Below are 109,330 nucleotides of genomic sequence, written 5' to 3'. Positions count from 1 at the left end.
AACTGGATAGAGTCAAGACCCATCAGTGTGCTGTATTCAGGAAACCCATCTCACGTGCAGAAACACACATAGGCTCAAAATAAAGGGATGGAGGAAGATCTACCAAGCAAACGGAAAACAAAAAAAGGCAGCGGTTGCAATTCTAGTCTTGGATAAAACAGACTTTAAACCAACAAAGATCAAAAGAGACAAAGAAGGCCATTACATAATGGTAAAGGGATCAATTCAACGAGAAGAGCTAACTATCGTAAATATATGTTCACCCAATACAGGAGCACCCAGATTCATAAAGCAAGTCCTGAGTGACCTACAAAGAGACTTAGACTCCCACACAAAAATAATGGGAGATTTTAACATCCCACTGTCAACATCAGACAGATCAGTGAGACAGAAAGTTAACAAGGATATCCAGGAATTGAACTCAGCTCTGCACCAAGTGGACCTAATAGAGATCTACAGAACTCTCCACCCCAAATCAACAGAATATGCATTCTTCTCAGCACCACACCACACCTATTCCCAAATTGACCACATAGTTGGAAGTAAAGCACTCCTCAGCAAATGTAAAAGAACAGAAATTATAACAAACTGTCTCTCAGACCACAGTGCAATCAAACTAGAACTCAGCATTAAGAAACTCACTCAAAACCACTCAACTACATGGAAACTGAACAACCTGCTCCTGAATGACTACTGGGTACATAATGAAATTAAGGCAGAAACAAAGATGTTCTTTGAAACCAACGAGAACAAAGACACAATATACCAGAATCTCTGGGACACATTCAAAGCAGTGTGTAGAGGGAAATTTATAGCACTAAATGCCCACAAGAGAAAGCAGGAAAGATCTAAAATTGACACCTTAACATCACAATTAAAAGAACTAGAGAAGCAAGAGCAAACACATTCAAAAGCTAGCAGAAGGCAAGAAATAACTAAGATCAGAGCAGAACTGAAGGACATAGAGACACAAAAAACCCTTCAAAAAATTAATGAATCCAGGAGTTGGTTTTTTGAGAAGATCAACAAAATTGATAGACCGCTAGCAAGACTAATAAAGAAGAAAAGAGAGAAGAATCAAATAGATGCAATAAAAAATGATAAAGGGGATATCACCACCGATCCCACAGAAATACAAACTACCATCAGAGAATACTATAAACACCTCTACGCAAATAAACTAGAAAATCTAGAAGAAATGGATAAATTCCTCGACACTTACACCCTCCCAAGACTAAACCAGGAAGAAGTTGAATCTCTGAATAGACCAATAACAGGCTCTGAAATTGAAGCAATAATTAATAGCTTACAAACCAATAAAAGTCCGGGACCAGATGGATCCACTGCCGAATTCTACCAGAGGTACAAGGAGAAGCTGGTACCATTCCTTCTGAAACTATTCCAATCAATAGAAAAAGAGGGAATCCTCCCTAACTCATGAGGCCAGCATCATCCTGATACCAAAGCCTGACAGAGACACAACAAAAAAAGAGAATTTTAGACAAATATCCTCGATGAACATTGATGTAGAAATCCTCAATAAAATACTGGCAAACCAAATCCAGCAGCACATCAAAAAGTTTATCCACCATGATCAAATGGGCTTCATCCCTGGGATGCAAAGCTGGTTCAACATATGCAAATCAGTAAACGTAATCCAGCATATAAACAGAACCAATGACAAAAACCACATGATTATCTCAATAGATGCAGAAAAGGCCTTTGACAAAATTCAACAGCCCTTCATGCTAAAAACTCTCAATAAATTAGGTATTGATGGGACATATCTCAAAATAATAAGAGCTATCTATGACAAATCCACAGCCAATATCATACTGAATGGACAAAAACTGGAAGCATTCCCTTTGAAAACTGGCACAAGACAGGGATGCCCTCTCTCACCACTCCTATTCAACATGGTGTTGGAAGTTCTGGCCAGGGCAATCAGGCAGGAGAAGGAAATAAAGGGCATTCAATTAAGAAAAGAGGAAGTCAAATTGTCCCTTTTGCAGATGACATGATTGTATATCTAGAAAACCCCATCGTCTCAGCCCAAAATCTCCTTAAGCTGATAAGCAACTTCAGCAAAGTCTCAAGATAGAAAATCAATGTGCAAAAATCACAAGCATTCTTATACACCAATAACAGACAAGCAGAGAGCCAAATCATCAGTGAACTCCCATTCACAATTGCTTCAAAGAGAATAAAATACCTAGGAGCCCAACTTACAAGGGACGTGAAGGACCTCTTCTAGGAGAACTACAAACCACTACTCAATGAAATAAAAGAAGATACAAACAAATGGATGAACATTCCATGCTCATGGGTAGGAAGAATCAATATCGTGAAAATGGCCATACTGCCCAAGGTAATTTATAGATTTAATGCCATCCCCATCAAGCTACCAATGACTTTCTTCACAGAATTGGAAAAAACTACTTTAAAGTGCATATGGAACCAAAAAAGAGCCCACATTGCCAAGAGAATCTTAAGCAAAAAGAACAAAGCTGGAGGCATCGCGCTACCTGACTTCAAACTATACTACAAGGCTACAGTAACCAAAACAGCATGGTACTGGTACCAAAACAGAGTTATAGACCAATGGAACAGAACAGAGCCCTCAGAAATAATGCCATATATCTACAAGTATCTGACCTTTGACAAACCTGACAAAAACAAGAAATGAGGAAAGGATTCCCTGTGTAATAAATGGTGCTGGGAAAAATGGGCTAGCCATATGTAGAAAGCTGAAACTGGATCCCTTCCTTACACCTTATACAAAAATTAATTCAAGATGGATTAAAGACTTACATGTTAGACGTAAAACCATAAAAACCCTAGAAGAAAACCTAGGCAATATCATTCAGGACATAGGCATGGGCAAGGACTTCATGTTTAAAACACCAAAAGCAATGGCAACAAAAGCCAAAATTGACAAATGGGATCTAATTAAACTAAAGAGCTTCTGCACAGCAAAAGAGACTACCATCAGAGTGAACAGGCAACCTACACAATGGGAGAAAATTTTTGCAACCTACTCATCTGACAAAGGGCTAATATCCAGAATCTACAATGAACCCCAACAAATTTACAAGAAAAAAACAAAAAACCCCATCAAAAAGTGGGCAAAGGATATGAACAGACCCTTCTCAAAAGAAGACATTTATGCAGCCAAAAAACACATGAAAAAATGCTCATCTTCACTGGCCATCAGAGAAATGCAAATCAAAACCACAATGAGATGCCATCTCACACTAGTTGGAATGGCAATCATTAAAAAGTCAGGAAACAACAGGTGCTGCAGAGGATCTGGAGAAATAGGAACACTTTTACATTGTTGATGGGACTGTAAACTAGTTCAACCATTGTGGAAGTCAGTGTGGCAATTCTTCAGGGATCTAGAACTAGAAAAACCACTTGACCTAGCCATCCCATTACTGGGTATATACCCAGAGGATTATAAATCATGCTGCTATAAAGACACATGCACACGTATGTTTATTGTGGAACTATTCACAATAGCAAAGACTTGGAACCAACCCAAATGTCCCACAATGATAGACTGGATTAAGAAAATGTGGCACATATACACCATGGAATCCTATGCAGCCATAAAAAGGATGAGTTCATGTTCTTTGTAGGGACATGAATGAAGCTGGAAACCATCATTCTCAGCAAACTATCACAAGGAGAAAAAACCAAACACCGCATGTTCTCACTCATAGGTGGGAATTTAACAATGAGAACACGTGGACACAGGAAGGGGAACATCACACACTGCGGACTGTTGTGGGGTGGGGGGAGGGGGGAGGGATAGCATTAGGAGATATACCTAAGGCTAAATGACAAGTTAATGGGTGCAGCACACCAACATGGCACATGTATACATATGTAACAAACCTGCACGTTGTGCACACGTACCCTAAAACTTAAAGTATAATAATAATAAAATTAAAAAATAATAATAAAAGAAAAAATAAACTAGGTAGCCAAAAAAAAAAAAAGAAGCCAGCCAAATCCCACCAAAGCCAAGATGGCAACAAAAGTGAACTCTGGTCATCCTTACTGCTCATTACATGCTAATTATAATGCATTAGCATGCTAAAAGACATTTCCACCACTGCCATGACAGTTTACAAATGCCATGGCAATGTCAGGAAGTTACAGTATATAGTCTAAAGAGGGGAGGAACCCTCAGTTCTGGGAACTGCCCATCCCTTTCCTGGAAAACTCATAAATAATTTGCCCCTTGTTTAGGATATAATCAAGAAATAACCATATAAATGGCAGCTGAGCAGCCCACACTGTTGCTTTGCCTATGGTATAGTGATTCTGTTATTCCCTTACTTTCTTAATAAACATGCCTTCACTTTAAAAAAAAATAGTCAAACAGAGAGCCAAATCATGAGTGAACTCCCATTCACAATTGCTACTAAGAGAATAAAATAACTTGGAATACAACTTACAAGGGATGTGAAGGACCTCTTCAAGGAGAACTACAAGCTACTGCTCAACAAAATAAGAGGGGACACAAACAAATGGAAAAACAATCCATGCTCATGGATAGGAAGAATCAATATTGTGAAAATGGCCATATTGCCCAAAGTAATTTATAGATTAAATGCTATCCCCATCAAGCTACCATTGACTTTCTTTGCAGAATTAGAAAAAACTACTTTAAATTTCATATGGAACCAAAAAAGAGCCCGAATAGCCAAAAAAATCCTAAGCCAAAAGAACAAAGCTGGAGGCATCACGCTACTAGACTTCAAACTATGCTACAAGCCTACAGTAACCAAAACAGCATGGTACTGGTACCAAAACAGATATATAGACCAATGGAACAGAATAGAGACCTCAGAAATAACACCACACATCTACAACCATCTGATCTTTGACAAACCAGACAAAAATAAGCAATAGGGAAAGGATTCCCTATTTAATAAATGGTGCTGGGAAAACTGGCTAGCCATATGCAGAAAACTGAAACTGGACCCCTTCCTCACACCTTATTAAAAAATTAACTCAAGATGGATTAAAGACTTAAATGTAAGACCTAAAACCATAAAAACCCTAGAAGTAAACCTAGGCAATACCATTCAGGACATAGGCATGGGTGAAGACTTCATGACTAAAACACAAAAAGCAATGGCAACAAAAGCCAAAATTGACAAATGGGATCTAATTAAACTAAAGACCTTCTGCACACCAAAATAAACTATCAGCAGAGTGAACAGGCAACCTACAGAATGGGAGAAAATTTTTGCAATCTACTCATCTGACAAAGGGCTAATATCCAGAATCTACAAGGAATTTAAACAAATTTACAAGACAAAAAAACAACCTCATCAAAAAGTGGGTGAAGGATATGAACAGACACTTCTCAAAAGAAGACATTTGTGTGGCCAACAAACATATGAAAAAAAACTCGTCATCACTGGTCATTAGAGAAATGCAAATCGAAACCACAATGAGATACCATCTCACACCAGTTAGAATGGCAATCATGAAAAAGTCAAGAAACAACAGATACTGGCAAGGCTGTGGAGAAATAGGAATGCTTTTACACTGTTGGTGGGAGTGTAAATTAGTTCAACCACTGTGGAAGAAAGTGTGACAATTCCTCAATGATCTAGAACTAGAAATAGCATTTGACAGAGCAATCCCATTACTGGGTGTGTAACCAAAGGATTATAAATCATTCTACTATAAAGACACATGCACACGTATGCTTATTGTGGCACTATTCACAATAGCAAAGACTTGGAACCAACTCAAATGCCCATCAATTATAGATTGGATAAAGAAAATGTGGTACATATACACCATGGGATACTATGCAGCCATAAAAAAGAATGAGGTCACGTCCTTTGCAGGGACATAGATGAAGCTGGAAACCATCATTCTCAGCAAACTAACACAGGAACAGAAAACCAAACACCACATGTTCTCACTCATAAGTGGGAGTTGAACAATGAGAACACATGGACACAGGGAGGGGAACATCACACACCGGGGTCTGTCGGGGGGTCGGGGGATAGGGGAGGGATAGCAATAGGAGAAATACCTAATGTAGATGATGGGTTGATAGGTCCAGCAAACCACCACGGCACGTGTATACCTACATAACAAACCTGTATGTTCTGCACATGTATCCCAGAACTTAAAGTATAATAAAAAAAAAAGTAAGCTTTTTATATATAATGCAGAATGAAGAATAAGTAAAGTTTTCAAGTTAAAGTAAATTAAAAATTAAAAAGGTATCAATATTTAACTCAACTTTAAAACAATATGCTGAGTAGCTTCAAATATAATTTACATGCTTAAATAAATTATAGTATATCAAATTACAGATGCAAATGGTTAATATATAGAATTACACAATAATGATAGCAATAGGATCAATTTTAAAAACATTCAAATCATATTTTTCAGCAAAAGTAAAACTATTAATAAATAACATTAATTTCTTAAAAATTATTTTTAGTAAACTTTTGACCTTTACTCAGTATGAGAACATCTTTTAACTTATTTAGCTGCTAGATATCCTTTCAGATATTGTTGGCATTTTTTCCTTTTTAACATTTGACAAAATGAATGATGAATTGATTAATTTTGTCAAATTAAATAATGCAATATAAAATATTTTAGTTTAATTCTGAAAGCCCAATGCGCACACAAAAGCATGAGGATCAAATATAAACAACATCCACAAGGTGGCCAATAGCAGCCCATAGCGATGTTTGGGCCATCTCTTGCAATATGACCTTAAGATGGAATAATCATGCATTAGAAAGTTCTTTAATCACAGCCATCTATTCTACATAGTTTTGTAACACTGATCTTCCATACATTTTGCCTATTTTCCAATTATTCAATTTCTATACTGCTAATGTGATGCCCCAAAACAACAGCAAAACCCAGTAATAGAAATTAAATACTAAGGAATAAGGTTTTATTATTTAGGGTTGAGTTTGTAGGGCTACAAATCATTGTAATAGCTAAGATTTTTTTTTTTTTTTTTTGCCCTCCATGAACCAATTTTAGCCCTGTTGGGGGCGGTATCGCCCCTGTTGAGAGGTCATGGTCTAAATAAAGTATCATTTGTCACTCCTGTTTCTAAAATAATCTCCTGGTAGGCCTCAATACCTCCTTTCTTCCCCTCTGCTCTGTTCTGCACAATGCTATCACATGATTTCTCAAAACATAAATCTGATCACCCCACCTCCTTCAATGATTTCAGTGCTTTCAGAATGAAGCCACAATGCCCAACGCTACCTACAAATCACGCATAACTTGGTCCTAACTCTGGTTTCACCTCATACAACATTCTCCAACCTTCTCTGCACTTCACCAGCACTAGGCTACATTTCATTGAACCAATTCATGCCACAGGGACTTCATACATGCTGCTCTTCTGCCTGGAAGCCCCTTCTCTGCCTGTTTTGTTTAGTTAAAGGCTACTTCTTCAGACTGTTGCTTAATCATTCCTTCCTCAAGGAATCCTCTACTATTATCTTCAATTTCATCAAATCTGCCTTTAATAAACTGTGATACAGGCATACCTTCCCTTCAATAACACTCATCACAGTTGTAATTTCATATTTATTGTGCTATAAGTGTTATAGTTGCTATACTTTATAGTTTTTTTCCCATCAGTATCTCCCCTGTATCTAGCACAAGTCTGATACATGGTAGATGCACAATGAATTTATTAAATGAATGCATAATTGATGAATTAATTGTGTTTTAATGAACTTGAGTAATTCAAAGAGGTAAAGAGTGAATGACATCCATACCATAATAGTCAGCAAAGCCTTGATGAGGCAAAAGTAAAACTATTACAAGTATAAACTATAATAACAAGTAATATGACTGTATACCTTGATTCTTCTACTAAATTATATTCCAGGAATCTTATTTTAAAGTCCAATTAAATAAATTGTGTGGGTTGCCATATTGTCACCTTAGAATGCCATCATATGTAGTGAATACTAAGACTGTTCTAAATATAACTACTTTTCGATACTTCAGATCACATCCTAAAAACTTGTAGTGCCTTAGGGACATCACTGTGAACCACAATTATCATAGCACAACTCAGCAGTCACAGACAACAAAGGCTTGCTTTCAGGATCTGTCAAAAATGCTGCACCAGCATTTTGCACTTCAGACTTCTGCTGTGCTCTGGGCTGAAGACAGTACCCTGGCATACACCAAGTAGGCAAAATTAGCTCTCACAAGCCTTATCCATGGGAAATGGGTAAGGCAACAACTAACCTCTATCCACAGAAAATGGCCTTCATGCCATTTATGGTACAAGTGTTTAGCGTTGTTCCTGCTGAGGACAGCAATAATGTAGTGAAACATATAACAGGGTTTAGTCAGAAATTTGGGACTTAATCCTGCCTCCATTATTAACCAGTTGGATGATCTTGGAAAATGCATTTGACCTCTTTATACCTCAGTAGAAAGTTAGAATAAATCAGTAGTTGAAACATTTTCACTACTAAGCTCTCCTGTTAATAACTTTTAACCATAAATCTTGTACTTCAAAATATTATATTTAGAAAAATTCACTTACTGAGCAGTAAATTTTGTTTTGTTAAAAATTCTGACAAATATCTAAGGGGGTTAGGAATGGTGGCAAACAAAAAAGGGGAGCTGTGAGAGGCAGAAGGCAGGGTACATGAATGGGCGGGAAGGAGATGTCAGGGAATTAGTGTCCTGTTTTTATAGAACAAAGACTGAGCACGTTAGGGAAACGAACTCCAGCAAGAGTAGGATTTTCTCTAGGTATTTTGAAATATTAAAAATAGTTTACAACACCCATTACTACCTTTGTAATTATCCAAAGGTCTGGGGCTGGACACTACAGCACAAGATGATCCCTGAAGTGCCTAGGAAAAGTGTGCTTCAAAGTGAATTTCTGTTAAAAGAGTTTTGAGTCACCAACTTCTGTAATCAACTTAGGGAAATTTGGGGGGGCCAGGCAAAGGGGAGTTATCTCTTGTAAATATAAGTTACATGTTAAAAAAAAAGTCATACAATTCAAAGGAAAATATTTCTGTCCTGCAAATACACATTCAAAATATTAATTGTATAAATATGTCCTATCATTGGTTTAAATTCATTTACATTATGCATTCCCAGTGAGTACACTATTACACTCAATTGGGCAAAAATTATTTCTTGGGGGATGCTCAAAAAAATCTTAATATTGCAATGGTATATGGGCCGCCAAAGCTCGACCCCACCTGGTAAAATCTCATTTCTTAATTCTAGTTAATTCCTCTCTTTGGGTTTTGGATTTGAGAGAGGTATCACATGAGCAGCATGGACACTGAATTCACCAAAGGTACACAAGATACATGCCAGATCAATGCTACAAAACTATGCACATAGATAGCTGTGAATCAAGGACTTTCTCTTGTTTGATGGCTGAATCTCAGACTCCTATTTCAAGAAGTGGCCTGCTCATGGCTATGGGTCGCTGTTGGCCTGTGGATGTTGTTTATATTTGTTCCTCATGCTTTTGTGAGTTGGGCTTTGAGAATAAAACAAGAATAGTTTATATTTTATTATTTATGCTGAAAAAAATCATGTGATCCATTATTAGTTATGTCAAGTGCTAAAAAAATCTGAATAAAATCTAGCAATTACCTTAAATTATATTCTCATATCAAGCATAAGCCTAAAGTTAACTGATTAAGAATAGTTTTTAAGAAATCGATTTAATATTTTTATTTCAGCTGGAAAAATAATACTTTGGAGTGATTTTTCAAAACTTTGATTACATTTCTATCATTCTTATGTATTTATATAAATTTCTAGGATTTGACCCTTCTTTTGAATTTAGTTCCTTTAGAATTTTTTGTATTTAACAGCTGTCATTTTAAAAATTATTTTCTTAGTTTGTCCAATTTTTTTCCAGTTAAAACTGAGAGTGACTGTCATAACTTTCTACATTCTAACTGGAGCAGAATGCTACTTATTTTAATTTTGCCATATTGATAGAGGAGAAAAATTAACAGGATACAGGGATTCTATATATTTGAGAAAGAAGAAGGGGTAGATCAGTATCCGAGATGAAGATTAATTCTCCAGGCTAAAGACACTGACACACTAGGCACTTTATTCTGAAGGGGTCTCTATGTAGGGAAAAGCAGCAAATTGATTTCTTACAAATGGGCCCAAACACTGGGGATGATGCTGATTCTCAAATTGTGGGGCTTAAGCTCTTTAAAGTCTTCTTATGTAAAGTCAGTTGATCCATGCCTTTGAACTAAAATTTCTTTTAGTTTCCTTTTAGGGTCAAAAGCAGATGTGAAACCTCATTCAATACTTTTCTCTTTGGTCCAGAAAGAGATGTTAGCCAGAATGCTAGATGAGATCAAAGATCTAGGGAGAAGCTCTAGTTTCTAATGTCCATGTATAGCCACCCTTTGTGGGTCACAGTTTGTAGGCGCCTGAAGCTAGGCAGAGTATGTATCTTTCTGAAGTTGCATATTCTGATAAGTAATGGTTTTCCATAGCTAATCATCCCAAAGAGGAAACCCTGTCATCAAGGCTGCTAAATGAGCAAATTAAGGAACTTTGTGCTAGAGAATGAGTTTTTGGCTGGGCACAGTGGCTCATGCCTCTAATTCCAACATTTTGGGAGACCCAAGCAGAAGGATCACTTGAGCCTGGAAGTTCAAGAACAGCCTGGGCAACATAGCAAGACCCTGTCTCTATCTTAAAAAAAAGTTACTGAAAAGAGAATGAATCTTTCTACTTCATTGCAGTATATTAGGTATTTGGTTAGCAGATAACTTAGCTACATCCAGACCTGATGGAAAGGACTATTTCCTGGAGGTGTGTTAGACTTTGAGCTGAACACTGTAACTGGAAGATGTGGATGGGTTTCTCCTTTGGACGGAAGGTGAGTATGTACCATGTGTCAAAAAAACAGTATGAATATTTGGGTGGCCAAAGTGGAGGGCATTGTGGCTGAAGCTGCTAATGTATTATTTTTCGATTGCTGTCATAACAAATTGCCATAAACTTAGTGACTTAAACCAGTGGTCCCCAACTGTTTAGGCATCAGGGATTGGTTTTGTGGAAGACAATTTTTTCACGGACTCAAGGGTGGGATGGGAGATGGTTTCAAGATGAAACTGTTCCACCTCAGATCATCAGGCATTAGATTCTCAAAAGGAGCATGCAACCTAGATCCCTCACATATGCAGTTCACAATAGGGCTTATGCTCCTATGAGAATCTAATGTCATCACTCATCTGACAGGAGGTGGAGCTCAGGCAGTAATGCCCACCTGCCACTCAGCTCCTGCTGTGCAGCCCAGTTCCTAACAGATAACAGATGAATGAACAGATAACAGGCCATGGACCCATGGCCCGAGGATTGGGGACTCCTGGCTTAAACAACAAAAATTTATTATCTTTCAGTTTTATAGACTAGAAGTTTGACATGGACCTCACTGGGCTAAGATTAGGTGTTAGCTGGGCTGAGTTACTTTCTGGAGATCCTAGGAGAAAATCTATATCCTTGCATTTTCCAGTTTCTAAAGGGCAACTACATTCCTTGGCTAATGGTTCCCTTTCTTCCTCCTCAAAGCCAGCAATGGTGGGTTGAGTCCTTTTCACATGGAATCTTTGACCCTCATCTTAGCTCCCTTCTTACCATAGCTTGGAAAAATTATCTGCTTTTAAGAATGTATGTGATTAGATTGGGCCTACAGGGATAATCCTGGATAATCTGCCTGTCTAAAGGTCCTTGCCTTAATCACATATGCAAAATCCTTTTTCCTATGAAAGGTAATATATTTACAGAAACATTCTAGTATTAGGATGTTTTGGGGGAAAATTATTCTACCTACCACAGCTAATTACACTTCAATACTAATGTTCTTCTTTGTCACAAGTATTACTAAAAACTGGGAATACCACTATAAATAGCCATGTCATTTACTAAAAACTGGGAATATCATTGCCCAGAATAAAGACCATGTTTCTCCACTTCCTTTGATGTGACTAAATTCTATGATGGGATGTAAATGGAAGTGATATGTGCAGCTTCCGGAAGTTGCCTTAAAGAGGGAGGACATTTATCATTTATCCTTCCTGCTGGCCAAAATGAACATATGAGGAATGAAGGTGGATAGGACATCTTCAGCCAAGATACAGAAGGTGCGTAATGAAGGTGAAAGAGTAATGAGACAGAAAAGTGTGTCTCAGTTAGTTGTGGAACCATGGTATCAACCCTATGTTTTTAATGTGAGGGAAAATATTAACTCTATTTTCCTACCCACTGTTACTTGGGAGTTTTCATACTCACAGCCAAAGCTAATCCTATCAAATACAGCGTGTAATAAAGTTGCCAATCCAGTGTACAGAAAATGAGATAAATGGATGAGGAATGAGAAAACAGGATTTGAGATTTCTCCAGACTTTGGCCAGTTAAAGAAGGAGAAGCTATGGGTATGGCCATCCTCCCTACCCTCCCACCCCCACAGACTCAAGAAGAAGGTGTAACTGCAGGACACAAGAGAACTATAGGGCTCAAATACATCAGCCTTCTCCATTATGGGAGTCTCTCATCAAAGTTCTCTGCAAACCTTGGAAGAGTCAAGTTTTAATTTTAAACCTTATCAGTTTTCACTAGGAAAAGAAAAAGGATCCCCAAATCTCTGTGGCTTCAAAACAGCAAAGGCTTATTTCTCGTTCACTCTACATGTCCATCTTGGGTCAGTTGGGAGCTCTGCTCATTTTAATAATTCAAATGCCCAGCTGGAGAGAAGCACATCTTTGCATGTGCTTCCTTGCTCATGGCAGCAAAAAAAGGGGGCAGTATGGTGAATCATGCACTGGTTCTTAATGATGGTGCTCAGCATAGCAACACTATTCACAATGGCCAAGAGGTAGAAGCAATCCAAATGTCCACTGATGGATGAACAGATAAATAAAATATGGTATATTCATACAATGGAATATTACCCAGCCTCAAAAAACGGAGGAAATTCTGTCACATAGTACCACATGAATGGACTTTAAGGACATTACGCTAAGTGAAAGAAGCGAGTCAATAAAAAGACAAATACTGTATGATTTAACTTACGTGAGAGACATAGAGTAGTAAAATGCATAGACACAGAAAGTAGAATGGTGGTTACCAATGGCTGGAGGAGGTGGAAAAGGGAAGTTGTTTGATGAGTATAGAGTTTTAAGTTTTGCAAGATGAAAAGGTTTTGGAGATTGGCTTCACAACAATGGGAATTTACTTAACACTACTGAACTATATACTAAAAATGGCTAAGATGGTCAATTTTATGTTATGTGTTTTTTTGCTGCAATAAAAAAAAATGATACTCAGAAAAGACACACATCACTTCTGTTCACATTTAATTAGCCAAAGCAAGTTACATAGTTATGCCTACCTTTAAAAGATGGAGAGGGGAAGTGCAATCCTGTCATGAGGCAGTAAAGCAGAAATATTTGGTGAATAGTACTAATGATAATTGCAGTCTTCACTTCAGGGCATGAAGTATTTCCTTCATGTTTCTTCCCATGTACAAAATGCATTCATTCACTTTCCTCTGAGGGAAGAAAACTCAAAAGTCTCAGTGATGGCATCAATTTCAAAACCCAGGATCCCTGGATGATGCGTGGTAGTCTTTATGTCAGGGGATAATGTGAAGGAGCCTGTAAAATAGGTCTGTGTATATCTCCTTTTGATCCAGAGACCTGGCCCTCCCACCTCCCACTCACACATTATCCAGTAGTAGAACAGAGTCAAGATACCTTCAACAAATACTCACATTAAAAAGCAGAAGAATGGGAAACATATGGCAGTCATTGGCCTGTCATTAGCAGTCATTGGCCTTTCAATATTAGACTGGGCAGATGTTTTAAACCTCCTACCCAGAGGGTTGGAAATGTTCCTTGAATAGGCTGGATTTCCTGAAAGGAGCTCCCCTGTCCACTGATCTCTGTGATTCTCGGATTCTCCCTTTGGGAAAGTCCTCTTTCAGCCTTCTCTGAATAGGCACCCTGCTTCCTGCCTATAAATGGTGCAGAGTCCAAGAGCCATGTTAAGTCTCAAATTGCAACAATCACATTTAATCCAGGTTAGAGCCTTTGTTTAGCAGTAAAACTGTCTTACAAAATTAACCTTGGTTGTCTTCTGACTTACTCCCATGTTTCTTTCTAGATTTATTTCTTTGCCATATTTCTGTGTTTTCTTGCCCCAGCAGTTCTGTTTTCCCTCCCTCTCCCTTTTCTCCCTCTGTCCCCTCTCCCCTAATTATAGGTTCCTTGAGCCTAGCAGTGACAGCTACGCCTTTTCCCATGAGCCAATTTAAGTCATTCTGGGCCGTTTGGTCTAATTGAAGGAATTACTGGGCACCATACCCTAATTCATGATCAGTGATCTGATCCTTGCCACAAAGCTGAGTTTTAATGTGCTTTTGTTGCTCAAAGGATCGATTTTACCTTTCATTTTTTAGACTGAGAAGCAGTTGCCTTTTCCAACCTTATAAGTTCTTGACTTTGTAGACTCTCTAAATCTCTTTCATCTACCCTTACAAACTGACCAAGTCTTCTCTGAATATATCTTTTTCTTACAATGTCTTATTAAATACAATTAATAATAGGCAATAAACAGTAATGATAATCTGTTTTCAACCTCTTCCCCAAAGTTAGATATGCCTTTTGCCTCCAAATTACTGTAGGGAATAGTCTTACCAAACTTTTCCCCACTAGAAAAATAATTTCCATTCTTCCAGGCTTCAGTAATAGTTTGCTTGATTCCTTCTGACCAGCTCTTAAGCCAATGCCACTTATTTTAGGGTTTGTTTTATTATTAAAGCAGCACCTTTCTCTTAGGATCTAAGTTCTATATCATTTCAGGATAAGATAGATAATCCTGTGGAAACAAATTTCCCTCAAATCTCAGCAGCTTAAATAAAAGGTTCATTTTTAGCTTTGACAGCTCTATGTCCATTGGAGGGGGGGATCTTCAAAGGGTTCTGTTCTGTTCACTGTGATCACTGAAAGAAACACATGGGCAATCTCCATATCAATATCTGTTTCCATAATCAGCTCCAGTGAGAGTGTGTCTCTTTTTTGTTTTTGTTGTTGTTGTTCTTTGTTTTTTGTTTTGCTTTGTTTTGTTTCATTTTGTTTCGTTTTTTGAGACAGGGTCAGGCTCTGTCACCCAAGTTGGAGTGCAATGGCACAATCTCATCTCACTGCAACCTCCACAACCTCTCTGGCTCAAGCAATTCTCCCACCTCAGCCTCCTGAGTAGCTGGGACTATAGGCACATGCCACCATGCCAGGTTAATATTTGTGAGTTGTTTATTTTTGGTAGAGATAGGGTTTCACCGTGTTGCCCAGGTTGGTCTCGAATTCCTGGGATCAAGCAATCCACCTGCCTTGGCCTCCCAAAGTGCTGGGATTACAAGCATGAGCCATTGAGCCCAGCCAAGTATGTCTCTGAAAGCTGGAAATATTTGGTAAGCAACACTAAAGGAAGCTCCATAGTTCTGGATTCAGTTGTAGAGAACAGAACCCACTCTACCTAATTTAAGGAGAAAAGGTTTCAAAGATTCAATAGACTATGGGATAGCTCAGAAGACTAAAGAGATAGACTGCAGGTTGAACTCTCAGAAGTCTCCCAAAGTCACACTCAGAACAAGGTCGTCAAAGGAGCTGTGTCTGTTTTGCAAGCAGGAATCCACTAGTATCGGGACTCTATAAGAATAAAAACACTTTCTCAATCATAAAGCCCCTGTCTCTGCCAGTTTCAGACCACACCCCACCAGCTAACAGTCTACACCTACAGAGTGAATGCAGGGAGACATGCCTCTCCGAATCCACAATGCTGGTGCCTGGGATCTTTGCTGATGTTGTTTTAGGAAAAAAAGCAGCAGACACAGCAGATGTAGCAAAAGTGTGGCCTCTTCCTAACCTCCACTGTCTATACCTCATGCTTCTAATTAGGCAAATGCAAATTACATCCAGAACCCCAGCTGTAGTGTGGACTCCAGCATCTAGAGTGTAGGGAGTCACACTAAAACTGAGATGGAGTTGAGCAACAATCCAGCATTTGCATTGGTAAAACATAGCAATAGGCCATATTATGGAGCACCCCGTTCTATAGCAACAATAAAATACTTCTTTTAATCATGTTTATCCCTGCCTACTTTAAAGTAATTTTAAGAGGTTTAAGTGTTCATAATCAGGCCCTTAGGGATTCAGGAAAAGTTAAAAATTTTCTGTGTTCTCTTTTATCATTTTAGGGGGAGTATAATAAACATGCTTCAAATGAAATATGTTAAGCATCATCCTTCAGGGATATGCACATTCCCATAGTTTGGTGGTTTAACATCTTCAATTTTCACACCAGTTCCATGAAACAGTGTATCAGTTAGGGATAGTATTCAGCTGCACATCACAGACATCCACCTAAAGTGTCTTGATCAAACATGGTGTTTATTTTCCAAACATCAACGGTAGACTACAGCTGGACAATCTGGGGCCACTGCAGAGACCTCAAGTCCTGCCTTTCTGCTCTTTCATCCTGAACTGTGGCCCTTCTCTCTTTGGACATAGATGGCTGTTCTACTTCCAGACATTGTTAGCAACTTCCAGGATGGAAGGAGAGGAAGAACAAAGGCACAAGGCAGCTAGCTACCCGGCTAGGTTTGCCCTGTTATTTGGTGTTGCTTACACAATCACCTTATGACTGTGTGTTCATGTATTTCATTAGCCCCAGAGGTGTCACATAGCAACCTCTATCTGCCAGGGAGCTGGAGGAACTAAAGATTGCTTTGTTATGTTTTGTTTTGTTTTGACCAGGCCTATTGCCAAAATCAGAATTCTGTTAGTAGGAAGAAAGCTAGTGTGAATATTGGGCAGGTAACTAGTGGTATCTGCCTTGAATAGACATTCTTTTTCTCATTTTGTAATAAGGAAACCAGAGTTCAAAGAGGTTAAGTAATGTGATGGTAGCTCAATAGCTTGAGATTTGAATTCATGCCTATGACTGCAAATTCCAAACTTTTTGATAAACATTTATTTTTAAAATGGTTAAAACAATTTTTTTGACATGTTAAGAGATAAATTGGATTATTTAGGAGAAAAAAAGAAAAAAACAACCCATTTGCTTAAGATTACAGACAGCAGAAGTGGGAGTGGGAATGAGAAGGTAGAAAAGGATGAGAGTTTTTTTGTGGGAGTAGCACAATTCTGTGTTTTAAAAACAACAAAAGCCCTATGCAGATAAGCAGCCTTGAAGATTATGGCACATTTGCAGGCTAGTTTTCCACTGCTGGGAAAAAATTTATTGCCTTGTGGCTAGAATTCATTCTGACCTGGTGGCTAGAATTCATTCTGACCTGGCCAAACTCATTTTATCGGCTAACTCTTTCTTAGTGCTTGAGAATTACAAGAGTTATTAACCAAGCTAACCTGAAAATCATCTCCAGTTGCTTTATGGTATTTTTCAGAATGATTCATTCGACTCTCATTTCCCCAAACCAGCATTTTCTTGCTTTCATTGAGAAAAGGAAAATGGTATGATATCTCCGAAAGGCAGGACCACTGAGGGTAGCGACGGGGATGGGGTTACTAGATGTTCCTTACAAGCTCCCAGGGATTCTGAGATTTGAAGGAAATGCAGAAGACACCAAAAATAGGTAGTCAAAATCACTAGCTTAAAGAAAAGGGTGTGGTCCCATTTGAGAGTGTACTGGCACTGACAGTAGTTTACAAGAATGTGCAATTCAGTCGGAGAGCTCTCCAACAACCACTAATTGGTCTTTGGCACCTTGCAGCTTGTGGCTTTTTACCTAAGGGGATGGGATGGAGTCCTTATTTTGCTGTGTCCTCACCATGAACTTTGGGGATTTCCTTCCCTTAACTTTCTCACCTCCTTGAGCCTGGATGGCTCTTGGCACCAGCCATGCTAACAATCTGACAAAAAGGAATGGCTAAACCAATGTATCCCAATCCCTGGTTCTAGCTACTGAGCATATCTAATTCATTCCCAAATAGTCATTTGGGTGCTAAAAAGAGCAAATTAATCACACTCCTGTGAGTTTAAGCAGCAGGAGCAAGAAGGAGAGGTAAATATCGCAGAGATTGAACCTGAAAAGTACCGGGGGTGGGAAAACTGTGTAAAACATACCTGGGGTAAAGAATCTGCACAAATATTAAATTTGATTGAAGGTTGGGAAAACAAAGAGTGGGTTCCTTGGAAGGTCACAGAATGCCCTGGTTCCTCTTGCTGTTAATGCAGTTGTGAAGTATGCTTATGTAATCATTGACATTTAGCCTTGAAAGGGTGTGGCTTATGGGGCTTTGGCCGAGGTAAGTTCCCTTTGAGGATTTGGGGTCAGGGATTTTCATCTCCCAGGGGCCCAAGGAGCTGCCTAGGGGGCTGCCTGGGAAGAAGAAGACACTTTTCTAGGTATCTGGATGTGTGCAGTTTTTAATCACTCTTCAGGTTCCTTGCAACTAGAGAAGAGAAAGAATGTGAAATAAACAGGTTGTGCCCAGCAAAACTGAGATGGAGCAAAAGCATGAGGTGAGGACTGTGGGGTGAGTTTCACCCACAGAATTACGCTCCTGCTCTGGAAGTATGTTGAGAACTCCACAGGCTTTTATAGATACCTGTCATCAGAATCCAAGTACCGGCATTCAGCAAATATTTGTTGAGAGCAAGGGCCTAGTCTATTAAATACTCTAGTCCCCAAATTATAGTGTAAGCAACACATGAAAAGCTTGTTTGAAAATGCAGATTTCCAAGCCTAGCCATTCAATACCTTGGGACTGGGGCCTGGGGATCTGCACTAATATCAGGCAGCTCATTTGATTTGGGACCGTTGGTTCTTGGACTCTTATTGTTGCTTTGTAAAAACTAACCTTGGTCTCTTCAAAAGTTAGCACCCAATCAAAGTAGAGACTTGACTGGAAAATACAAACAAAATATTCTTTTGCCACCTCTTATTTGTTGTTTTTGATGTTGTTTTGTTACACACCTGAATTCTTCACTGTGTATTTTTGACCTATTTATGGAAGATTAGTAACTTAATCTGGAATTACAAACTATCAGAAGCAACACACTATCATTTTCACTTTTCCCCTTTCTTCCTTTCTCCCTCTGTCTGTCTGTCTGTCTCTCTCTCTGTGTGTGTGTGTCTGTCTGTCTGTCTGCCAATGTCTCTGTCTCTTTCTTTGCCTTAATGATAGTCATGACTATCATTTGTTTTGCCCTGCTGTCTGAAAAATGCAAAGTAGGTGTACAGTTGCAACTATCAAAAGCAACAATATGTACATTCTGGATCTGACTTCTCCAGTAATTTGTCATTACTTACAGCAAAAGCCTAAGGGACCCTGCCTGTGTCTGCCTGAAAGAGGAAAAGAGGGGACAGTTCAAGAGGGAGATGATCTGCAAGTCATTCTTTCCTTTGAAAACTTCCTCTCAAGCCTGGTGTGGTGGCTTGCACCTATATAACTACTCAGGAGGCTGAGGCAGGAGGATCTCTTTAGCCCAGCAGTCTGACGTGCAGTGAGCTATGATTGTGCCACTGCATGCCAGCCTGGGCAACAGAATGAGATCCTACCTCTAAAAAAAAAATTTTAATATTAAGCATTTTTTTTCGGAACGTCAAAGATCCACAACATTCATTAGCAGTGGCATTCAATTTTTTTGACCAAGACCATACTAAAAATATATTTCATGTCACAATCCAACATACACACACACATATGTGTGTTGTGTATGTGTTTATATGAGCACATATGGAAAATAGAAACAGTTATCTTATGAAACATTACTTACCTTTACCATATATGCTCTGCTATTTTCTATGCTTGGCCCTTTCTTTGCTTTTCTTACCCTTCCCTTCTCCCTTCTCTCTCTCTCTCTCTCTCTCTCTGTGTGTGTGTGTGTGTGTGTTTGCGTGTGTGTGTCTGTCAATGTCTCTGTCTCTTTCTTTTCCTTAATGATAGTCATGACACTATAAATGGTCTTGCCCTGCTGATTGAAAAATGTGAAGTAGGTGTACTGTTCCAACAGTTTTGAGTAGGACAAAAGAGGAGAGGAGCTGGAATTGGAAAACAAGTTTGTTCACTATTTTTTTTCTTTCTTTCTCAGTCAGTAACTCTGTTAATTTATCCAGGTCTACCTTAGCTAAGATAGTATATACATCCTACTTTTACTGTCTTAGAGGCTGATATTCCAAAGTAGTAGAAATGCTCAGTGGAATATATTGATAAACAAATGAGTCTGTACTTCTTACCAGCTTGACCTCCTCACTGTCTTCTATGTGACACCCTCATTTCTGCCCAGATGTCTTTATCTCTTAACTAGAATTCTAGCTACCCGCTAAATCATTCTCTTTGCCTACTCTTCTTACCTCCAGGGCCACCAGTAGAGGTTTGCACTGACTTTCCCAGATCTTGAAGGCTACTAAAGGTACAAGGGAGAACACTTCATTTCCTAGAGTACTGCTCAGCCAGGTGCAATCTACATCAAAGGAAAGATAAGCAATGCTGTTGTTTTTCAACCAAAGCTGTTATTTTCATAACTTGTAAATGAACTAAAGATTCCAAGAACTCGAGGTCCTCACAATCGCTTTCTTCATCCAACAAGCAAGCTTCAATTTCATCATAGCATTTTTATTGTGTGCAGTAAAAACATTCACAATTTTGTTTGCTGTTGATGATCTGAGTGTTTAGTTTTGGAAAAAAATTAACAAAGAAGCCAATTTTGTGAGTTATTTTTCATCACAGAGGAGAAATATTCACCTTAGCACTACCTTTGTTGTGGCACCTTTCCATCTCCATGAAGAAAAATAGCCATCCAGTCCAGATTGCAAGTGCTACTCAATATCCTTCTCACACATATCTTACTAAAAATGTTTTCACTGACTTTTTCTTTATTTAACTATCAAGTATTTGGCAAATTAATCTCTTGCAAGACATCTTCATTATAAATATTATTTTAATGATAAAATTATTAACTTGTAAATTTTTATCTAGCTCTAAGCAATTGATTTTTATCTTAATTCGTTTCAGTATACTATTGTCATTCACTGAATGCCCAGGAACAGGGAATCTATCAAAAATGATTAAGATCATGTCAAAAGGACACAAGCACTAATTTGAAAGGGCATGCATTGGCTAAAGATGTGGTAATAGGAGCATTAAAAAGGTAATAATAATGATAGCAATACACTGATGCACACCAAATATGTAAAAATCCATGAGTTCATAAAGATGTTCCAAAAAAGAAAGTAATCAACCACCTCTGGAGTGTGCTAGATCAATTAATGTATTCTGAAAATTACTAAAGAAAAAGTGAAATATTAAACTTCATTGCTTTTTTAATACATATTTAATACATGATATTTTTAATACATATTTGCAGACTCTGTGTTACCAAAGTGGATTTGGCCATATTTGTAATGTAAGGCTTCAACACATTTTCCTATGATGTGAGCTTTGCCTGCTAAGATGATTCTGAAACTAACTTTGCCCAATTTTGCTTTTTCTATAATTTCATATGAATGAAATCATTCAGTGTGGTCTTTTGTATTTGACTTCTTTCATACAGCGCTTTGTTTTTGATATTCATCCATGTAGGAAAATTTTTTATTGTTTTTTATTGCTGAATAGTATTCCACTACATGTGCTCATCACAATTTGCTTACCCATTCACTAGCGCTTTTCCTGCATCTGCTGAAAGGATTGTTTTTCCCCCTTTATTCTATTAATTCTGCCAATTACATTGATTGATTCTCAGATATTAAAAAAGCAGCTTTGCATTACCAAGATAAGCCCCACAGGTCATGATGTATTGTCCCTTTAAATGTTTTTGAGTTTCATTTACTAAAATTTTGTTCACGACTTTTGTGTCTATGTTTATGAGTGATATTGGTCTGTAACTCTCTTTTGAAGTCTTTCACTGGTTTTGGTATCAGAGTAAATCTGATCTCATAAAATGAATTCAGAAATATTTTTGCAATGCTCATTTTATGCCTTGCAGAACTTTGAGAAATATTATGCATAAAGTGTAACATGACGGGTGTCATTCAAATATATGTCTCAAATATAAAATAATCAGTTTTTGCCTTGTTCTTTCTTTTCCTAATTTCTGTAACAAACATGTCCCATTCGTCTTCACATCTAGTTTGAAGTTAGCTGAATTAGTGAGTGATTTATAATCACAGATTTTAGAAAATTAGAGCTAAGTGATTTTAGGGACTGTTGTCACTATGTATCTGGGGGGGAAACTGAGGCCTTTAGAGGTTGCCACGCTCTTCAGTACAGAGTACCTTCCCACGCTTTACAGGTTCCCATCACGTAACATTCATTAAAAGCCTTTATGGGTAGGAAATGTATAAAGTACCTGCTGTGTATATATTTACATTATAAAGTTTACGTATTCATTCTTACTCTTTTTCCTTCCTATGAAGACACACACTGTTCTTATTCTTACAATCTCAAAGACAGAGCAGCGAAACAATGAAACTTCAGGATTGTGTGGCCTGGAGGCTACTAGTTGAACTGGGCATGCTCAGTCGCCAGGCAGATTTTTCGGTGAAGTGGAAACTACAACAGCGCGTACCGCGCGCGGAGGTGGGCGTGCCCTCGTGGAATTTAGAACGTTGCCTCAGCCAATGGGGCCTCGCGGCCGGCTGGCGGGGCTCCTCATTGGAGCAGCAGGGAGGCGAGCAGAGGGCCCCCAGAGGGAGCCGCGGAGGTGCAGTTCGAAGAGGCCGGGCTACGTCGTGCCCTGCGCGTGAGCAGCTGCAGCGGCAGAGGCAGCATCCAGCGGCGGCGCCAGCAGTTCCAGTCCGTTGCTTTACTTTTTGCTTCACCGACATAGTCATTATGCCGAAGAGAAAGGTAAGTCTTACCAAAAAAAGATTTCAAAAGCCTTCAAATTCTGCTTACAGTAAATGCTGGCATTGCAATGGCTCGCGCAGAACGCGCGCGGTAGTAACCCGGGGATTGGGAATCTTTGCTCCTCCACGCTTGTTTTTAGATGCCTGTTGCAGACGTTCCTCTCTCCCTCTCCCCCCCACCCACTCCGTCCTCATCGATCTCTTAATGTTACTTTCTCTCCAGTGACGCGGTTTCCCTTCTTTTTGAACTCATTCTCGCTGGAATGTTTTCCACCCCCAACAAGAAGAAGCAAAAGCGGCTTTCCATTCCGAAAGGGAGTTTCCTCTTTGCAAACTGCCAGGTTGCGAATTAGTGTGAAGGGAAAACAGCGAGAGGAGAAAAACAAGTACAAGCGTAAGGAGAGGGAAGAAAATAAATCAGGCAAATGTTGGGATTATTCCCATGCGGCTGTACTCGCGGGCTGGGTGCGCTGCGGTGGCTCCTAGGCTAAGGGAAAGAGAAAGCCATGTTTAAAATAGCGCTCACCCTCCTGCTCGCCTCCGCTGCAGACCCGTATGTACCAACTCCAGTGTCAATCAGGGCTGGGGCCGGCGAGGCGGGGCCTGGCGGCCTGGACCTACCCGCAGTTCGGGTCGGGAGCGGTGGAGTTGGCAGCGTGGAAGACGGGACGGCGCCGGGGCGTCCAATATGGCTCGTCCAAGGTCAGGGGGCCACCAGGTCCTCCCCAGCGACTGGAACCCACACTCGGTTGGGGAAGGCGGGGTCCGCGCGCTATCCGCCCCTCTGCGCGTCTAGCGAACTGGAGTCATTTTTGTCTTGTCTTCCGCCCCTTGCGGACTGTCCCCTTCTGCGCAGGCCCCGGACACCAACTACCACATTCAGGGACACAAATCTCCCTCGGGGTGGGGCTTCGACTTGTCCCGGGGAGGGAAGGGAAAGGTTTCCTCCTCCCTGAGAAATCAGTGTGTGATGGCTGGTTCCTAAGCAAGTGCTTTGCACCCTCCCACCGCCAGCCTCAGTGTTTCCAACAGTGTCAACGAGTGTGGGTATTAAATTTGAAGCAAAATTACACCTAATATCTTGCTTCATCAAAGACCATGGACTAATTTGTGTGTGAGAGTGACTGCATTATTTTAAAATATTGAAGTTTTAAAAATTCAAAAGCTTTCCCCTTCTTATATGTTATTACTAAAAATTGGGTGGAAACTTGTCTCCTACCCCACTTTTTAAAAATAATTGAAAGTGTTTAAAAGTCTTAGAGTTTGTTGTGCACATACTGTGTACCTCACGCTGTGCAGAATTTGACTTGCATTATCTCATTTAATCCTGAAAACAGCTTGAGCGGTGTTACCTCCATTCAGCTGGGACTTAAAGATATAAATTGCCCTGCATCTCACCAACCAGTAACTACTAGTAAAGATTTAATCAGATGCTATAGATGCCAAAGTCTTATTCTCACCCATTTCGTACTCACTACGAAAGGGTGGGTCAAGAGGAATTAAGGAAATCCAAAGGTACTCCCAGTTTAAGAAGACAGATGGCATATTAAGAGCACTAATACTTGAGATTTATTATTTAAACTTAATTTTATGAAGGTATTTTCTAGCCCTGTTTTACTAGAATTAGGATATTAAGCGATGTCACCATTTTCAGCATTTTGACTGAGGGTTAATGATGGATTGGAAATTCTGGTAGAGACAAAGGAACTAATCATCAAGATACGGGTTACAGAGTAAGTGAGCTGGAGGCCATCTTTTTTTACTGGGAATTATAACAACTGTTTACAAAACAGTAGGTTAGGTGTGCACACTTTATGTATAATGGACCCTGACGATGGAACCCTTCCTTGCTGTTTATTCAAGGGCCAGAGCTGCTGAAACCATTATTCTTACTTCCCCTGTCTACCTCTCTCAAGGAGACAGAAGGAAGGGGAAAAAAAAAAAAAAACTAAAATAACAGTAAAATTACAGCTACAGTTTTATTTCCCTGGAAGGCAGGGAACCCCCATGCATAAGCTAGCCAATGGTCCTGAGACTAGGGGCAAAACTGTGTACAGGCACCTGTGTGTCATTCCTGAGGACATCAGAGTGTTCTCCGGTGATGGAAAACCTCTCCTTGATTAATAGGAAGGCTTTCCATTTATACCTGAAGCCTAACGACCTCAGTTGGTACCTGGGCAGGAACAACCTCAGATTAAACACGGCGATCATGGCCATCCATCTATCAGTCAAGTCTTAGAGCAGCCTCATGGAATCCTGAAGTTCACTGGAACTTATGTGAGGAACCACTGTCATTAGGTAAAGCCTGCTTAGATACAAAAAAGAACTGGAGACAATCCATGCATAGCTCTTCAAGATCTTCAAAGCTGGGGTAACTGCCAAAGCATTTACATACTACACAATATTTTTCTTGATTAAAGAACTGTCTGCTCTACAATATAATAAGCTTTTAAAATGTCCCCATAGTACTTTTTTGCCTTCTTAGCCCCCTGTATCAACCTTTCCTAGAAATCAAGAAATGTTATTTAATGAACATCTGAGTAAGTTGTTCTGCAGAGCAAGAAGTGGTACAGGTAAAGTCAATGAAAACATCTGGAATCCTAGCCCTGTTATAATGCTGTAGGGACATACAGTTTTTGCCCTCTTGGAACTTGTGTTTAATTCAATGAGGTGATAAGACTAGCAGCACAAAACAGTTGAATAACATTAAAACTGTGTATATGTTCCAGAATGTGTAGTTATAGATCCCACAAGCAGTAGGACAGATAAGGAAAGTTAACTTTAGGCTGGTCTTAAAAGTGTGGGTAGGACTCAAATATACAAAGAAGTCAGAGTCATTTTTTGTTACCAGGTATTCAAGTGTGTCTCCTGATTGTATCTTAACATGACCAGGCCTCAGTTTTGCAACTTCAGGGCTGTAATATCATCTGAATTAATATTAAAATGTTCTGATGACATTTCTTTGTAAGTTTTATGTGTATCTTTGTGTGTGATAGTCATAACTACATTAAGCCAAGTGGTTTTTTATAAATGCCATAGTATTTTGTGAAGTAATAGAGCATTTAGTGAAGAGTTCTTCAGTGCATATTATCTCTAAGTTTGTGAGATGTAAATAAAAGTGAGTTTCCTGTATTTTTTAGATAATGGATGGTGGGTGAGTGGAATTACAGGGGAAATGATAACATTCATGGACTCAGTGGTGAGACAATGAGTGATTGAGTTCTAGGCTGTTCTGGCCAGACATCCACAAATGCCCGCAGTGGTCATGTTGTTATGTGATGATTTGATGTTCTACGAAGAGACATGAGCCAGCGAGGCCTAGAGTCACAGTCCTGGCATGATTAGCGACAGGAAACACATTTTTACCTCTTTCTTTTTATTAATATTTTCCAGTTCCTTATCACTAGAACTATTTTAAATGTCTAGTGTATCACATCAGAAATTCTCATTAATGAGGCAATTTTCCATGAATGTGGCATGTAAGCAGTCATGTCTCTTGACACTTAAAGGTTTAAGGAAGGAAAGCCCATCTGCCTCTAGCTTTGAAACTCAAAATTAGGTTTTTATCTGTTTCCTTAAAATGGAAGGCCCAGTAGCAGTAGCATTGGGCTTATTAGCACAGGGGATGCTTAACTAACCATGATCAAGGTTTGTGATAGTTAATTTTGAAAAGAATATTACTTGTCATAACACCAAAAACAGAAACTGTAAATGAAAACACAGATAAATTTGGCTACATGAAAATGAATATTTCAATATGGAAAAAAAACTGTTAACAAAATTTTTAAATTTATGAAAAACTGGGAAAAAATATTTGTACCACATATCACTGAAAAAGGTTTGCTGTTTTAAAAAGATAGCATCTCACATTTCCTTATGGAAAAGATGTATATCTTTATAGGAAAATAATGAAGACTCAAGTAGACAGAAATGTTTGGTTTTACTAGAAATCAAAGAAATGTACAATATTAAGAATAATGAGATGTAATTTTTAAAATAACCAATCTGGTTTAAAAAAAGATTAAAAACCTACTGGCTAGTGCTGAGGGAAATAGACACTCAGCACTCTCAGTTATGAGAGTATAATTTCCTTTAAAACATTTATTGAGTATAATCTACTTACTATAAAGTCCATTCATCCATTCGAAGTATACAATTCAGTGATTTTTAGTAAAGTATAGAGTTGCGCAACCATTATCATAATCCAGTTTTGTAACATTTCCATCATTCCACAAAGGTCCCTCATGGAGTTTATAGCCAATCCCCACTCCCAGCCTAGCCCTAGGCACTAATCTACTTTTGCTGTGTCTAGATTTGCCTTTTCTGGAAATTTTATTTAAAAGAAATGATACAATATGTAGTCTTTTGCGACTGATTTTTTCACTCAGCATGATGTTTTTGAGATCAGTTTGTGTTGTAGCATGTATCAGTACATCATTCTTTTTTATTGTCCAATAGTGTTCCATTGTATGGATATACTCGTTTTTGTTTATCCTTTCACAAGTTGATGGACATTTGGATTGTTCCAGGTTTGGATTATTATCAATAATGCTGCTGTGAATATTTGTAAATAAGTGATTGCATGTACATATATTTTCATTTCTCTTGGGAAGATTTCTAAGAGTAGAACTGGCGGGTGGTATGAAAGTCTATGCTTATCATTTTTTTTTTTTTTTTGGAGGCGGAGTCTGGCTCAGTCGCCCAGACTGGAGGGCAGTCTCACTCCAAGCTCCGCCTCCCGGGTTCACACCATTCTCCTGCCTCAGCCTCCCGAGTAGCTGGGACTACAGGCGCCCGCCACTGCGCCCGGCTAATTTTTTTGTATTTTTAGTATACATGGGGTTTCACCGTGTTAGCCAGGATGGTCTTGATCTCCTGACCTCGTGATCCGCCCGTCTCGGCCTCCCAAAGTGCTGGGATTACAGGTGTGAGCCACGGCGCCCGGCCGTCTATGTTTAACATTTTAAGGAACCTCCAAACTGTTTTCCAAAGTGCATGCGTTCTAATTTCAACATACTTGTTCATACTTGGTATTGTTGATTTTTTGCTTATAGAGATTCTAATGAATTTTAATTTATATTTCTGTAATAACTACTGACAATAAGAATCTTTTCACGTGTTTACTAGCATAATGTGTATCATATGTGAAATGTCTATTCAGATATTTTGCCCATTTTTAATTGGGTTGTCTTATTATTGAAAGAGTTCTTTATAAGTCTGAGATACAAGTCCCTTATCAGATATATGATTCGTAGATATATTCTCCCAGTTTGTGACTTAAAAATATTTTTTTTTCTTAATGGTGTCTTTTGAAGAACAAAAGTTTTTAATTTTGATGAAATCCATTTAGTGTTATATCTAATAAATCTTTGCCTAATTCAAGGTTATGGATATTTTCTCATAGAGGTTTTTTACTTTTAACTCTTATATTTAGGTATGTTATCCATTTTGAATTAATTTTGTGTGTGGTATGAGGTAAGGGTTTAAATTCATTTTTTTGCTTGTAGAAATCCAATTATCTCAGCACCATTTGTTGAAAAGACCATCCCTTCTCTACTGAATTGCCTACGCACCTTTGTTGAAGCTCCTTCATAAATGTAAAACTTTATTTCTGGACACTCAATTATGTTTTATGGTCTGTATGTCTGTTCTTATAACAGTGCTACACTATCTTGGCTAGGTGAGCAGTGGCTCACACCTGTAATCCCCACAGTTTGAGAGGCTGAGGCAGGAGGATCACTTGAGGTCAGGAGTTTGAGACCAGCTTGGGCAACATAGCGAGACGTCATCTCTACAAAAAATTTAAAAACTACGCTATCTTGGTATCTTGATTATTATGGTTTTATAGTAAGATTTTAAATCTGGTAATGTCAGTCCTTCACTTTTTGTTATTTTTTCCCAAAATTGTTTCTGGCTATTCAGTCTTTTATGTTTTCATGTAAATTTTAGAATCACTTTATACATTTCTACAAAAATAAAGCCTGCCATTATTTTGATAGAGATTGAATTGAATCTATAAATCAGTTAGGAAAGAATTTCTTTGTTAGCAATATTGAGTTTCCCAGTCTGAATATGAAAGGGCCTGACATCCATAAATGCTTGCTCCATTTGATTGAGTTAAATATTGATATGGAATCTATATTTGAGTAAAGGCTCCAAAATGGCAGGGCTGTACATTTAATTATTCATTTGCTCCATGTTAAACATTCATTGGGCATCACCTTTATGCAAGATACCATCGCCTTGGGAAATTAAATGAAAAATTACTGTTTTTTCCTACCTGAATGAGTAAATACCCTTGTTTTTAAGGATTTTTCTGTCTGATGGGATAGGTAGAACACATAAACAAGTATTTATAATTCATGCCAGAAAGTGATAATGAGCCACAAGAGAAGCTATGAGCAGTGAGCATTCAAAGGTTTGGCCAGGCTGAATGTCCAAAGAAGAAACACTGCGAAAGAGTGTTGTTCAGTTAAAAGGGTTGGGGGTTATAGCTTTTAACCACCCTGTTGTGTTTCAGCAGTTGTCTGGCGCCATGTTTCTAAATCAGCACAAGTTATTTGATTGATTACCTATTTTTGATTTAATTTTGTTTTGTAATCCTAATTTTACTTTACCATGAAGTCATTCATGGCTCTGATCTTCCTTTCATCCCCCATAGCACCTAGCACAGGTAGTGTAAATATTTGTAGAACAAATTGATGAATAAATTGTTTTCAAAGGAAGGGAGTAATAAGTTTAATCATTTCATACTAAGTAGGTTTAATTATTTCATACAGTGGGAAAAACTCTAGTATGGTTCTGGCATTCGCTGTTTATTAGCTATATGATCTAAGGTAGCTTCCTTAACCTCTCCCTAAGCTGCTAAGTTCCTAATTCTCTAAGACTCAGTTTCCTCTTCTTGTAAAATGGGAATAATGATATGCTCTATTTCGTTGATTATGAGAATTAACTGAGATGGTGAATTCAAAGAACTTAGCCCAGTGCCTGATATGTGTAAAACAGTCAATGGATGTTTGTTGTGATTATGAGATTTTTAATTATTAAGAGAATCACAGTGAAATAACAGGCTTCTAACAAGCACTAGGCCTCCACTTTGTGGGATGATAAATGGTGCACGCAGTGAGTAGTAGGGAGCCAGCAGATCCCACCCTGATGTCAAATTCACTGCAATTGTAGAAATACATGTTTAATCACCAAATAACAAATGGAGTGTTTCTGAAAGAACAGAAGCTTTAATCTTGTGCATTTTTACATGGTTGATTTTTCTAACGGAAAAAAAAATGTTTAAAAATATCTTCATATAATGTTAAAATTCCCTTGGAAGATCAGGTACCAAGTGATCCTCTTTTCCTATATTTTTCTCCTAAAACATTGCTTTTGTTTACACCAGAGTTAAATATATTCCACTTTCCTGCAGGGTACAATTTGGAAATGGTGACTGAAATAAACACCATTTAAGCTGTCTGCCTTCACAGTACCTAGAGTGTTGAAATATGATGTTAGTCTCCTGAGTAATTTAAAAATCACTGTCGAAGTTAACAAACTAAATCAAAATGTTGAATTCCTTTTCACTGGTTACTTACTTATTGTACATTTCACTGTCTTCTTAGAAGAATTCAGTCAAATCACGTAGGGGTTCTTGGTCAAGCTATTTATTGAATCCAGTATTCTTCTACCCTGTGGGCATATCCAGAAACAGGGCTATTGAGATATGCCCAAGGCAAATACATATTCAGTCACACATAAAGTAAATGATATGCACATTCAGAAGTAGGAAGATAGAAAAATGGTTTTAAACTTCGAAATTGGCTCCAAAATTTAATATTTTAAGAGAAATGTATGTCAGTAATTAACACAAATATACTTACTACTATTAAAATTGAATTAATATCAAAATCGAGCTATTTCCTGAATGCCTGGGTGTACCAGACCTGAGATACGTGTTTGGTATTCATAATGCACCTTAGTTTAAATAAAAATGTGAAATTATTAGAAATAAATGCGAGAGAAGTATATACTATAATTTCATTTTTCATTTTATTCTCCCAACAGTTTAATGAAGCAGTTTCATCTCACAGCTAAGAAAGAGGTCTCTTTCTATGAGTCAGACTGTTTTTAGCACTTTGCATTAATAATATTAATTCTTGCAACCACCCAGTAAGGTGTGTCCTCTTCCCGTTCTCATTTTACATATGAGAAAATTGAAGCACCAAGAGGTTAACAGACCTCCTCACAGCACCTGTAATAAGGAATGGCTGAGTTGGGATTTCACTCCTGAAGTCTGGCTGCAGAGCCTGTGATCTTAACCAGTGAGCCCTGCAGCCTTTCTCAAACACAGAGGAAAATATTGGGATTTAGTGAGATTAACAAATTTCCTCTGGGTCACACAGCTAAGAAGTGATAGAACCGGCATTCTAACCAAGCCCTCTTTTACTCAGGAATTTTGCTGTTAACTATTACACCATAATACTTTCTGTATATGTTTATTTCTAATAACCACATGTATTTTTATTTTAACTACAGTGCCTAATGAATGAAACATGGAGGAATCAAGAGTTACGTAAACATGAGTGTTCATTTGTTTAAAATATCTTTATTACAATATAGGCTAGTGCCATGGTTTCTAAATGCCCGTTGTAGAAAGTTACCCAACAAGTCATTATTATTTGTGATCCTGCCCTAAGGCTGGCCTCAGGGTCCAGTTCTGTTCTTGGTAAGAGAGGAGCATTACCATGAAATCTTCTAGGTATTTCAGTAACTAGTGGACTGTAGGGTTATAGACAAGATACACATATGCAGTTTCCTCACCTAAATATTGATTGTTTAGAGTATTAAAAGTCTGACTCTATAATTTTCTCATTCCACTGTGAACTGCTGGATTTGCTACTTCCATGATACATTGTCTTCATCAATTTGCTATATATAGAATAATGGGAATACTCCCTTGTGAACAGGAACATGTAAATACGCTTGCATATTATACAATATATTGAGGGATTTTAATGTAAATATTAAGCTGTCATTACTTAGGGACTGGGTTTAAAAAATAAGTAGATGCTTTTGTTTTTGGAACTCGTGAAGAATAAAAGCTTAATAGCTAGGAAAATCCACTGGACCTAGGACTGGATGGATTTTTATTTAGGTGTGCTAGATTACCAGTTGACTAATGTTTTATTTCAGATGTTATTTTTTAAATGTACAAGTGATATTTTAAAATTATATTTTGATTATTTTGACCCCATACAATGAAATACAAAATCTACCCTGAGAGGTATTGGTTTTCTTATTTCTTTTACTTTTTGCTCGCTCTTTGTCTCTTTCTTAGGTGGAAACTGTGGGATGTTTTTATAATATTGGACAGAATTAGTTAAGTTCTACATTGTAGAAATTCATGGTATGAAAAGTAAGGCATGATGTATATGGGAGATAAACGTACCAAAGACGAAGTTATCAAAATGTGAAGCTTTAAAGGCTCCTTAAGTTCCATATGTATTTTATTTAATACATTTTTTAACAAACTACATTCTGACTACTTCTCATTGCTTTACTTTACCCCTTAATTACAATTTTTAATCTTATTTGTCCTAAGCAACCATATGTAGATCACATTACAGCCAGCTGATTAGTTTTGCAAAAATACAAGGAACATCATAACTGTGTTTACCATTTGCCAGAAGTTAATGTATGTCCGAGCAAACAGGAAAATAATAAAGTAACCATCTGGTAACATCTCTTTTAAGAGCCCTGTTATAACAATACAGAGACTTTGGTCTAGTGTGAATTCTGCCACTTTTTACCTCGGGAAGGTCACTTGACCTCTTGGAAGCTCTACTCTTCGTCTGTACAACGGAAATATTAAGACTGTGCCCCTGTTTATCTCAGAAATATTGAAAGCATCAAATGCAACAACCATATGGAAGCACACTGAACATGTAAAGTACTACAAAAAATTATAGATGATTTGGTGTATGTTTTTGGTTTCAATACTGAGATAAAAACAACCAGATCTGTGCGTATGACTTTTTAAAAACCCAGAATAATACTAAAATTTTGTTCAACTCAACATAAACTATTTTTAATAGGTTATTGTTTGTTGTTATTTCAAGAGGCTCATGAATGATGGAGAATAGGAAGCACTCCTTTACATATCATTTGTTCTTTGGCTAGGGCTACAGGTTAAAGCATTTCCCAAGCTGGAAGGCTTTTGCTCTTCTAGAATCCCAGATCTGCACCCAGTTTTGAAATTAAGAACACTTAACACAAACCACTTTGAATGGTGTAGTGGATAAGAATATGAACTTTGAGCCAGCCTAGAAGAGCTGAATTCCAGCTCTTCTGTTAATACTTACCAGCAAGATTACCAGCTGACTAATCTTGGGCAAGTTATTCAACCTCTCTGGCCACAATTCCTAGTTAATAAAATGGATATAATCATGTTTTACCAACCTCATAAGATTGCGGTGAAGATTAAATCATTTCAATCATTGCCTTGCAAATAATTGCAATACACGTCTTCATTATTCTGCTGTGCTCCTTTTCCTTTGCTTTCCTGATACCCCAGTGCTTGGCATTCCCATGATGTACACATGGCACTTCTATAGTGTGATAAATAAGTACACAAGTAGCTAAGTCAGTCAGGTGAGTGAGATCTTAAGGTCCATCTTAACTAGTTTTACTGGTGAAGAAACTCAAGTCTAGAGAAGTCAGGTGTGAGCCAGACTGGAATTCAGGCTTCTGATTGAGCCACGTGCTTTCTGCATGGCCATGGTTGTACAAAACCACAGCACATAAAAAAAAAAAAAAAAAAAAGGTAACTCTAGTGAAAGGGACAGCTCAGACCAAAGAGGTTTAAAATATTTAAACTTCTTTCCTTTTTTGAGACAAGACAGGCTAGAGTGCAGTGCAGCCTCCACCTCCCAGGGTCAAGCGATTCCCACACTTCAGCCTCCCAAGTATCTGGGATTACAGGCATGTGCCACCATGCCCAGCTAATTGTTTTTTGTGGGTGTTTGTTTGTTTGTTTGTTGAGATAGAGTCTCGCTCTGTCACCCAGGCTGGAGTGCAGTGGTGCGATCTCGGCTCACTGCAACCTCTGCCTCCCATGTTCAAGCAATTCTCCTGCCTCAGTCTCCTGAGTAGCTAGGACTACAGGCATATGCCACCCGGCCCAGCTAATTTTTTGTATGTTTAGTAGAGATGGGGTTTCACCGTGTCAGCCAGGATGATCTCCATCTCCCGACCTCATGATCCGCCTGCCTCGACCTCCCAAAGTGCTAAGATTATAGGCCTGAGCCACTGTACCTAGCCTTGTGTGTATTTTTAGTAGAGATGGATTTTGCCATGTTGGCCAGGCTGGTCTCGAACTCCTGGCCTCAAGTGATCTGCCCTCCTCAGCCTCCCAAAGTGCTGTGATTACAGATGTGAGCCACTGTGCCTGGCCTATATTTCCTTAATATTAAATATAAACCCTAATTATTGAATTGTGTGTATTTACACTAATAAAGTTTCACTGAACATACTGGCACACAACTTTCTTTATTTTTAGTTATCTTTTATATCTGATTGCAAGAGAAATATTTTCCCTGCAAAGTGGTCCTCAGAAAAGAGAGAGTTGCTATTTATTTCAGTTCAAAGTCTTCTAAAGAAGCGTTCTTAATTACTACTTTTATCTTGAACAATAAAATAACATTTACAAAAGACATAGTAGCCTGCAGTGACCTTAATCAATGTAATTTGAGTTTATAGAAGTCACCTGTTGGAATTGATAAGCCAAGTAGGGGAGGATATGGAAAATAAATTTAACGTAAGTTTGATTATTAATCCCATGAAGGGACCTCTCAATTCCAAGTATTGGATATTTAAAGATTACTTTAAAAGCAATGTAGTAATAGAGGATCCCAGACATACACCTACAGGATCAATGAAAAACAACCAAGCCATTGTTAAACATCGCTTGGTGGCTTTGAGTAAAACTTCCAGTGTCTGTTTAATGTGTCATAGAAGTATTTGAATTTAAGGAGACTACCTTTTAACTCAAGAAACCTTATAAGAATTTCATGGACAGTGCCCTCATTTGTGGAGAGAATTAACCTCGTGTTAAGTAGTTATGTGTTCATTTTAGCTGAAGAGCGACAGAGTTAGGTATAGGCACATTTCAGACCTTCTCGTGGTGTGTTATTTGAATTTTTTGGTGCCATAGTGGTTTTCTTTTTAACCAATTTAATACTGGACTGCTTTTTTCTCCAGCCTTGAGTTTGTAACTGAAAAAAAAAAAACAATAAAAGTAATAATTTTAAAACATTGGCCAGCAAATTAGAAAAAGATTATCTCAATGTAATACACTCCCTAGGTTAAAAGAAATGATTATTGGTCTCTTTGCACTGTTATATATACCATCAGCTTTTCCTCGTTAGCATGGATAACCTAGGAGTTGAGATTGGATTTATTCTGGGGCTGCTGGCAAATGGTTATTTGAGTTTCATAATTACTGTAGGCCTTCAGCTAATTCGCTGAAGTTGTAAAACAATAGCCTTTGTCACTTAAACTCTTAGAAGTAAAACTCTAAGTAACTAAGAGCCTACGTGTACCAATGAATTTGTACTACATGTACCAATACATGTATCAATGAATTTGTACTACATGTACCAATACATGTACCAATACATGTATCAATGAATTGGTACTACATGTACCAGTGAAGGTTTTTTGGAAGTTTAACATAAGAAAGGTCCAACACTGTGCTGAAAATCCTGAGCCCTCCTCTTTCTTGTCTTCCATGGGCTGAAGATCACTCCTAGTGCAGTAGCGTTAAACTTCTCTGCCTCCTGCCTCTCCCTCAGTGTCCTTCTCCACACTAACAAAGCCACAGACTGCTGCCATCTAAAGCCGTTCCTAAGCAGCTGTTGAAAGGGTGTAAGGATTTTCTTACACTCTTCTGATACCTTCTTGAGTTTGGAGGGAGAAAATTGGGCTCATCACCCCACAGTGCCTGTTTATGTTGTGGTAACCACTGTTTACATGAAAGAAGGTCAGCAAACCTTGTTGATTCTTCATGGATGGCCTATGGAATAAAAATTCCAAGTTTCTTCCCTTGGTTTCTGATAGGGACTGCTGGAAAGACTTAAGGAAAATACAGTTCTGATCCCTTCAGTACATTTGAGTGTTCTGCACATGCAGGACCCAGTCATCTTTGTGTAAAGAAAGAATGGGGATGGCACAGTTGGTCAGCTGTTGAAGGAATCCACACTCCCTCTGCCCATCTCGACTCCCACACTCCTTCAAGAGTTCTGAGTCCAGTGCCTTCATTATCAGTACAAATGAAGCAGTTATATTACATGTCTTGTACAGAAGAGGAGGCAATATAAACCAGATTGATATGATATTGAAGAAATAGAAAAAATGCTGTGAGTAAACCTAGTTATGTAATTTGTATTAGGGAGTAGATACGGTACTGTTTTTAATAGAGTAGGTTTGCTTTTAGTCTTTTTCTTCTCCCCAGTATGGATAATATTTTTATTTAGAAAAAAACATAAATACAGAGAAATCCAGGAAATAATATAATATACCTATTTACCCACCACTGAGAATTCACAAATTGGAGTCTTTTAAAAATCATTGTTCATTTCAGGCCTTTTTAGAAAATAAATTATTAAAGTTCAGTTTCCTTTGAAACATCCCCTTGGTTCCTTTTTCCTTATCATCCCCTCCAAAGATAACCATCATCACGAATTTGTTGTGTATTCTTCCAGTTCTTGCTTTTATACCTTTATGACACATCCATCCATCCATCCATAATATTGATTTGTGCATGTTCTAAAATTTGTATAAGTGGTGGGGCGTGGTGGCTCACACCTGTAATCTCAACACTTTGGGAGGCCAAAGTGGGTGGATCACCTGAGGTCAGGAGTTTGAGACCAGCCTGACCAACATGATGAAACCCCATCTCTACTAAAAATACAAAAATTAGCCAGGTGTGGTGGCACGCACCTGTAATCCCAGCTACTCTGGAGGCTGAGGCAGGAGAATAGCTTGAACCCAGGAGGTGGAGGTTGAAGTGAGCCGAGATCGCGCCATTGCACTCCAGCCTGGGTGACAGAGTGAGACTTCGTCTCAAAAAAACAAAAAAGGAAATTTGTAGAAGTGTAGTCCTGTACATGTATTACTCTGTTTCTTCCCTCTGTCACTTGACATTATAATGGAAGGGTATACTATGTCTAGGTGTATTGTGATTGCTGATTTATTTGGACTTTTTATGTTTTCTATTCTTTGTTTTCCTTTGTTTTTTACTTTCCTGCTTTTTATTGGTAAATATGTTTTATTCCACCCCTCCTGATTTGGAAGTTTATAGATCCTATTTCTGTTCTTACATTTTTTAATGGTAACTTTAAATTTTATTTTAACAAAGTCTAAAATTAATCTGTATCTGTATCATCCTCCAGAACAAAACCAGGACCATAGTATCCTTTAACTTCTTATCTACCGACCCCACTTCTATCTTTCATGATTGTTTTTGTCTAAAGCTGTGCTATATGGTAGCCATTAGCTGCATGAGTTTATTAAACACTTAAGAATGAGGAGCTGAATTTGTTATTTAATTTTAATCAACTTAAGTTTAAAAACTGATATTAGAATCAGCGATTGGTAAATTATAAATGTTTGGAACAACCTGGGTAAAACTACTGTAAGTTTTATGAATTCTAAATACAGATTAGATGTTCCTGATAAAAATTTAGCATTTGAATAAAGATGTGTTCTAAGTACAAAACGAACACCAGATTTTAAAGATTTAGTACAAAAAAGTCTGTGAAATATCTCATTAATCTTTTTTTGCATTAATTACAGGGTGAAATAATAAAGTTTTAGATATAGTCAGTTAAATAAAATATTAAAATTAGTTTTACCTGTTTTTATGCTTTTTTAATGTGGCAATTAGAAAATCTAAAATTATATGTTGTATTTCTGTAGGAAAGAACTGCTGTAGAATTTCTGTTGAAACTTAAAAACACAATAGGTAATGTTGTTCACGATTAGTGGTTAATTAAATTTATTAGTATATTTTTTACATTTTTTTCTTACATAGTTTTCCTTCCTTCTAGATTTGTTTTTCTTATTACTAAATTTGATCCTTTAGTAATAGATTCTTGTTGAAAGAAATGCTTTGTTGGAAGTGAACTCTCTTTATGTTTGTATTCTGAAATGGCTTTATTTTGCCATCACTCTTGAATGATAGCTAGGTATAGAATTCTAGGTTGGCAGTTTTCCTCAACTCCTTGAATAGTACTCTATATTTTCATACATTTGTATTTGTTGTTGGAGAAGTAATTCTTTATAGGTAATCTGCCTTAACTGTGATAACTTTACAGATTTTCTCATTTTTCTTGATGCTTTGTAGTTTTATTACAATATGTCCTGTTGTATTATTTTGTTTGTTTTGTTTTGTTTTCAGTTTGTTCCTTGGTGTGAGTGTTCAATCTGGGGAGTCAAGACTTTACTTTGGGAAAATAGTCATTATGTCTTTGCCTTCCTACTGATACCTCTTTCTCTGCTTCTGAAATGCCTATTAGATAGTTGTGGAGCTTCTCAATTAACCACATCACCTAACCTCTCTTTTGTTCATCCTTTTGTTGTTCTTTGTTGCATTCTTAATTCCTCAGCAGTCTATGGCAGTTCCTACTGTGTCTGGTCTAGAGTTTATCCGTGTTTTGAGTTTTTTATTTCAATGAGCCTGCTTTTATTAGCTTCAGAATTTCTATTTTGTATGAATCAAAAACATTTTAATATAAAACATACATACATACGTAGTATCTAAATAAATATTATTTACATAATAATAAACCACCATCTAGCTTAAGAAATATAACTCTTACCAATGACTTTGTCTTTCCCAGTCAAATTACCCTCCCTTTCCTCAGCAAAAGGTAACCTCAGTCATGATTTTGCAGTTATCATTTGTTATGCTTTTCTTTATAGACTTTTCTTGTATTTGTATTTTCAAACTTTATTTAAAATCGTGCCATGACTTCCCTTTTTTGCCCAACGTTACGTTTGTGAGATTCATCTCTGTTGATGTGCACACCCGTAGTTCATTTGTGTTCACTGCTACATTTATTTGATTATATACCACAGTGTATATATCCTTCTGATGACATATATTTAGGTCATTTCTACTTTTTAATTAATTTTAGCTAAGTATATATTTTTTCAACATCCTTTTATTTTCATGCTTTCTATATCCTTGAGTTTTTGGTGTCTCTTTTAAGTATCATATTGTTGTATAAGTGTTAGTTACCTATATTGTTTATTATTTTTAAGTCTTAAAATCTAATTGAGCAAGCATTCCTTCCCTCCCCACTCCCCATTGTTTTCCTTTTTCGGGTGTGCCAGAAGGGATAAGAAACAAAGCCTAGGGCTGGTACAGGGTGAGAGCATACAGGAGTATCCTCACATAAGCAGCTTCCTTAAAAGGCATGAGAAACCAACAACAAAAAGTTAAAACATCTCTTGCAGACGTGGATACGTGCATGAGACCTTTTTATTTGACCATGATTTGGGCCCTCTTGACCATTCTTGGTTCAAACTGGATTAGTGTAAGCCTGTTGTGTCCTGGAGAGTGGGGCAAGAGCCCCCTTTGCCTTGGCAGTCCCTGCATCCCATCTAACTCTCCTCATCTTTCACATCCACCTGCCAGAAGGTTGAAGTACATCTGAGATCCCCTATATCCACCCCCAACCTTTTGTTTCCCTCCTTTCTATGTTTTTATTCTTCGCAATCCCTTGGCACAAAAAGCTTTGGGTTTCTGTTTTAATCCCTTAAAACCATGCTCTCTTCCTTCTTGTCTCCGGCCTGTGGCTTAGTGTTAATTGATGGAGAGGGTTATGTGATAAGACAGCTTATAATGGTAGGTCTTTCCAAAATAGTCTACCCGTTACTCTGTGCAACAAAAACAGATAACCAGTTTGCAGGGAATCTGGATGTAAGGAAATGTGCTCAACTTTAAGGCTCTGTTGAATATAGTTTCATACTGTATAATTTAGAAGACTAAAGATCTTTTTTATTGCATAACCTCTGTGTAACAATTTACAGTTTATGAAATGCTTTCTCCAGTATCTCACTTGATCATAAGCAGTACCCTTTGAGTTAGCTGTCATTATCATCTATCATTCATGGATGAAGGAGACTGAGCCACTGTGATCAAGTCACTGTCCCAGATCATACAGCTTCTAGGTATAGAGCCAAGATTCAAACCAGGTGTCTTGAGCCCACATCCTGCATTCATACCATTGTATCACACTGATCCCCGGTAAAGATTGATTGTTCCTGACTGCAGGTGTATTAAATGCTTGCTAACAGAAAGCCATTGTGGTAGATTGCCAGAGAAATGAGCTTTGCTAGCTCTTTACATCCAGAGCCTTATGTTCATTTGTCTGAAGGCATTCACATTTTCAGTGTACCTGCTTTTTTCATGCAGTGCCTTTCCAAGTTTCTCTTTTTTGAATAATTTGCATCCCATACAAACATTATTAGGTCGGTGTTTAGAGATTGAACTCCATCATATTGCCTGTCACTAATCCACTGCATAGAAAAATATGAAAATAATGTCATTAACATCAGTTTTTCTTATAATAGCTATGTACTGCTGCTTTAACTGCCTATCAATTATAGGTAGAGAGTACCCTAGACTGAAATCTACTGAGTGACCTGACAGGTCTGAATGAAAGCCCAGCACTCCTAGACAACCAAGGGTCTGTTGTGTGGCCAGAAGGGTTGAGTTTGTAGCCATGGAAGTGAGCAAAGACCAGTGGTCCACCTAGGAATTATCTTCATATGCTCAGACTAAGATTTTGCCATCTCTGCCACAACTGACTGATGAACACAAGATCTATAAACGAAATATTCCCGTGCAAGAGAGTGGGGTACAAAAAAGAGAAAACTGTTTCTTCATAATTGAGAAGGTTCCACGGAGGAGGGGAGATGGTTAATTTGGAAACAAGAGAGAAATCCATGACATGGGAGGTTCTGGAAAGAGGGCATATGATAGGCTCTGGGTAACGGGCAGCTCTAGGGAATAGAGAAAGGTCACTGGGTCCTTTGCCTTGAAGAAAAGCTTTTATCTTTCCTAAAGACTTTTATATATACTTAGGACCTTTGTTTTGCGTACATTTTTATGACCTAAGTTTTTGAATTTAGCCTTATTTTATGTGGACTTTTCATGTGTTTACATCACCTAACTTTTTAATTCCATTCACTGTTACATAAATATGTAAATAAGTAATAGTTTACTTAATCATTTCTCTATTATTTACTGATACATGAGTTGCTTCCACTTATTCCATATTAGAAATAGTACAAATAAAACCATATTTTTACAAAGAGTTTCTTTTTCTGAGTCCAGGTACCAAAATTGAAATTACTAGGTCATCATATTAGTCCTCTGTGTCTTTTTCATATTGCCAAGTTGTTCTTTGAAACGATTATATTAATTTACAGTGTCACTAGCCTCAAACAGTGGGTTTTATGATCTCTTGAATTTTGTTCTCATTTTATCAGATGAGGCATTACCACATAGCTGTTTTATTTTGCTGAGCCAAACATCGTGTCAAATGTCAGTTTGCTATTTGTATTTTTTTCTAACAGGAGCTCTATTCAGATCAGCAGCCTATTTGTGCCATAGAGACTGAGTATTCACTTTCTAACTTTATGTAGTTTAAAAATGTTAAATAGTCTAGTTTTCTAAGTAGTTTAGTTGTTTTAATATTATTTAATAACTCTTAGCCAATAAAAAATATTGGGACATGTGCAGTGTCCAATAAATCCAAAGTACATTTTACTTTAAAATATAAAGAAAATATAAGACATGTTTTTCCCATAGTATACACATCCTTTAAAGGAATCCGGTTTGAGCTGTTACAAGAGGAGGCAGGTGCTGCCCCAGGGGATGGATCAAAACCTGGAAATAAATCAGCTGGGGGTGGCACGTAGCCTGGCTGTCATGCCAAGGCTGGGAGTTTAGTAGAGATGCTGGAGTTGATAATGGAAAAATGGTAATCTATGATAAATTTGTCAGTTCATATCAAGAAATGGGCTAGAAATCAAGGCTAGGCAAGGATGGGATGAAAATGTGCTTTTGTGGTTGGCCTGGGCTTTACCAGCATCCTGCCCTTATCTTAAAGGAATGGAGTGACTAGAACAAGCAAATGGAACAAGAGGGTGGCTCCCAGGCATTCCTGCCACTGACCTCTGGCCCCTGTTCTTTAACTGGAATCATCAAAGATAAATGAACGTCGCTTAGGGTGAATGCACATTGAGAACAGGGAATCACATCGTTCTTTCACCATTTCTGCTTTAAAAGTCGAGCAGTTATGCAGCTGTCTACCGTGTGTGTGCATGCATGCACGTAGGTGTGTAAAAGACATACCCTGTTGTAATTTACTTTTTCTTTGCAAAAAAATCTGTTGGCTTGTCTTGTCCTGGGAATGAGATAACTTTTTAAAAACATTTTTCTAATGTGTGTTTTCCAATTTAAATACAATTCACTGAAATATTTTCTTTCTAGTCTCCAGAGAATACAGAGGGCAAAGATGGATCCAAAGTAACTAAACAGGAGGTAAGTATATCTTTGACATCCTATATTTAATTATTTACATTGAAATGTTTAATATTATTAGGATTGTCTGCATCTGAATGAAATGCGGACAATTGTATGAACAAAGTTTAATATGAATGATCAAGGTTGTTAAGACTACCTGAAACAGCGATAAGTGTCTATATGTAGTCTCGCTTGGCCTAGGTGTGTTTCAGTTGGGTATATTGATGAGGCGTTTTCCACTTACTGTGTTGTTTATGTTTCTACCTGTCAGCCCTGCTTTCTGTTAAAGCAGATACTGAGAATTCCTTCTGGGCAAAGAGTAAGATAATAGGTAAATTCATCAAGGAGAACAAAGTCTGCCTTTCACAGCAAGAAAATGAAAGACTGTTGATGTCATAAATTCTGTGCTCCAATGAGTGGATTATAAATCACTTTTTAGGTTCTGAATATTTTGCCTGAGAAGGATCATCTCTAAAATCAAAAACTATAGGCCGGGCGCAGTGGCTCACGCCTGTAATCCCAGCATTTTGGGAGGCCGAGGTGGGCGGATCACGAGGTCAGGAGATAGAGACCATCCTGGCTAACACGGTGAAACCCCATCTCTACTAAAAATATAAAAAGTTAGCCAGGCGTGGTGGTGGGCGCCTGTAGTCCCAGCTACTCGGGAGGCTGAGGCAGGAGAATGGCGTGAACCTGGGAGGTGGAGGTTGCAGTGAGCCGACATCACACCACTGCACTCCAGCCTGGGTGACAGAGCGAGAGAGACTCTAAAAAAAAAAAAAAAAAAAAAAAAAAAAAGAACTATGGAGGGATACACAATATGTCAAAATATTAAAGCTTTTTTTTAAATTGGGAACACTCAGGATATTGGGATAATTAATTAGGCAATGATTCAAAGATGTTTTGTTTTAAAATTCAGAAACCTCCAAAAGTCTAGAAACTTGGAAGAGATTCTTGGATTTGACCATCCACAGTTATTATTATGAACCTCTAAAAAAAGATGAGCTAAACAGTAGGAAAAGAGATATAACTTTGATGACAACCATTCCCTTTGCACAGGGCTTTAGAATAGGTGGAAAACTGCAGCTGTTACCCTTGAACTTATCAACTAAAAGGGGTCATGGGTGAGACAAAAACAATATCTAGTTACAGGTTCTTTGATTGGGTGATTCATAATGTGGTTAATAATTCAGAGGAGTTTATCTTGATACCAAAACCCCTGCACAAGATTTGTACAAGGAAATTCATTCTGCCAAGTGGAAAATCTTAAACAGAACCTATAAAGAAATAATTTAAAAGCAAAACAAAACAGTCTGTCCCCATCATCCATGTACCTAGCATTCACTGTTTGACAGAGTTTGGAATAATCATGAAGTTTGTTATCCAAAACAGAGTCATCACACACATGCAAGAACCAACCAAAAAATGATAAATGCTTGAATTTTCTTGGGAAATGGCAAAATGTGATTTTTAGAACAGTTGGCTAAGTATAACTAACCTTAATGTTTTTAAGATTTGGACACCAAAACAAAAGCATGTGGGTTTTTCCTTAGGGACTGGCATTTAAATTGATGTGTCAGTCAAAAAACCTAGAAACACCATGGCACCCAGTAATCTTTGATTGTCTTTCCAATTCCACTACACCAAAAGTAAATCAAGCTTGTGAGAATGTATATATAAAGGATATGTGTGTGGTTTTGCTTGTACAGCTGTCTTATACATATTATTTTATTTTATTTTATTTTTTGAGATAGCATCTCACTCTGTCATCCAGGCTGGAGTGGGTGAGGTGGCAAGATCATAGCTCACTGCAGTCTCGATCTCCCTGGCTCAAGTGATTCTCCCATCTCAGCCTCCAAGTGGCTGGGACTGTAGGTGCATGCTACCACACCTGGCTAATTTTTTTATTATGTTTTTATTTTTAATTGTTATTTTTATATTTTCTTTTATATTATTTCTATATATTTTATGTATTTTTTGTTGTTAATAAAAATGGTTTCTAGACAAGGCTCTACCTGTCATTTAAGCCAAGGCCAGATTAAAACTCATGATAATGTCTTCAGGACATCAACACAGTTATTTAAAAAGTGAAAAGGTCAGTTAGTTTGCTGATGGTTTCGGGTAAAAACTGTCAGTGTATTGATTGATTGATTTTTTTTTTCTTTCCCACTGGATTGACTGAATTTTCCAGTTATGTCATTGAGTATGCACCACCTTGACTTTAGTGAATAGATAACAGTTACTAAGGGGGATTCTCTTTTGAAAATCCTCTTCCACTGCCATATTAGAAGCATTGTGCAGAAGATAGTACTTCAGGGGACTTGGACAGTAAATAACCAAAATAATACATTATAGTCATTACAATCAACAGTTACAAACCCTTTTACATCCATTATTTTGTCTGGTCCATATAGTAACTCTAAAATGAGATGAAGGCAGATTATTCCTCAACAAAAATGTATAAGCACCTATAATGCGCCAAGCACTGTTCTAAGCTCTCCAGATCCCACAGTGAACAAAAGAAGCAAAAATCCCTGCTTTCATGGAGCTTCCTTGTAGTGGGAGAGAGAGTAAAATAAAATGATTGAATATTAGCTATGAAGAAAAACAAAGTAAGGAAGGAGAATAGTGAATGTCAGAGAAGTGCTATTTTTGAGGACAGATTGACAGATGTTATCCCTATTTTAACTAGAGCAAAGTTCTCAGAGAAACATGATTTTCCCTGGGTGTTAGAACTTGTAAATAGCAGAACCAGGAAAGATATCTGCATCTCCTGCTCCAAAATCTGCTATCCCTATGGCCCTTTTATGACAGTCCTAAAAATCTGGTAATCCAGTATCCATTTTTCTGTCTTGTCTATTCCCAACCAAGGCTCTGAGGTACAAACTTTTCTACTTCCCAGTTTTGAAAAAAAGGCAATTTCTTTTTAGGCATTTTTTTTTTTTTTTTTTTTAGAATTAAAAGCAACTTGACTTTTGGGTTTTGCTTGGAGGTACATGGTCAGGCTCAGGAGCAAAAACATCTCATAAAAATAAAAATACTCCCACATTCCAAAGGAATAGTCCATGTGTTTCAAGCAGTATCCAGCAAAGTGCAGTGATTCTATTGAATCTAGCTATCCCTGTGTACTTTGTCATTGGGAGATTAGACTTCTATGTTGCTTTTGCAACCAGGATATTAAAGTAGATTTCATGTCTTTCAGAATAGGCTTCACCAGAATTTTCTCCAACCTAAAGGATGATCATGCCTATGGGATGATGCCTATGGGATAATTCCATTGTGACCAGCACCTATATACCATAGTGGCAAACCCTCACATTTATCGTATCTGTTTGTCATATTTATCAATGATGACTTTTCATTCTAAAAGCCCTCCTTCCTTCCCTGAGAGCTAGTAAAATAATTGGATATTGGCAATTAAGGAAAACAAAGCAAGGAAGGGAAATAGCGAATGTCAGAGAAGTGCTGAGGAGCAGTCTCTGGACCACTTTTCCTGAGGATTCACAATTAAAAAAAAAAAAAACAAGAGAAATTCTTAATAGCTTTTTTTTCCCCTCGTAGTCCCACCCAACAATCTGAGTCTCAAATGAGTACTTCACATGTTAGTGTTTCAAAAAGGAAAAAATAGCAGTCTAATCTATTTCATATCCAATAAATATAGTCCAATAATTTACAGATTTTAAGGCTGTGAAAGCTGATAGAACTTTCCAGGAAGGTGTCCATACTTGTATGCATAATCAGTACTGCTGACTGAGTGAAAGGTTCATCTCAGCCTCCACTGTTTGCAGTGAAAACGAAAATCTCTTATGATAGCTACTGGAAAAGAAAATGTAAGAAAAGTCTTTTTTAATGGCATAGAAAGAAGAGCTGGGAAATTGTATGTAGCAAGTCATAAAATGATTTTATAATAGAAGATAGGATTTTTAGGTACTGGCTGGTTTAGACAGCTTAGGCTTTTTTTTTTTTTTTTTGCATTAATTTCCTAGGCTTTTTATTTTGGAACTCCTGTACTGGACCTGAATTTTTAAAAGGTATTAAGTCCTTTGGATCAGAACAGCTGTTAGTCCCGGTAGAGCAGTGCTTAGATTGGAATGTCTCTGGAAATCCCAAAGAGCTCTCTGGCATCACTTAGTCTATTCGGTATGTTCAGGTGTTCACATGGAGAGGAACAACAGTGTCGCAGCTGGGGAACTTTTCACATGATTTTGCCTCACTTCATGGAGATTTTATTCAAGACAACTAGATGGCAGATAGGGAGGCAGTTTTGAGTAATGGCTAACATGTTTGGCCCCTTTTCAGGCCCCAAACTAAAGAGTAACTGAGTAGTGGCTCTAGGACTTCTTCCCCTCCCTACAAGTTCACAGTTGCTGTATGTTTCTGGTGCTTACCCCTTCTGTTCATCTCAACACTTATTGAGGGCCCCTGCTACATATTGGAGCCATAGAAATATAAGAGAAGGTGGTCCTGTGCAAGGAAGTATGGAGACGTGTCAGATGAGGTGAACATGAGGCAAGACCAGCATGGTGCACATGAGTTGACATCAAGTGGAGAGGGAGTCAGATAAGGCTCTTTCACCTCTCTTTAGCATGGAGACTGTCACTTTCATCTTGGAAGGTATTGTTCTGCCTGCTGTAGTTTGTGAGACATGGATAGTCCTTGAGGCCACACTGAAGCTTCAAAGCTGAGCTCTGTTGGGTAATTGGAAGGTGCTCTTTGCTCCTCTATGCTCAGAAAGTACATTAAAAAAACACAAGATACCCTCTTATTGCCTGGTTTACTTGAAAATGTTGCCTTCAGTATACTTAATACAGTTAACCATGCTGGGAAAGGTATTGCAGGATTTGGATTCTGGTTCCCAGGGACTTATGGGTGCACTGTCAAGAATGCACCCTTGATAACCATAGCAGGCACTATGGTTCCTATGGAGAATCTGACACACACTCCTCCTGTACTAATTCACAGGGCTATGTGCTGAGTTGTACAAGCTTTTACTCTGTGCAGTGAGTGTATCCCACCCAATCACTTAACCTGCACAGCCTTTCATTCTCAGCACATTCTCCTAGCTGGCCTTAAGTCCAGCTCTGATCTTTCTTCGAGACTCCAGGGTTAAAAGTATTCATGGAGGCTCTGGCCCTTCATTTCCTTCTATAGTTTAAAGAAAAATGAGTTTAGCTTCTCTGGCTATTTTCAGCAAGAAAGTTCTTAGATGTGGAGATGGCAAGAAATATTTCTTCCAGTTTGGCCTGACTGGCTGACCTAGACTGACCTTAGCCCCACTTCAAGAATTCCATGATTCCTCGTAATTATGGCATGGATTCCTACTGACCATTTTTGCTGTCCCCCTTAGGAAAAATTATTTGAAACATTTAAGCTATTGTAATGAGGCAAAGTCTGCATAAGGCAGTGAGAATTAGGGAAAAGCTTGGATTCATTTATTCAGCAAATACTGAGTTTGTACTATATGTTGGCCAGTACCCTACTGGAGATGGAGCAGTGAATAAAACAGACAAAAAGTATGGAGTATTTATTTCTAGAGCACTTTTTTTAAAAAGGCAGTTATGCTTTTAGAATGTGAAATCCCTTGGGGAGCCACCGTAGGTTGGATGGTAAGTAGAATATCAATTTTGTGTGTTATTGCTGAAATGCCTAGGACAGTTCTGTTAATTTAGATTTTCTTTTCAGGGTCATTTGCTGTTAACTTGTAATATCCTTGAAGAAAAAAAGATTTCCCCAAAATATCAATTTCTACACAGTTTCTCTGTAAATTTTCTAAACTTTGAAATTAAAAGAAAAAATAATGCACTTTTAATTCTAGTTAAATCCTTTGAACATATACTACTAGATAAATGTGTTTGTTTTGTTATAGGTAAAAAGAAGCCTTTCTTGTTAACTGCCAAGATTTGTAGTCATTTTCATTTCTAACATAGCAGCAAGATGGGGAACTCCTGCTATTTTGCTTTCTACACAATTGCATAAGTCTCTTCTTGTATTAACTTAAAAGCTTTAGTTCCATTTTTAAGGAGCTGGAGTCAGACTGAAGACTAGCTCTTAAATAGCACCTCAATGTTCTTGTTGTTGATTTTGTCATAAAAGTAGAGGTTTTAATTTGGGATAAAGCCTAAGTTGATCTTCATTTCCCTTACTTATTCACCACACCCTTAGTTGGGAGAAGCCGTTTATTTGAACAGTATACCTACCCCTTTTTAGAAACACTTCCTCTTGAGTGTCATCGTGCCCAGGGGACTTGGGATATGTTTCACTGTGCTTACCTGGAGAAGGTGATGGGAATCATACATTATAGTCATTCAACAAAGTAAGGTATATTAAGAATAGATTTTTAAAAATCAACTTCGTTTTATATAATCACCAAAAAATATGTATATTTTTCCATTCCCTTTGTAGCCCACAAGACGGTCTGCCAGATTGTCAGCGGTAAGTACCTTAGAACCACTTCAGTGTTAGTTCTTATGAGTACATGTTCCCTTTGTCCAAAGTGAAGCAGCAAAAGGAAGATTAACATGGTTTCCCATGAGCTTATTTTCTTTTTGAAAATTACCTAGGGTCCTCATGTCTAGCACATTTGACCAGTGTTGCCAAGCAATTCACTTGATCAAATGTGTCAGAAAAACAGTGGCCAGCCCCATAACGAAGAATATAAAGCAGGATGTTGTTTGACATTGCTAGATCTCTGAAACAAAAGTAGTATATTAGGCAAAGTTCCAGTCTTCAGATTGTACCTATGATGTGCTGAAGTGGACAGAATTCTGATTCTCTGTCCACAACTCATACTTTAGAATGTATGTATGAGAATGTTCTGAAAGTTGTCTGAGTCCATATACTGTAGCCTCATTTCAGACCTAAAGAATCTTTGTAATAGTAATAATTCTACTTTGCTATTTGGTGTCTCCTTCTGTGGGCCAGGAGATTCTTGCGGGGTTAGGATACAAGCTGAGATGGGCAGATGTGGCTGAGCCTCTGAGGTGGACATCCTTCAGCTCTTCCTCACCAACCTGTGCTCCTTACTGGTTCTTATGCTCTTCTCTTTTGCTGCTCTCCTGAGAGATTAGCTGGACTCTAGTGGAGGATTTTGGTTAAAATTCCTGCAGCCCAGACTTCCCACTGAGAAGGTAGAGGGAAAGGCATTGGCATTTTGGTTGACACTATATTAGTATATCCCCATACTAGCTATTACAGAAGCTTCATGCTACTTTGGTCTTCAGGAAAGCATGGATTTCATTCTCAACCCAAATCTGTGCCTGATACAATATAAGGAATCAAAGCAAAAATGGGTATTAGGACCACTCACAAGTTCAGAAATACAGCTGTTTGGATCAGGCAAGCCAGTGTTTCACATGAGTCTCGTAAGGAAGTATATTAGTCTGTTTTCACAGTCACTGCTGATAAAGACATACTCAAGACTGGGCATTTTACAAAAGAAGGAGGTTTAATTGGACTTATAGTTCCATGTGGCTGGGGAAGCCTCACAATCATGGTGGAAGATGAGGAGCAAGTCACATCTTATGTGGATGGCAGCAGGCAGAGAGAGAGCTTGTGCAGGGAAACTCCCATTTTTAAAACCATCAGATCTCACCAGACTCATTCACTTTCACAAGAACAGCACAGGAAAGACCCGCCCCATAATTCAATCACCTCCCACCAGGTTCCTCCCATGACACATGGGAACTGTGGGAGTTATAATTCAAGATGACATTTGGGTGGGGACATAGCCAAACCATATCATTCTGCCCCCAGCCCCGCCCAAATCTCATGTCCTCACATTTCAAAACCAATCATGCCTTCCCAACAGTCCCCCAAATCTTAACTCATTTCAGCATTAACTCAAAAGTCCAAAGTCTCATCTGAGATAAGGCAAGTCCCTTCCACCTGTGAGCCTGTAAAATCAAAAGCAAGTTAGTTACTTCTTGGGTAAAATGGGGATACAGATATTGGGTAAATACATCCATTCCAAATGGGAGAAATTGGCCAAAACATAGGGGCTACAGGCCTCATGCAAGTCCGAAATCCAGCAGGGCAGTCAAATCTTAAAGCTCCAAAATGATCTTTGACTCCTTTTCTTGCATCCAGGTCACGCTGATGCAGGACGTGGGTTTCCATGGTCTTGGGTAACTCCGCCCCTGTGGCTTTTCAGGATACAGCTTCCCTCCTGGCTGCTTTCACAGGCTGGCATTGAATGGCTGCAGCTTTTCCAGGCACACGGTGCAAACTGCCAGTGAATCTACCATTCTGGGGTCTGGAGGGCAGTGGCCCTCTTCTCACAGCTCCACTAGGCAGTTCCCCAGTAGGGACTCTGTGTGAGGGCTTCAACCCCACATTGCCCTTCTGCACTGCCCTAGCAGAGGTTATCCATGAGGACCCTGCCTCTGCAACAACGTCTGCCTGGGCATCCAGTTGTTTCCATACGTCTTCTGAAATCTACGCAGAGGTTCCCAAACCTCAATTCTTAACTTCTGCACACTCGCAGGCTCAACACCACATGGAAGCTGCCAAAGCTTGGGGCTTCCACACACTGAAGCAATAGCCCCTGTATCTTAGCCCCTTTTAGTCACAGCTGGAGTGGCTGGGAGACAGGGCACCAAGTCCCTAGACTGCACAGAGCAGAGGGACCCTGGGTCAGGCCCACGAAGCCATTTTTTCCTCCTAAACTCTGGGCCTGTAATGGGAGTGGCTGCTGCAAAGGTCTGTCACGTGCCCTGGAGACATTTTTCCCATTGTCTTGTGCATAACGTTTTGCTCCTCATTACTCATGCAAATTTCTGCAGCCGGATTGAATTTCTCCTCAGCTCAGAAAATGGGATTTTCTTTTCTATCGCATTGCCAGGCTGCAAATTTTCCAAACTTTTCTGCTCTGTTTCCCTTTTAAAACTGATTGCCTTTAACAGCACCCAAGTCACCTCTTGAATGCTTTTCTGCTTTGAAATTTTTTCCACCAGATACCCTAAATCATCTCTCTCAAATTCAAAGTTCCACAAATCTCTAGACCAGGGGCAAAATGTTGCCAGTCTCTTTGCTAAAACGTAACAAGAGTCACCTTTGCTCCAGTTCTTAACAAGTTCCTCATCTCTATCTGAGACCACCTCTGCCTGGATTTCATTGTCAATATCATTATAAGCATTTTAGTTAAAGCCATTCAACAAATCTTTAGGAAAGGTCACAGCCATTCAGCAAGTCTCTAGAAGTTCCAAACTTTCCCACATTTTCTTGTCTTCTTCTGAGCCCTCCAAACTGTTCCAACCTCTGTCTGTTACCCAGTTCTAAAGTCACTTCCACATTTTCAGTTATCTTTCAGCAGTGCCCCACTCTTCTGGTACCAATTTACTGTATTAGTCCATTTTCACACTGCTGATAAAGACATACCCAAGACTGGACAATTTACAAAAGAAAAAGGTTTAATTGGACTTACAGTTCCATGTGGCTGGGGAAGGCTCACAATCATGGAGAAAGACAAAAGGAGCAAATTATGTCTTACGTGGATGGTGGCAGGCAAAGAGAGAGAGCGCTTGTGCGGGGAAACTCCTGTTATTAAAACCATCAGATCTCATGAGACTCATTCACTAATCATGAGAACAGTGCAGGAAAGACCCACCCCCATAATTCAATCACCTCCCACTGGGTTCCTCGCATGACACATGGGACTTGTAGGAGTTACAATTCAAGATGAGATTTGAGTGGGGACACAGCTAAACCATATTAGGAAGAGGTGTCAGTCACTAGGAGGACTTAAGAGCTGGGGTTGCTGTTGTGAATCTCCAGGCAGTTAAGGGAACAGACCTTGTAAGTCAAGTGAAAACCAAAATTTAAAACAAAGCTTTTCCTGAGCACCAGAAACCAGCAATATAAGCACCTTCCACTGAGATCATTCCCTGTGCTACCGAAACAGAGCCTCCTCAGAGGCCAGCAGGATTACAGACTACAAAACCTCATTTCCTGGTCCTATCAAAACACTTGAATGCTGGGTCAGAGGGAAAGGTCTGTCCTACAGAAAATAATATAAAAGGAAATTGTTTACTGTAAATGGAGAAAACATGTATATTAATACAGTATATCAAAGCTTAGGATGACAAAATGTTTTAAATTCTGAAAATGTAAGAGCCATGAAAGCTGCTGTATTTGGCCTGCAGATTTAGAGTGATAAGAAGATTAATAAAAACATTTCTTAACTTTTCAAGCTCGATTTTCTTTTTTTATTTGAAAGGTCATTTCTAACAGCCAATCTTCTGAAATCAAACTGTCTACAATTTCACTTTATGCCCTTGATGAAAAGGGGCAGATTCAGTGTGAACGTGAATTACCTAGAGGCACTAGGGAGGAACATGTATTTTTCTCCATAGGGGGAGACCCTGGCCCGTGTTTTCTATTTTAAAACCATTCTTCTAGTGCCAGGAGAGATGTACACTTTTTTCTAGTTCTATGAGAGAAATATTTGCCCTAAAATATCCACAGAAAACTCCTGGTGTAAAATGGTTATCTTTCCCCAGTTATCCGCATATGCCACCTGGTCTCAGGCCCCTGGGAAGCTGGCCAGGGCTGAAGCATTGTGTGGCAGAGGGTCCATGGTCACACGGTGTGCAGGTGCTGCTCATGGGAACTGGAGGAGGACCACATGAGGCAGGAGAAAAATAGTTTCCTAGGGGACTGTTTGGCTAATAATATCTGTGAAAAATTTTAAACTTTGGGAGCTAACAGTAGACGTTTTATCATTATAATGATGTTCTCAATAAAAACCTTTAGACACAAATGAGCCCAGCATATCTGGTTAGACAAGAGATTCTCACCTTGAGCTGGCATTGGGGAGAATAAAAGTAGGAAGAAGCTTGGCAACAGAACTCGAAATCTACATTAGAAGTGGAAGGATTTGGAAGTGATTTTGAAATACTTCACAGGCAGCAGTCTTCATTACCAGTTGGGCTTTGCTAGTGATTGTGCTGTGATTTCTAGACTGTTAGGAAGGCCAGTGCAACTGAATTCATTGAGTCCTTTGGCCATGGGCCTGAGTCATTCCTCTTGCTGCTGTGCTGTGATAAAAGGAAGAACAGACACATTGGAGATAGAAGCTTAGACCTGTTCCCGGAGAGCTATTCTGGACCAGGGAATAAGGAGTCGGCTTTTCGATCTCACCTGCAGTTCCCTTGTGAACCCAGGGTGAAAATAGTTATGAAATGCAGAGATCTTTATGCTGTTACCCGGTGCTGAAAATAGGATGAAATACTTTTTAATGACCAAAGCCATGTCAAAATGGATAGTTGTCTTTGTTAGTCCTTTCGTGTTTCTTTTGGTGCTGATAGTTTTTTTTTTTTCAGTATTTGTGTAATTTAAATTATCTTTGCAGAAACCTGCTCCACCAAAACCTGAACCCAAACCAAGAAAAACATCTGCTAAGGTAAGAAGTGCTGTTTCCCACTTTTGGCTTTTTAAACAATGAATAAATTATAATTCCCTACCTCAGAATCATTCAAAGAAAGGCCGTATTTAATGATCCAAACTGAAACCATTACCACTGTTACGGGCTTGCTTAAAGGCATAAAGCACAGTTTTCTGCGTTAATAGGAGTGTGTTTTCCATTTGGTCAGTGAGGCACGGGAAGTCAGAGATGTTGCTCTGAGAAGCCTCATGTCCGATGGGGGTTTGGCAGCAGCCTCGTGAACATGCGGTTCATGTGGCACACAGCGGGGATGAGTTTGGGCCCTGGCAGCACTGCCCCACTATGGGAGGAATTTGGGAAGGGGCTTCTGACTTCATCTAACTGGATTTCGCAGGCCAGTCTGAGGTCTAATAATAATAATATAATAATGCCAGCAGGTAATATTAGCATTTATAAGGCCCTTATAGTATGGCAGATAAGGTTGATTGCTTTACTCATATGACCCTCACATCAACTCTGTTGAAGTAGATACAAATATCCTGTTTTGCAGATGAGGAAACTGAAGTACAGAATTCTTAGGGAACTTACCCAAAATGGCTTTTCTGCACTCTGCCCTTTGGTATTGTCCCATGTGAATTGTTTAAAACTTATGTGTATAGTGGCATGAGTAGGTGATTTCAGAAACAGAACTCACTTTTGTTGTTTGGTCTTAAAATTAGGAACTTTTCTTCATCTGGGCTTCATTTCCCTGCACCTTCCCAGCTTTCTAGTCATGCAAGCCACATGTCTCCACGTGAGGGGTTCATTGGAAAGCAGCCACAGAGCCACCCCCTGGCTGGGTTCTTCCCCAGCTCTGCTTCCTCCTTCCCCAAGTCCTGCTGCTGCTCTCTCCGTGGCAGAACCACTTCTCCCCTTACTGGAGGGGAGGTCCACTGAACAAATCCGGGAGAGGAATCATTGTGTTTTCCACAGAAGAGAAAGTACACTGGACTTTCTGTGCAACCTGTTACTACATTTTCACAGAGACTCATATTTGTGCAGTGTAACTCAGTTGAAACCCAGCAAAATTAGGCTCCCGTGTCTCCATAAAGGCCACCATGATGGTAACGGTTGTACTTCACCTTGTGTTTGGACAGAGGCTGATTGATTTTAGCCATCATCACACCGTGTCTAACATTCTCTTTCACTGTGCTTTGATCCTCTGTTAGAAAGAACCTGGAGCAAAGATTAGCAGAGGTGCTAAAGGGAAGAAGGAGGAAAAGCAGGAAGCTGGAAAGGAAGGTACTGCACCATCTGAAAATGGTGAAACTAAAGCTGAAGAGGTACTTTCCATAAATACCTCCCACTGATTGAATCAGTGTCTTTAAAGAAATTTCTCAATCCTTCAGCCGGTGATAGCACGTTCTTAATGTCTCTTTTTATTGCCTGTAATGTTATTGCAGATCCACATCTCTCGCTCAACTGTTAATGTCTCAACCTCCAGAGGCACCCCACCCAGCACACTGTCAGTAAAGGGGCAGATTGAAACAGTGAGAGTTAAGGGTACAGTAGAAAATTCTGCATGTTTGCAGTGACTAGAATCAGATAGTAGTGTGGTGGTTTTTTTTTTTTTTTAATCATTATGAAGAGTGGGAGCTTGCAGGTAAGGCTTCTGTGGTTGTTTGAAAAGCAGAAAGCAATAAATGAAACAAAGTGTTTGTGTAATATATTCCTGCCTTGTCTTCTTCACTCAGAGTTGAAATAGGTTTTGCAGTAAAGCTGGAAAAAAAAAAGAAAACAAATGTTCAAAACTGTGTGTGTTGGTGGGTGGAATTTCCTTTGCTTATAGTAGTTTCAGTAGTAACTATATGTTTTTTTTCCTTTCTTTTTCACAGGCACAGAAAACTGAATCTGTAGATAACGAGGGAGAATGAATTGTCATGAAAAATTGGGGTTGATTTTATGTATCTCTTGGGACAACTTTTAAAAGCTATTTTTACCAAGTATTTTGTAAATGCTAATTTTTTAGGACTCTACTAGTTGGCATACGAAAATATATAAGGATGGACATTTTATCGTCTCATAGTCATGCTTTTTGGAAATTTACATCATCCTCAAGTAAAATAAATATCAGTTAAATATTGGAAGCTGCGTGTAAGATTGATTCAGCATTCCATGCACTTGCTTTAAAATTTAGTCCTGTGCATACTGTGGTGTTTTTACTGTGCATATTTGAATTTTTCATGCAGTTTTTCTAGAGCAATAATCAGTGGTGCTTTTGTACCTAGGTTTTATGTGATTTTAATGAAACATGGATAGTTGTGGCCACCTGCTGACTATTTGTGGTTTAAAATAAAAGGTTTACTTGTCTGCAGAATACCTGACTCTTAGTATCTTTACTGCATTTTGGGAGTGTTTCATTTTATTGTTGCAGAAGATATAAAGAATTTTGATAGACCTTGCCATAGCGGTATCTCCAATAAGTCAAATAAGATTGTTTCTTAATTTTCTGGCCTTTAACATTGTTACTATTTTAATAAAATCATCTATGAATGCTAATGTAGAAGAATTACATCTAATTCACTTTATACCAGAAGTGACCAGCAATGATTACTGTATAATAAAACTTCATAAAGCACTAATTTTTAAAAATCCTTATAAATAGGATATAGTGCTGCTAAATCAAAGCTAGTAAAAAAAAAAAAAAAACATAAACTAAGGCTCAACTTTGAAAATCTCCCACTTTTGAAATGATAAATACTAAGTCACATTTGTACAAAATCCTTTGCATTCAGTTGAGAACTTCACAGCTTTGAAAGTGCTTTACCCAACATGAGCGTGTTTCAGCCTTGCATCAGTTTGAGAATGGAGTTGGCATGGGTATTATTAGAGCTCCTTTCTAGGATAAGAAATAGGGATGTGGAGTGTATTTGACTTACTGGAAGGAGAAAATCCAGGCTGGAGTCTTGAATTTTAAACAGTGTCTTTATGTCTATGAAAGGACATAGCAGTGCCAGGAACAGAGGAGTTATTTTATACATGTAATTTTTCGTTGTTGTTTGCAACCTGAGAAGTTTGGTAACTGCATAAGCACTCCAGGAAAGCTGAATTCTGGGCATTTGTCTTAAATGAAGACTTGAATCTTTTAAGATGGCAGGTAGTGCCTGTGCTGCTCAGGGACTCCTGCAAAGAAGCTGTTGTTCCTTTGGGCCTTAGATGCTTTTATATTGTGCTTATGAACAAAAACAAAGTTCCTCCTCCAGATTATATTTTGGGCCTAAGAACTTAAACTTGCCTCATTGTCCCAAGTCTGTCATTAGTTGACTGCATATATCAACCATGTTATATACAGAATAATCTTGTTCATAGTTTGCTTGGCTTCTGAGTATGAAACATACTTTAATTCATGAGTTTTGGACATGCTAAAAACTGCTTTACCTCGAAGAAAAATATCTAGTATCCAATGAACTCTTCACAAAAATATTTTCAGTATACAGTTAGTACTCAGTTGAAGTATATTGCTGGCTAGTTTCCATTCCAGAAGTGAACCATAAATTCCCTAGGTTTACTTTTTAAAAAATTATATAAGTGATACCAGTGATTTTTTTTAGAAGAAGGCCAAATACTACAATAATACATAAAGCAAAAAGTCAAAATCTTTTTTCCTCCCATTCCTACATCCCAGAGATAATCACTGCACACTATTTTCTCTATTTTCTCTTTCTCATGTGTGTGTATGTGTGTGTGTGTTAGGGTTATGTACACACACACATATATATGTATATATATAATTTTTAAAAGAGAATGAATCAGTATCCTATTTTGAATTTATTCAATCTGTAGTTGGAGAAATAGATCATTTCTAATATTACAATGCTGTCAATGATACTGCAGTAAACATGCTTATATACAAAGCTTTGCCTACCTATGTATTTCTTCTGCTCAACTAAATAACTTCCCAGAAGCAGAATGTCTGAATCAAAGGGAATATACATTTGACATTTTGACTGCCTCCAAAAAGGATGTACCAATTTCCCCTTCCATCACCAACATTTGAATACCATCTCTTTCCACCTTTGCCAGCACTCATTTTGGTCAGTCTAATAAATGAAAATATGCCTCACTTTTAATTTTAAATGTATTCTATTATTAGTAAAATTAAACTTTTTCTGTTTAATGGTCATTTGGATTTCTTCTGTGAATTCTGATTTTGTCTGTTTTTCTATTGGGGAGTCAGTGTGTTTTAAATCATTGTTGCTCATAATAACCATAGGTGCTATTACTATTATTAATAGCATCAATTATTACTATTATTGCTATCAGTAATAGCATCAAACACACAAAGATCAGGGGTTCTGTAGGCTATTGGTGTCTACTTAAGTACAATATATGGATATTATCATGGCCACATTGAAAAACCGAGCAGATACCATAGAGACAACAGCTACCCAAAATAACCCAGGATCCCTAAATTGGTCCCCCAGAACTTGAAGACTTGATGAATATGCTGCCAAAGATAAGGACACACTACCTTCAACTACATGGAAGCTGTGGGACTCTCCATGCACTGCCCCACTGCTACCCCTTTGGTGAATTTATAGAAAATTAGAAAAAGATTCTTCTTCTCTAAGACACTTGTCTGCTAATTTGCTGGAGAATCATAAAAGCCCTATGAATCTACAATCACTTTGAGTCAGATGGTACCCCCATAATTGAGTTGCACTCTTTGTACACTTAAAATTTACTGCACACTTAAAATTCTTTCTGGAGGCTACCCCATGGATTCTGGTGCAGCAAGAATGGGCATGTGGCCCTGGAATCCCCAATTATAAGTTCTGTGAAAAGTTAATCTGAACCAAAAGTGAAGATACAATGGTCAAACAATAGGTGAACCATCCCATAAAATCTTAAATGTATGTTTACATAATTAAGAAGTTGGAAACAGGTATGAAATGAAGGTTTCTATCCCCAAATTTTAGGAGACATCACTGTTGGTTAGAGGTACAAATGCTATCCCTTAGGTTGACCAAAAATAATGGGCTTAGAGAAGCTGTCTCAGCTCAGCTATCACATGCTAACGCGTCTCTTTTTTGAATGTTTTTCCCTTTACCATGAATGCCAAACTTTTATTATTTTCTATTTATTATTTTATGCAGAATATTGATTTAAAATCTTAGGATGGTTATAATGATTAGGATAATAATAGCCAGAATGTGTTTAAGGTCCTGTAATAAGCACTTTACATAAATAATTTTAATTTAGGAGAAAATGTTTAATTATTTATTTAAATGTAATGTTCCTATCCCCTAGTGAAAATAAGCCCAATTTTACAACACCAAATAGAGACTTAGGCTCACTTAAAGCCATAAAGGGAACTTTGTGATTATGCATCTCTTCCCTCATGGGAGAAGAGAAAGTCTTTGAAAGCCCGATTTTAAAATATTTACATGTATATCTTCATGACTTTAAATTAGGCAATGATTTCTTAGGTATGACATCAAAAGCACAAGAAACCAAATTAAAAATAAGTAATTTAGGCTGGGCACGGTGGCTCACATCTGTCATCCTAGCACTTTGGGAGGCCGAGGGCAGATCACCTGAGGTCAGGAGTTCGAGATTAGCCTGGCCAACATAGTGAAACCCTGTCTCTACTAAAAATACAAAATTAGCCAGGTGTGGTGGCACATGACTGTAGTCCCAGCTACTAGGGAGGCTGAGGCAGGAGAATTGCTTGAGCTCAGGAGGTGGAAGTTGTAGTGAGCTGAGATCATGCCATTGCACTTCAGCCTGGGCGACAGGAGCAAAACTCAATCTCAAAGAAAAAAAAAACAAAAGATTTCAATAGACATCGCTCCAAAAATGGATGCAAATGGCCAATAAGCACTTGAAATATGAGAGGACAGTCAACATCATTAGTAGGGAATTGCAACTGAAAAACATCATGAAGAATCACTTTATACCCACTGGGATGGCTATTATAATAATTTTAAAGGAAAAATAGTACTGAGAAGATATAGAGAGATTTGAGCCTTCATTCACTGCTGGTGGTACTGTAAAATGGGAAGCCTCTTTAGAAAACAGTTTGACTGCTCCTCAAAAGTTAAAACAGTTATCATATGATCCAGCAATTCCACTCCTAGGTACATACCCAAGAGAACTGAAAGCATATGTTCACACAAAAACTTGCACATGAATGTTCATAGTAGCATTATTGGTAACAACGAAAAAGTGGAAACTAATCCAGATGTTCATCAACTGATGAGTAGATAAATATAATATGTCCATAAAACGGAATAGCCATAAATAGGAATGAAATATTGATACATGTTACCACACAGATAAACCTTGGAAACAAAATGCTAAGTAAAAGAAGCCAGACATAAAAGGCCACATATATGAAATATCTGGAATAGGCAAATCCATAGAGACACAAACTAGATTATTGGTTGCCAGGGGACAGGGGAGGAAGGAAAGGGAAGTGGCTACTAAAGGGTGGAGGGAGTCTTTTGTAATGTCCTGGAATTAAATAGTGGTAATGCTTGCACAACTTTGTAAATATACTAAAAACTACTGACTTGTATTCTTTTAAAAAATGACTTTTATAAGCCTACTGAGAGCACAGGACTTAGGAGGCCTGAGCTTAAATCCCAGCACTATTTCTCAAAAATTGTGTGAACCCAGACAGGTCGTTTAAGTTCTAGCTCTCAGTTTTCTCTGTAAAATAAAGATAGTATCTGTTTGACAAAGCTGTTAAGATTGAATGAGATAGTCACTGTGAAATCACCTGGTGCAGTATCTAAAATACAGTAGGTTTTCCACAAATATCAGTTGAACTCATTGGATGAATACAAACGGGCTATGTAGCCATCTTCTGATGAGTATGTACCACATTTTTTGTCAGAGGCAGTGGGTATCCCTTGAACAATGCAAAGGAATTGTGCTTCTCTCAGAAGGCAATATATTATAATGCTTAAGCTTGTGAACACTGAAGCCAAACTTGTCTTGGTTACTCACCAGCTGTATGACCACAAGCACTTACTCAGTTATTTATATTTTAGTATTTTTATATATAAATAGATTAAAAATGGTACTTACTTTATAAGGTGTTAAGAAGTGTTAAATGGCACAAATTAAGTGTTCAGGGAGTGATGTGGTTTGTCTGTGTCCCCACCGAACTCTTACCTTGAATTGTAGTTCCCATAATTCCCAAGTGTCGTGGGAGGGACCAGGTAGAGATAATTGAATCATGGGGGCAGTTTCCCCCATCCTGTTCTCATGATGGTGAATTAGTTCTCATGAGATCTGATGGTTTTATAAGGGGCCTTCCCCCCACCTTCGCTTCTGACTTCTCTTGCCTGCCATCGTATAAGATGTGCCTTTGTTCCTCCTTTGGCTTCCACCATGATCGTGAGGCCTTCCCAGCCTTGTGAAACTGTGAGACCATTAAACCTCTTTTTCTTTATAAATTGCCCAGCCTCATGTATGTCTTTATTAGCAGCACGAGAATGGACCAATACAGGAGTATTAATATTTCTAGCCAAAACTTGGAGCACATTAGTTCCTTGAGGAGTGGTTGCGTTGTCTCATTCTCCCTTGTGCCTCTAGGACATGACAAATTAAATAGACTCAGTAAATACTTGTTGAACTGAATTTGGTCTTTTATGGACAGGAAATGACCAAGCTCAGGGTTGTTAGCACTGCTATATCCATCTCCAACTGAAGCTAATTGGACACTATATGTTTGGTGTAGCCCAAACATATAAACCATGGTTCTGGCAAGTATTCCTTGGAATTAATGCAAAAATTAATCTTTATCTAATTTAGTTTGGATTTAAAGCCTTTTAAAACACTAATACCACAAATTTAAGAAAATATTTCTGTTGGTTGTGGTCCTATTCTTGTGATAGTGCTTGTTCACCTTGTGTATACACATTTATTTTTAATCTAGACCCAAGTTCACTTTTGTAGAAAAATTATACCATGATCTGTAATACCTTTCTTTTTAAATCATATAATATTTAACAACTGAATACAGAATATCCCCTTAGAGATAAATACACCTGGACCTACGTTAATGGGTCTCACTGGGTTCCTTGAAGCCAAGTCATAAACTCTAAAGCTAAGAAGAGCCTCTGAGGTCATCTAGTCTCTCCCTGATGTGGCTTAGATTTCTCTTTACAATAGGATCAAGCAAAGAGTTACTCAGACTGATTAAATACATCCGGTTTGAAGAAGTATCATCCAAACAGCTCTGAAAGAAAGTTCACCCTTATTGCTGAATTAAGAACTGTCTCCTTGTAGCTTCCAATTATTGATTCCAGTTAAACTAGGATCAGGCACATATAAGCTAATTTGATCCTTCCCCCAAAGCTGCTCAAATATCTAAAGTTGTCTATCACATCCTGTCTAAAACAACTCTGTTTCTCTTACCCTGCCAGATTATGGTCATAGGACATAAATGTCTTATTTTATTTTATTTTATTTTATTTTTTTGATATGGAGTCTCACTCGGTCGCCAGGCTGGAGTGCAGTGGCACGATCTCAGCTCACTGCAACCTCTGCCTCCTGGGTTCAAGCAATTTTCCTGCCTTAACCTCCCGAGTAGCTGGGACTATAGGCGCATGCCACCACGCCCAGCTAATTTTTGTATTTTTAGTAGAGACGGGGTTTCACCATGTTGGCCAGGATGGTCTCGATCTCTTGACTTCGTGATCCGCCCACCTCGGCCTCCCAAAGTGCTGGGATTACAGGCATGAGCCACTGCGCCCAGCCGATGTCTTTTAAAAGTGTGATGCATTTAAATGAGTCTTATAAATTCAGATGGTTGAGAAAAAGGAGCAGGAATATTCAAAATGGTCACATTAGGTTGAACCAAAAGAAAGGTTTATCTTCTCTTCTCATTTGGACCAGCAAAAACAGCATTTTCCTACGGCTCAACCTACACTTTCCCTAGCTGTTCCCGCCTCTGCAAATTGATTAGTGTGTCTTCTGTGAGTTCATCCTGATCTCCAAGAAGTATATTTTACTAGGCAAAGAGTAATCCAGGAGTGCGCCAAAGTCTATCTTCCAAGTTCATCAATTTAGCAAAAATATATTGAACACCTAGGTATCAGGCATTTTGCAAGGCACTAGGGAAGCAGTAGTGAAAAGGTTAGTTTCACTGCTCTTATGGTGCTTAGAGTATAGTGGGTGGGGAAGCCAACATTAATTACATAGTAACACAAATAAACATACATTTACAAGAGCCGTTATGGAATCCTAACCTCTTTCATGGTACACCTTTAATGTAGTTTCTCTAATGGATTTCATTTTGGGAACTATATCTCCATGACTTTAACAAATGTTAGCCATAAACAAACCCACAAGAAATTAAATACGTTAACTTAATGAATAACATCTTAAAAGTATTATTCATCTGGTTGCCAGAGAGTGCCTGCCAAACATGACAATTTGGGTTTGGCGTAATTAATGTTTAGTTGTACTTCCAGGAAATAATTTGTCCTGAGTATTTCTTGTGGCTCTTCCACTAATATATTTTTGTACTAGAAAACCCTAGAATGTCACACAAATTGCCTATGGAATTTGAATTTGAGGTTAAATAGTTTTGGGGAATAAATGATAAGAGGAAGGTAGCCTCAGAGTTGGGAATCGTAGACCTGGGCTTGACCTTAATAATTATCTGATGTAGTTTTATTCTTGGAGCTGAGTCTCCTTTGAATTCCAAAAGAATTGCTTTTTCTCCTGAGAAATTTTTGAAATCTCCTGAAGGTAGGATCGAATCGGAATAAGGTGATTTTAAAATATGCTTTTGCTCTTTAATGGAATTCAATGTAGGAAATTGATAATGAATGGTACTCTTAAAAACTGGTATGTACAAAGCACCACAAGCTGCTTTTAACAAGCAAGTGTTAAGCAGTTACTATGTTCTGAGCCCTGTGTTGCAAGAGTAATCACAACCCCAAAAAGAGATTTAATTTTTGGCTTTGTTCTTGTAAGGCAAAACAGGCCTTTGGCCATATCTACTTCTGGATTTTTTTCCCAGCAAAGTTGAATACTAATTCATCAAAACTGAGATGGAGTAAAACCCTCTGTTAATCAACAGCACTTGTCTACAGGGTGCCCCGTGATGGATAGAAACAAATGGAAACTTTATTGATCTTTTCTGTTATAATGAGTTGCATTTCCTCTTGCATTTTCACAGCACCTTTCTTGACCTATATTTTGTACTTACTTCATTCACACTGTAGAACATTATTTCCTTGTCTCTTTTCACAAATAGAATTTGAGCATCTGGAAGCAAGGAGTTATTCATCCTTATGTTCTTCAAAGCACCTCAACTAGTGCCTGGTACACAGTAATTATTCGGTAAATGTTTATTTGTTTGGTGGACTAAAAAGTGGAAGTCGTTCTCCCGAGTTCAAAGTACCATTGACCTTGAAGGGAGAGAAAACTAAAACACACAAAAAAAGAAAAAATATTTTCCAGAGCACAGAATTAAATGTTAAATGTATGCAGTTCAGACTAAAAATTCTTTAGGAGAGCAGAGAAAGATACCACCTTGGGCAGCTTGTTGGGAGATTTAATGATAACGAAAGGGTAGATGTTGCCAATGCTTTAAGGAGATAAGAGTGGATCTGAGAGGAGTTTGAGTGGCTGTTCAGACAAGGGGACAACCTTTCCAAAGGCTAAAGGTAAGCATGGGTACTCAAATATCCCTGAAGTAGGTTCTTCTCCCCAAACCCAAGTTTTGGATATGTGAGCAAATTGATTCACTGTTCTGTAAAAGGATTTGGTTGGATTTGATTAATGGTTTGTAAAACCATTTTTTTAAAAGTGGTAGAATACTAACAATTCTTTCTCAGTGGTAGTAGGGGAAGCTATAGGGACACTATGACCCAACCTCTTGGCCATCACCTCAACCTCAAGGCCACTCCTGGGGTTCATCAACTGAATCCATGGGACACAATTTGAAGACTACTGAACTAGGAAACTCTAAAGGCTGAGAGGACAAAATAACCCCTCTCGACAATCAATGCACACAGTTTTTGCAGAAAGATAAGGAGACACCATGTCTGAGCAGAAGGTTGATGGAATGAGGCAGTAGGAACCGAGACTGTGAACACAAAGCAATCAGCACCATGCCTGGCACACAGTAGGCACTCAGGAAATGTTACATAAATGTATGTGGGAACATAGGCAATGCACAAAAGACCCACAAGATCATAGAAAGCTTTGAAAGTCAGCCACCAGTGTTTGGACTTGAACAGCAAGAAACATGAAGCCACCCTAGATTCTTCCATGGGGGAGATACAGGATGAGCATGTGTCTGGGGAAAAGGAGTCTGGAAACTAACTGGATCCCTCAATTAACTCATATTTTATCTTTAATTAGAATATAGTCTGGATATTACATATTAGGAAATTACTGTTAGTTTTATAAGTTATAATAGTGGTATTGTAGTTATTCACAGGAAATGTGTGCTGAAGTGTTGAGGGATAAATGGTTGTGATAGCTGCAACTGATTTTCAAATGATTTACCAAAAATATTACCCATACATAACATACCTATTATATATGCATACATATGTATACTCATATTCATCTAGATAGATACATATGGCAAAATGTGTGGTGGTTATATTGGTGTTTCTTACAATGTTTTTTTCTGTATGTTTGTACATTTTTATAATAAAAAGAGAAGTGGGAAAAAATGTTTTTCTTTGATCTTCTTATAAGAGAAAGAGGGCAATTACTATTATAATCATAAACATTAGGAGAATGCTTACCCTGCGTAATAAAGAAATTGGCCTGACCCAAAGAGAGGTCTGGTCCTTGTCCCTGGCTTCTGGGAGGTAACCTTTAAACTCTTGGAATTTTCCAAGTGAAAGAAACATCTTGTTATTCATGGTGGGCTAGACAACTCCTGGTAGTTTATGCTAACAAGGTTACCCATGGTGTGGCCCTTGAGCCATGTGGTGTTAGCGTGACATTGGAGAGTGAGGGGAGAGACTAGAAACTGAGTTTAACCACATGGGCAAACAATCAATCATGCCTACATAATGAAGCTCCAATAAATACTCTGGACACTGAAGCTAAGGTGAGCATCCCAGGTTGGCAATATTACATGTGTATTGTTGCACATTGAGACCAGGAGAGTAGAAAATCCTGCGGATAATGGAAGCTTTGTGTTTGGAGCCCTCCTAGATTTGGCCCTATGTGTCTCTTCCTTTGGCTGGTTCTAAGGAGTATCCTGTAGTAAACTGTAACAGTTATCAGTGTAATGGCTTTCAGTAAGTTCTGTTAGCTCTTTCAGTGGATTATCAAAAGTAGGCATGGTTTTAGAGACCCACCCTAGGCTTGCAGTTAGTGTCAGAAGTGAGGACAGTCTTGGAGACTGTCCCATTAGACTTCGCAGTTTGCCTAATTTCAGACACAGACATTCTCCTTAGTGCTTTAGTGTGAATATTTAATATTCATAACATGAGTAGTAATGGGTTGTTGTAGGTGCTACTATTTTGCCTGTTTTACAGATGAGGAAACTCAGGAACAGGGAATTAACTTGCTCAACATCATGCAATGAGCAAATGGTAGAACTAGAATTTAAACCCTGGCAAGCTGCTCCAGAGCCTGTGCATCTTGTTGATTAAAAAAAAGAAAGAAAGGAAAAAAAAAACTTAGAGATACAAGTGAAAAGAATTCCAGAGTAGGTAAGTCCAGGAAGCAATGAAGGTTGAGTCCTGTCCTCTCTGTTCTCTAACTACAGTTCTGTAGAGCAATAATGGTCCTCCTGAATGAGGACCCTCAGGCATACCAATACCTTGTTCTCTAAAAGAAAGAATCAGTGATGTTTAGTACTACATACTTTGTTTTCTAAGGCCATTAGGTGGGCTAATTAGTTTTACAAAGAAGGCTAAGAATTCTAACAGAATGGGCTTTCTCATTAACTCTTTGCTTATCCAAGTAGCCAGACATCCACATTCTCTGAACATTCCAGTTAATACCAAGCTTCCTGTAAAATTTCAGTGGCATGGAAAAATGCTTTAAAGGGGAGAGTAGTCCCACCTCTCCCCACTAATTGATAGTTGAAAATAATCCAAATCTAAATGGCATGTGCTTCAGAATTCCAAAATAGGGGTGGTAAGAATTGCAATACCCTAAGGAAATTATATTATGGAAGATTTATCTAATAAGTGAAGCTGCCATATACTTTCCTTTTTCAAAATCCAAAATGCTCCAGCAGGAGGGTTCTAATTTTAACAGACCACAAGTCTCAAGACTTTGCTAGAACTATGATAGTTTTTTAAACCAACTAGCTGGATATTCATTAAATCAAATTGTCACAAAAGCTTGCATATAAATGGTACTATATAGGTGCAAGCAAAGTGTGAATGACCATAGTTGGACATTTGCTCTTTTAATATGTGCATTGGTGTGTGAACAATAGCCTTACACAGGTTGTAAGGATGCTATTCTTCTCTTGCCACCCCCCAAAAGCCTAGAGGTTCACTAGTAGGGAAAAAAATTAGGCAATGCCAAGAGCACATAAAACATGAGAAATTCAAGAGATTAAAACCTCTGGTGCTGTATTATTCTTCTAAATTAGGCCTAATGGTCAAATGAATCTCTAAGAGGTTTTAGTTTATGCCCTTCTATGGAATTCCTTAAGTAGCTCATATTTCACTAGAACAAAAAACTCACAACTCTAAACGTCGTGTTTTGAGATTATGCTTTGCTCTAGTCATTTTGTGATTTTGTTCAATCATTAAAAAAAAGTTCTACAAGAAAATTATGCATTGTCCTAAAACCTTATGTAAGGAAAAAAAAAAAAAAAGGGAAAGAAGAAAAACATCTACCAGCAAAGAAAAATAGACAATGTGTACATGTTTCTTCATCTGTAAAATAAGAATAATAAAAGTGCCTATCTCCTAGGGATGTTATGAGGATTACATGAATTAACATTTTTAAAGTGCTTAGAACAGTGCCTGGCTAGTGGTAAGCTACATAACTTTATTTAATAAAACTGGCGCAACTGGAATAAAGTGAACATCAGAAAACCTGCTCTGTCCTCCTTGCAAGTAATTAAGTACCATGAGGTCTTTCTGGAGGCAGAGAGAATTGAGGTACAGTGGGAGAAATGTGTTTCCAGCAAGTCTTAGCTAAGTGTGTTATCCCTTGGTTTATTTTCATTATATGAGTTTTTGATTCCTGCATACTTTGAAGTTTGCCTCAAGGGAAAAAGTTGAATTGGGACTCTTTGTGACTAGAATCTTTGGCCTGGAAGGTTGGCACCTTCAGCTATTTCTCATGCCAAGCCTTTGAGATTCTGTTCCCGTTCCAAAAGCTGACAGGAGCTTCCTTGCAAGTTCCTCTGAAAGAAATGAATGAGACTAAACTCCAACAGATTTCTGCCTTTACAGACCCTTAACCAGCCTAATTAGCTTGGTGAATTAGCAGTATGAAGGGTAGAATGCAGAGCAGCCCTAGCTCTGGGGTAGAGGCACATGGGGCCCCCACAGATCAGGAAGCAGGACCAGTTCTACATAACCAGTCGGGGAAGCTCGAGAGAGGCTTCACTGAAAGACTGCAGAAAAACTCCTGCCATCCTGCAGCTGATTCCACAAAAAAAAAAAAAAAGAAAAAGAAAAAAAAAAACACGTGGATTTTGAACTGTGAACCATGCAAAATTATATTTATAACCGGAAAAGGCTTTGCTATGCCAAACCTAGTGGGCAATATTACATCATTGACACCTTTGGACTTAAAAAGAGAAAGAAAAATTTAAGGTGATTCTGAGTAGCTCTTTTCCATCTCTAAAGGGAGGGGGAAGGTGACTGAATTGAAAATGGCCCTAAACAGTGACAGTAGGGATCCAGGTCAAATACAAAAAAGAACTTCCAGGATTTCCTAAAATAACTGTACTCAAGCCCTGCCAGACTTACTGCCTTATGTAATAAATATTTGTTCAAAACTCTTTTACTATCTTGAAATAAAGTTCATAGATAATATAACTTATCTACAGGCATAATTTCAAAATCAACACATACTGCTCTAGCTGTAAAATGAATAGGAATTTTTAAGTAATTTATAATAAACTGTATATTTTAATATGTAGATGTTTAGGCATGACTTCACAAGAAGACATAATGGAAGAGATAAATGCACAACCTGAGAAAAATAAAACCTACTCAGTGGATTATCAACATGCTTCTTTTATACTTGAAACTTTGAAATAGAGAATAAATATGTTGCTACGTATGCTTGGAATCACTGTGATGCAACAGCTACAGTTGCACTGGAGTCTCAAAGTCTACGAATGGTGTTACTATTGGTGATATGATTTTCTGAAATGGTGCACACAATACTTATTAAAGGTCTAAACTAAACATGTTTAAAACTGCAAGAAAATTTCAGAAAATTCAATGTGAATATATTAAAACACAGTTAGATTCTAGGCTTGGATACTTTTAAACAAGGTGACTTCTTTTTAACTACATGAATGTACAGTAGGATATGTGAAAGTCATGAGAGAATCAGGGCAATCCTACACTGTGTGGACCTGTTCACACCTTGCGAGATGTCTAGCATCCCTAGTTCCTGTCCAGGAGATGCCAGTGACCCACTCCAGAGCCCCTCACCTACCTCACCATCACTTGTCACTGTGACAATTAATAATAACTCCCCAGAAGACAAAAACTTTCCCTGAGGGCACAGTACATCCCTCATTAGGACCTACTGCTCTAGAATTTCAGTAATCTCCCATCCTGAAGTCAGAGTGAGCATCTGGGTACAAGGTCAGGCTTCAAGGGGCAGGGTCTGTGCTCTTCTTTGGGGGTATGATGGAACAAGGGATTCCAGGTCACAAATAAACTCCCTTCTCGATGGATCTCCACTCTTTTTTATTTACTTTTACCTTTTTTAAAGCCAAATGTTTTAAAAGTCAAGTGATACATAAGTACCTGCCTACTACACACTTGCCCTCCAAAGCTCACTCCCCAAAAGCAAACACATTCAGGTATTCCCCTAGTGTCTTGCTTCCAAAATTCCAAATAATATGCTTTTCTGTTCTCAGTTATTGATTTTTTAATCATAATTTTTAATAATTATATATTATATATGTTAATGTATATTATAAAAATAACTTTTAACCACAAATACTATCGATTGGCTTCCCAATAGGGAATACAAACTTTCATACCATATATATAGCATATATTGAAATTAAGCTATTTTCATATAATGTTTTAGATTTGCACATGTATAATTTCATGTGATCCTCACAGAATTGTTGACAGGTATGTTGTCATATCATTCCCATTTAAAAGATAAGGAAATCAGAACACAGATAAATGTTGTGCCCAAGACCACATGACTAGAAAATAGCAAAGATGGAACTGGAGCCCAGAATATTTGCTACTAATATACTGGTTTTTTTGTTTTGTTTTGTTTTGTTTTCATTTTTACTTCAACAGCTATGGAACCATTTTGCTTAGAGTCTCGATTCTGGTAAAAACTCCCTCCAGGTCCTGTTCCAGTGGCACCTTCTTCATGAAATTTTCACCCCTGGGCAGGTCTTTTCCTTATGTTTTCACAGCCATTTGTCTGTGCCTCCATCATAGCCTTCATCACAATGAATAATAAGTTGCTCTTTTCACAATCCTCGAAGTTAGAGTGTGAGCTCATCAAAGCCCTGGACAGCTTCTAATTCCTTTTTCTGTCCCCAGAGTGCAGCAGGGCATCAGGCGCCTAGAAGATGCTCAGTCATCAGGGAACGTGAAGAGACAACTTTAAGCAGAGGCCTGTGCTAAGTGCTGGGGGCACACAGATGACTAAAACAGAACACATTTCCTGACTTCCAAACCCCCAGGTTGGTAAACGTGTGGATGTATGAGTGCTACTCTCTGAAATGGGTAGAGGAGTTACATTTCAAAAGGATAGCTGCGCAGAGACTAAAGTCCTCAAAGTTAAAACATTAGCCAATATGACAGGAAGCAGAACACATAGAAGACAAACAAGATTCATAATATAATGGAAATCCTAAGGGGGAATGCAGTTAACAAAAGAAGAGTCTGGTAAAGATATGCTCTTACAAGAACAAAGATGGAAAATAATTTTTGGCAAATGAAAGTGATTTATAAGTAAGGCCAACAGGAGAAGTTTACATTAATCAAGATGAGGAATGGTAAATGTGTAGATTGATATTTTATCTGGAAGAATATTAAATAGCTTTAACAACGGAGAAAATATCTTTGGCTTTTCAGGTGGCCAAGGAGAGAAAGAAGAATAATTTAAAAAGTTAAACCCTTTGTGTCAATATGATAAGAGAGAAGGAATAGAATTTAGCAATAAATGGGTCATGGATATGAAGTCAAAGGGAGTTTATGAAGATGTCACATCAAGTGCTATTGACAAATTCCGCAGAAAAAAGGAAAATAAAGGAGACAATTTTTTTTGTGAGGGGTGAGTAATTCTTTCGTTGCTCAGCTGAGTAAGAAGCAATGGCAATGAACACCTAGTAGAAATTCCGGTACATATGTATAGTTGTGTCCATAAATGCCACCCAAAAGCATTTGAATTACCAGTCTTGCATTTCTTTTCTTTTTTAACCTAAGAAGGAAAACACTCTCATTAACTGTGCTAAATATCAGTTATAAATATAAAAACATATATGTAATTACAACTGCAGTTATAAGAAAATAAATAACTCCAAAGAGGGGTCCTGTTCCTGAAAACAAGAAATAGGTTCCTGGTTCCTGGTTCCAGATTTGCCAGACAGGCACCCTGCAAGGGCTGTATGGCCAAGATCAGCATCTCCTCCCAATATCTCCTTCTCAGAAACGGACTGGATTTGAAATCTGTTAAAAATTAGGGGAGAAGCAAATTGTCTTTATTCACAGAAAACAGGAATTTGTATTTAGAAAATCCTAAGGAAAACACACATAGAAAAAAAAACTGTTAGAACTACTTTTGAAAAGTTTGGCAAAATTGCAGTACACAGTCAATATACAAAAATCAATTGTATTTCAGTATACTAGCAATGAACAATCCAAAATGTTCTAAAACTGAATTTTGGTGATAGTTGCAAATCTGGGTAAATTTACAAACAGTAATTGAATTATACATTTAAAATGAGTATATTTTATGGTATGTAAATTATACTCCCATAAAGTATTTTTAAAATTGGGGGACGGCTCAGGCACAGTGGCTCAGGCTGTGATCCTAGCATTTTGGGAGACCAAGGCAGGAAGATCACTTGAGTCCAGGTGTTCCAGATCAGGCTGGGCAACATAGTGAGACCCTATCTCTACAAAAAATAAAATAATTAGCTGGGCATGGTGACACATGTCTGTAGTCCTAGCTACTTGGGATGCTAAGGTGGGAGGATCACTTGAGTCCAGGAGTTTGAGGCTGCAGTGAGCTATGATGGTACGTGCCACTGCACTCCAGACTGGGTGACAGAACAAGACTCTGTCTCTAAAAATTTTTACAAATTAGGGGATGTCAAAGAAGGAAAAACCACAATTTTTTTCCACAAAAGGAGGATTTTACTCGTTATCTACACCTAATTTTTATGTTGTAATATCTGGTGTCAAATACTCTGATTTTGAAGGACAGAGCCCCAAATGTGGTAATTCCAGGTCATTCAGAGTAGCAGTCAGATATACCACTGTCATAAACCTCAGTACTGACAACAGCAGGTAGAACTTTGGCAATCACATTTGATTGCCGTTTATCTGACAGAGCACTGAGGAGTCTGGTTACAGAACAACAGGTTAAGGTAAAGTGAAAGGTAAGTCAGATGGCCAGTGATGGCTATGGGAGATCAGGGTCCTTATTCCCTGGGTTTGTGTGGATCGTGCCTTAGAAGGACAAGAGGCATTGGGTACTTAGAAGGAAACTCCCTCCTCAACTTCCAAGACCCAGTCAGTTCCTTGGACCAGGGCAGGGGTCTTGGCTTTGGTAACTCAAAACTAACAGAATACTCAGAACTCTCAACAACTCTCAGCATCTTTGCACAGGCAGATGAAAATACACTCATGGGGATCTACAAATGATCATTGTAGAAAATGTCAGTGGCACAATGGCCTTGCCTTTGGCTTTTTAAAGCCCTAAATGGTTATAATTGAAGTCACATTTGTAAACATAAAACATTCCCAATAACGACTATAAGAATATTTAATACTTCTGTGAACAGTTTGTATTTCCTGTCTAGAAGTAGCATAAAAACCATCTGTGGAGTAGGTTTAGATGCTGAGCTCAGAAGCAAAGTTTTCAGATATAGTCTCCCGTGCTCTGCTGATTGAAATAAACAGGTGCTCAACTGGAAAAAAAATTCTTTTTTTTTTCATGCAACAATAGAAATTCATGAACTGATTCTGTGGCATTTAGGTCTGTAGCCATTTTTATTCCAGCTTTTATTATTTTTAACCTATTATTTTTTAGAACTATTGAGTGACTTATGAAAAATACAGTAACCCATTGTCATCTGTCATATTTTAGGAGTACTCTGTCAGTGAAATATTCTGGTTCAAAGAGAGTTGACTAATTGTAAAGAATAGTAATAACAGTCAGAATAATACTTAGAAGCATTTACTAGGTCTTGAAACAAAGTTATCTTAATATTCTGCAAAGAAGTTTTAGTGAGAAAACTAAAGCAACTTGCTTGTAGTCAGGAGTAGTTCCACAGATTTCCTATGGGCCAAGCACTCTCTTAAGTATTTTATATACATGTTTACCTTAGTGATCATAAAAAAAAATCCAAGGAGAAACTATGATTATTCTTATTTTACAAATGAGATTTGGGAATAATTTTTGCCAAAAATTGCTATTAAAGTTGTAGCTAGAATCTCATTAGAGTCCACCTGGTTCTAAAGTGTATTCACACCTTTCTTCTTTGTGGTATCCAGCAATCCTTCTTTGACGATAGAAGATGCTTATTAAGTCATACAAGGATGTAAATACGAAACTGAATTATTTCCAGAAAAAGCTAGTTACATAGTCTCTCTTTTGTCAAAAATATCATCATCATCATTCATAACAAACATCTGCCATCCCCAAAAACAGCCACCCAAATTTCATTAATGATATTGAGTTGTTGAAAATTCCTCATGCCTGGCAAGTAATGGTCACTTTGGATTCAAAATATCAGCTCAATAAAAGGAACCACAAAAGGAAACGATTCTGTGGCTTTGATACAAAGCATGCATTGAAAAGGTAATTTATAAGAAAGGCAGACTGAATGGATTTCAGGATGAAATAATGAATGTTAAATTAGGCTTTTAAAATCTTGAATAAAGGATGTTTCAAAGTGACCAAATACAATTTTGTTTAAAATTTTCTTCTTTTATATTAGCACTTTTTTTTAGAATAGACAGTTATTCATCTTTAGCTGGCTCCTGAAATTAAATAAATTGATTTTTAAAAAGAGGGTTTTAATAAGATATTTCTGTTCTTGGTGCATTTTCATCTTTATCCACAATGTTCTCATAAAGTCCAAGAGCTAAAGAGTAATTTGAGGTTGCGCCCTTTTAGGACCAGGTGAAATGGCAATTGTCAAAGTAATGGGGTCAGCAGAGGGCCGAACAGCTTTTTCTTAATTAGCATGTGAAAGGGAATGTGGGCAAATTAACCTTGTATAACTAAATCTCCACTTTATTTGCTGCTGGGTAGCCATATTGCTAGAGCTAGATTCATCTTTTAAAATGGAACTCTTTGGACAATCCTGTAACAGTTCCTTTCACATTCTTGGTCATATGTGTACATAATAGTAAAACTCACGTGTTTAATACTACATGCCAGGTTTTAGTGTTTTACATATATTATTTCATTCTCACAATAACACTATGAGATACTGATTTTGTCAGGATTCATTACAGAAAAAATGAAACCACTTTATGCAAGCTGGGATTCAATACAAGGAATTAGATGTTTACAAAGTTGTTGGAAAGGCTGAAGGAATAGGTTCTAGGCTGGGCCTCCAAAAGTAATTATCAGAGAAATACAGAACTCTCCCACTAGGAAAGCTACTACTTTCAAGGTCACTGAGAGCTAGTAAATTCAAGAATGCATCCCAGAGCAGGAATCTAGATTTGAGAAGCTGCTGCAGATCCCACCACTACCCCTGCCTTTGGCACCAAAGAAGCTGGGGAAAGGACGCTGGACCCCTGCTGCAGATGTAGCCTCACACCTCCAAGATCTAGCGTTCCAGCAGAAAAATGGCCAAGTGAGGTGAGAGAATGGCCTCCACATCTGCCTTCCAAATTTCAAACAAGCCAATCTAAATGACAAGACTGACCTAACATCCAAGTCCCTACGTGCCAAGGGGTTTGAGAAATGCAGATATTAGCTTTTCAACCTCCGCAGGAGGGGAAGGACCCCTGGAGGGAGATGGAATATAGGATAAGCAAGGCAATCCACTTTATTCCAGGTAAGTACTATTATTATCATCCTTATGCCTCACCCTTCAGTTTGACAGATAGGGTAACTGAGACACAGAGGATTAAGTAAATGGCTCAGCCAGGTGTGGTGGCTCACGCCTGTAATCCCAGCACTTTGGGAGGCCAAGGTGGGAGGATCACTTGAGGTCAGGAGTTCGAGACCAGCCTCGGCAACAAGGTAAAACACCATCTCCACAAAAAATACAAAACTTGGCCAGGCATGGTAGTGTGTACCTGTAAATCCCAGCTACTCCAGAACGGAAGCATGAGAATCCTTTGAACCCAGGAGGAGGAGGTTGCAGTGAGCTGAGATCGCACCACAGCACTCCAGCCGGACAACACAGCAAGACACTGTCTCAAACAAACAAACAAACAAACAAAAAAGGAAATTGCTCAAGGTCACACTAAGACAGTCTTCAAAGAACCCATGTTCTTAACAACTGGGCTTCACTCCTGAAAGTCCAGTGTGTCCTGTGCACACACAGGTTAAATGAAAATCCCAGTAGCATTTTTTTTTGCTTAAGGTGAAATCTTTTTCAGTGATAAAAAACATTTCAACAGTGTAAATCAGGAAAGAGCCAAAGCTCTAGTACACTACTGCACTCTTATTGACCTTTACAACACTAAATAAAATCTACTTAGAGAGGATCCAGCAAAGCTTTTGAATTTCACTTTTTCAGAATCTCCAACTGTTGATTCAGGTACTATTAGATGCTATTTGAGACGATGTTTTGATGGAGAATCAGGAATATTCAGCAATTCAACTTCAAGTGAACCCCTACTATTCACTAAATTGAAAGGCAAATCTCAGAATTTACTATTAAATGTGACAATGAGTCCCTTCCAAAGACACCAAAATCAGGCCTTCAGAGAGGAATAGAAATATTTCTCATCCCCTAGCTCAGACCTGGTGTGGCAGAGACACTGCCTAGTGTTTACCAAGCCCGTTTACTTTCCTCCTGGTTCCCTTTGCAATTAGGCTCAGGCTATGTGAGTTCTGACTAATGGAAGATGAGTGGCAGTGATATACATGACTTGTATGCCTGGCCACTCATTCTGTGACAACTAGGATATGTGCTGACAATGGTGGTGTCAAAAGATAGAAGAAACCTGAACTCCTCCTGCGTGACTGCCAACCACATTGACTGTGATGTGAGGAAGCAATATATTTGTATCAAATTAAGCCACTGAGGTCTGGGACTGTTTGTTAGACGAGTTAGCTGACCTGGACCTTCTGCTACAGATCTTCTTAGCAAATGCAAACCTGGGTCCAGTAGACCTAGCCCGCGGGCAGGGGCAGACCAAGTTAGATTTGTAAAGGAGCATACAAAAGAGTGTTACTCTCTGGATAGCCTTCATCTCATGGCATTTTTCCTACCATTTCCTCATCAACATCATCTCTTTTTTTCAAAATTAATCGAAGTGTTGCCATTTCCTTTGCCTTGCTTCTGTTTCGCAGGTCAGAGCAATGAACCTGGACACTGTTGGAGATGGAAAAAAAGAACTAAGATGGAGTCAGAGAAAAGGGACCCTACCTGTAATTGCTGGATGTGTAAATGCCTTAGACAGTTCCACCCTGGAAAAAGTAATCCCTTCCAAATGCTGAAACCAGGCCATCAGGATCAGCTCTCTTCTACCTGAGATGGGTGCAAGCTGGGTAAAAAGACATCAGGGAGAAAGAGGATTTATGCTTGCTCTTCGGCGCACCACTGGGAACCACTGGGACAGAATGCAATGCAAGGTTCTCCTTCTGTGTATTACAACATACGAACAGGCTAAACCAGATTTCCCTCCCTAAGAAAAAAAACTAAAGCTCTTTAAAAGCACCATTTATGTACAATAGCAAATATGTTCATTGTAGATCACTTTTAGCTGTTCATTAAACCAAATCCCCTGGGGACATTTTATGCCAATGCTTTGGAAATTAGTCCTTGTTACTTTATGTAATTGAAAACAATAAAGCTAAGTGCCTGTTACACTCTTCTGTAATTTGAAACAGGGATTTGCAACCTCAGGTCCTATCTCCAGCCCCTTCACTGGCCTCAGAGGTAATGATGGGAAACTGTGTGTTATATTCATTATATCAGAAAACCTTGCAGAAATGGCACATTTAACTTGAAGCTGTATGAGCTCACTAAAATGCCAAGTCTCTGTTTTTTGACTGAGATGACATCAATTTAGTACAATAATTGATTGTCTAAAAGGATAATGATTGATAATTGATTATCTCATGCTATCTGGGAACTTTAAATAATAGTAATTTAATGTCTTAGATTAATATAAATGGGATAAATTAATGATGCTATAAGACTTTCAAAAAGAAGACCCTTTAAGAAATAGGCTTCACGTAGAAAAAAACTATTAACAGTTTAAAAATCTAGCCAAAAAGTGGAAACAGCCCAAATGTCTGCCTCCTGATGAATGGAAATATGAAATGTGGTATATCCATTGTCTTAGTCTATTTTTCACTGCTATAACAGAGTACCACAGACTGGGCAATTTATAAAGAAAAGAAGTTTATCTGGCTCATGGTTCTGCAAGCTGAGAAATGCAAGACTACGGTCCAGCAACTGGTGAGGGCAATCCTATAGCAGAAGGCAAAAGCAAACATGTAAGATAGACAGAGGAAAGCCAAACTCATCCTTTTAATCAGTAATCCACTGCTGAGATAACTAACCCACTCCCTCCATAGTAGCGTTAATCCCCTCATGAGGGTGGAACCCTCATGACCTAATCCCTTCTTTAAAGTTCCCACTTCTTAATACTGTTACTATGGGAATGAAGTTTCAACATGAGTTTTGGTGGGAACATTAAACCATAGCATCCACACAATGGAATATCATTCCATGATAAGGAATGAAGACTTGATAGATATTATAACATGAATGAACCTCAAAAAATTACGCTTAGTGAAAGAAACCAGTTGCAAAAGACTATATATTATGATTCTATTTATATGAAAAGTCCATCCCGTGCAAATCTGTAGAGACAGAAAGTAGATTAGTGATTATCTAAGGCTGAGATGCAGGAGAATGGGGAATGACTCTTAATAGCTATGAGGTTTCTCTTTTGGATAATGAAAATTAGATTGTGATGATATCTATATATATATATGTAAATATATAAAAACAATGGAATTGTACACTTAAACAGGTAAATTTTATGGTACAGGCATACCTCAGAGATATTGCAGGTTTGATTCCAGACTACCACAATAAAGTGAATATTGCAATAAAGCTAGTCACACAAATTTTGTTTCCCAGTACATAAAAATGTTACATTTATACTATACTGTAATCTATTAAGTGTTTAATAACATTTTGTCTAAAAACAACAATCTACATGCTTTAATTGAAAAATACTTTATTACTTAAAAAATGCTAACAATCATCTGAGCCTTCAGCAAGTCTTAGTCTTTCTGCTGGTGAAGGGTCTGGCCTCAATGTTGATGGCTGCTGACTAATCAGGGTGGTGGTTTCTGAAGGTTAGGATGGCTGTGGGAATTTATTAAAATAAGACAATGATTTACCACATTGACTGATTCTTCATGAAAAGTTTTTCTGTAGTGTGTGATTCTGTTTGCTATTTTATCCACAGTATAACTTCTTTCAAAATTAGAGTCAATCCCCTCAAACCCTGCCACTGCTTTATCAACTAAATTCATGTAATATTCTAAATCCTTTGTTGTCATTTGAACAATGTTCACAGTATCTTCAACAAATGTCGATTTCATCTCAAGAAACTACTTTCTTTTCTCATTCACAACAAGCAATTGGGAAAATTTTAGAGAATATATTCAAGTATAAAGAAGAAAATATTACCACCACCGCCTAGTAATAACCTTTGTTAACATTTTGGCATGTTTCTTTCTAAGGTTTTATATATATTTATGTTTATTTATGACCTAATTAAGTTCATACTATAAATTCATTTTTGTAGATTACAATATCATGACCAGCCTCCAGTTGGCAATGGCTGCTAAAAAGCCTAGAGTCAAAAGCACAAAGCCTTACAGCATTCATTTTATGGACAAAATACTTACAGCTTAACTTTATGTTTTTCTATTCAGACTTCTTTCATCCTATTTTCCATGGTCCTTTATTTCCATATTTAATATAATTTTGTTATATGTAGTTCTATAAAACATTCTAAAGGCTTTCTAAAATAAGTATTTTCATCATAATCATTTTTAAGTATACAGTTCAGTTGTGTTGAGTGTACTCTCATAGCTGTATGACAGATCTCCAGAACTTTTCCATCTCAAAATATTGAAACTCATTGAACAACTCTCCATTTTCTCCTCCTCTCGTACTCCTGGTAACAACCATTCTACTTTCTGTTTCTGTGAATTTGACTACTTTGGATACCTCACATAATCGAAATTATACAGTATTTGCCTTTGTAACTGGCTTATTTCACTTAGCATAATGTTCTCAGTTTATTCACATTGTAGCACATGACAAGATTTCCCTTTTTTTGAGACAGAGTCTCGCTCTATTACCCAGGCTGGAGTTCAGTGGTGCAATCTCAGCCCACTGCAACCTCCACCTCCCAGGTTCAAGAAATTCTCATGCCTCTGCCTCCCGAGTAGTTGGAATTACAGGTGCACATCCCCAAACCCAGCTAATTTTTGTATTTTCAGGAGAGACAGGGTATTGCCATGTTGGCCAGGCTGGTTTGGAACTCCTGACCTCAAGCAATCTGCCCACCTCAGTCTCCAAAGGGCTGTGATTACAGGCATGAGCCACTACACCAAAAAGAAAGAGCGAGATTTCCTTTCTTTTTGAAGATGAATAATCCATTGTTATATTCCACAATAGTCTTCCCTTATCCACAGGAGTTATGCCTCAAGACCCCCAGCATATCCCTGAAACTACGGGTCTACTATGTTTTTTCCTATACACACATACCTATGATAAAGTTTAATTTATAAATTGAGGCACCATAACAGATTAACAACAAAGCTAATAATAAGATGGAACACTTATAAAAATATACTGTAATAAAAGTGTGTGAATGTGGTATCTTTCTCTCTCTCTCTCTCTCTCTCTCTCTCTCTCTCTGTCAGTATCTTACTGTATGTGATTTTTTGGACCACAGTTGAATACTGGTAACTGAAACCACAAAGAGTGAAATCATAAATAAGAAGAGACTATTGCACAGCATTTTGTTCATCCATTCACCCAGCCATGGACATTTGGGTTGCTTCCACTTCTTGGCTATTGTGAATAATACTGCTATGACATGGATGTGCAAATCTCTTTGAGAATCCCCTTTCAATTATTTTAGACATATAGACAGAAGCAGGATTTCTGAATCATATTATGGTTCTATTTTTAATTTTTTGAGGAAACCACTATACTTTTTTCATAGTAGTTTCACCATTCCCACCAACAGTGCACAGGATTACAATTTCTCAACATTCTTGTCCGCATTTGTTATTTTCTGTTTGTTTGTTTATAGTAGCCATCATAATGGATGTGAGGTGATATTTCATTGTGATTTTGTTTTGCATTGTTCTAATGATTAGCGTGTTGAGCATCATTTCATATTCTTGTTGGTTACTTGTATATCATCTTTAGAGAAATGCCTATTCAAGTTCTTTGCCCATTTTTGATCAGGTTGTTTTTTGTTGTTGAATTGTAAGAGCTCTTTATATATTCTGGATGTTAGGCACTTATCAGATATCTGATCTGCAAATATTTTCTCCCATTCACTTATTAATTCTGTTAATTGTGTCCTTTAATGCACAAAGGTTTTAAAGTTTTATGTAGTCCCATTTGTCTATTTGTGGTTTTGTTGCCTATGCTTTTGGTGTCACATATAAGAAATCATTGCCAAGTCCAATGTCATGAAAACTCCCCTATGTTTTCTTCTAGGGATTTTATAGTTTTGGTTATTATGCCTTGGTCTTTAATACATTTTAACTTAATTTTCATATATAGCATAAGATAAACGCATAATTTCATTCTTTTGCCCGTGGATATATAGTTTCCCTTGAACCATTTGTTGAAGAGATTGACCTCTTCCCATTGAGTGGTCTTGGAACCCTTGTCAAAGACCATTTTACCATATATGTGAGGGTTTATTTCAGGCCTCTCTCTTCTATTATATCAATCAACATGCCTGTTTTTATGCCAGTATCACACTGTTTTGATTACTATAGCTTTTTATATGTTTTGAAAACAGAAAGTGTAAGACCACCACCCAAGTAGCTTGGACTACAGGTACGTGCTTCCATGCCTGGCTAATTTTTTGTATTTTTAGCAGAGACAGGGTTTCACCATGTTAGCCAGGATGGTGTCCATCTCCTGACCTCATGATCCACCCACCTCAGCCTCCCAAAGTGCTGGGATTACAGGAGTGAGCCACCATGCCTGGCCCCACCTTTGTTATTTTTTAAGATCATTTTGGTTATTCAGTATCTCATGAGATTTTATAGGAATTTTAGGATGGCGTTTTCTATTTCTGCAAAAAAGCCATTGAGATTTTGATAGAGATTGCATTGAATTCGTAGATGGCTTTTGGTAATATAAGCATCTTAACAATATTAAGTCTTCCCTACACATTGGGTACAGTGTACACTGCTTGGGTGATGGGTGCACCAAAATCTCAGAAATCACCACTAAATAATTTATTCATGTAACCAAACACCACCTGTTCCCCAAAAACCTATTGAAATAAAAAATAATTTTTTTAAAAAACAATATTAAGTCTTCCAGTTCATGAAACTGGGATGTCTTTTTATTTATTTGAGTCTTCTTTAATTCCTTTCAGCAATGTTGTGTAGTTTTCAGGTAAAAGTGTATCTCCTTGTTAGAATTATTCCTAAGTATGTTATTCTTTCTTATGCTGCTGTAAATGGAATTGTTTTCATTTCCTTTTCAGATTGTTTGTTGTTACTATATAAAAACACAATTGATTTTTGCATGTTGATTTTGTATCCTGAAATTTTGCAGAATTTGTTCATTAGTTCTAACAGGTTTTTTTTTTTTAATAGAATCTTTAGGGTTTTCTACATATAAGATTATGTCATCTGCAAACAGATAATTTTTCTTCTTTTCTTATTTGGATACAACAAACAATTTTTAAATACAATAAAATTTATAAACCACTTTTTTTCTCTCAAACATATTTTCCACATCATTAAAAATATTTTGTAGACATCATTTTAATTGTTGCATATAAGTCCATCATCTAGATGTGCTATAATTCACATGACCATGCCTCATTTAGGTTGCTTTAAATTCATATTATGATAAACAATATTCTAGGGCATAACTTTATGTATAGTTCTTTGGTCACATATAAAATTCTTTTTTCCTTGTGATAGGGTCCTAGAAATTGCACCACTGGGTCAAAGATTATAAATATTTAAAGACTTTTGACACTTTTTTTTAGTTTGGAAATGCATAACTTTAAAAATAGTAATTGAATATATAGTATTTGAATACGTTATATCTATTCTTTGAAAATTTACAATATATCTTACATTTTTAGATGGCATAAAATACACCATCTTTGTAGCTTTAAATATACAAATATATCAATTATATTTTATTATCATGTTGCGTTCTTTTGTTAACACTTACATTCCTCTCCAAGTCCTACTTCCTCTTTACTGGGGTGTTAAGTAGCCACTACCGAAGGGTGGGTTCCCAGAGGCCAGGATGGGGTGGGGTCGTCTACTCCAGAATGTACAAAGTAGGAGGCAATCAAGTGGTCCATTTTAGACAAAGTTCGTGGGAGCAGAGAGTGAGGCTGAGAGTCTTTCTTCCAAGGAGATATAGAATGAGCCTGAAGGGCCTAAGGTTAGGCTGGACTTAATGAGGCTCAAACAGCGGGGTGTCAACTGGAAAGTGGGGAGATTTGGGTTGTCACAGTAATTAGGTGGGCATTGAGTAGACAGGGGTTACAGATGCTAGAAACATTGTGTTGCTTGAGACAGTCCTCTAAAATAACTTTCCAGCCCCCAGTGTTATTTATTATCTCTCCCATTGATACACACTGGGCTAGTTTTGTGCTGACACATTTAGATTCCAAGAGCTACCCTGTATTGTATTCCCTTAACAATTAAAGACCATAGAAATGTAGACATTCAGTGAGTGAATAACTTCAAAGTCCCTAAATGTGAAGCTTTAACTGTTGTATACCTTCTAAAAATGCATGTGACAGTGATAACAGGTTAAAATAAAAGGAGAAAATTTATATTTATTAAACACTTACTATGTACCACAAACTTTACATATTACTTTCCTATGGAAGCTATAACAAATTATTACAAACTGGGTGACTTAAAACAAGATAAATTTATTCTCTTGAAGTTCTGGGGTCCAGAAGTCAAAAGTCAAGGTGCCAACAGAGCTGCACTCCCTTTAAAGGCTCTAGGAGAGCTTCCATTTCCTGCCTCTTGCAGCATCTGGTGACTGTAAACATTTCTTAACTTATGACCACTTCCCTCCAATCTCTGCCTCCATGGTCACAAGACCGTCTCCTCTTCTGTCTAATGTATTGCCACCTCACTCTTATAGGGATACTTGTCATTGGATTTAGGGCACACCTGGACAATCCAGGATGATCTCCTCATCTCATGATTTTTAATTTAAATCTGCAAAGGCCCTTTTTTTGAATAAGGTCACGTTCATAGGCTCTATGGATTAGAACCTAAGCCTGTCTTTTTATGAACTATCATTCAGTTCACTACAATTTACTCCCAGAATTTTGTTAAATTCTCCAGCAATCTTGTGATGGAGACATCATTATCCTCTGTTTACAGGTGAAGAAAATTTAGAAAGAAGTACTCGGCCAAAGCCTTCTGGTGCATGCCAGAGCTAAGATTCACCCCAATGCTCCCTGATACCCATATCCAGTGCTGACATGGTCTACCCTGTACCTGGTTGGTTATATGGCACTGTTCCCACCAAAACAAAGTCAGCCTCAGAAACAGTGCTCACAGGTGACCTTGCGCGCTCCACTGGTCTCGACCTAAAAGAACTAAAAGTCTTATTTGCTAAAGGAGCATTCAGTCTAATATAAGAAATAATATAGTCAGGCAATTATATGAGTTCTTTTCACAGTTAAATCCAAATAAATATCAACCTAACCTAAATTTCAATATCCATACAATGTTCCAAAGTATCTTTTTCCATTTTCTTATCCCCTGAAAAAAAGGCACATTTCTTTAGGTTGGTCCAGTGCATTCTCTCAACATTTGCTGAGTACCTACTAAAATTTGTAGTATGATATGCTTTGAAATCCTTCTTCCCTTGTTTTGGACATTTTTATTTTACTGTAAGGATAAATTTGAACTCACACCAAAAAGAGGCCCAAAAATATTCTGGCATTCTCCACATCCTGGATTATTTTAAAACCTAATTTATTGAATATTAACTTGTTGTTTTGCTCCTTTCCTTTGTTTAAATTTAAGTTGTTTTAAATAGCATTTAAGGTTTTACATAACTGCAACTGGTTACTTCTAGAAAAACTTCTTTTTAAATAAAGCTTTTTTTACAATTCAGCTTTAGGAATGTTTGAAACAGGACGAAAGGATGCACATTCAGTCAAACCCATCAAAGTAATTGTAAAATAAGAGAATATCTTGCTGTTTTCCAAGGATAGCTTGTCTTACCAAGGATGGGGTTTTCTACAAATGTGTTAGGATGTCTCAAGGGTAATAAATCTCATATAGTCAAAAAAGTTCATAGTTTTTTTTGTTTTGTTTTGTTTTTGTTTGTTTTTTGTTTTTATTTTTGAGACAGAGTTTTGCTCTTGTTGCCAGGCTGGAGTGCAATGGAGCAATCTTGGCTCACTGCAACCTCTGCCTCCTGGGTTCAAGCGACTCTCCTGCTTCAGCCTCCCCAGTAACTGGGACTAGAGGCATGTGCCACTACGCCCGGCTAAATTTTTGTATTTTTATTTATTTATTTTAAAAAAAATTTTTTGAGACGGAGTTTTGCTCTTGTTGCCCAGGCTGAAGTGCAATGGCGCGATCTCGGCTCACTGCAACCTCTGCCTCCCAGGTTCAAGCGATTCTCCTGCCTCAGCCTCCTGAGTACCTGGGATTACAGGCATGTGCCACCACGCCCTGCTAATTTTGTATTTTTAGTAGAGAAGGGGTTTCTCCATGTTGGTCAGGCTGGTCTCGAATTCCCGACCTCGGGTGATCCACCCGCCTCAGCCTCCCAAAATGCTGGGATTACAGGCGTGAGCCACCACGCTCGGCTAATTTCTGTATTTTTAGTAGAGACGGGGGTTTCACCATTTGGCCAAGCTGGTCTTGAACTCCCGACCTCAGGTGAGCTGCCCTCCTTGGCCTCCCAAGGTGCTGGGATTACAGGCGTGAGCCACTGTGCCTGGCTGAAAGTTGATAGTTTAGAATCACAGCACCTTTCAGGGAAGGGATAGATTATTTCATAATTTTGTGTGTTTAAGGAAATAATACATTTAATAAACTCACATGCAAAAATAACATCTGTTATTACTGATTGAGGAAATTTAGCAGAAATGCAAAAATTGAAATGACGTTAATTTGGCCACATTGGAGAGGATCGGCAGAAGAGACTCATGTTTAGATACTTTAAAATGTAAATAGTGCTCATCAGGGGACACAGCCTCACTTCACATAACGTGTTTTCAGATAAATAAGTGGGGGAAATGTGCACTAATTCTATAGGGGCATAATTAAAAATAATTAGGCAGAAAAAAATCCCCTTACTTATTTTATTTAAAAACTTCAAGGAAAAGACAGAGATGGATTTTGCATTTTCAGAAAATGGTGAGCGTGTAGTACAGGCTTGAGATCGGAAGTCCCCAGTGATGTAAGCTTCCTTCTTCATGTATACCTGCCAATTTACTTTAAAAAAAAAAAAAAGTGCTTACAATGGACTGTCTCCAGGGAAGAGAAGGTATGCGCTTAATGACTCAGTCCTTGGCAACCATCAATAAGTATGCTAGTTAGAGGCAATCAAAGAGTGTAATGTGCATACTGCAAACCCAGGAAAATACTAGTGTGGATAGATAAATAATAAACAGATAGATAGACATATTATGGTGAAATGAAAAAGTAAGCAGAATGGCAATCACCCTGGCTTTTGCTACATTAACAAATAATAACCAAATCTCAGTGCAAACACAAACATTTATTTCTCGCTCACATTATAGGAGGGCAGTAGGTTGATCGGGCTTGGGTCAACCGTGGCTAGGCTCTATGTCTTCTTATTCTGGGACCCAGGTTAAAGCAGCAGCCACTATTTGGAGCATATAATACTCAGAGAGAAGGGCAGAAGATGAGGGGGCAAGAACTACTCCCCACAAGATCATTGGAGTTTTCTGCAGGGACATAGCATACTCCTTATCCACTCACATTCCATTGGCAAAGCAATTCCGAAGTCAGTGGGGCGAGGAAATTGATTGCACCACAAGAAAACATGGGAAAGGGGGAGAGAAATGAGGAATTGTGAATAAATAAGTTTATCACACCCGAGAGATAGAAAACAGTAAAATAATATGACCGAATGTACTTTTTTAAAGAAAATATTATGATTATTAAACACATAATTCAGACAGAAAACTCCTTCTGCCAGTGGTAAATGGACCCAAGTTTTATGGGGCCTGAAACCTGTGCAATTTTTATGATCATCTTTAGAAAAACATGGTCAAATACTGCTAATAAAATTAGGGGGTTTGAAGCTTAAATTTAATTAGCTTCAAGGTAAATCTGATTTTGCCTCCACTTTAAGTAATGTAAAAACAACCTAACTCCATTCATTAATAAAATTTTGGTAGAAATTTCACTTCAGAACTTGTATTAGTACTGTTCTTTTAAAATAAGATACTGGTTTTTTTTTTGGTTTTTTTTTTTTTTTTGAGACGAAGTCTCACTCTGTCACCCGGGCTGGAGTGCAGTGGCATGATATCGGCTCACTGCAACTTCTGTCTCCCGGGTTCAAGCGATTCTCCTGCCTCAGCCTCCTGAGTAGCTGGGATTACAAGCGCGCGCCACCATGCCCAGGTAATTTTCGTATTTTTAGTAGAGACGGGGTTTCACCATGCTGGCCAGGCTGGTCTTGAACTCCTGGCCCGTGATCTGCCTGCCTCGGCCTCCCAAAGTGTTGGGTTTACAGGCGTGAGCCACAGCACCAGGCATGACACTGTATTTTTTTTTTTAATAAACAGAGAATCAGTTATTCGTTTGGACCTAAGAACATGATAAGATAATCTTCTGGCCTCTTGAGGTCACCTAGGTCATTTAAAAACTACAAGGGAGGTAAGAATTCGCTGGATGTCCTTCTCTGAAGAAACCCATTGATTCCAATTTTATTTATCTAATAGAATCCAAATTGGCCGCCATTGTTAAATATATGATGACCTGCTTTGTGATAATATTGTAATGAGTATGTTTAATTTTGGAAAAAAATGTTTGCCCCCACCCCTGGCTCCAGAAGATGGCTGATGTGTAAATGCAAGATTTTTCCTAAGAATAAATGCTTATTTTTTCAGCTAACATAAAAAGTAACTTATTTCATATAAATTTTCCAGACTTCTAGATATTTTGTTGGGAATATGGAGTAAATTATGGATGATGTAGTTTTTAAAGCCAGGTGAGCTCACAGTAAACAATAAGAGTATAGGGTTAAAATATGTTGGGGTGCATTCGTGGTAGGTCCAGATCCAGTCAGTAAGTTAAGACATGAGGAAACGTTGAAAGATGGAGGCCAGAAAGAGCCTGTACCCCAAGTCTCTATCATTCTACTCTTTACTTGGTGTGGTAGGCAGGATAATGGTTCACAAAGAAATTCACACCCTAATCCCCAGAACCTGTGACTATGTTCCTTACATTGCAAAGGTACTGTATAAATATGATTCAGGTTATGGACTTTGAGATGGGGAAATTATCCTGCAGTGGCCAGGTGGGCCCAATCTAATTATGCAAATCCCTAAAAACAGAGTCCCTGTCCTGGCTGTGGCCAGAGAAAAAGATGTGATGACGGAAGAGTCAGTGAGATTGGACCTGCTGAGCTGGCCTCCAGAAAAAAACAGAGCACTGCCAACACATTGATTTTTATCTGGTAAGATTCTTGCTGGACTTCTGACCTACAGAACTGTAACTTAATAAATCTGTGTTGTTTCAAGCTACTACATCTGTGGTAATTTGTTACTGCAGCAATACACTAATATACAAAGCTAATACACTTGGTGAAGCAGGGCAATGAATCACCAATAATATATGCAGATGATGGAGGTCCTTAATTCCCTGGTGCAAATGCTTCAGAAAGATCAAGTTCCCCTAAACCTCAGTCTTCGTCTTTGACTCTTACCCAAGTTTCTGAGGCTAAACTGGATACATGCACTGCCACTCTGCCATGGTCCAACAGGCATTCTTTTTTCAACCCAGTTTATCTCTTTCCATTTCCTCAACTTGTGTTTGTGAAGTGATATTTTAGGTCCTCTTAGTCTGCTTATTCTGCATGAGGTAAAGAGGCAAAATACCCTTTGACAACCCTATGAGTCACTTTCTCCAGTATGATCAAACTGCAGTGGATCAGGGAAATGGTTTTGGAAGTACATGTATTTTCTGTTGGTACAGTTTGACAATTTGGTTTGTTCATATTGCCGAAACTGAGCATATAATGTTAACTTCTTCTATGGTCTTTGAAATATGAACATATTTGAACTGTTACACTGCATTCTGATTAAATCCACTTAAACCTTATTGCAATGCATGCCTATGTTTTTATTATTGGCTGGACAGACTGCTGTGCAAAACAAGAATCTGTCTAGCTCCAAAGGGGATACTTAGGAAGAAACTGTAAGAGGAGCCCTTAATTAAAAACAAAGGCGAGTCATTTGGGGGAAGTTAGAAAAAAATACGGTCTATATGCAAAAGCAAGTGATGGACTGATTCCAAAACATTGTTTAAAATACTTTGAGAAATAGTCATTAATGAGGTGAGAAAAACAGTCACTTAAGCTATTGTGAATGGTTTTCTTTGCACATAAAATAGGCTGGAAAATGGATTCAACAGCAGTGAACGTGTGATAAGTAAATAGACTAAATCTATGAGGAGAACAGAGAGTCCTGGAGAAATACACTGTGGAAGAATAAGGCCATTTGCCAAATAATGGACCAGAATGATGAACTTTGTATTAATTGACATTGTAAAGTTATTATACAATATTTAGTATACTTTAATGCATATTCATTTTTTCAACATCAAAGGATTTAATAATGTTGAGAAGAATATTTAGCATTCTCACAGAGCTTAATTTCTGGATCTCAGCTGTTCATCACTGAACAAACAGGATGCAATACTAATGGAGCATTACCTTGCCCAGAATATTGACTATTAATAATATACAGTCATTGAGAGGAAGCACCAGTTTATGAACACAATTTAAATACTAGAGATTGGCAAAAGAGAAGATTATTCATGTTCCTAAAGATGTTTGTTCATGTCAGCCTTCTTTCCACTGTAACCCAAGTAGAAGCAGTAAGAATATATTATGAATTTCCTCCTGAGAGACAGCTAAGTGCACTGGACTTGGTGCCATAACACCTGGGTTTCAGTCTCCATTCCTCTGCTTCTGGCAATGGGAACACCACAGGGCCTCCCAGAGCCTACTTTCTACCTGATAAACACAGATAATATTACCTATTTTTGTCTGATTTCCAAAATGAGGTAACATGATATACTGCAACGTGAAAGTGCTTTGTAAATTTTAGAGTTCTATACATTAGGGTCCTTATATTAGGCTTTAAAAAAATAGTATGTAAATCATTAAAATACCACTTCAGCACAGATATATATTGTTATAACTTTTGATAGAATTTTATCAAAACTTAATCTAATAATAGTTTCATGCTTTGGTACTTATCATCAACTTAGGTTATGTGTGTTTACAGTGATGTTCATTGCACGTAAATATTTGAAAAATAAATGCTCCCTTCACAGTTTTACCTAGAGCTAGGCCTTGTGACCTTTACTTTGTTTCTGAGTTTTTTCATAGTTTTTGTTGACAGTCAAATCATGTCTTCATTAAGGTGCCAGACAAATATTAAATTCAGTAATCTATTGACCAGCAAATATTAATAACTTATTCACTTATTATGTGCATGTTACTATACAAAGTGCTATTCAGTAAACTCAGCAAAATGAGCAGTTTGATTTTTTTTCCCTCTTCTAAACTGACTAGCTCTTTGTCTGAATTAATCAAATCAACCAGTAGATTTTTGGCTTCCTGTAGACGCAGCTTAAATGTCACTTTCTATCTTCAAGCTGCTATTTTGAAAATTGGTGATGTGTAGGTGGAAAACACTTTACTATTTACAAGTAGAGTACTATACAGTAAGGCTTATTAGATTGTTATTTTCACTCTGTAGGTTTATTTTATTTAACATTTTATTATGGAAAATTTTAAACATGTGACTAGGCACATGGAGGAGTATCATGAATCCCCACACACCTAACCCAGTTTCAACAATTAACAAATCATAGCCAGTCTCACTTCATCTCTACTCCAATCGATCTCTCTTCTACCCCATGTTATTTTGGAGCAAACATCAGATATCCTATAATTTAACTCTTAAATATTTCAATATATATCTTTAAAAAGAAAGAATTTTTTAAAATTAATCACAATGGTATTATCAAATCCCAAATACAATTAACAAGAATTGCTTAATATCATTAAATATTTAGTGTGTATCCAAATTTCCAATTGTTTCATAATTTTATATTTTTTTTGCAGTTTGTTTCAATCAGTAACCAAATAAGGCCCACACATTATGATTGGTTAATACGCCTCGATTCCATTTTAATCTTCAACTTTTTCTTTTTTTCCCTCTTGCAATTTATTTGTTGAAGAAACTGGGTCATTGTCCTATGGCCTTTTCTACAGCCTACATTTTACTGAGTGTATCCCATGGTATAGTGTAATATGTTTTTCAGTCCTATGTGTTTCCTGAATACTAGTAGTAGGATCTAGAAATGTGCTGTGCAATATCATATTCACATATAGTTTCTTTTCTAAAAATGAACTTATTATTTCAGAATAGGTTTAGATTTACAGAAAAATATGTGAAGATCATACAGAGAATTTACATCCAGTTTTCCTTATTATTAATATCTTAAATTGGTATGGCACATTTGTTAAAATTAACAAACAAATATTGATACATTATTATGAACTAAAATCCATGCTTTATTGAGATGTCCTTAGTTCTTACCTAATGTATTTTTTCTGTTCCGGCATCCCATCTAGGATATTACATTGCCTTTGTAGTTATGACTCCTTAGATTCCTCTTGGCTATGACAGTTTCTCAGACTTTTCTTACTTTTGACGACCTTGACAGTTTTGAGGAGTACTTGTGAGGTCCATTGCAGAAAGGGTTATGGGTTTTAGGGAAGGAGACCACAGAGGTCAAGTGCCATTTTTATGACATCATATCAAAGGTATATATTGTACATATTAATTATCACTGTTGATGTAATCTTGATCACCTGGCTGAGGTAGTGTTTGTCAGTCTCCATTATAAAACTACTCTTTTTTCCCCATTTCTACACAGTGCCCTTTGGAAGGGGAGCACTACACAAAACCTCCACTTAAGGAGTAGAGAGCTATGTTTCATCACTTTTGGGTGGAATATTTTTATTATTTATTTATTTATTTATTTTGAGACAGTCTCACTTTGTTACCCAGGATGGAGTACAGTGGCGCAATCATGGCTCACTGCAGCCGCCACTTGCTGGGCTCAGGTGATCCTCCCACCTCAGCCTCCTGAGTAGCTAGGATTACAGGTGTGTGCCAACACGCCCAGCTAATTTTTGTATTTTAAGTAGAGACAGGGTTTTGCCATGTTGGCCAGGCTAGTCTCAAACTCCTGGCCTCAAGTGATAATCCACCTAGGCCTCCCAAAGTACTGGGATTACAAGAGTGAGCCACTGTGCCCTGCCTATTTTCGTAAATTATTTGGAATTCTTCTGCATGACAGATGTGTTTCTTTTCCTCCAATTAGTTATTTATTTATTCAATAATTTAGTCAGTATGGACTCATAGATATTTATTTTACATTTCGGTTATAATTCTACACTACTTTACATTGTTGCTCAGATTGTTCCAGCTTTGGCCATTAGCTCTTTCATTTGGCTCCTGTGTTCCTTTGTCATACCCCTACTGCTGTGAGTATGTGTGGTTTTAAGGACTTTCTTACCTTCTAGCACTATAAGATGCTTTAGGCTCATCATATACATTCCCTGACCCCGTCCTAGAATCAGCCATTTCTTCAAGGAAACTTGGTACCTTTAATTTGAGAACGGTATTAGAAATAAAGATCTAAGACCAGATACAGTAGCTCATGCCTGTAATTCCAGCACTTTGGGAGGCTGAAGTGGGCGATTGCTTGAGGACAGGAGTTCGAGACTAGCCTGGCCAACATGGCAAAACCTCATCTCTACTAAAAATACAAAAATTCACTGGGCGTGGTGGCACATGCCTGTAATCCCAGCTACTGGGGAGGCTGAGGCAGGAGAATCAATTGATCCTAGGAAAAGGAGGTTGCAGTGAACTGAGATCATGTCACTGCACACCAGCCTGGGTGACAGAGTGAGACTCTCTCCAAAAAAAAAAAAAAAAAAAAAAATCTAAGGGCTAGATTTAATAAAGTTTTTAAAAGTCCTTCTTTTATTGCCATTATACCTATTTCAAAAATTTTAAAGTACTTTTATAGTTGGTTATTTTAAAATTTTGATTTTTATAGTTCAATTTTCAAAAGTTACCTAAGGTGTCTGCTTGTATTGAATAGTATGTCTTTTATTCCAAAGCAAGTCATTTAAACATATATTTTGTTTCTAAATATCTTATTATTAAATACAGTGTCTGAAAGCTCATATTTTTCTACATTTTGTCAGTCCAATCAGTTCAAGAGGCTGTATGGTTAAGTGAAGCTAAGTGATCTTTGACTGTTTTTTTTTAAATTCCTAGTGAATTGACTAAATATTTTGACACCTTGTAATTACAAAGGGCATAGAGAAAGTAGATTAAATGACAAATATAATAAGGAAAGATTGTGTTTATTTCTGTGTGAATCATAGAGTAAAATGCCTTAAGGCAAATCCTTATAGGGTGGACTTTCTGAATAGCTAGGTAAAACAGTGGCTAAACCTTTCATTATAAAATTTATGAAGTATTTGTTCAAAAAATAAGCAATGGAAAAATTTTATATAATACTAGGTGAATAAGAGAAAATATCAAGAATGGTCATTTCTATATAAAATATACTAATTATATTCTTTTCTTTTATTGGTTAATTTTTTCATAGAATTTATTTTTTTAAAAGGTGAATCTTATGGAAGTTATACATGAGGATGCCTTAGTCAGGCAAACCTAGCAAAACAACTTACGAACTTCTTGACACTGGGCAACTTGCTAATCTTTCTGTGTTATTTCCTCTTCTGTAAAATAGATTGTGAAGATAAATTGGTTCGTATATGTAAAGCTCTTAACATATACATGTAATATATGTGTAACATGTATGTATATCAACATGTATGCATAACATATATAGCATTCTACAAAACATGTAGAGCCCAGCCCTTCCAAATGCTCAGTAGCAGTTGTCTCTTTCTTATCTTTAATAATATTTTATTTTCTTTCTACATACTTTCATGTTATTTTTCTTTAGTAATAGTCAATAACTTAAACATTTTGCTAATCCAGACTGACTCCACCTTTCAGTGCAAATTAATGAAATTTTGCTATAGTTAATGTTTTCTCCAAACCAATATTGTATTGGGAATATTTGTATTATTTTGGTATATATTAATGAGTTTTTCCTCTTTTACTTTTCTTAATGTGTAACCTTTGGTTATTCTGCCCAAGGCTTTAGGATTATAACTGGAATACAAAAATCAAGAGGGTTTCAATATTCAGAAGAATGTGACAAAGGGGAAGGAGAGGCCAGCCTATCATCTCTTTTGGCCTAGGGAAGATTTGCAGCAAAGAGAAGGGAGACAGAGGCAGGAAGTAAGACTCACTCTCAACCATCTCTTCCAGGCAAAAGTCTTGCCAGCAGGGTGGTGCATTAGATATACTGGGGAACCTGAAAGAAGAGAGTCTTTGCATTGCTCCCTCTGTGGAATTCTGGGAGGACACGTGGGGTGAGAAGCCCAACAGTAGCACTTGGTGGAGAGAGTTGTGTAGACCAAAGAGTCTGCTCTCCTGGCCTGCTTGTGGTGAGCAGGGGATCCAGAAGTGCCTGTGTATCCTGCTGGGGAAAGTAGAGTTCCAGAAGGCCCAATGGACTAACAAGGTCCTGAAGAGAGACAAATAGGCAAATAGTCCAATGGTAGGTATTTACAAAACTCGCAGGGCAAATGGGACTATCAGCCACCACAGTCACAAGTCCAGGGACCAGACCAGCCACTCAACTGCAGAGACCAGGGAGAGGCCACCGAGGTCACCATCTGAATCCAAAACTCCTTTTTGCTACCACCCTCCTCACCCCCTTCACGTGATATCATGATTGTGTCTTGGAGTTGAGTAAAAAAAAAGAAGAGAAAATCTTAAATAATTAGCATTTTCCCAGAAGAGACTGAGGTATCCCCAAAAGACTAAACCACAAGAAAACTCAGTTATTGTGAATCCTTAAATTTAAAATACACAATCTAGTAGGTGAGAAAGAGTAAATCGGTTATGAGAAACAAAGTTATTAAATTTGCAACACTGCTGCAAATACAAAAGGATTTGAAAATGACAAGTGCCTTCCTTTCCCAGCTGCTGTGAGGATCAGAGGGGCAGTTAATGGGAAGCAACATTAGGATGTGAAAGTGCTCCATGCAGCTAATGATAATGACAGCTGCATGCCCTGCGCTGAATGTGCTGGGATCAGAACAGGACAAGCAGCAGGCACATCTCAGCTCCAGGTCAGGAGGCAAGGGCACAGACAAGAAGCCAGGTCCAGGCCAATTACAAGGTGTCAGGGAGAAGAAACCAGCACCACAGAGCAGCAGATTCAGATGAAATGTGGAAAGGAAGCCAAGAGGCAGCAGAGGACCAGGCACAACCTCCTGCATGCAGAGAAGCACCATGGAGGCATGTTCTCCAGGAATGACACCAGGCCTAGCGCTATCTGGTATTCCTCTTGCTCAAATGTTTGATGCAAAAGACTGAATATCTAAAAAGCATGTTCACTGAAGATATGCAATAGAGTGTGGCTATTAGTCCCACAGAGTGTGTGTATTAGCCCGTTCTCATGCTGCTAATAAATATCCAAGAATGGGCAATTTATAAAGGAAACAGGCTTAATTGACTCACAGTTCAGCATGGCTGGGGAGGCCTCAGGAAACTTACAATCATGGTGGAAGGAGAAGTAAACAAGTCCTTCTTCACATGGCAGCAGGAAGCACAGGTGTCAAGTGAAGAGGGGGAAAAGCCCCTTATAAAACCATCAGATCTCATGATAACTTACTCACTATCATGGGAACAGCATGAGGGTAACCGCCCCCATGATTCAATTACCTCCCACTGGGTCCCTTCCACAATATGCAGGGATTATGGGAACTACAATTCAAGATGAGATTTGGGTGGGAACACAGCCAAACTATATCAGGGAGCCTTGAATTAAAATTAAGAATCATCTTGTCAGGGTAGAGAATTAAGAAAAGTTTAAATTATAAAACTTAGTGAGATCAGGGTAAATAATTCATGGAAATTTTTTCTCTAAGTTTCAGATTTAGGAAAGTGGATCTTTGTAAAAACATGGCCAAAAATATGTGGCAAAAAAAGATTTGGAGATTCTGATGATCTAGATATTAATTCATTCATATTCCTGGCCCCTATTAGGTGTCAGATTCTTTGATAGGTAATAAAGAGGTCTTTGCTAACAATCCCGCAGGAAGACAGCCAAGTCAACGGGCACTTAAAGAACATACACAATAATGGAAGAGGTATGGGAGTACAGAAGAAGGACAGCTAAGTGGATGTGGGGTGCCAGAAGAGGCTTCCTGAAAACAGTAATATCTGAGTTAGAACTGAAGAAGGAATGCATAGTAGCTAGGTGAACGAGTGGGCGAAGGTGCTTCAGGCCAAAGAAACAGCATGAGCAAAGGCCTCAAACCAGAGAGACTTGCATTTGTCACCAGACTCAGACAAATGGGTAACCAGTGCACAGTGAACATGCTTCACACAGCATAAGAACAATTATACACATATAGTAGTCCTTTATATTTCAGGCAAAGAAGGGCCAAATACCTTGAAAAAAGAGAGTATGTCATGGAAATTCAGAGGAAAGAAACAGTTCTGTGAGTTATGAAAAAGCCTAGAAAGAATTCTGATGGAAAAATTTGGGCTTTAGACTTAAGATTTTCATTATTTAATGGAAAATAATCCTATAGAGATCAAAAAGTTATCTCTACATGATCCTTCAAACTTTGCTGTGTGGCTCTATTGTGAGAATGTGTATATGTCATGCTTTTTAATTTGTAATAGTATTAGTTCTTAAGTTCCTTGTTACCAGTTTCAAAAAATCACAACCAAAACTTGGTACAAGATTATGTATCTCCAGATAATGTATTTAAAAATGAGTGCTACCAGTAAAATAAAAGATTCTGTAATCAAATAACAACTTTTTATAACTCTTAATAATGTTACACTTTAAATCTGAGGGGGGAAATGTGATTAGATTGACCCACAATAGTACATTTATTTATTTTCCTTCAGGTTTTCTCAAATTAACAAGATTTTGTTTCTTGAGAAACTAGAGAGTAGTGGCTTTCACCTGCCTCTGCTTAGGAATTATTATGAACCAAAAATACTATTCTTCCTGTAAACAAAATAAACACACTTTTCCATTTTCAAAAGAAGTTTTCCTTTTCTAACCTAAGAAACCCCAAATAGATCAGATTTTTCCCAGTTCTATCCAAGTGTTCATTTCTAGCCAAAGATTCTGTCATAAAGCCTGCATTTGGAGAAAATGTATCCTGGGGGTGGGGTGAAGAGACTATAAAAAGGAAATGATGGTGTAATTTTAAGAAGACTATTTATAGTTGTGTGTACTAATTTATTCTTTTAAACTGGCTCGGTATTTTGATTTGGTCTAAAATAGATCAACCCTACTAAATTTATATTGGATGATTGTTTGTTCAGCTATTGAAAATGTGCAGGGAAGTGGTATAGCTTGATGATTAAACATCCAGACTCCGAAGACTGCTTTGTCTGGGTTCGAATCGCAAGCCTGCTGCATTCTTACCACATTACCCTGGGAAGATTTCTTAAACGCTCTCCATTTTCTCAACTGAAAAATAGAAATAGTAACAGTACCTGTCTCAAAAATAAATTGGTACCTGGAAAGCAGTTAGAATCATGCCTAGCAAAGAGCAAGCACTAGGTCATAGCTGCTAGTATTATTCTGTTTTTATGAAGTCATAACTGCAGTTGTGCTGTTTCTTGACTTTTCTGTTGAAAACATCTTTCCTTTCCTATCCTCCCTCTGCTCTCATTCTATCTTCTATACACTCTGGCTTTCATTTCCATAGCCATTCTCCATTGCCCAACAGGGTTTTCACAAAGGTGTTCAATAACTGTTGAATAAATAAATGCCTCAAACTCCTGTTTGTTTTTTAAGTCCTCCAGAACTATACCTGGCCCTCTGACCTCCTGCAGTGGGAGGAGTGCACACTTCCTTGCTTCCGTAGCCTTTATACATAACCTCTCTCTACAGTTAGCACACCTGGATGAACTGATCTTTATATAACTCTTTCTTGCCTTCAGTTTTCTTCAAATTCACGAGATCTTGTGTCTTACTTAGGGATTACTATGAACCAGAATCTGTGAGCTTCTTGAGAGTAGCGGCTCTCACCTGCATCCCCTAATGCTTGGAATACTGTAAGCTTGGTTAATGATTCATCAGTGAATGATTGAATGAACTCATCTTAACTCCTCAGCAGGAGCTGGATATTCTCCTGCCAGTAGTCATCCTCCAGGAATTATAAGCACTAAGCCAATGGCTCCTCTGCTGAAAGGCCTGACCCTGGGAAAGGGTGGCAGAAACCAACAGCAGAGAATTCTGCCTGCCATCACCAAACCACAGAATGAATGCTACAGCCGGAGCTTAATGTATTCTAATGCCTTCGTTTCACAAATGAAGAAACTAAACCCTAAAAAGCATTCAGTTAATATCTCCTAGAACATTAGAGAAGCAGCTGGGAATAGAGTCTAGATCTCCTGGCTTGTAGTCAATACTTATTCAAGTGCAAAGAGATTATCTGTATAAGGCTTGCGTGCTTCATGAAAGCTTAGCAGTAATAGGTGAATGAAAGAGATAAATAGGATAAATAAAAAAAGTCCTGGTTTTTAAATTCATTATTTTTAATGAAAGCCTTGCTAGTTATAATATCCTCCCATTTGAATGTATAAACTATTAATGATTGAAGCCATAGGTAGAAATTAAAAGTAAATATTATGGTAGTGATGGTATCCCATATTTTAGAATCTAAGAACATGTACTGCTTTTGCCTGCCCAGAATCACTTCCTCTTTTCAGTAACGACAGTTCACTTTTCCTTTGGGAATCTATGTCTTCTCAAATGCCAACTTTCTTCTCGGTAATTTCAGTGAAGTTGTCCAGCTGCCCCAGTCAAGTTGTGGCCTCATGAACCTGGCTGTGCAGATCAGACTCTCTCCCCTATATCTGAATCCTGAGCAGAGTGATGTCGAGACAGAAAATGGCCAGTGCAGATTCATTCCAGTGAGCTTTCTGGGGGTGTTGTTCACTGATTCCTCCTAGACCTCCGGAAGTCCCCTAGGACCTGTCCTTCATGGGGTTACTTATCAACTTTCGCTTTGACTGTGTGAGCTAATCCATGTCCTTCTAACAGATTTCTTTTCTGTTTACTTAGGTAAAGTTTGTTTTCATTGTTTACAATCAAATTCTAGTAGCAGTTGGACTTGCAAGTTCCCCTTTTGTTATGGTTTGTGAGTACAAACCCAACAGCAAAAACAAATATGGAAAAAAGCATTTATGTATGTATGTGTGTGTGTGTGCATGTTACCTACTAAGTATATAACTGCACAAGAGAAAATAGATTTGTTTTACAATGTATACAAAGGGAAAATAGGCCAAACTTGACTTTACCATGGAAATCTATCTGGAATTTTATGTACTTAAATGAGAGCTTTCTTTGAATGTTAAAAGTTGTCACTATGCTTATAAAAACATAATATGCAATATTATAGATGTACACATTTAAACTTGGGTTCTTTGATAACTGTCCTGACATATATTTCCCTTAAAATAATATTTAATTCAAACTGGTTTATTTATGTAGGTAATAGTAAACCAATAGTAGAGATCAAATTCATAAATTAGAGAAAATAATATGTAATTGTAGCTTAATTTAGCCACATTATTTATATTAAGCTACAAATACATATTTTATAAATACATGGGTACATGCAAAATTCTGTGTAAATCATACGTTAATGATTTCACCATAAACTGTATCTGTTCTTTACTTTTAAATTGCACTTAATAAATTAAACTAGAAAGTTCATGAAAGTTGTTCATTTAAGTAAATATTGATGAAAAGTTATTAAGAATTAACTCATGAGAATAATCATCTATGTTCTCTCTGAAAAATAACTATTTTTTGGAAAAGTATGACACAAAGTTTCTCAATAAATATTTGAAGATTTTTTCTCCTTTTTACCCATCTCTCCTTTTGATTGTATTTAACTCTTTCCTGGGTGAATGTATATTTTGCAGGTAGAATGTCACATCAAGCACTAGAAAAATTTCTGACACAGTATTTAGTATTTATTTAGTATTTAGTATTTAATTTCTGATGGCAGCAAAAATTTACCTAAGAATTTATTAGGAAGTCTTTTTACAATGACTGTAATAAACACTTGGTGCAATATTTGTACACATATTCTAAAGAATTTTGTAATAGTTAATATGTCAGCTTTCCTCTATGCTTGGTATACTCTTGAATGTAAAACAAAGATCCACACAGAAGCTGCGCTAGTTTTTATTTCTTCCTCAATACAAGAGCTACATACATAACATGTACACCTAAGCAGAAAGATGAAAGAGATATATGGCTTCTTTTATTTGAGGTTGTTTTCCATTATCTTTCACAACCTGACCTGGGTAGAAAGGCTAAAACACTGATCTTCAACAAATGTTGATATTAAAGTTATGTGTATACTGTTATTTAGCAAACAGTTTCTGATAACACTTACTAAGTGATTTCTATGAATTAGGAAAATCTTTAAGAGGACTGGTGTCTTCAAATTCTCGGTTTGCAAAAATTACTGTATATCTACAAGGGGTCATCAAAAAGTTCATGGAAAGTGCATATTATAAAAAAAGTAGTGTGTGGATTTCAAATTGTTTTGTACCAAAATGAACTTGTACTAATTTGTACTAACTTGTTATAACATGTATGAATAGGATCTAGTTTTGCAGCACTCAGAAAGATAAAACTTCAGTTTGAATACAGCCCCTATCAAAGCAACACGAATTCCTTTAAAACTGAAGTAAGAACAAACATCCAATTTATGGTGAAGCTTGGGTGGAAGAATGGTGAAATTATTGCTGCTTTACAATAAGTTTATGGGGACAATGCCCCAGAGAAATCAGTAGTTTACGAATTGATAACCCTTTTTAAGAAGGGATGAGACAATTTTGAATATGAAGACTACAGCTGAGATCATCCACATCAATTTTCAAGGAAAAAAATTATTTTGTTTGTGCCCTAATTGAAGAGGACCAATGACTAACAGCAGAAACAATAGCCAACACCATAGACATCTCAATTGGTTCAGCTTACACAATTCTGACTGAAAAATTCAAGTTGAGCAAACTTTCTACTCAACGGGTGCCAAAATTGTTGCAGCCAGATCAGCTACAGACAAGAGCAGACTTTTCTATGGAAATTTTAAACAAGTGGGATCAAGATCCTAAAGCATTTCTTCAAATAACTGTAACAGGAGATGAAACATTACTTTACCAGCAATAGACTGAAGACAAAGCACAATCAAAGTAATGGCTACAAAGTGGTGCAAGTGGTGGAAGTGGTCCAGTCAAAGCAAAAGTGGACCAGTCAAGAGCAAAGGTCATGGAGACAGTTTTTGGGTGATGCTCAAAGCATTTTGCTTGGTGACTTTCTGGAAGGCCAAAGAACAATAACATCTGCTTATTATGATGATATTTTGGGAAATTTGGCCAACACTTTAGCAGAAAAACACCCCGGAAAACTTTACCACAGAGTCCTTTTCCACCATGACTATGCTCCTCTCATTCCTCTCATCAAACAAAGGCAATTTTGCAAGAATTTTGATGGGAAATCATTAGACATCTACCTTATAGTCCTGATTTGGCTCCTTCTGATTTCTATTTGTTTCCAAATCTTAAAGAATCTTTAAATGGAACTCATTTTTCTTCAGTTAATAATGTAAAAGAGACTGTATTGACATGATTACATTATCAGGATAATCTGTTCTTTAGAGATGGACTAACTAGCTGGTATCATTACTTACAAAACTGTCTTGAACTTGATGTCTTACGTTGAGAAATAATGTTTATATTTTTTATTTTGATCTTTTAATTTCATTTTCACACACTTTATAAAGTCCCCTCATTACTATGTGTATGTATGTATGCATGTGTGTGCATTCTAATCACTTACCTATTTGATGTTGCTCTTCTGTGCCAATTTTCAGCTGAGAGGGGACTTTAAAAAACAACAACAAAATAATTTTCTATTGTTTTCAAGATAATTTTAAATGTAAAGTACATTTTAAAATATGGTAGAATACACACCAAAATATTAATTTATGATTACCCTAGCAGGAAAATAATATGGGAAGGAGGATCAATAGTAAGGGAGGAGAGAAAAAGAAAGGTGATTTTAATTTTTAACTTAAGACACTTTTATATTTTTTGAATTTTTATAACAAACATGTACTACTTTTATAATTAAAAAGAGAATTTCAAAATGAAAAATGTAGTTACTACTGTAAAATCCCATTAAAATTGGAAAAAAATGTATATTTTGTATTTGTTCATATATTTTTTGAAGTTTGATCTTTTTAAATTTTGATTAAGCCCTTTACAATCTTTTCTATAGCTAAATAATTTAGTAGTGTTAAAAATGATAATGGTGACAGGAATAGCTGCCAGGTTTTATGCTAAGTGACTTACATATATTGTTTATTTCATTTTCACAAAATCCTATCGGCAAAGGTAGGATTAGTGTGTTTAGTGAGGCTTGAAGTTTATATGCTTTGGGGGAAGATAGATCTTTAAGAAAATAGTACAAAATTACAGTGGCACTTCACAGGACATTAGAAGGGGGTCTGGGCGGATGAGGGGCCTTAAACTTTAAGCTTTGTAGGCTTCTTTAATAAATTTATCTCTACCCATTAATCACATATTAGTTTGGTTATACATATGGGGAACTGAGGCCTAGAGAGATAACTTACCTAAAATCATGCACCTAACAAGTGGCTAAGCAGCCACTTTGTTTTTCTAAGAGAATTTTTATATCTCAGTGATCACTGACCTGAAGTATTTTCAGTGAGTTGGAGAGAGAGCTCAATTTCTGCCCAGCTCTGACTTAAGGAAGTCTGCTTCCCTTAATTACTTACTCCAGTAAGAGACAGAGAGGAGAAAGACGGGAAAACTGGAGGAGGGGAAGGAAAGTCGAGAAGGGAGCCAGAGGGACCAGAGGTTGTGCCATTGAGAGAGCAAGAGGTTAGAGAACAAGCAGTGTTCAAATTCATGACCATATTCTTTAAAGGCTGTTTGTTGGCCACCATGGGGCTTGCTGAAAAAAGAAGGGGGTTACATGAGTCAAAGTGTCTGAAGCAACAAGTGTGATTCCTGGTTGATATATACTCTTGATGACTAAATATGTAGGACAAAATAAAAGATGGGGATGTTAGCCAATGCCATTATCATTATCAGGGCAAGGGACAAAAGAGAAACAAAAGAAAGAAAAAAAATAGTGCTGTTTGGGGACCTGAAGCAGAAGGCAGATGAAATTGATACAGTCATTGCATTTACAAGAAGCAGGAAGATTGGCACTTGGAAGAAAGAAGGATATCTTCCAAAAGATGTAAGAGGAAAGAAGGTATATTGGGCAGGTTCCAATCTAATTTGAGTTCTATGTTTTTAATCCTCCTACTAATGCTGATAAAAGCAACAAGGTTTAGGGGGTGATTCTTTAGGGCCAATGACTCCGAGGCAGCCCTGAAGCATCTGCCAATGGAGTTGATGCCCCTTAATTGCTGTTCATCCTTAGGTCCTTCACAAAGCCTTGCATAGGGTCTTTAACAGAATAGGTATTCAAGAAAAGAGTCTGAATGATTCAATCGTGGGGCTCACAAGAGAGGATAACCATGAGCTCTCAAAAAAGAAACCTCCTTGGGGCCCAAAACATTTTCTTCTCTCTACCCTCTTATTTCCATCTTTCTCTAAGAAATCCCTTCCCTCTAGGAAATTAGTGCACATGGCTGGAATCCCTAAGTAAACTCATAGAGGTAGTTATTTCTCTCCAGATCCATGAAGATGCATAAAATAATTCCATAGGCATAAGAAGACCAAAGGCAAAAGGTCTTCAGAAATAATTTGATTTACAGGTATGTATGAATACACAGATACTGTGCCCATGGATAATTGGTGCTGTGGTACAGTTCTTGGTCACCATCCTAGATTGGACTTTTGATATTTTCCAGCAATTGCACTAGATCTTTCCCCTTTGCCACAGCTCTTTCTTGTTTCTACAGCAATTAATCACCAAATCTCATCAATGCTGCCTCCTAAATACCTCTCCAATCCATTTGTTTTTAAACGTTCTCAGTGCTCCTCCTAATCTTTCCGTGTCTTATTTCTTGATTACATCACCAAACTTCTAATGGATTTCCCACCTTTCCTAGCGTTCCTCCTCTTTCTGTATTCTAGTAATCATCTCCGACTTCTCTTAACTTCTAAAACACACCATATTTTCTTCCTCTATGCTTGCTCATGTCTTCCTTTTCCCAGAAACACTTTTTCTCTCTTCTCTACCTTTACAGAATATCTACTTATGCTATAAGTTTCCAATTAAATATCTCTTTTTTTTAGTGAGCCATTCCCATATTCCTCAGCTAGGTTATACTCCCTTCCTGTATGTTATATCATATCAGTCAATTTACTTTATTGCGTTTATTTGTTGAATGTGTTTTCCCTACTAGTCTGTACATTCCTGGAGTGTCTTGACTTCACTCCTGTGTTCTCAGCTCCCCAAGTTCTACCCCAGGAATTCACAGGCCTCTAAGTGCTGTTTACTTTCGCTCCACCTTTCTCCTCACTAAAGCCCAAGGAATCTTTATCTAGTCTGGGAGGGGTTGAGAAGGCTTCTCATCTTACACTTCCTGCTTTTTCCAAATACTTTTGTCTTGCTGAGGCCTACAGTTTTGAAACTCAAAAGCAAAGAATTGATCCCTTTGTTCTCTGCACTCGGCCGTTTCATCCTTCTGCCAACACAACAACGGCAGATGAAATGGCAGAAAAGCAAAGGGTGTAGGAATGTGAATATGAGGGAGGGGGCCAATCAAATGTTATCTCCACCCTCAGTCCACCCCACATTAACAGCCAGACCTTGACCAAAGGATGACATCTGTTGTCCACGTTCTGTGGTGGATGCTGTGCTGCATTTCCCAGATTACTGCTCTACTGCTAAAGGTCTTACTCTCCCAGGAGTTAGGCATTTTGCCTGCTGACAGCTACTAGCTTTTGGCTTTCTCTGAGAATTTACCTGAGCTGTAGAGAGCCTTCTTACCTGATTTTTAGCTTCTTCCCTTAAGGATCTCACATCCAGAATAAAGGCTGGCCTAATTCCAGGAGTTAGCTGAAATCTTATAGCAACTATATCACAACCCATCTTTTCCTTGGTTATCTCCTGCTTCCTTCCCTTCTCCCAAAGTGTTAATCCCAGGAAGTCTCCAGTAAACTTTCTGCATACCAGTCTCTATCTCAGAGTTTACTTTTGGGGGGACTTAACCTGCAATAGCCATTCTTAGACTTCTTTTGTCTATGAAGATTTTTTTTTTAATTTCCATCCATCTATCTCCCAATTCCTAAAACCTAAAAATGGTGGGAGAATTTTAAGTTGCTTGGAGGCTTCCCTCAAGAAGTCACATGGGAAAAGAATGATAGCTTATTTCTGCTCATTTTAGTTTTAGGATACAGTCAATGGGGATATTGTTGCAAGGAAAAAGAAAAAATAGTGGAGACAAAAAATCTTGTACATTTGCTCCTTTCTAGATTGCATTGGGAAGGAGTGTGTGTGTGTGTGTGTGTGTGTGTGTGTCTGTAGATAACTGGAAGAATTTAAAATAAGATGTTTAAATGAAAGTTGCTGACAATTTTTTAAGTACAAATTATAAAATTTTATAAAATACTGTAAAACCAAAAAAACTTCAGTCTTCTTGAAGAGCAGAGCTGATATTTGTTATGCAAATTATGAAATACCATATTCCAAGACTTCCAGTGTCAATTGCTTTTCACTGGGAAACCAAATGAAAAAAAATCAAGTTGAAGAAAAGGCAACATTAAAAGAGATAACATCTATGGTGTTTTTTGATACAAAGGAATGATAATGCTACTTTTTTTTTACTGAGAGTTAAAAGGATTTTAGAAGTCATATAGTCTAAAATTGTGGACAATGCAGCAGTACCTCCTGTGAGTTATTTTCTTTTGCTTAGAACACACAATTATCTTTCTAATATTAATTTTACATGTTCTTGTTTTGAAGTTTAATTAATAATCCTTGCTACATATCAACTGGAGGCCTTATGCACTACATTGCTTTTTCTTGTTCTTTGATTGTGTGCATACTGATGCATTTACCTATCTTCTATCTAATTTTGCCCCTGGGATCTATTACATTTAGTTAGTACAGAGTGTCTAAACGAGATAAATTGATTTACTTTGGTCTGCCCTCAGACTTATACTACACTTAACCCATGTTCATGATAGTTCAAGAGATTTCCCCTTTTCTCTGAATAACTACAAAACAAAGGTGGACAGTGTCCGAGTGATGTAGTATAATAGCTCTCTTGAGCATTGCCTTGTTGTATATGAATTATGCCACAAAGAATACATCTGTAATTTATTTCCTTGTGTGTCAGCGTATGTGTATGAGAAGCAAGAGCTAGACTGTCTCTTTGCTATACAGTTTATTATTATTATTTTGCCTCTTTATGAACACTAGCAATTTTATTTAGAATGTGAAATGTAAAACAATGTAATAAAAATAGCCACTTTTTATAAGTGTTTCCCATGTTCTAGGCATCATGTTGAGTATTTTCTATACATTTCACTCATTTAAGCCTCATTATAACCCTGTGAGGTAGGTATTAAATACCTACATTTTATAAATAAGAAAACTGAGGCTCAGAGAGTTTAAATAATTCGCTTAAAATCACATGGCTGGAAAGTTATCGTAAGTAATTTACAATTATTTTTTAGCCACTCTTTCAGAACTTTTAAAGATTTTCACTTCAGGTCTTGATCAACTTCTCCAGAAAGAGCCTCTTTGCTCTTAACTCCCTCTCTATGTTTAAGTAACCCAATTCCACAGCTTTTCCTCCTCTCCATGTAAAAAATGTTTCACACTCCTTCCCACTGCCAGCTATCTTTCCTGTTCCCAAGTGTGTATCTCTCTACTCAGCACTTTATATCTTCGTTATCTCTTAGACCTTCCTAACTGGATGATGAGCTGCCAAATAAAATCACAGGAGGAAAATATAAAGCATCTCATCTTTCTCTCTTAAGTCTTTGCTGTCTTCTACTTCCTTGTCAAAGAGTGTTCAAGTTCTCCAGTTTCCTGAGGCAGGCCCAGTGCTAAAAATAGCCCACTATGTGTAGTACCCTGGCAGAATTTTCTGGGCTATGAGAACCTAAATAAGAACCGCTGGTAAATTGAGATGACCAAGTTCTGGAAGTGAGTGTGGGGACACCCTGTACACCTCTGCTGTTCCCACTGTTAAGATGCTCGGCCTACCGCAAGAATTTGTTCATAATTCTTCTTGGATACATGATGGAAAGGCACTACTGTGTTTCCTTCACTCAGAGGACAGTGGCATAACTTACTATTTCAAGGGCATAAAACAGGCGTAACCATTAGGATGCAAATGTAATTTCAGCCTGTCTGTCAATTATTTCATTGTTCTGACTAAGCAGAGAAGTTTGATGTGAAGTAAATGTTACTTGAACTGTTTAATAAATAAATGTTTAAAAAATATATGTTTAAAGAAATACGATTTTTGTAACTTATTTATCTAACTTATTAAACTTATTTTATTATTCACTTAATAATTATTTATAATTATTAAAATGTTTAATAAACATTATTAAATTCATTGCAAATTGTTGGAGAATAATTTTCTCTCAAACATAATATTTTGGGGACCAAATATATAATATAAAAATAATACTAAAAATCACCTTTTTTAAAAGGTGATTACATTTCTAAAAAGAAGACTTCCTGCCAGGACACAGATGAAAATGAACCAATATAGCGATATATAAGTTCATACTCTCCAGCTCACTATTATTATGAAAGAACTTTTTTCCACAACAAAATAGCTTTATAATTTTTCGGATTATAGTGATAATGTATTTTATTTTAAAAAATTCAATTTGATATAAGGCAGAAAGTAAAAATTACACAAAATCTCCCACATGAAGACAGCTAAATAGCTAAATATTTTTACAACTCGTTTATACATACATGAGACTTAAGCCAATCAATTTATTTCCCTACCCATGGGGATTCAGAAATGCAGCCAGTTGGAGCCAATGAGATGTGAGAAGAAATCTTGTGAAAGCTTCTTTCCTCACTTTGAAGAGAGGGCCATTGGAGGAAATTGGCTCTTTTTCTCTCGGCCATTGTCAAGTATAGACGTCACTTCCAGAAAAACTACTGTAGCCTTCTTGATACAGGCTTCAGGAGGAAGCCAATTCAAAAAATTGGACAAAGATGAGAGAATCACAGAGAAACGCACTGGATAAAGACACTGGGTTAAGCCACTTTTAAAGGCCACCATGCCTCTGAACATCTAACAGTGTGAGCCCATACATTCCCTCATGGTTTATTAAGCCTATGTAAGTTGGATTTCTTGGTACTTGCAGCTGAATGTATTCTAACAAGCACAGATAATTTTTCCTATAAAAAAAAACCCAGCGTTTGTACAGGGTTTGTATTTTCTTAATAATTTCTGGGTTACTAACTTGCCTTAAAAAGTATCCCTACTGTGTAGGTTATACATATTATCTAAATTTTATATTTTTGAAATTTTATTATTTTATTAACTTTTAAGACAAATGCAGTATTTCTGTATATCATGTGAGATAGTAGTTCAACTTTAATTTTTTCAAATAATAATTGTGCTACTAATATGCAAATGAAATATGCTAATTTACTAAATAAACCATTCTCTTCCCTTTGAAATGAAATACCACCTTTGTCCTATATTAAGTTCCCATGTATTCTGTGATTCTTATTCTGGTCTACTAATCAATTAGTCTATTCCTATGCTAATATCCAACCATTTTGATTATGCAGACTTTATAACATATTTTAATATCTGGCAAGGATTCTCATCATTATTTTTCATGTTCTTACATTTCTTAGCTTCTCTTGAACATTCATTCTTCCATATAAAATGTAGAATAATCCAATTTTCTGAGAGCAGAGAGTTTTAATTGGAATTTCATTAAATATATAAAACAATTTGGGCAGAGTTGACATATTTGTAGTATTAAGTCCTCCTGTACAAGAACTGGGTGTTTTTCCATTTGTTCAGCTGATGTTGTAGCCCTTCAATAAGATTTTATGATTCTCATCCTATACGTCCCCTACCTTTCTTATTAAATATATTTAAAAATATTTTAATGCTTTTGTGCTGTTGTAAGTGGATTTTTTTTTTTTTTACATTTCTAATTCTAGAGATTATTTCTAGCATAGAACCACACCATTCCTTTTTTGAGTA

General features: G+C 37.6%; 1 protein-coding gene and 1 long non-coding RNA gene across 5 annotated transcripts; both read left to right on the top strand.

The window, feature by feature from the left end:
- The first annotated feature begins 15,122 nt into the window (after positions 1 to 15,122).
- On the top strand, positions 15,123 to 56,239 carry HMGN3 (high mobility group nucleosomal binding domain 3). Of its 4 annotated transcripts, XM_008975327.6 has the most exons (7): positions 15,123 to 22,916; positions 42,471 to 42,521; positions 48,906 to 48,935; positions 53,851 to 53,901; positions 55,092 to 55,205; positions 55,326 to 55,425; positions 55,758 to 56,239. In XM_008975327.6, exons 1-7 carry the CDS (start codon positions 22,533 to 22,535, stop codon positions 55,769 to 55,771), a joined length of 744 nt encoding a protein of 247 aa, XP_008973575.5. In that variant the 5' UTR covers positions 15,123 to 22,532; the 3' UTR covers positions 55,772 to 56,239. The 4 variants fall into 4 exon arrangements, with proteins under 4 accessions (XP_008973575.5, XP_003805866.4, XP_008973581.4 ...); XM_003805818.7 differs by lacking the exon at positions 55,326 to 55,425 and having other exon boundaries at positions 55,092 to 55,164; XM_008975333.6 differs by lacking the exon at positions 55,326 to 55,425.
- A 13,884-nt stretch (positions 56,240 to 70,123) lies between these two features.
- On the top strand, positions 70,124 to 78,518 carry LOC134730604 (uncharacterized). Its single transcript, XR_010112447.1, has 3 exons — positions 70,124 to 70,726; positions 71,121 to 71,319; positions 76,756 to 78,518. It is a non-coding gene; the product is annotated as an uncharacterized LOC134730604 (long non-coding RNA).
- Positions 78,519 to 109,330: the final 30,812 nt, after the last annotated feature.

The sequence above is a fragment of the Pan paniscus genome, chromosome 5 (assembly GCF_029289425.2).
Source record: "Pan paniscus chromosome 5, NHGRI_mPanPan1-v2.0_pri, whole genome shotgun sequence".
NCBI classification, from domain to species: domain Eukaryota; kingdom Metazoa; phylum Chordata; class Mammalia; order Primates; family Hominidae; genus Pan; species Pan paniscus.
Note: the sequence above shows the minus strand (reverse complement) of the source record. Positions and strands in the feature narration are given on the sequence as shown.

Bases quoted from the DNA above. Each gene is read 5' to 3' on its own strand.
- HMGN3 (XM_008975320.6), top strand. From the start codon at position 22,533: ATGAAACTTCAGGATTGTGTGGCCTGGAGGCTACTAGTTGAACTGGGC. The intron at 42,522-48,905 runs GTAAGTATATCT...TTCCCTTTGTAG, and splicing joins CCAAAGTAACTAAACAGGAG to CCCACAAGACGGTCTGCCAG. The intron at 48,936-53,850 runs GTAAGTACCTTA...TTATCTTTGCAG, and splicing joins GGTCTGCCAGATTGTCAGCG to AAACCTGCTCCACCAAAACC.